The 121896-nt window shown below is 39.7% G+C and overlaps 3 protein-coding genes and 1 long non-coding RNA gene across 5 annotated transcripts; 2 read left to right on the top strand and 2 right to left on the bottom strand.

Annotated features, from left to right (window-relative positions):
* Window positions 1-206: 206 nt before the first annotated feature.
* Window positions 207-19925, top strand: Poglut3 (protein O-glucosyltransferase 3). 2 transcript variants are annotated; one of them, XM_045145814.1, is made up of 8 exons: window positions 207-402; window positions 5600-5797; window positions 9484-9770; window positions 10126-10342; window positions 12748-12944; window positions 16014-16208; window positions 17099-17203; window positions 19548-19925. In XM_045145814.1, exons 1-8 carry the CDS (start codon window positions 207-209, stop codon window positions 19671-19673), a joined length of 1521 nt encoding a protein of 506 aa, XP_045001749.1. In that variant the 3' UTR covers window positions 19674-19925. The 2 variants fall into 2 exon arrangements, with proteins under 2 accessions (XP_045001749.1, XP_045001750.1); XM_045145815.1 differs by lacking the exon at window positions 16014-16208.
* A 9964-nt stretch (window positions 19926-29889) lies between these two features.
* C3H11orf65 (chromosome 3 C11orf65 homolog) lies at window positions 29890-53788 on the top strand. The gene is made up of 8 exons (XM_045146494.1): window positions 29890-29939; window positions 35142-35231; window positions 42536-42589; window positions 42720-42920; window positions 44715-44842; window positions 46241-46411; window positions 48659-48714; window positions 53523-53788. The coding sequence occupies exons 2-8, from the start codon at window positions 35151-35153 to the stop codon at window positions 53624-53626; spliced, it is 795 nt and encodes a 264-aa protein (XP_045002429.1). The 5' UTR covers window positions 29890-29939; window positions 35142-35150; the 3' UTR covers window positions 53627-53788.
* Window positions 53789-71223: 17435 nt separating this feature from the next.
* On the bottom strand, window positions 71224-95110 carry LOC123459461. Its single transcript, XM_045146082.1, has 19 exons — window positions 94999-95110; window positions 94140-94164; window positions 92284-92355; window positions 91332-91399; window positions 90847-90871; window positions 87993-88033; window positions 87531-87552; window positions 86847-86887; window positions 86158-86179; window positions 84413-84480; window positions 83931-83955; window positions 81967-82031; window positions 81127-81151; window positions 78041-78112; window positions 77100-77155; window positions 76609-76633; window positions 73675-73715; window positions 73213-73234; window positions 71224-71395 (listed from the first exon to the last, which is right to left on the bottom strand). The coding sequence occupies exons 1-19, from the start codon at window positions 95029-95031 to the stop codon at window positions 71334-71336; spliced, it is 810 nt and encodes a 269-aa protein (XP_045002017.1). The 5' UTR covers window positions 95032-95110; the 3' UTR covers window positions 71224-71333.
* Window positions 95111-100371: 5261 nt separating this feature from the next.
* Window positions 100372-105725, bottom strand: LOC123459281. The gene is made up of 4 exons (XR_006636189.1): window positions 105697-105725; window positions 104869-104893; window positions 101281-101352; window positions 100372-100406 (listed from the first exon to the last, which is right to left on the bottom strand). It is a non-coding gene; the product is annotated as an uncharacterized LOC123459281 (long non-coding RNA).
* Window positions 105726-121896: the final 16171 nt, after the last annotated feature.

The raw sequence follows: 121896 nt of genomic DNA, 5'->3' as shown, positions 1-121896 counted from the left end.
CCGCTGGGGCGCACTCATACACAGTACCCACTCGTTCGCACGCGTACGGCGGGTGCGGCCCGCGCTAGGCCAGGCGCCCCAGCCTCCGCGGATCCGGCCGGCCGGCGACGGGGGCGGGCCGGCGGGTGGAGACCCGCCCCGGGTGGGCCCGCGAAGCCGGGGCCGCCCCTGCTCGACCCCGCGCCTCCGCCGCGGCCTGCCGGACCATGCGCCGCCTGCCGCGGGCCCCGCTGCTGCAGCTCGCCCTGCTGGTGGCCGCCGGGGCCCCCGACGCGCCCGTCAGCGCCCCGCGGAGCCTGGCGTGGGGCCCCGGGCTGCGGGCGGCCGTCGTCCTGCCCGTGCGCTACTTCTACGTGCAGGCGGTCAGCGCGGAGGGCCGGAACCTCACCCGCTCGCCCCCAGGTAGCGGCGCGCGCCCGCCCAGGGCGCTGAAGCTCGGAGTCGGTGGCGCTGGGGGCCCCGGGACTGGCGCTGTCGCCGCGGGTCCCGGGCGTGGGTGGCTGGCAGCGAGGGTCTCCCGTCCGCCACCCCGGGCCTCGGGCCGCGTGGAGACCGCCCAGCCAGGGCTCGGTCCCGGGGAAGCCGCGGGGTGCAGCGCGCTAGGCTGACTTCTCGCCGGCGGCAGGCGTCCCTGACGCGCGGAGGGAGGCTCCGGGCCAGGGTCGCCAGGGCCGGGGTCCCCACGCTCGGCTGCACGCCTTGCCTTCGCAGCTTCTTTCTGACCAGCGATCGGCTGCTTTCCAGTTGCTGCCAATCAGGATCGGTTAATTTCTAACTTAGGTTTAGGGCTCCTGCTAACTGGCTCCCTAAAAACAACAGAGGCAGGGCCTCTTCCCCGGCACTGCAGGGAAAGCTGGGTAGATACACGTCCCGGTTTGGGAACTTGGGGTCCTGAACGGGAGTGGTGGGGCAACAAAAAAGTTAACCAAAATGGGTCATTTTAAGAGCCAAGCATAACTGACCTTTAGATTTAATGTTTTATTTGTTTGTTTGGTTTTTTTTTTTGTTTTGAATTTTATTTGTTTTGCCTTTTAAGAGAGGGTCTCACTATGTCGTCCAGGCTTTCCTAGAACTTCCAGTACGCTCCTGACTTGCATCCCCCCACCTGCAGTTTTGTTTTGTTTCTTTAATATTTTATTTATTATTTGTAAGCAGAGATACAGATAGAGAATATGGGTATCCCAGGACCTCCGGCCACTGCAAACAAACTGCAGATGCACGTGCTACTTTGTACAGCTTGCTTACATGGGTACTGGGGGATTGAACCAGGTCCTTAGGCTTTGCAGGCAAGCACCTTAACTGCCAAGTCATCACTTCGGCCCTGTTTTGTTTTTTTTTTTCCTCTCACTTATTTGATAAATATCCATTTGCTGACTGCATAAGGATAGAAAGGCAGTCCTGGGGAGATCACTCAGCGGGTAAAGTGCTTGCTCCATAAGCATGAAGATCTGAGTTCAGATCTCCAGAATCTATGAAAACACAGCGTTCAGTATCAGGTGTATTTAGTATACAGCAGCAAGATGGGAGGCTGAGACCAGAGACGCTCCAGGGTGTGCTAGTCTGTTGAATGCAGCATTTTGGATTTCAGTTATTAAGTGATTGCAGAAATTCATAAAGGATAGAAGTCAGGGACCAATACTGGAAGTTGTTCTCTGATGTCCACAGGCACCCTGAATCTTGTCACACGTATCCTCTCCTACATATTACGCACACACAATTTGTGTGTGTGTGTTTGTGTGTGTGTGTAACTGAAAGGCAGTGTCCATGCTGGGGAGATGACTCAGGTTAAAAGCACCCGTTTGCAAAGCCAGAGGCACACAAAGTGGTGCACACATCTGAGTTCTTTTGCCATGGCAAGAAGCCCTGGTGCTCCATTCTCCCCCACCCCTCGTAAATAAATAAAAATGCTTAATATACATATATATGTATATGTGTCTGTATATATGTATGTGTGTGTGTGTGTGTGTGTATATATATATATATATATATATATATATATTTTAAAAGCCAATGCCTGACCACTGGAGAACTTGGAATCTATTGAGAAAGCAGCAAGTAACTTGCCAGGCACATCACAGTTGCTACAATGGGGATATGCACAGAGTGTGATGAACTAAGGAAGTAAGTCTGCTGAGGGAAGTCTAGAAGATTTTAGGAGCAGAGATTTGAAGGATGGGAGGATCTGTAAGACAAGCCTGCAGATGGAGACACTGGCATATGCAAAAACACAGGACATATTATAAGATGGGGGAGGCAGCTCAGAAAAGAATAAAGAGCAAAGGAGATTGTAGCTAGAAATCTTCAGTGTCAAGCAAAAGAAGGGTTGTAGAAATAGGGAAGGAAAGCCACTGGAGAATTCTGAAGTGAGGCCTGACTGCCTTCCCCAGGTCAGGGGCTTGTGTTCTGTGTTGTTGGAGGGCACCACACCATTGTCTTGGCTCATCCCTTTAAAAGCATGTCTGTCAATTAGAACCTAAGTTTTCAAAAAGCTGGTTTTGTAGGCTTTCTGTTGCATCAGGGTAGAATGATTCCAGTTTCAATGATAGACACTTATAGGAATACATCAGAAATTAGTTATTTATTTAAAAAAATCCTAATTTAAGCCTTATAGATCATACATAGTCTAATACATTTACCCACTTCTGCTTTGTAGCCACATCCAATATGTAAATAAACAGACCTGGCTGCATCTCAATAATTTTTCATGTATCACAAAATAATCTTTTGTTTTTCTCCCCAACCTTTTGAATATGTAAAGACTGTTCTCAGACGATGAGCCTTGTAACAACAGGCATGGGCTGCAGCATCATTTGCCAATTGTTAATGTATACTAAAGATTTTCAGTTAAAACCCAGGAGATATATAAGTTAAAGTTGTATGTGTGTATATGTCCACATAAGTACATATATATTCTACACACATAAGTACATACTTATGTAGACCAATCATTTTAAACCAAAGGTCTACAATTTGTATAAAATGTCTAATGTGTGTGTGAGAGAGAAAGACAGAGACTTAAGAAAATTATAGCATTCTTGTTGCACACATTACCTTAGTCTTAGTCTTAGAAAGACTTTTTTTTTTTATTTTTTTTTTTATTTATTTATTTGAGAGCGACAGACACAGAGAGAAAGACAGATAGAGGGAGAGAGAGAATGGGCGCGCCAGGGCTTCCAGCCTCTGCAAACGAACTCCAGACGCGTGCGCCCCCTTGTGCATCTGGCTAACGTGGGACCTGGGGAACCGAGCCTCGAACCGGGGTCCTTAGGCTTCATAGGCAAGCGCTTAACCGCTAGGCCATCTCTCCAGCCCTTAGAAAGACTTTTATTTCTCTGAGGACCAGAAGAAAAGATTCTTAAATTCCCAATTTAAAGTCTGTCACCATGGTGTATTTTCTGTATAGTTTTTTTTAAGTCAGAAATTAATTTTGAAAATTATGATGGAGAAAAAAAGATAGGAAACCAAGAAAAATGAACTTAGACATGCAAAAAGAATTGCGTGATCTAAAATAAAATACTAATAATTTTACTATTAAAGAGAGACAAATTCAACAAAAGGTCCTTTTTTAATAAAAAAATTACTTTAAAAAAATTGACTTCTTAGAGCCGGATGTAGTGGTGCATGCCTTTAATCCCAGCACTTGAGAGGGGAAGGTAGGAGGATCGCCATGAGTTCGAGGCCACCCTGAGACTACATAGTGAATTCTAGATCAGCCTGAGCTAGGGTGAGACCCCACCTTGGAAAAAAAAATCTTTTATTTTATTTTTTAAATTTATTTGAGAGCGACAGACACAGAGAGAAAGACAGAGGGAGAGAGAGAGAATGGGCTCGCCAGGGCTTCCAGCCTCTGCAAACAAACTCCAGACACGTGTGCCCCCTTGTGCATCTGGCTAACATGGGACCTGGGGAACCGAGCCTCGAACCGGGGTCCTTAGGCTTCACAGGCAAGCGCTTAACCGCTAAGCCATCTCTCCAGCCCAAATCTTTTATTTTTTAAATTGTATTTATTTATTTATTTATTTGAGAGAGAGAGAGAGAGAGAGAGAGAGAGAGAGAATGTGCACACCAGGGGCCCTCTAGCCACTGTAAAATAACTCCAGCTGCATGTGCCCCTTTGTGCGTCTGGCTTACATGGGTACTGGGGAATTAGGTCCTGGGGAATTAAAGCAGAGTCCTTAGGCTTTACAGGCAGACACCTTAACCATTATCCATCTCTCCAGCCTTTTCCTTAATCTAAAATTATATTGGAAATTTTTAAATACACCTTTTCTTTTTAATTTGTAAGGGGCCAGAGACAAAAAGAGAGAGAATGGGCACACCAGGGCCTCCTGTCATTGCAGTGCAAATGCGTTCCAATGCATGAACCACTTTGTGCGTCTTCTTTATGTAGGTACTGGGGAATTGAGCCTAGGCCAACAGGCTTTGAAAGCAAGTGTTTTTACCACTGAACCATCTACCCAGCCCTACAATGACAATTTTGAAGGGTAATTCTCAAAGCTGTTAAGGGAACAGTGAGATTCTCACTTTCATCCTTTCCTGGTGTAAGTAAAAATTTGTAAAATGTTTCTAGGAAACAAGAGGCTTGAAACATTTTTCCTGGACCTTTGTTATTTATAACCTTGTTTCAAAGTCTAAATAAATAAGCCAGCTGATAGGAAAGGGAAAGGTTTGGCTTATGGGTATTTTTAGACAGTCTGGAACTCACTAGAATAAGCCAGGTTGGCCTCAGACTCATGTCAATCCTCCTTTCTCAGCCTCCCAGGGAAGTTTAAGTAGAACAGAAAACCCACAGTATTTTGGAATTGGAAGGAACCATAGCATAATGATTTAAGGTGAGGAAACAGGATTGAAGAAGTAAGCTCACATTTACAAAGATGTGTGTTGTTCAGTGTCTGAAAACTAACTATAATCTCATTACCTGACAAAATGGGATTAGTAAAAGCATTGGAAATTTGGGTTAAAAGAAGGGAAAATTTCTCAGAAATGGAGACAAGTGGATATTGAAATGATATATAAAGCACACATGTATATTTTATAAGGAGAAAGTTAAATTTCTGTTGAGCCTGTCATTCTTCAAGTTTGTGGATTTTTAACTACCTGAGCTTTGCCTACCTATGCTCTAATGTTATTCAAAGAAGTGGTCAAATAAATAAGTTAAAACAATTTTTTTCCTTAAAAAAATTATTACAGAGAAAAAGAGAGAGAGAGAATGGGTACTCCAGGGCCTCTAGCCACTGCAGACAAAGTCCAGATGCCTGCCCCACAATGTGTGTCTGGCTCATGTAGGTTGGGGAATCAAACTTGGATCCTTAGGCTTCGCAGGCAAGCACCTTAACTGCTAAGCCATCTCTCCAGCCTTCTTTACTTTTTTGATGAGTTGATGTTTTTCATTCACTAAATTTTTATTGAATAGCTAATGAATCAAATTTAAGTCAGGTCCTTGACTTACAGATATGAGCCAAAAACAGTTCCTGGCCTCAAGATTCTTTGTTGATCATCAATATTGTAGGAAAAAGTAACTTCTATATGGAAATATCCTGTCCAGTCATTAAGAGATACTAATCAGGAAATGGAGGAATTACTTACATTTCTCTTTCAGGTCCAACACTGTTCAAAGTCATAGTAAAATCTCTTTCACCTAAAGAGATAGTCCGGATTTATGTCCCTAACCCTTTGGACAGAAATGATGGATCATTTTTGGTGAGATATAGGATGCATGATACTGCCCATGAAGGTCTCAAGATTGAGGTCCTGTATGGTGGTGAACATGTGGCTCAGTCTCCCTATATTTTGAAAGGTAAGTAGCCATCACTAGCAGTCCCAACCTAACTACATGTGACAGTCCCATATTTTTCAAAATAGGTTGAAATGACTTTGAAATCTTATTCAACAAAGTAAACATTGTTATTGCCCGAAGCTCAATGTAATTTGAAACCTTATTTATTTTTTAAGCTTTTTTGTTTGTTTATTTTTAGTTATTTATTCGAGAGTAACAGAGAGAGAGAGAGAAAGAGAGAAAGAGAGAAAGAGGGAGATAGATAGAGAATGGGTGCACCAGAGCCTCCAGCCACTGCAAACAAACTCCAGATGCATGTGCCAACTTGTGCTTCTGGCTTACATGGGTCCTGGGGAATTGAGCCTCGAACTGGGGTCTTTAGGCTTCACAGGCAAGCACTTAGTTGCTAAGCCGTCTCTCCAGCACTATTTTTAATTTTTGTTTATTTGCAAGCAGAGAGAAAGAGAGGAGAGGGTGAATGGGCCAACCAGGGCCTCTAATTGTTGCAAACAAACTCTAATGCATGCCGCACTTTAAGTAGTTGGCTTTACATGGGTACTGGGGAATCGAACCTGGGTCCTTAGGCTTTGCAGGCAAGTGCTGTAACTGCTAAGCCATCTTTCCAATCCTTTGTTTTGTTTTGTTATTTTGTTTTTTTGCTTGAGAAAGGGTTTTGCTTTGTAGCTCAAGCAGGCATTAAGTTTGTGGCAGTACTCTTGCCTCTGCCTCTGAGTGCTGGTATTACAGGTGTGTCCCACAACACAGAGCTTACTTTGAAGATTTAAAGGAAGAAAAGTTGAGTAACTTACAGATGTCCAGGAGATAAGAAAAAGAAAAACAAGTTGTTTTTACCTATAGAATATTACTTCTGGAACTTCTTGTTTGTGGGTATATACTCACATTTCCTTTTCATATCATTTGCCAAAGGATTTCCACTAACAGTATTTATAGCTTGCAAAGGCTGGTGGTGAACTCAGCATTTGTATGTCAGAAAAAATATTTTGCTTTCATTTTTATTTGTGTGTGTTTTACTTTTATTTTATTTATTTATTATTTGAGAGAGAGAGAGAGAGAGAGAGAGAACAGGCACTCAAGGGTCTCCATCCACTGCAAACAAACTCCAGATGCATGTGCCACCTTGTGCATCTGGCTTACATAGGTACTGGGGAATTGAACTTGGGTCTTTGCAAGCAAGCACCTTAACCACTGAGCCATATCTCCAGCCCTCCTTTCAGTGCTTAAATTATGCCTCTTTGCTGTCTCCTTATTTGCCCTGTCTCCAACAGTAAATCTCCCGTGAGCCCATCTCTGTCCCACTGCATGGTTTTTTTTTTTTTTTTTTTTTTTTTTTTGAGGTAGGGTCTTGCTCTAGCCCAAGCTGACCTGGAATTCACTATGTAGTCTCAGGTTGGCCTTGAACTCATGGCAGTCCTCCTACCTCTGCCTCTCAAGTGCTGGACCTAAAGGCATGCGAGGTGCACTGTTTTAAGGTCTGTTCTTTACCCATTATTCTGAGCACTCAGCAGTTATGTTGCTTGTTGCAATTTTCTCAATGTTTCTTGTGTGGGGAGTTTGTGGAGTTTCTTGAATATTTGGGTTTAGACCATTATTTCTTCAAATACTTTTTTCTATTCCCCCAACTTCTCTTCAAGGTCTCCAGTTGCCCATATTTTAGGCAATTTTTTTTAAATTACCATTTTCTGAGTTTCATTTTGTCTAGTTTCCTTTGCTATGTCTTTAAGTCACTAATGTTTGTCCTCTGCAATGCCAAGTTGTCATCAACCTCCCCACAGGGTATTTTCCATTTTGTCCAGTTTTCGATTTTCTTGAGCTTTAATTCTGGGATAAAGCTGAATTACTTGGAAATAGTTCAGTCATTTGAGTTATGCTTTTACAGTTTGTTAGACGCAATTGGAGCCATGTTTAACATAGGGCTAATTACTCCTGACCACTGAGACATGCACTACCCAAGTCCCAAGAAATAGACTTTTCAGGCCCACTGGTTTGCATGGGCACAGTTCCCATCCCTGTGAGAGCCTTGTGGACTGTCCTTGCAATAGTTTAGGATAGTTCTTCCCCTACCCTGATAGTGTCCTCTCAACATGCACTGATCATAAGCTCTGCTAAATACTCATGGAGAACCCGCTGCAGACCTCTGCACTTCTCAGTGTGCAGGGCCCTCCGAGATACTCATTCCTCCCAGACCTAGCTTCTGTGACCTGCTAGGACTCAGCTCTGTCTCCTCAACTCAGTGAGCCTGCCGGGCTCTCCCTCTACCACTCCCTGTGCTGCAGCCTGGGGACTCCCTTAAACAGTAAACTGTGCTCACTCTGTTTGTTTCCCACTTCTCAGACTCACATCACTTTCTCATGTCCGTGGTCTTAAACTGTGAGTCCATGTTGTTTTTTTTTTTTCCAGGGTATTTTTCAATAGTGTCAGTCAGTTGGGAGAATAAAACAGTTGATTTGTTACTGATCTAAGCCTGAAGTTTAAAAAAAAATGCTCACAAAAGTTGGGCATGGTGGCACATACCTTCCCAGTACTTGGAAGGTTCACGTCCAATGTCAGTCTGGGCTTTGTAAGCCCCTGTTTTTTGAAAAAAAAAAAAAAAAAGTGCCAGGTGTGGTGGTGCACACCTTTTATCCCAGCACTTGAGAGGCAGAGGTAGGAGGATCTCTGTGCCAGATGTACAAAGTAGTACACACATTTGGGCATCTGGAGTTCATTTGCAGTAGCTAGAGACCCTGGTGTGCCCATATTCATTCTCTCTCTCTCTCTCTCTTGGGCATGGCACTTTATGCCTTTAATCCTAGAACTTGGGAAGTAGAGGTAGGAGGATTGCAATGAGTTCAAGGCCAGCCTGAAACTACATAGTGAATTCCAGGTCAGCCTAGGCTACAGTGAGACCCTACCTCAAAAAGCAACAATAATAACAAAAAAGTGTAATCCTCAAAAAAATTTAATAGTTTTTTAAAATAAATGTGACATATCCATATATCTTTATATCAAATTTTTAACTTAAAAATTTAGTTATTTATTTACATGGGGTGTGGGCATGCCAGGGTCTCTTGCAGTTGCAAACAAACACCAGACTCCAACTTTACACAGGTGGCTGGGGAATTGTAAAGCAAGTACCTTTAACTGCTGAGCCATCTTCCCAGCCCCATTTTTAAATGAGTTTTCTGAGAAATTCTGTGCTTATAGTAACTACTTAAACAACTTAAAATCATATTACCATACCTTTTGGATTACACTTCCTCTTTGAGATGTGTCCATAGAAGAGATTCCAGGGGATCCAAGAAGAAGACTCTCCTTTGTCTAAACAGTCAGTACCTCTACTACATTTTGGTGCTTAAAACTCAATATGCTTTCTTTTTCCCTGTCAAAAGTCTAATTATTTTATGTTGGTCAGCCATTTATAACTCACTACAAATGCATATGTCACCTACCTGAGAATGTAACATGGAGAGAAAGCACGTGCAATGCCAGGTTGTTGAGATGACTTGAGAAGGGGACAGAAGGTAGGTGTGTAGGACCCTGACAGATTCCTTGCACCCCACTGATTTGTCTAGGGTCATTTTCTCGTACACAAGTTCTCAGAATTCATCACGAAGTCCTCCTATGTTCACATCAGGCTCAGAAGCGACTCCTCACAGCATGGTGCTTGTAAACTTAAGGTGACATTATGTGCATGTTACCTTCCCCAGGACCTGTGTACCATGAGTACTGTGAATGTCCAGAAGAGGATCCCCAGATCTGGCAGAGAACTCTTTCTTGTCCAGCAGATGAAACCCAGATCGAAGACGATTTTGCTTCTTTCCCCAGCATCAATCTCCAACAGATGCTAAATGAAGTCCCCAAAAGGTTTGGGGATGAGAGAGGAGCTGTTGTTCATTACACAATTCTCAATAACCACATCTACCGGAGATCTTTAGGGAAATACACAGACTTCAAAATGTTCTCTGATGAGATATTGCTGTCATTGGCAAGAAAGGTATGAAAATGAATCAGTGGATTTCAAGATAGTGTCATTTAACTATTTTGTTGTAGCATGTAAGTGCTTAGAATTATAACAGCAAAGGATGAGAATGGATTTCAGGCTCAGAAGTGTACCACCAGAGGGTTCCTATGTCCACTTCCTTTGCAGGTCTCTCTTGTGTAAGATTTCAATTAAGATGGATGTGATGGGTCACATCTCTACTCACAGCTCTGGGGATCTAGAAGCAAGCCCCTCCCTTCTCCCACCATCGTCCAGTGTTTGTCTCTATCTGAAGTATAAGAAAGCCAAGGCATTTATTACCAACGGCTGAGGTCCCTGTGTGCTAATGCTTGTACTTTTGTTTGCATAGGTTCTCCTGCCAGATTTAGAGTTTTATATCAATCTTGGAGATTGGCCCTTGGAACATCGAAAAGTGAATGACACCCCTAGCCCTATACCTATCATTTCCTGGTGTGGCTCTCTGGATTCTAGAGACATTATCCTTCCAACATATGATATCACCCACTCCACACTTGAAGCTATGAGGGGTGTTACAAATGATCTCCTCTCTATTCAGGGAAATACAGGTAAGTTTAAGCTAATTCTCTAGGAAAAATCTTAAGAGTAAAAACAGATGAAGAGAATAAATATATATATTTAAATAAGCATTCTTAGCCAGTTGTGGTGGTACACACCTTTAATTGTAGCACTTTGGAGGTAGAGGTAGGAGGATTGTCTCGAGTTCGAGGCCATGGTGAGAATACATAATGAATCCCAGGTCAGCCTGGGCTAGTGCAAGACTCTACCTTGAAAAACCACAAAAAAATAAAATAAAATAAATAACCATTCTTATTTTCCAACCAAGAAGAAAGTTAGTATGGTGCTTGCCCAGCATGTCCACCAGAAGAAACACACACACATACACAAGCACTCAAGCGGAATGTTTAGGATTCTGCTCATCAGAAAAGTAAATATAGAGTTTGGGATTCTAATGCCCAAACTTCTTCACTTTATCACTGTCTCTCTCTAACTGTGTGTGTGTGTGTGTGTATGTTTGTGTGTGTATGTGTGTGTCTTGGTAATGTTGTCACTTATTTCTTACTCCAGTGCCTTGTATTGCTACATAAAATGAGACTTTTGAAAATTATAAAATGTTACACAAACATGAGATAATTGAGATAATAGTATAATGTTGACATTGTGTCTTTAATACTTTGTAAGGGATCCTCGTGTTTCCTTTTCCTGTTACTGATTCTTTAAATCTGAATTCCTTTCCCCTTGTTTGATGTCCTTATATTTATGGTACCATGTACCTTATTTTTCAAGATTTAGAGAGACTTTATTAGATTAAGAGGAGGAAAGAAAAGGAAGTGAGAGCTCCTGCCGTGTGGAAGGCAGGAGGGAGTAAAGAGTTTATGTGGGAGAAGAGGGTTGACCCTCCCCCATCCCAGCCCAACCAGCAGGACAGGGAAGGTCTACCAGAGCAGGTACCTGAAGGCTTAGGCAGCAGAAGAGAAGAGTATCCAAGAAGAAAGAGCACAATATACTATTTTAAAAATAGCTCCTGAAAGCCAGGCATGGTGGTGTGTGCTTTTAATCTCAGCACTCAGGCATCAGAGATAGGAGGGTGCCTGAGTTAAAGACCAGCCTGGAGCTACAGAGTGAGCCCCAGGTCAGCCTGCGCTAGAGACCCTATGTTGAAAAAAAAAGCAAAGCAAACAAACAAACAACCATGACAAAAATCTCTTCTTGGTTGGGTGTGGTGGAGCATGTGTTTAATCCCAGCACTCAGGAGGCAGAGGTAGGAGGATTGCAATGAATTCAAGTCCACCCTGAGACTACATAATGAATTCCAGGTCAGCCTGGGCTAGAGCAAGACCCTACCTCAAAAAACCAAAAGAAAAATAAAAAAAGTTGTCCTACTTTTAACTTGGCAACAGTGAATTCCTGAAATATGTGCTAAAATACTAAAAAGATTAAACATAACTTCTGTTTTATCCCTCAGATACTGATGGTTATTAGCTAATGACATCTTTCTTTAGAATATTAATGAGACAATGGAGAGATGGCTTAGTGGTTAAGGCGCTTGCCTGCAAAGCCAAAGGACCCAGGTTTGATTCCTCAGGACACACCCACATGAGCCAGATGCACAAGGTGATGCATGCATCTGTAGTTCATTTTCAGTGGCTGAAGGTCCTGGCATGCCCCTTCTCTCTTTCTATCTGCCTCGCTCTCAAATAAATAAAACAAATTAAATGTTATTAATGAGACAAATTAATTCTTCCAAAATATTTCCTTTCTAAAAAGGAGAAAATATGCACGTAGTGGCTTATCCTTGGAATCCTAGCTCTGGGAGCCTGGGGAGAAATGATTACTCTTAAGTTTGAGGCCAGCCTGGGCTATATAGCAAATACTATGTAAGCCATAGTGAGACCTTATCTCAAAAAATACAGAAAAGTAAATAAATATATATTATATATGTAAAGTTATCTATTTTGATTTAGCAGTGCATTAGGAAATGTCTTCAGTGTATTCACAATTATGAATAGCAAGAGGATTAAAGATTGGGGTGAGTTAAAGATTGGGCACTTAGTTATGCAGTTTTTCTGCTGACCTTGTCCAAAAAAAAAAAAGAAAATCCTAACTTCCATGTGACTGTGAAAGATGACTGATGGAAGACGCTGTTGCCTTGGTGAATGGCCAAATCATTGAGCCACTTTGCATTGAACGAGGCCCAGTGCTATTGTGGATATTTCTTCGTGTTATACAGCAGAAACCACCAGCACCCATGTGAGCTGACAAGTAAGCTGCATTATCTGTGACAAACTGAGACTCAGTCTTAGATTTTTTTTTTGGAGATAACATCTATGTTACAAAATTAATTGGTGATAACATTGGCATTTTAAATGGCTACAGTAGATTAATGATGATTATATTCTCATATAAAATATCAAATTCTTAATCATAACATTTTATGGTCTCAAACTTCTAGGGCCTTCCTGGATCAATAAAACAGAAAAAGCTTTCTTCAGAGGTAGAGACAGCCGAGAGGAGAGGCTGCAGTTGGTACAACTTTCCAAAGAAAATCCACAGCTGCTGGATGCTGGGATCACAGGATACTTCTTTTTCCAAGAGAAAGAAAAAGAGCTTGGAAAAGCCAAGTTGATGGGTTTCTTTGATTTCTTCAAGGTATGCCTTTGAATCTTATCATGTGGCTATGAAGTGATAAAATGCTGTTCAGACTCTTGTAAATAGCTGGCTTCAAGGACATTTCTGTCTTGTGAACTAATGTACCCTTTCTCATCAGACCCAGGAAATTATAAAACTCTGACCTTTTTTGCTGTTGCTGATATTGTCTACCAACTATATTTAATGTTCAAAACATAATAGTTAAGGCTTGGCTTGGTGGTGGCACATGCCTACCGCAGAGTACTGGGGAGGTGGAAATAGGAGAATCCCTGCGGCTCCCTGGGTAGCTTGTGTAGCCAAATCCAAGAGCTCCAGGTCCAGTGAGAGAGAGATTCTGCTTCAAAACTAAGATGGGGGCTGGAGGGCTTTGCTGTTAAGGCGCTTCCCTGTGAAGCCTAAGAATGCGTGGTCCCACATAGCCAGACGCAGTGACGCAAGTATGCAGTGTTGCATATGCACACAAGGGGGCGCATACATCTGGTGTTCATTCACAGCATCTGAAAAGGCCCTAGAGTGCCTATTCTCTCTCTCACTCTCTCAAAAATAACATAATTTTAGAGTCGGGTGTGGTGGCACATGCCTTTAATCCCAGTACTTGGGAGGCAGAGGCCAGTGGATTGCCGTGAGTTCGAGGCCACCCTGAGATTACATAGTGAGTTCCAGGTCATCCTGGACTAGAGCGAGACCCTACCTCAAAAAAAAAAAAAAAAAAAAGAACCACAAAAAAATAAAAAATAAAAATAAAATAACGAAAAAAAAGAAAAAACTGAGCCAGGCATGGTGGCACACACCTTTAATCCCAGCACTTGGGAGGCAGAGGTAGAAAGATTGTTACCCTTACCCACACACACACTCATACACACACATGCCTGCCATATACATGTAGATATAAATAGAACTGTTACCCTCACACACACACACAAACACTCATACACACATGCATACCACATACATGTAGATATAAATAGGACTGTTAAATGGAGTTTTGGTATGTTTCATTTGTGTGTTTTTTTTCTCATTTTGTTTTATATAATTGGGAAGATAAGTGTCTTTTATACAGAGAGATATCAAAGATCTTTTGTAAAGATTATCATTTCAGATACATAAAATAGGAGTTGAAATAGGAGGAGTTCTGCCTCTGCCACTATCTGTGGGACCCTCTTCTCTTAGCGGTTCTATGATACCTGTCTCTTTCCTTTAGAGCATTACCATAGAGCCCAAAGACTAGCTGGGAAACTCATACCAGTTATTTAATCAATAATTAAGGGGCTGAGATGTGGCCCAGTGATAGAGTTACTTGTGTGGTATCCATGAGGCCCTGGGGGGAGAATACAGTATTTGCTGTGAACTCTGAGTATCCCCAGCACCCATGTAAAAGTCAGAGGCTGTTGTCAGTTGCTATAGCCCAGTGTACCTACCATGAGAAGTGAGGCAGGGACAGGACAATGTCCTGGAAGCTTATGAAAGGAGCAGAGAACAACAAGAGCCCCTGCCTTAAAATGTGAAATGGAAGGCAAGAACCAACCCAAAAGTTGTACTTTGACACACACACACACACACACACACACATACACACACACACACACTTGCCCTGGCTCATGCATGACTGCATCACATACACAAACTTGCACAACACCCCCAAATAAGTAAAATAAAGAAGAAAAAGTAAAAAGTAATCATCATATTTGGGGATATATCTATCCACTTTATCTCAGGATGCTATAATAAAAAGAACAGGAATTAGGACTCAGAGAATACCTGTTTCATATTATAATTAAATTGTGTCTAATGTCTATGAAAATGCTTTGAAATGGAAATCAGAATTTATTAATCCAGCATATGCAAATGAAGTGCCTACTTCTTCAGGTTTCTGTGTTAACTCAAAACTAAAATGGAGATTAATGCCTTCCTGCCTTATTGGTTGAGTGTAAGGAACAAGTGAAATTATATATAAATAAAAGTGTAAATTATTTTCAGTGTTCAGCTTTAATAAATTCAGAAGCTTAACAGTGGTTTAATACTACTTCTGGTTATGGAAGTATATATTCCTCATGTCATAGCCATAATTGAAATAAGTGTTCATTCCTTTTTTCTAAAATTATTTGGTGTTTTGTTCTATAGTTCCAGGCTAGTTTCAAACTCACAGTGACCCTCTTACTTCTGCTTCCCAAGTGCTGGGATTAAAGGTGTAAGGCACCATACCCAATTTACTAAAATTATTTATCACCACTTAAAATTTTTTTTTTTTTATTCTGAGAGAGAGAGAGAGGCAGATAGTGAAAGAGAACGGGCTTGCCAGGGCCTGTAGCCACTGCAAAGGAACTCCAGAGGTATGTACTACCATGTGCATATGGCATATGTGGGTTCTGGGGAATCGAACCAGAGTCCTTAAGCTTCACAAGCAAGTACCTTAAATGCTAAGCCATCTCTCCAGCCCACACTTCTTTAATTTTATTATATTTCTTTTTATAATATACTTTTTTTAAAAAAAATTTTTATTTATTTGAGAGCGACAGACACAGAGAGAAAGACAGATAGAGGGAGAGAGAGAGAATGGGCGCGCCAGGGCTTCCAGCCTCTGCAAACGAACTCCAGACGCGTGCGCCCCCTTGTGCATCTGGCTAACGTGGGACCTGGGGAACCGAGCCTCGAACCGGGGTCCTTAGGCTTCACAGGCAAGCGCTTTAACCGCTAAGCCATCTCTCCAGCCCTATAATATACTTTTTCTCCTACCTCTGCCTCCTGAGTGCTGTGACAAAAGGTGTGTGCCACCACACCTGGCTTGTCTTCTTGTTATCTTACTTTTTTACATCAACTTCGAAGTAACAGGTATATAGTGTCCCTCCACCTTGAAGTGAACTATGCTTTTACTACTACTTCTTCTTCTTTTCCTTTTTTTGAGTTATGGTCTCACTCTAGTTCAGTCTCAGGCTAGCCTCAAATTCACAGCAGTTCTCCTACCTCTGATTCCTAAATGCTGAGATGAAAGAAGTGATGAAAAGCAGAAGAGAAGCAAATGCTTATGGAAAGGGTTTTTGATTTTTATATTTTTTGCTTTTAATCTTTCAGTACAAGTACCAGGTGAATGTGGATGGGACTGTGGCTGCATATAGGTACCCATATCTCATGCTAGGAGACAGCCTGGTTCTGAAACAGGACTCCCCATATTATGAGCATTTCTACTCAGCACTAAGACCTTGGAAACACTATGTTCCCATTAAAAGAAATCTCAGTGACCTTCTAGAGAAAGTGAAATGGGCCAAGGTATGTTCCACACAATTTTCATTTCCTCAGGTAAAAACAAGTTTACCAGTATGAAGAACCCAAATGCCATCACCACACAATTTAACTTGACCTCATGGAATCAAAGGAAGTGTGACTTTCTGAAACTCTTGTTCTCTTGAAAGAGCTAATGAATCAGGATTAGAGTCATTTTGTCTCTTCTGTCAACATTATTGAAGGTTTTTAATTTTGCAGTCCAGTGTTATGTAAAACACAGATTTTCTGAATGAATTGCTGCTTTTGTTGATGTACACAACAAAAGAAAACACAAAATGCAAAGCACAGATTGAAGAAACTAGATTTGAAAGGCCTTATACAATAAGAAAATATTTAAGGTAATTATGGAACTCTTTTCTTCATGTAGGAAAAAAAAACCCCACAAGTAGGAATTGCTTTTTAAAGGAATATTACTAAAAATCTGTTCAAGTTTATTGTAAAACTATAAAAATTTACTCTTTATTTATTTACCCTTTATTTATTCTGTTACTAAGATTTTGAGTAGCAGTATTTGGTTATGGAAATAATTGTATGCAAAAGTATTTTTTGTGGCTCTTTATGATATGAAAGACATGTTGTCAGGAAATATATTTTCCTATCAGCTGCATAGCAAAAAAAAAAAAAAAAAGTATTTGGGCTGGAGCGATGGCTTAAGTGGTTAAGGAACTTGCCTGCAAAACCTAAGGACTCATGTTCAGTCTCTCTCCAGAGCCTACATAAGCCAGATAAACAAAAGGTGACACAAGTACAGGGTCCCACATGCCCACTCCCCATGCTATGTACACTCAGCCCCACATTTGCCCCCCCCCTTGCCCCCAGCCTTTGTGGACTGCGGGAGTAATGTTCATTCATTTCTGTGTTTCTAACCCCTTCAGGAAAATGATGAAGAAGCAAGGAAGATTGCAAAGGAAGGGCAGTCCACTGCTAGGGACCTGCTACAGCCACACAGGCTTTACTGCTACTCTTATAGAGTGCTGCAGGTGAGCTCAGCATGCCTGTCCATCCTTCTAGGTCAGGGGTCCTTAGACCACAGGCTTGGCCTTGACCCCTCACTTCCCGAGGGGATCACAGTCAGCCCATGAAAGGAATTCTGGCTTAGTGGAGGCTCCAGCCTGAGGTATAATAAAAGGATCAGGGCTAAGTCTCCATCTCATATTACAAAAAACAACAACAACAAGACATGTCTAGTGCCTTATTCATAGGTTAGAAGCTCCTCCCATCTTGTCAGGGTTCTGTGAATGTGTGGCCTATGGAATTCCTACTTGGAGGTTGTTGATCCTCTGAGAACTTCTTTTGGAAAACACAAAGGTTGAACTAAGATCAGTAATATCCCCTTCTGTGAACATATCACCTGCCTCCTCCTCCACTGACAAGCCATGCACTTGCTAGCAAAGTGCAGAACAGAAAGCAAGTATTTAACTTGCTGTATAAACAAAAATGAAGTTAAAAATGTGTAATAGCTTTAACCCCTCAGGGATGAATCCTGAAATACAAATGGTTATTGGGGGAGGATTGATCCTGTAAATAATTACTCAGTAAAATACAGACAAATAAAAGCAATAAGAAATTGTGTTTGGGAGTGTGGAGAGATGGGTCTGTGGATGAAGCACTTGCAGCACAAAGGTGAGGATAGTAGCCGGGCGTGGTGGCGCACACCTTTAATCCCAGCACTCAGGAGGCAGAGGTGGGAGGATCACCGTGAGTTTGAGGCCACCCTGAGACTCCATAGTGAATTCCAGGTCAGCCAGCCTGGGCTACAGTGAGACCCTACCTCAAAAAACCAAAAAAAAAAAAAAGGTGAGGATAGTAGCTCAGATTCCCAGACCCCCCAGCAATGCTGGGTGAGGGTGCTAGCCCACCTGAATCCCAGCACTGGGAGGCATAGAGGCAGAGTCCCCAGGGCAAGCTGCCTATCTAGACTAGTTGAAGCAGCAAGCCCTGGACTCAAGGAAGAGAGCTATCTCAATAAAATAGGAGGAGGGCAATCGAGGAAGACACCCAACGTGAACCTCTGGCTTCCACATGCACACACACGTGCATGGGCACCCCGCCACACACATGTTCATCCACACACAAATGTTACCATGATGTTAACAAGCAAATACACATAAACACCACACTCACATACATATGCAAAAATATTATATTTGGTGTGATCTCTTCACCTCAACTTTAAGTGTAACGATAGGATTTTCTCCCCCTACCATATTATGCTCATCTACTTATACCACCATTTTGTTGAGGTTAGCACAGTATCAAGAATGCACTGCTAGCTGGGTGTGGTGTCACCCACCTTAGTCCCAGGGGATAGGAGGATCACTGAGTTTGAGGCCAGCTTGAGACTTCATAGTGAATTCCAGGCCAGCCTGGGCTAGAGCAAGACCCTGCCTCAAAAGACTAAAAAGCCGCTGTGGGGGCATGCACCTTTAATCCCAACACTCAGGAGGCAGAGGTAGGATCACCAAGAGTTCGAGGCCACCCTGAGACTACATAGTGAGTCCCTGGTCAGCCTGGGCTAGAGTGAAACCCTACCTCAGAAAGCAAAGCAACAACAGCAAAAAATGTACAGCTACCCAGGTATGGTGGTGCGTGCATTTAACCCCAACACTCAGGAGGCAGAGTGGGAAGATTGCTGTGAGTTCAAGGCCAACCTGGGACTACAGAATAAGTTCCAGGTCAGCCTGGGCTAGAGTGAGAACCTACATCATAAAAACCAAACCAAAGCAAACAAACAAAAAAGAATGTGCACCTAAAGAGATATAGAGTCATGAAGTGAAATGCCCAGTTTCTAGGTATGTTTCAGGTAGTAGTCAGAGAAGAGGAACAATGCAAGGCTTTGTTGCCTTTTAATAAGCTGATAGGACTCCAGGCCTAATGAGAAGCAGGATTATGGCCACCGCTGTCCTCCTGAGATGCTTATCATCTCAGTTTGCTGATATGAATGTTTAATAAGTTACTTGTTAAGAAGGGGGGGGTGAAAGCTGAGCCTTACCATTTGTTTCAAGTTAGGGACACTGGTGTGGCTTCTCTTCTGTGCGGCTTCCTGCTTGTGTGTAGCGGTGGACTAGAGAGCCTGGCTAGACTATGGCACACTGTGTCAGCACTTACAGTAACTAAAGTTACAATGTAGCTTTAGGACCTGAATAAAGCTGACCTTGGGTTTTGATAGCATGGCTTGATAGGAGAAGTTAGAGTGTAGTTTTAGGTCTAGAATAAAGCAGACCTTTGGTTTTGATTTGAAATATGGCTGTGGATGGAGTTGGGTAAAAGATGTGAATAAAATGAAACATGGACTAATTTTTAAGTTAATTCCACATATTTCAGAAATACGCAGAGCACCAGTCCAGCAAACCTGCAATCCGAGATGGCATGGAACTTGTTCCTCAGCCAGGTGACAGCACATCCACCTGCCAATGTCACAGGAAAATGCCTCCGAGGGAGGAGCTTTAGGGCAGCCCAGACTCACACTCCTGGGTATGTCAGCTCCACCTTTCAAACGAAGATAGATGCCAAGCTGTGAAGAAAAGCAGCAGCCAAGCGTGGTGGCTAACCCCGCATTCAGAAGCTGAAGCAAGAACAGTGCTTCGAGTTCATTTGCCTGAGCTACCTTGTAAGCTCCAGGCCAGCCTACCTGTTCAGTAAGAAACTGTTTAAAAAAGAAAAAGAAAAATAGATGAGGAAAAAAAAAAAAAGACACACCAAGCTTGGTGAGGCACACCTTTAGTCCCAACCCTTGGGAGGTAGAGGTAGGATTGCTGTGAGTTTGAGGCCAGCCTGGGACTACAGAGTGAGTTCCAGGTCAGCCTGGGCTAGAGTGAGACCTTATCTTCAAAACAAAACAAAACAAACAACAACAAAAAGAAGACACAGACTCTTTCACTTATCTTTATGGGTTTGTATAACATGGACAGATACAGCAGTTTTTGAGTGAGTATTGCCAAGTACCTTTGGATATTAATTTCTGAGTAAAAATTGCTCTAATCAGCATTACAGTTTCTCTAAGAAGAGGCCTTGAGAACCACAGAAAAGCCTATAAACTGCCTTTGAATCTGCTCACATCACATTTATTATTTTGTTTCTATTTCTTGTTCACTTTCTTCTTCTCCCAATTATGAAGAGAAAATTCTTTGGAGAAGAGTTTTTATTTCCTCCTTACTACATAGTTTCTCCTCTGCTTTTGATATTTAGTAGCAGCTGCGTTATTTTGGAAGGTCTGATGAGAAGAATTAAGGATTAAGAGAACAACTGCTATTAAAAGTAGCATGGAGAGGGGCTGTAGAGATATGTCAGTGGTTAAGACACTTGTTTACAAAGCTTAAGGACCCAGGTTTGATTCCCCAAGACCCCCATAAAGCCAGATGCACAAGGTAGCACATGCGTCTGGAGTTCGTTTACAGTGGCTAGAGCTCTGGTGTACCCATTCTCTCTCTCCAGATAAATAAAATATCTTTTCTTTAAATAAAAAAAAGCTAACTGCTTTGCTGACCACAATGAAAGGAGTAGTTTTAAAAAAGAAATAGCATGAAGCCAGGTATGGTGGTACACACCTTTCATCCCAGCACTTAGGAGGTAGAGGTAGGAGGATCGCTGTGAGTTTGAGGCCACCCTGAGACTACATAGTGAATTCCAGGTCAGGCTGGGCTAGAGTGAAATCCTACCTCGAAAAACAGAGCAGCAACAACAACAAAAACCTTCTCAAAAGTAGCATGGAGTGCGGAGAGTATTTTCAAATCATCTCTTTTATTTGTGCAGCTAAGTTTTTCCAAGGTTTGAGACACAATTAAGGAAGAATTACGCTGGTTATTGGCAACCAGTCTGGGTTGTACATCCATCGAGAACACAGTTGTTAATGCAGATTAAAGCCTCCTAGAACTTTTTACCACCTGTATAGTAGAAAACTCATTAAATGGGGCCTTTGACTCTTTTCATACCTTAAAAATCATCCTTGAGAACCTGTCCAGGAAACTCCAAGAGTCCTTGTACCCTGGCCCATGCTATTAAGCTGACAAGTTCTTGTTCCTCACTCCACAGGCCCTCCTCTCTTTCAGGGGGTTAAAATGCTAACATAGGCTTTGGAACTTGCTGCTGCCTTTTAGGACAGGGGTGAGTCATAAGACTCATAACCTAAAAGTTCATACAACATACTTTAAGAACAAGAGCTACTCACACTCCCTATATAAAAACATTTACTCCCCTAAGTGAAACACTTAGTTAATCTGGAAAATAGTATAAACATGTCACTATATCAGTTGTGCAAGAGTAATATGAATGTATAATTTGTATTTTTCACTAGAATAAAAGGAAAACCAAATTTCAGAACAATATCCTTATGCCTTTAATCCAGCACTCAGGAGGCAAAGATAGGGGGATAACTGTGAGCTCAAGGTCAGTCTGAGATTACATAGTGAATTCCAGGTCAGCCTGAGCTAGACTAAGAACCCTACCTAAAAAAAAAGAAAATCTATTTCTTTAAAAAAAATTTTTTTTATTGACAATGTCTATAAAAAAATACTGTTTCTAAAAAACTTGTCATGTTTTTTATACATACTTTTAAAGGTAAAGCACATTTTCTCAGTAATTTTGAAAAGATGCATTTTGTGTTTACACACTATTATCATGACCTGTACCCTTGTATTTCTATGATTGAGTTAATCTATTTCTGATCTCTATAAGATCTTCATAAAAAACTATAAACCAAAATGACTATCATTTATATTCTATCTCTAATAGGCAGAAATATAAGATGAAAAATCTGGATTTCATACCATTCTTTTCAAGTCAACATATAAAGAGATAGATTTTGTTATGAGACTTTCCTACCTGTGTAAAATACTTTGTACTAGTCTGTCCCCCTCCCCAGCTGCCTTTCCCCTTTCTGGTTCCTTTCCTTCCTTCATATAGCCTCCTCCCACCCTCAAATTACATATCTTCTACTACCCTCTCTTTTCCTCTTCTACCCCTTAAGCCCCTTTTCAGGGTTCCCTTTCTAGCTTTGTAACATGTACACACACACACACACACACACACACACACACACACTACATTTAATTCCACATATGAAAGCATGGGATATTTGTCTTTCCAAATCGGCTTATTTCACTTATAATAATTTCCAGTTTCATACATTTTCCTGTGAGTATCATGATTTTATTATAACTGAATGAAATACTATTGTGTTTATCTACCACAGTTTCATTATCCATGCATCTGTTGGTGACATCTAGTCTGGTTTATTTCCTACACCATTCTTTTCAGCTGATGGTGAACATATAAGGTTTCCCTGGCATAATAAGACCAAGGTTAGAACTGAGTCATAGCTTAGCAACACGGGATACTGTACAACATGGGTTCCCTTCATGACCATGCCCTGACTGGGAGCCCCCTACTCCCACTGCCCAGATCAGGATACAGTATTGTAATGTGTATTAGTCAGGGTTCCCCAGAGAAGAGGACCAACAGTGTTATCATAACTGACAATGTATGTCTTAAGGGGGATTTATTAGACTGGCTTACACAATACAGATTGGGTAGTTCAACAGTGGTTGTCTGCAGGCTGCTAGAACCACAAGGCTGGATGCCTCCCAGTCACAGTCTGTGCCAAGGCTTGGGGGATTCCTGGAGACCTACTGGTCTTCAGTCCATGTTGGAAGGCTGAAGAAGCTGGGTTCTGATATCAGTGGAGCATGGTGGCAGCAGAAGTCGGCTAACCCACTCTCCGGCAGGAAGAGAAGGCTGGTAAGCAGCACTGTTTCCTCTCTAACTCTTCATATCTGGGTGCCCCTCACTCCAGGGAAGAGTCTTTCTACTTCCTAGAAACAACTCCACAGACCTGCCCTGAGCCTGATTTCTTTGTTGATTCCAAATCTAGTCAAATTGACAAGATTAACAATCACATAAAGTATATTGTTGCTCAGAAAAATCAAAATTCAAAGTATGGATTCTACTGCATGCATATTGCTTTTACAGCATCTTAAAACTTATAAGTTGTGCTTAAAAATTATAGTTTTATTATAAAAGATGCACACAGGATAAAGTTTGGGAAGGAACATAGAGCTCTATTCCTGCTCTTTGGGACATCAAGACTTGTCATCTTTCCAGTATATCAATAATATTTCCACATAGCAGGAAGCTCCACTGAACTTTGATGTTGAAAATTAAGGGAGGCGGTCTCATTATGGAGGCATAATGGTTTAATCTTTGGCATATGTCTAAATTCAATCTCCAGCCCCTCACTTCTCCTTGGAGTATGGGCTGTTGAATATCTTAACTCTTTAACTATGTGACTCGTCTTTCTTGTAACCTTTTAATTATGTGATTCAACTTTCTTGTGACCACTGTTCTTTCTTGTGATCTCTAGAGTCCACTGAGTGTGCTATGTTAACAAAGGCATATCTATCCCTTAGGAAAGTAATGATTTTGGAAGCTCTGAGGCAAAGACCAGATAGATTCTTTATAAGACTCAACACCACTGGAGATCTGGGAACTGAAGGGTACCTAAGCCAGAAGGCTTGATGTAAGGGCATGAGGTAGCAAGATCTGCACCAGTCCAAACAGCCTGGGACAAATATTTGAGCCTTTCAGTAAAAATAACCAGAGCTGAGTATGGTAGCACATGTCTGTAATCTCATCCCTTGGGAAAGTGATGCAGAAAGATCTTGAGTTTAAGGCCAGCCTGAGCTCCATAGATGGATAATTTCTCAAAGTGCTCCCTTCCTCCAAACCAAATCCTATCTAATTGAGTATGGAACTTGTAGAGAAGGGAAATTTAAGATAGGTGGAGAGCAGGACTCTTATCATGGTTCCTAAAGGTAATTACTCATGTTTACTGTAAACTAGTAGGTAACAAGACGTCCAACCTTCAGAGGACAATGAACCCACTAGGGAAATGTTGAAACCATTTCCCCTTTACACCTCGTGTCACCTGCTCAACTTTCACATCCCCAAACCTCCTGCCACGGCTGAGTTACTAGTGTAGCAGTGGAACAGACAAGAAAGGGACTGGCCACCTGGGTGAGAACTATTAAAATTTCCAAGGAAGATAGCTTTCCATCTGCCCCACAATTTTATCATGTTATCACCAAGGTGGTTCAAGTGATCCCTAGTTTGGAGTGACATAGAGACTCACAAAGGGAAGAAAGTTATAACAAGGCTCTGTTGTTACTGGCACAGTGAAAGGTTTTTGTTTTTTCTGTTAAAGTTTATGGTAGACCATGAATTTGGACACCTGTGCTAAGTCCAGAAAACCAAACCAACATATAGTTTAATAGTAATAATGGGTTTTAGAAGGTTCTAAGAGGCCCTGTGGCCAATTAGCTGGTAAACGGGCTATACGTAATCGACTGGCAGACTAGGCTAAGGCTGAGTTTCTAGGCTGGTTTCAGTTTTTCTATAAATGCTGTTGTTTGAAGTTCTCAGAAGGTGCTCCTTGGGAGCTCCATGACTCATGGTTAGTTTTCTTGTGTAGCTGCTTTTTGCTTAAACAAAGTAGTGAATTTATTGGTCAAGGACATTTTCCTCTTAACGGCTTTGACACAGTCATTGTGGCTGGAACGGGAGATCCAGCAACCTCCAGGAGCAGCAGGGGAAGGATTGTTGAACCAGCATGAGAGGGTTGTGGGAAAGCTCTGGTTCCAAAGTTCCTTGAGTTTATGTTTTGCTCTGTTGAGTTTGAGCAAATAGTTTGAGGGTTTAATTTACTTTAGTTTATTTATTTTCATTATCCCAGATCTCTCCCCCTCTACCCACCCACCTAATTTATATGTTTTATTGACAATTTCCATAATTATTGATAATAAACCATGATAATTCCTGCCCTCCCCCCACTTTCCTCTTTGAAACTCCACTGTCCATCATATTCCCTTCCCTCTCTCAATCAGTCTCTCGTTTATTTTGATGTCATGGTCTTTTCTTCCTATTATGATGGTCTTGTGTAGGTAGTGTCAGGCACTGTGAGGTCATGGATATCCAGAACATTTTGTGTCTGGAGGAGCACATTGTAAGGAGCCCTACCATTTCTTTGCCTTTTACATTCTTTCTGCCAGCTCTTCCACAATGGACCCTAAGCCTTGGAAGACATGATAGAGATATGTCAGTGCTGAGCACTTCTTTGTCACTTCTCAGCACCATGATGCTTTCTGAGTCATCCCATGGTCACTGCCATCTGAAAAGAGAAGCTTCTCTAGCCAAAAGTGAGAATAGCATTAATGTATGGGCATGAACACTAAGAGGAGTGCTCACTGGGCAGTTTGGTGAGCATAGTATATACATTTAGCCAGACAGCAGCAGACATTACACCCTTAGGGCTCATGACTACCCCTGTTGTAGGTTTTCAGTATCAGGTATGTATTCCCTCTCATGGAGCAGGCCTCCAGTTGAATTATAGGGCAGTTGGTCTCTCACATAACAGATGTGTCACTATTGCACCCATTGGCTCATTTGGCCTGGCTGGCCAAATTTAAGGCTTGCAGCCCCCTGTTGAGTATCTCCACTTGTAATTTCTCTTTCTCCTGTTGAACTGCATGCATTGTAGCTTTTTCCAGCTTTCTGTCATCTGGCCTACATGGAGGAGGTTTTCAGCTCAGCTCCAGCAGGATTTCTCAGTGACCTTGCAGCCCAAGTATATGCAGTCTTCAGCAACAGAGTCTTACCATCTATTCCTGGAGAGAAACCAATAGCCTTGGCAATGGCCTGTAATGTCTTGGGAGTATCAGTGACCTCCTTGGCCAACAACTCCCAGGAAGGTATCCCATCCCTGGCACTGCAAATTTTCTAGTAACAATCCATAGCTTCTGAGTGTACCATTGTCCAAAAAAGTAGGTTTCCATATGACTTATTTATATCCTCTTAGATTTTGATTAGCCCTCCCTCCACCTTTCATTTACTCAATCTCTTCCCCTGACCTACTCAGGACGTTTTGCCCCTATTAATCTGTTCTTCTACTTACACACACACACACACACACACACATATATATATATATATAAAATATCATACTATTAGTTCCCTCCCCCTCCCTTCCTTTCTATTCCCTTTCTAGCTTACTGGCCTCTGCTACTGAGTTTTATTCCTACTTACATAGAAATCCAATCATTTATAGCTAGGATCTACATGTGAGTTTTTGTTTTTAAAAATGCTGGATATTGAACCCAGATCTTCATGCTTGATAGGCAAGTGTCTACCACAAAGCTATAAACCCAGCCTGTTTGAGAAATTTGTTTTTTAAACCTGGCCTAGGTTTGCAAATGGTGATAGACATAAGACTGAGTCCTGTAGAGAGAAGTCTCAGCTGTATAACATGGTTGGACAGAAACTAAACTGGATTAGGGAGGAACAGGACTAGAATTTATGATCAAAGGATATGGATTTGGGGGGTATTTATTTATTTTTTATTTTTACAATTTATTTATTTTTGGTTGTTGGAGGTAACATCTCACTGTAGTCCAGGCTGACCTGGAACTCACTGTGTAGTCTCAGGGTGGACTCAAACTCTGTGTGTGTGTGTGTGATGAAGAATGGGTTTTACAAAAGAATAGACATTGGTTTATAATAAGGTCTGTTTGGATGGACTAATCTTCAGAGAACTGCCAGCAATTGAGTCTTTTTGGAGGATCTGTCTTTAAGTAAATGGAGGGAAACTCAAAAACCTTACATTTTGTTATTTTTCAAGAGCCTTCAATTAACATACTAAAATCACATATTTTGGGGTAGCATTTGCTGGACACCTTCAATGAGTGTCTTAGTTTATTGAGCAAATTAATCGTTTTTGTTAAGAACCAATGAGCTGTAACAGCAACTTCCCAAGTCGCTGGTGTCTACAGCCCACTCCTTCCAGCTCAACAGGGTTTTCTTCCCGACTTCTCACTTACAGACATTATATCGGTACCTTTAAAATTATCCATGGCTAGAAAGTTGATTCATTGGTTAAGGGTGATTTACTCCCTTCCAGAAGGTCATAGCAACAACAAAAAACGCAACCAGTACAATGGTGGTTATTTTTTTGGTGGGGTGGGATTTACTATGTAACCCAGGCTAACTTCAAATTTGAGATTCTCCTGCCTCAACCTTCCAAATTGTGAAATTGCACAGCACCTGTCAACACTATGGTTTTCTACTACATGAAATTCATCTCACAATTATTCCACTCACATGCAGGGCTGGTCTTGTCCATTGTTAAGAGATTGTTCTAGTGCCAAGTGGAAGAAGAAAATGCCATATTTGGGAATCCTCTCCCTCTGCATAGAGTCTGCCCCTTCTATCACACAAACTCATTGGGTTTTCTATCTTTTCATCTGCACATATTTTACAAAGAGGAATCCTTGTCTTCTAACTGAAAAATAAAAATATTGCTCTAATAAATATAGTTCTACATGTTGTATAATAGTGGTAAAGAAAAAGAAGAGGAAGAGATTATGTGCAAACACACACACACACTGTTTTACTGTTTTTTTGAGGTAGGGTCTCACTCTAGCCCAGGTTGACCTGAAACTTACTCTAATCCAGGCTTTGTGTTTACACTGTCTAGTGGTGTTTAGATAAACACAAAGTGAACACACAATACACAAAATATGATTTAAAGGACAGTTAGGGGTCCTCTGGAAAGAGAGCCCCATACTGACTGTACTCACAGCTTTTGTTATGTAGGTTTTTTTTTTTTTTTTTAATTTGAGAGGGACAGACACAGAGAGAAAGACAGATAGAGGGAGAGAGAGAGAATGGGTGCACCAGGGCTTCCAGCCTCTGCAAACGAACTCCAGACGCATGCGCCCCCTTGTGCATCTGGCTAACGTGGGACCTGGGGAACCGAGCCTCGAACCGGGGTCCTTAGGCTTCACAGGCAAGCGCTTAACCGCTAAGCCATCTCTCCAGCCCCACAGCTTTTATTTAAGATTCCTCAATAGAAAACTATAGGAGCTAAAGCCAAATTGAAATAATGTTTGTAATTACTGACATACAATAAATCACAAGTTGATTATTCATGCATGTCCTTATTGACCACGAATTGCTTGTCTTGTGCTTCTCAGTTCAGATTGCATTTAAGAGTTGTTTGGTTCATGATCATTTCATCAGGAAATCTTTAGAGGAACTGTGACCTCCTGCCTTCAAGATACTCCACCCAAGGTGCACAGCTTTCCATGTCCTCAGGCTTAGCTTGTGCAAAGATTACACTGTTGTGAATTACCTTAATGTCCACATCTCCCCGATTTAGCTTGATATCCACAGCCTTGAATTCACAACTATCCTCCTACCTCTGCCTCCCGAGTGTTGGTGTTAAAGGTGTGTGCCAGCATGCTAGGCCCATGTCTCTATTAAAGTTTACTCATGACTATCCTGTATTGATCCATGAAGACATCTGTGAGAAAGAGAACTGAAGCCATCCACTGTTTTAGATGATTATGATAATGGTTTATCACTGAGGAGGGCCTTCAATGGAACAGGGGCAGGGAGGAGGGAAATGGTACCAACACATGATGTTTCCATACAAAGTTTCTACTTAATAAAAGAGGGGTGGGTGGAAAGATGGCTTATCTTAAGGCGCTTGCGTGTGAAGCCAGAGAACCCAGATAACCACATAAACCAGACGCACAAAGGTGAGGCAAGTGCAAGGTTGCACATGCACACTAGGTGGTGCAAATATCTGGAGTTTGATTGCTGTGGCTGTGGCCCTGGCAGTCCAATTCTCTGTCTCTAAAAAAACATTTTTTAAGTAATAAGAAAAAAATAAAGGCTATATGCAACAGCAGTAACAACAACAAAAGAACTCTGGAAGCGTAGCAACTCACTGAATTGCCTACAGTGAATTTTTAATGAATGAGTATATTATAGGGGAGTATTTTTCCTAGATGTTTATCTTCCTCATAGTATACATATGTGCCGAAAAGGTTAACAGCAGAATTGGGCAGGTCTGAAGAATATCATTTTAAATTGTGATAATTTGTCACTAAAGTACTGTCCAAACGTGGGATATTTAGCATTCAAGCAAAGCAAGCTGCATTCCATATGCAGTACAATTTAAGGTCACTTAAAAACTTGTCTGCAGTGAAGTTTCAAAGGCGTTAAGTGGGGGGAGGGAGGGTATCACCAGGGGTATTTTTATAATCATGGAAGTTGTTAATAATTTTTTTTTTTTAAAAAAAAAACCTTGCTGCAAAGTCCACTATATGCTTAAAAACTGGCTTGGGCTTTTCCAACCAGGAGCTTAAATTTAGAAATTGCATCAGACTCCACTCATATGTGACTTTTATCTTAGGTCTTCAGCAAGACTTCTCAAGTTCTTAGTATTAGTCTTCTTATTTACAAATGAATTTATTGAATTAATTAAATAGCAAAGATTCTATTGTCATGGCCCAAGATTTTTAAGATCCTTGGTTGAAATAAATAGGCTTTCTAATATATGGGAACCAACTTCAAAGGCGATCACTTTGACTTCCCTTCCCAACCCCCTTGCTTCGAAGGCACTGACAATCTCAGGGAGAGCGCTTTGAGCAGGACAAACCATCTTCTCGTGCTACTGCCCTGGATCCTTAAGGCTTCCTGAAAGCGGGGGGACTGGGGAGCAGGGGGCGGGGCTTCGCAGTCACTGCAGCTCCACTTACGTCATTTCCCTTTTGCTGTGTTACCAAGGAAACGAGCGGAGCCAGGCCAGCGGAGATTGGCAAGTGATGTGATTGTGCCCCGGCCCTCGGCCGCCCCTGTCTGCGGGCCGCGCCCTCACGCACGGTGTGTTCCCGGAGCCCTGCGGGCCTCGGCCGCCTCTCCGGGCGCTGGCGTCAAGGCCCCCCGCTGGGCCTGCAGGAAAGCCCGCCGAGCCCGCTAGCAGTCACGTTGCACGGCTTAGGTGTCCTCGCGGAAATACTTAGGGAGGGAAAGGGGAGGGACGTTTTTAAGGAGCATGTGAGTTGGGTGGATTTTCTTGTTTATTGGGGCTGCTGCCTTTTTCCGAGGTGGGGTCTCAACGTTAGTCCAGGCTGACCTGAAACTCACTCCAAATCCCAGCGATCCTCCTCCCTCAGCCTCCGGGTGCTGGGACTAAAGACTTGGGTCCCGTGCACGGCTGAGTAGGGTTTTTTTTTTTTTTTCTTTTGGTCTTTCTGTGTGGTTTTTTTTTTTTTTTTTAAATTTACATCTTCACAGTATAAAAAACCACACATAAATGTGAAAAGCAAAATTTAAAAAAACTGATGAATGCTGGCGAGATGGCTCAGCGGTTAAAGGCACTTGGTTGCAAACCCTAATGATCTGGGTTCATTTTCGCAGTCCCTGCATAAAAGCCAAAGGCCCAAAGTGGTGCACACATCTGGAATGAGCTTGCAGCGGCAGGAGGCCCTGGTGTACCCATACACACATTCTCTCTTTCTCGCTCGCGCTCCCTCTCTCTCTCTGTCCTTGCAAAAAAGTAAATAAACAGTATTTTAAAAACAAACAAACAAAAAACATGCCTGGCGTGGTGGCGCACGCCTTTATCCCAGCACTCAGGAGACAAAAAACAAAACAAAAACTTGATGAAGACAATGAAAGGTTTTGTTTACTAAACAAACCGGAGTAACGAGAACAAAATAAGTAAACGTTGTGAGTCCAACCTTTTTGGTTGCTTGCTTGTTCTTTTCTTTCCTTTCCTTTCCTTTCCTTTCCTTTCCTTTCCTTTCCTTTCCTTTCCTTTCCTTTCCTTTCCTTTCCTTTCCTTTCCTTTCCTTTCCTTTCCTTTCCTTTCCTTTCCTTTCCTTTCCTTTCCTTCCTTCTTTCTTTCCTCCCTCCTTCCCTTCCTTCCTCCCTCCCTCCCTTCTTCTTTCTTTCTTTCTTTTTTTTTTTTGAGGTAGGGTCTCACTGTAGCCCAGGCTGTCCTGGAACTCACTATGTCTTCTCAGGGTGCCCTTGAACTCGCGGCAATCCTCCTACCTCTGCCTCCCAAGTGCTGGAATTAAAGGCGTGTGGCACCACGCCCAACCGAGTCCAACACATTTTAAGATAGGTTTATAATTTTTACAGTAAATGAAAAGGCTTTTTCCTGTGAAAAAAGTTATTAAAAATTTTTTTTGGTTCACTTTTATTTATTTGTTTTTGAGAGTGACAGAGAAAGAAGCAGATAGGGAGAGAGAGAGAGAGAGAATGGGCGCACCAGGGCTTCCAGCCACTGCAAACGAACTCCAGACGCGTGCGCCCCCTTGTGCATCTGGCTAACGTGGGACCTGGGGAACCGAGCCTCGAACCGGGGTCATTGGGCTTCACAGGCAAGCGCTTAATCACTAAGCCATCTCTCCAGCCCCCAAACAGTTATTTTTAATTTGGGACATATTTCCCAATGTAGATAATACACTTGCAAACTCTTTAATCTCTGAATGTGCAAGTCACACTGTGTGTAGTAAAATAGTTATTCAAGCAATAGTTTAATAGCACTTCTTAATCTTAGAATTATGAAGTATTTGCCCACTAGTTTATTCCTCGTATTAGACATAAGAAAGGGCCTTGTGATCTAAAGTCAGCAACTGGTCTCCCCTCACCTTCTGTTCTAGACTGTATCCATTTACAACTACTAAAAGAATTTTATATTTAACTTGCCCTCTCTTATACCTTTAATTTCTCTTTTATTACTGGATGTTACTAAACACCATGTTAACATGTTTATTGTCTCATATTTCTCTGCCCCGTGTAACACTCCAAACACTGAAAAAAAATTTTTTTTGCACACCTGTGTGGAGAGCAAGGGAGCACTGGGACCTCTAAAAACTAGCACTAGATGCTTACACCACTGTTTGCATCCAGCTTATGTGGGATGCTTGGAAATTGAACACTGGGCCAACAGGCTTTGCAAGTAAGTGCTTTTAACCAACAAGTCATCCTCCAAGCCCCTCCGAACACTTTATTGTACCTGCTTCCCTCTTCTTTAACACTCCCCCCATCCCATTTTCCTTTCCCCACTCTACGGAACCAGTAGTTAAAAGATCACCAAGTTGTGGTGGTAATCCCAACACTCGGCTGGCAAAGAAGTCTGCAAGTATGCACTCACGTATGTGCATGTAAAGATATATGTATGTCTATATACAAATACAATTCTGTATAAATTATGTGTTTTTTTGTTGTTTCTTGACACGTAAGAAAAGACCTGGAAGAATCACAGAATCACATATCTATTAATAGAGATAATCTCTGAAAGAGTGAGAGAAATGGAAGTTGGGCAATTTTTACTTTTTATTCTGTATTCTACATCATTTGAATTTGTATAGTTACATGATAACTGTTAGAACAAACAAATATCTATAGTAATAGATAATATTGAGTTTTAAATAGTAATGAGATATAAAGTATGGAAGGCTGTTTATTTTATTTATATCTTTAATGCTATTAAGTTCTCCTGATTCTATGGTCATTTGTGAGTAACCAAAATAAATATATTTTGTATATGGACCAGTGAAAAAGATGTGGACCAGAAAACAGAAGAAGGCTGGAGAGCTTGCTCTTGCCTGCAGGCACTTTCCTGGAAAGCCTAACAGCCCAGGTTTGATTCCCCAGTATCCATGTAAAGTCAAATGTACAAAGCGGTACATGGATCTGAAGTTGGTTTGCAGTGTTTAGAGTCCCTGGAGTGCCCATTCTCTCTATCTCCTATCTCTCTATATTTCTCAGCTCACAAATAAATAAGTAAAATAACTTTTTTAAAAAAAGAAAAGAAAACAAGAGGGGTAATACCTGAGATGAATACCATGTTTCACAACCATTTTTCTCATATAGCTGACAATTTGATGTTTTTTAATGTAGGGTCTCATTTAGCCCAGGCTAACCAGGAATTTGTTCTAGTCCCAGGCTGGCATCAAATTTATGGTGATCCTATTATCCCTGCCTCCTGAGTGCTAAGATTAAAGGCATACACCACCACATCTGGCTAAATTTTGATATGATTTTTAAAGTTATGATAAGTTTCAAATAGCAAAACTATCCTTGGTATGCATGCCTTCTAATGATAAACTGACAGTATCTTTACAAGTTATTAAAACTGATTGTTGTACACACAGAGAAAAGATTTTTCCTAAAGTACCTTATAATACACAGATAAGCTACATTTCTCCACTTGCTTGCTAGAAAAAAGGTTTCTTTAAAAATAATATCCTTTGGGCTAGAAAGATGGCTTAGCGGTTTAGGAGTTTGCCTGTAAAGCGTAAGGACTCATGTTCAACTCTCCAGATACCATGAAAGCCAGATGCACAAGGTGAGGCAGGCACAAGGTTGCACATGCCCACTTGGTGGCACAAGCATCTGGTGTTCAATTTCAGTGGCTGAGGCCCTAGTGAGCCAACTCTCCCTCTCTCTCACTCTCTCTAAAATAAAGGTTAGTAATAATAATAATGATATCCTTTGCCTAAAATTAACAATTTTTAAACCCCAGGAACCTTATTCTAATAGTTATTTGTAAACTAAGAGAATAATTATGCTTAAAATATTCATGAATGGGGATGGAGAGATGGCTTAGTGATTATTGGTGCTTGTTTGGAAAATATTCATGAGTACACAGGAAAAAGTTCTTATTGTGGAAAATAGTTTGTATTACAAAAATAGATATAATTTGGGCTGGAGAGATGGCTTAGGGGTTAAGCGCTTGCCTGTGAAGCCTAAGGACCCCGATTCGAGGCTCGGTTCCCCAGGTCCCACGTTAGCCAGATGCACAAGGGTGCGCACGCGTCTGGAGTTCGTTTGCAGAGGCTGGAAGCCCTGGCGCGCCCATTCTCTCTGTCTCGCCCTCTATCTGTCTTTCTCTCTGTCTGTCGCTCTCAAATAAATAAATAAATAAAAATTTTTTAAAAAATAGATATAATTTATTGAATATTTATGTTGATTTAGAAATTGTATTAATTTTTTTTTCCTGAGTGAAGTGATACAGTCTTCACAATTCTGGGGTAATACTATGAGTCCTAATATTTTGCAAATGAGTGACCTAACATTTCTTTTTCTTTTCCTTGTTTTTTTTTTTTTTTTTTAGGTGAGGTCTCCCTCTAGCCCAGGCTGTCCTGGAATTCACTATGTAGTCTCAGGGTGGCCGCGAATTTACAGCAATCTTCCTCTACCTCTGCCACCCAAGTGCTGGGATTAAAGGCTTGTGCCACCATGCCTAGCCCTAAGTTTGAATAAGTAACTGATGCATGATTTCCTGACTTTAAAAAAAAATATTAAACTATACTATCTCTCTGATTTATCTATTACTAATTATTTGTTGTTGTTGTGTGTATATAGTTTAGCATGCAAATGTGTGTGAAAGCCACAAGTCAATCTTGGGAGTTTTGAGACAGGGTCTTATTGGACTGGAGCTCACCAATTAGACTAGGCTAGCTGGCCAGTGGGCCTCAGGGACCCTCCAAAGCTGAGATTTCAGATGTACACCACAACACCTGTCATTTTAATGCAGCCATTGGAGATCCAACTCAATTCCTATGATTGCAAGGCAACCACTTTACTGACAGCTATCTTGCCACTCCCTCTATTGCTAAATTTTTGCAAAGTGAACAAAATTATATATTAGAGTGATTTTTCTTTGCTCTTTCACAGTCAAACTTCATTTTTTAACAATTTAATATACTAGCCAATAATTTAATGCAATAGGTAATATAGTTAAGAAAGACTATAATTATTATCTCCAATTCTAGGTTAGAGGCTGTCATAGTCAGTTCCACAATGCTGGGATGAATAGTCAAACCAGACACAATTTATGGGAGGAAGTAATTCATTTCAAGCTTACAGATCCAGGGAAAGTTACATCAACACTGAAGCTGGCTCCCTTTCACAGATCCAAGCAGAGAGAAAAACCACCAGCAGCCAGCAAACACCTAAGAGCAGCACATTGCTTGCTATGCCCTTGGGCTAGAATCAGATTTGCTGGGAGTGACATGCCCCCTCATGTGCCACCATGCTGGGCCATTCTTGCTTATTTTCTTCTAGGACAATAAAATGGCTGAGAAAATGACATCAGTCAATAAGATGCGGGAAGCCGCTGCAAGAATCATTCAGAGATCCTGGAGAAGTTCCCTTGTGAGTTACTTAGCAGCTTTACTGAGAAATAGTTTACATATCACAAAAATCATGTGTCTAAAATGTATGCTTCAATGTTTATTTTTTTGTATATTAACAGAATCTTATATCACTTATCACCATAAAGGCTGACTTTCCCACTTCAAAAGGTTACAAGTAATTTTCTTGTTAGCTTCACAAATATTTCTGAGTGGGCTCAGGCACTCTGATAATGGCCCACCAAGGTATCAGTGATGGGCTCTGAAATGCTTTATTTCTTGACTTGGGTGCTACATTTGAAAGCAGGTGTTAGGGATATATTTATTCATCAACTATTTATTGAGTACCTATTTTTGAGGAACTCATAATTTGATAATATATTTGATCTGGATTACCATGCCACTTACTTATTGTGCTTTCATAGGGATGAAAATGTTGTCAAAAGTATAAGTAATTGTTCATATTGACTTACCTAGCTGGGTGACAGCCAACAGCTAAAATGACTTCACTTTTTCTTTCTAATAGCAATACTCTGTGTCTGGAGGTTTTGTGTGAAGTTGTATAGCTTGGCTTCTAGTACACAAGATCACTGTTGTATCAATTAATGGAGCCTTGCAAATCTTCCTTTATTTGCCTCTAGGAAAGAAGTAAAACTTGTACAGTTGCCTATCTACTTCCAACATGAAAGTATGTAACTCCTTCTGCTTGCTGTAGGTTTCCGTGTGCTTTGACTGTCACTGCTCACCCCTGTCCCTTTGCTTCCGAGTGGGTGTGGGCCCTTACAGGAGAATGAACTTCTTATAGGCAGAATGTTGTTAGATCTTGTCTTTTCAGACCACTGAGCCAGTCTGTGTATTTAATTGGAGAATTTAGACTCCAATTTCCAGGTTAGCTTTGATAAGAAAAGATTTGTTTCTGTCATTTTGTTGATTTTCTTGTAATTGTTTGAATTTATCTCTATACTTTTATTCATCCTTGTGGTTTGGTGATGTTTTATTGTTTATTTTTTCCTGCCCTTCTGGGGGGATTTATGTGTCCACATGCTTTCATGGTAGTAGTTATCTCTTGTTCATTTTTTGGTGTAGGACTTCCTTAATTTTTTTTGAGGGTGTTGAGGTAGGGTCTTACTTGAGCCCAGGCTAACCCAGAATTCACTAAGTAAGTGTCAGGCTGGCCTCGAACTCACTGTCATCCTCTTACCTTGGACTCATGAGTGCTGGGATTAAAAGCATGCACCACCATGCCTCGGACCCTCAGACACAATTTGTTAGGCTGGTCTGGTAGCAATGAATTCTGTCAGCATTTATTATTGTCTTGGAAGATTTTTTTTTTGTCATGGTAGGGTCTCAGTCTAGTCCAGCCTGACCTGGAATTCACTATGCAATCTCAGGCTGGCCTCAGACTCACAGTCATCCTCCTACCTTAGCCTTCCAAGTGCTGGGATTAAAAGCATGTACCATTATGCCTGGGTGGAAGATACTCTTTTTTAAATTATTTTTTAAGGACATTATTTGTTGATATAGTATTCTTTGAAGACTTAGACTATGTCATTTTATTTCCTCATGGTCTCTAAGGTTTCTACTTAAAAATCTACCATTAAACCACATGTGACTATCCAAATATTTCATATAATCTACAGCTTCTCAAGGTTCTTTTGATTAGTTCATACATAATATCATTTATGTCTGAGCTTTTTAAAATATATTTTTATTTATTTACTTATTTATTTGAGAGAGAGAGAATGGGCATGCTAGGGCCTCTAGCCACTGCAAAGGAACTCCAAATGCATGTGTCCCCTTGTGCATCTGGTTACATGGGTCCTGGAGAGTCGAACCAGGATACTCTGGATTTGCAGACAAGTGCCTTAACGACTAAGCCATCTCTCCAGCCCTGTCTGAGCTTTTTATATCCTTATGTTTAAATTTTATCAATTATAAATAAAATATAGCTGATTTAATTTTGCTTAATCCTAAATAGTGCCTTTTAAAAGGCACATTTAGGTTATTCTGTTTATTGTAATTACTATATTAGTGGGTGTATGACTGTTATGTTGCTGTTGTTTTTCTACTTGCCTATCTCTGTATTTTCCCATTTTTGCCTTGATTTGTGTTCATTAATCATTTAAAAGTAGTCCCTTATTTTATTCTCTTTCAAATTCTTAGTTAATTTGATTGATTAAGGATAGCGCTTGCTTGTTTGCTATTTGTCCTGCTGAGAAGTGAGTGACAGTCTCTCTTCCATTCAATCTGGCTGGGTTACTCTCCTCACTAATACCAACCAAACATCTCTCACAAGAATGGGATGAAACCTAGGAGAGCATGAGCTAAAATTAACTAATTCCTCTCTTATATAGCTTATGCCAAGTGTTCTCTCACAGCAACAAGAGAAAAAAGACTGATCCACATAGAAAGGTTATAAAAGGTAGTTTTCAAAGATAGAAGAATTGCTTCAATTTGCCCTAATATGAAAAGTAGATAAGGTTTGTAAATCTATGAGATTTCTCCATAACTAATAACTGCTATTGTTTATTTAGTGCCCTCATTCTCCAGGATCTGTTTTAAGTCATCTACAGTATAAACTCAGCTAGTGTTTATCATAGTTGTGTGTGAAAGCTATTCTCATTGCCTTTTTATAGAGGAAGAAACAGCACAGACATGTGAAATGCCTGGTCCCCAGTCCCATAGCTACTAAGCACTGACAATTGAATGCAGATAATATTATGCTATCCACCATGTTCTTAGCCAGAAAGCTGCAATTTGTTCTTTGTCCACGTTACTCTGGAGAACAGAGGCAGCTAAGCTATAGCTACAGATAACTTTATTTACAGGTGTTTGTGATGCTATTATAAATTTAAAGGCAAAACTCTTTGTGGAATAATAACAGTATTATTTGGCTTATCAAAGGAAATGGAATGGATGATAGTTCTAAAATGCAGCTCATATATATAAAATCTATTTTATGGTTTTATTTTTGTGTCAACTACGAAATCAGCTAATTAGAAATAGAAAATCCAGTTTTACCCATAAAATCTTATGTATTTGAATCTTTAGAATGTTGCTGTATTCAAACACTTTAAAAGTCTGATTGATTTAAGAAACCAAGGGGAACCTCATCAGATAGTGAGATATATTAATCCTAAAGAGGTAAGTATGCTATTTATTGATATAGCATCTTGCTTTTTTTCCTAAAAATGTGTACTTTATCAGCTCAATGTGATCAGGTTTGTTTTTGTATTGTATGATATGTGCATGTTCATGCAGATGTATGTGCCCCATTCACACGTATTTAAAGGCCAGAGAACATCCACCTCCTGATCCTCCTACCTCTGCCTTTTCTGCAGTTTCCTACTAGCATGAATCACAACCTGCTGGGCATTCTCTTCTGTTTCTTTTCTGTCTGCTTCTTTTTGTAAGAAATATTTATTTATTTATTTGTTTGTTTGTTTATAAGAGAGAGAGAAAGGTCATGCTAGGGCCTCTAGCCACTGCAAACAAACTCCAGCCACGTGCACCACTTTGTACATTTGGCTGACCTAGGTACTGGGAACTTGAACCTGGGTCCTTAGCATTTGCAGACAAGTGCCTTAACTGCTAAGCCATCTCTCCAGCCCCTGCTCTGCTTCTTGAGACAGAGTCTTGCATTCAATCTGGAGCTGCCATTTTTTGGTCAGGCTAGCTGACTAACAAGCCTCAGCAATTCTTCTGTTTCTGCCCCTCTCAGCAATCAGGTTACACACACATAAAGCTGGGAATGAAACATAGATCTTCACGCTTGTGCAGCAAACACTCTTACATCTCTCCAGCCCCTGCTTTTAAAAACATTTTACTTGAAACATTACAGACACATTGAAAGTTCATAAAGCAAAATTATATTGCTAAATGACTCACCACAAAGCAAACACCATGTAACTACCACCTAGATCATCAGGTGCTCATGCTGTAAGCCATCCACTGTGGGGCCTTCAAGTTATTGCCAACCCCTTCCTTCCAAAGTAAGCACCATTTGGAATCCACACATCATGCTGTAATTATCTGTCCCTCTGTCTATCTAGTCATCCATGTATTTACCATCTAATCCTATATTAAGCCTTGGGGTACACAACTATTGATTCAACATTCTTTTACAAGATGAAAATATTTATGGAACTGTGTCGCGACCACCTCGACCAGCAAGAATGACGCGACCCGAGAGCTCTTCTTTAAGCAGTTTATTCAGGAACCTTGAACAATCTTCTGACCCCGGGGAGAGCCGACCCACAAGCTAAGTGGTCCTGCACTAGCCAACCCTAGTGAGCCACGTGGCCCATGCAGATAGGTCCATGATTAAGGAAGCAGAATTAGTTAAGCAGCCTCAGCCAAATAAGGACTTGTTTCTCCCAGAGAGTGCTTGCTATCGGGCTAGCGGAAGGCGGAAGCCGACACCATCTTTAGGGCACGGCACATTGCAGCTCTCCACAGTTCCCCCTTTTCATTTTAAACGAAACAGGTGAGAGTAGAGGTCTGAGCTCTGTAGTGAAATCCAGTACCGATTTTTCCAGAGGCGGGAGTAAGGATGGATATTATGGGGAAAGGACGGTACTAACCTGCTTTCTCTCAGACATGCTCTCCTCTAGGCTGCTAACTGCAGGCGGCATACCTAGAGTGCAGTGCTTTGCCTCGCAACCTGAACGTGCTGAGTATTCTAGCTCTTCATGACAGCAAGCCATGCATAAGGGGACTGTCCTGCCTCAATGGCTGTAAAGGCCTGAATAATCATAGCTGCATTCCTTTGCTGTGTGACCCTCATCTTGCATAGACACCACAGGCCCACCAAGAAGGCCAGCACCAGGAGACCAGCTAGCAGAAGGATCTTCATGTTGGACTTTTCTGGTCAGTCTCTCGGGCACCCACACTGGATCCTGATGATCCTGCGGAAAAACACAAACAGACCCTCTCGTCCACGTCAATACAGGATCAGGGCCATGCCACGTTCCCGTGAGCACATCTTTCCATTTAACACATTAGGGTACTTTTCTTAACTTTTAAATTCTTTGACAAAAGCAGCTCCTGAAGAGCCAAAACAATTGGGTGCGAATGAGAAGCGCCCATAGTTACTTTTACCTTTAACTCTGCTCACTGGTCCGCAGTGACTTTACTTTCGGTTCGCTATCACCGCGAACTCTTCTTCGCTCTCTTTTTATCTACAGAGTAGAGCACAAGTTGTCGCTTCCCCGCGATCTTTATTGTCCCACCTTACCTTAGGGAACTTAACAGTGCTGCCCTGACTGCAAAAAGTTCTGAGCCTCCTTCGAGAGAGAGGTTCCCCATACAGGCCACCACTTGTCGCGACCACCTCAACCAATAAGAATGACGCGACCCGAGAGCTCTTCTTTAAGCAGTTTATTCAGGAACCTTGAACAATCTTCTGACCCCGGGGAGAGCCGACCCACAAGCTAAGTAGTCCTGCGCTAGCCAATCCTAGTGAGCCATGTGGCCCATGCAGATAGGTCCATGATTAAGGAAGCAGGATTAGTTAAGCAGCCTCAGCCAAATAAGGACTTGTTTCTCCCAGAGAGTGCTCGCTATCGGGCTAGCGGAAGGCGGAAGCTGACGCCATCTTTAGGGCACCGCACATTACAGCTCTCCACAGAACTGGATAACTGTCATAGTTGAACAACATTATGAATGTATTTAATGACATTGATCTACCTACTTAGTGGGTAAGGTGGTAATTTCATGTTATATGTATTTTGACACAATAAAATTATAGGTAAAGAGAATTAGTACAAGCCTAATATCTAATTACCTGGCATTCTAAAACAAATTGGAAGACATTCCTTCTCAATTTGTTTCCTAGAATTTTTTTTCACATTGAATGCCATTTGCTTCCTTAAATTCTCATAAGGACTTCCTAGGGAAGCCACCTGTGTTGGAAGGCTTTCTTTGTGAGAAGATTTTGAATCACAAGTTCAATTTGTATGAATAAAGGTGTATTCCTGTCATATTTATCTTTGTGACAGCTTTGATGAGTTTCATTTTTTTCTATAAGAATGTCTGTCTAAATTTTCAAGTATATTAAAGCTTGATATATTTTTTATAATATCCTCTTGTGATCTTTCTAAAGCCTTAGAATTTGTAATAATTAATTTATTTCATTCCTGGTTAATTGTCTTCTCTTTACTATTGATCAATCTCCTGGAGTTTAAAAAATATATTTTATTCATTTATTGCTGAGAGAGAGGGAGAGAGAGAGAGAGAGAGAATGGTTGCACCAGGGACACTCCAGGCACAGCAAATGAACCCCAGACAAAGGAGCCACCTTGTGCATCTGGCTTACATGGGTCCTGGGGAATGGAACACAACATTGGTTAGAGTCTGCCACTTAAGAGTTGTTTACTGCTTCTATAATCCTGGGGAGTGAAACATTTTAAGTTTCAGTTCTCTCAGACTTGAATAAAATATCTTGAGCCTCCCTCCTCCCTTCAGGAGGGAATATTTCAACCTGGAGGAATTTGCTTAAACAACAGAGTATCTTTGTATATGTTTGTCATCTGCATATCACTGGTGAAAATTCTTCTCATACTTTTTATTCATTTTGTTCATTTTCTGATTATGGACCCCATTTTCTCTTCCTTCTGCTTATTCTTCTTCTCACCACCTCTTTGGACAGGTTGTAGAGCCTCTGGGAAGTAGAGTCTTGCTGGAGGAAGTATGTCATTGGGGCAGGCCTCGGGGTGTTAAAGCCTAGCCCTGTTTGCCACACAAAGATCCTCTTTCTACTTCCTCCCTGCTGATATAAAGATATGAAGTCCAGATAGTTCCCCTCTCATGATGAAACTTCCCTTCAAAACTATAAACTGCAAATAAACCTTTTCTTCTATAGGCTACTGCTATTCAGGTGTTTTGTCCCAACAATGAGAAAAGTGATCTGGTGTTACACTTGAGCTGACCAGTCACAATTGTTCTTTTGAATTCACCTGTAAATATAATATTTTCTACATAAGTCATATGTTTGAGTACTTTTAGTTTCTGTTTTATGAATAGCAAATCAGTTAAGTTTACTATTTATATGTTGCATAAAATTAAATGGTTGGCATCATTCTTCTAATTATTATTTGGGGTATCCATAAAAAATTACATCCTTAATTCTCAAAATATTTAATGATTTAAAACAAACCTTTGAGTCATCTTCCTAGCACTTAAAACAAATTATTTGCAATCTGCTCACCTCCCTAGCTATGAATAGGTTGGTAAATAATCGATATCAGCAAGCATTTTTAGATAACAGAATGAGAAGCAGCAAAACGATGTGTTCAGAATATTGAACAGCAGTATATTTCCTTACAGGCAGAGCTTCTAGATGCCGCTGCTGGTATTCATGTACGATTCAGACTAGGTGGAGTAAGTATACTTAAGTCCTTCATTGGGAGCTTTAAAACACATTGGCATGGAATTTAAATGATAAATTTTTTAAAAATGTAAACCACCTCTGCAGTTGCATTACAATGGTCTTGAACTTTTCCATCTACAGGTTACATTTCCACCTGAGATATACTATAAAATTTTTACTCACCGACATATTGAAGATCTGTGTGCAAACAGCCCTAGAGATTACACAAAACTTCCAGCAAAATACATATCTCATAACAAAAATGACCAAATTGAGAAAGAGGATTACAGTGGCTGGTATCGTCGTATAGAAAACAATGGCTGGAGGCCTGTCTCTAAAAGAGTAAGAAAAGGGAAACAGTGGTAATTTCTAATTTATATATTTCAAAATCCATCTACACACACACATACACACACACACATACATACACACACACAAATATGTATATTTTAATTATTTTTGTTTTTCGAGGTAGGGTCTCACTTTAGCCCAGGCTGACCTAGAATTCACTATGGAATCTCAGGGTGGCCTTGAACTCATAGCAATCCTCCTACTTCTGACTCCCGAGTGCTAGGATTAAAGGTGTGCACCACCCCACCTGGCTCAAAATCCATCTATATTTTAAAAATTAATTTTAAATTTATAAAACAACTATTTAATTGATTAAATTTAAGTTACCTACTCTGGGATTCTTGATTTTTAAAATTTATTTATTTGTGTGTGTATTAATGCAGGTGGACATGTGCCAGGCACACATGTAGAGGTCAGAGGAAAATGTTTGGGTCAGTCCTCACTTTCTACTTTGTTGAGGCAGTGTCTACCACTGTTGTTAACTAGCCTGTCTCTTGGATTCTCTTGGCTCTACTGCCCTTCTTATTGGGTATACTGGATTCACAGAAGCCTGCCACAAATGCTGGATTGTGCATGGGACCTGGGGATACAAACTCAGACACAGAAAGTTCTTTATCCACTGAGCCATCTCCCCAGCCCTTAAGATGATTAATTCTAAGGATTGTAATTTATCTATTATTTTAAGTTTTTTTTGTTTTTATTTTTATTTATTTGAAAGCAACCAACAGAAAGAAAAGAGGTAGAGAGATAGAGGAGAATGGGTGCACCACAGCCTTCAGCCACTGCAAACCAACTCCAGATGCATGTGCTGGTTTACATGGGTCCTGGGGAATTGAGCCTTGAACCAGGGTCCTTAGGCTTCACAGGCAAGTGCTTAATCACTAAGCCATCTCTCCAGTCCCTATTTTTTTCACACTTTTAATAATCAGCTTTGAAATTAGGTCATCTTTACATAACCTCTGGCACTCTTCAGATTATCCACTCAGTATACTGACTATAGGATGGGTTGTACTTATATAGTAAGTATAAAATGTTGAAAATAACCACGATGTAAAGTCACTCACTCAACAAGCTTTATTGCCTATTAGTTGTGTGTTTAGCATTGTTCCAGATGACAAGGGTACAATGGTTAAAACAAACAAACAAACAAAAAGCCATAGTTCTCTCTTTTATGTAGTATTCCTTTTAACTGGGAAGAGAGTTGAGTGAGCAGTATCTTTAAGTTCAGAGCAGTAAGTACATGAAGTAGTTCAACAAATCAGACAGACAGACAGCATTGTGAGAGGCAGCAGTCTTCAGCAATTAGCTGGTGTGTTTCTAAGTGTAGGGATGGGACTAACTGAAAGTGAGAAAATAGGCAACCAGTTTGAACATGTCTATGGAGGCAGCCACAGACTTGGGTCATGATAGAGGTACTTGTCTGAAGTGTGGATATATTCCTTGAGGGTTAGTCATCAAAAGCCAGCTGCATTAAGGGTAAGGACAGGTTCATGCACAAGAGATAAGATTATGAGATTATTCTGAGATTATATTTACTGTTTATTGACTTACCAAATACACCAATAGTTGTTAAATATTTCAGGACACAAGTACTTTTTCAGAGTTTCTGTAGCATGTACTTCTGAAAATTCAGTGTACCATCCATCTCTCAATTAGAACTCTCTTGAAAAGTTTACCCTCTCTTGTGTTCCTATATTGCCATATTCCTGTTGAACACATTGAAGAGCTAGAGAACTTCACAGTCAGTATTTCAACATTGTTTATATTATTTTCATTTCTCTTTAGTTTTGGATACCAGATGAATATGAAGTAGAAAGTAAAAAGGAATATGAATTTCATTTTTCTAAATTGAAAAGAAGGCAAGATTTAGAAAAGAAAAGGAAAATTAAAAAAGTACAATGGATGAGGAAAATGTAAGTAAATGAAATGCTCAGTCTTACTAAAGAAGAGTACAGTATTTTACAAAAACAAAGCAAATTAAGAGAACTTTTTACTACTTAATTTCAAGACTTATAATGCTACTAGAATCATGACATTTGGATACTGGCATAAAAATAGACATGTAAGTCAGATGTGGTGGCTCACGCCTTTAATTTCAGCACTTGGGAGGCAGAGGCAGAAGGATCACTGTGAGTTTGAGGCCTCCCTGTGACTACATAGTGAATTCCAAGTCAGCCTGGAATAGAGCGAGACCCTACCGCAAAAGAAAAAAAAACAAAAGACATGTAGGTGAATCGAGCTAACTATAGAATTGAGCAATAGACCCACACAGATACTATAATTGATTTTCAACAAAAGTAGAGAGGGTTTTACTTTAGAAAAGATAGTCTTTTCAACAAATCACATATTAAAACATAGAAAAAAAATGAACCTTAACTATTATCTCTTATACAAAGTTAATTCAAATTCATGTCTAAACATAAGAACAAGACAGCTGCTCATAGACCCTCACAGTAGAGCTGACTGATTTTGAGTTCAAAATCAAAAACTATAAATTTCCTTTTACCTATTTCTTTCTCTTCTTTGGCCACTGGCTGAAATTCTAATACACATGCACATCCTGATGCTTTGGAGCTTACCCAGCTTTTAATTTTATTTTTTTTTGGTTTTGGTTTTTCGAGATAGGGCCTCACGGTAGCTCAGGCTGACCTGGAATTCATTATGTAGTCTCAGGGTAGTCTTGAAGTCATGGTGATCCTCTTACCTCTGCCTCCCAAGTGCTGTGATTAAAGGCATGTGCCACCATGCCCAGCTTCTGGACTTTTTCTTCAACAAATTTCCTTTGCCTTAAAAATAAAATAAATAATAATAATGAGAACAAAACCATTCAGCATGTAAAATTAACTGAACCAACCTAGAAAGCTAAGGCAGATCAGCAGTTGTCCTGGGGAAAAGAAGGACGGAAACTTCTATAAAGCAATGATTATACATGCAAATTATATATATATATATGGTCAAAGTGCAAAGTATATGACTTAAATATACAGCTTGTGGTGCATGAATTGCATCTCAATCATTTTGTAAAATGAAAAAAAAATTAAGAACATGCACATGACTCTGTATCATAAAAATGAAATGTGATTTTTTTAGGTGAGGACTCTGGAGTTAGTGTGATTAAATTCCTTTTCTCCAAGACAATTCTATCACAAAAAGTGATCAGTCCTGTTTGGATACGTCTGAAGCATACAAGATGAAAACTTGATTTGACGTATGAGTCATTTTAATGTGCCAATAGCAATAACATTATAAGTTGCATCCACTCCCAGTTGCCTACTGCCAAGGATCTCTGTCTCTCCCTTTCTTCTGCTCAGGTACTACATGGGAAGCCTCGAGGCCAAGGCAACACATGGTGAAACTATAGGTCTAATTCACACCGCAACAAAGGGGCTAATAAAAAGCATTGAGAAGGGCGGGATAGATGCTGTGATGGAATGGGAAGTAGATGAAGTGCTGAACTGGACAAACACTCTCAACTTTGAGGAGTAAGTGCATCTCTGTTCTTAGGGAACAATGACAGCCATATGTTTGAATAAAGATTCCCAAGTTTTAAAATGCGTATACCTCATGTTTCCAAATTATGTACTGATTTCAGCTCATTCTCTGATTTGGTTTCATAATTTGGCACCAATTAGGAAACATAGAAAGCAAGGTTTTCCACTATACCATGGACAACAAACATTTTAAATGTAATCAAGAGTGAATATTTGGGAATATACCAGGTGCACTCACAACCACAAGCAGATTTTCTGCCACAAGATCAAACTTTGTGAGACTTTCCCCTAGCTAACTGTAGGCAGCAGGCAGAAGCACACTTTCCTTCCTATTTATGGACTTCACAGTTTGCTTTCCTAGTAGGTCTCAAGAGGACTCTAAGTTTGTAACTAACTTAATGAAACCGTGTTTGCTGAAAATTGGGGTTTGACATTTTTCCCTTCAGGAGAGTTGGTGGCCAGAAATTCCATGGATGCTAGCCTTCAAAATGTACAAACAGTTCTATAGCAGGACAATTAGAATGGCATACATGCTCTGAACACTTATAAGTAACTTGGTGAAAACTAATTTCTTCTCACACACTTTTGTCCCAATGCTTTGTCATAACAGATGGCTGCTTTCCTGGGATGAAGTCATGTGCATCTTCAGATGTACACTGTACCTGACAACTAAATATATTATTAATATGAATATTCATTTTGAGGGACAGAGCCCCCTTTACCCTGGAACTCATAGACACTGAGTACTTTGCACATTCTGGTATTCAGAAAGAAGTTAGAATGTAGAATCGTCCACTACGCTGAGTCATGCATAATGTCACATGACAGCTTCCATGACTGTATCTGGCACTCAGTGAAATGGATTTTTAGCTACCTGTTCTTCAAGATGGGTACTTCTCTGGGATCTTCTATCTCACAAAACTGCAAGTGAATTAGGGGATTAGCAGCTATAAACTCCTAATTTCTGGGTATTCTTTTTTATTGTCTTGGCAAGGGCTATTTGGACGTGCATGTTATGGAGAGCAACCTGACGGTGCTCCCTGATGTCTAAGCCATGCAGTTATGTGGCCTAAGAAGGGGCTTTTCCTAGACTCTTAAAGTGTTAAAGCTGCATTCACAAAAGAGTTAATTACCCCACATATCCTTTATTCTGCAATCACCTAAAGACAAGGAAAGGTCAGCTGTATGATACAGACATCATAATGATGCTAAGATCAGACCCAACTTTGTTTTTAAAAATTAGATTTCCTGGGCTGGAGAGATGGCTTAGTGGTTAAGGTGCTTGCCTGCAAAGCCAAAAGACTATGGTTAGATCCCCCCAAACCCATGTAAGCAAGATGCACAAGGTGGCACATGCATCTGGAGTTTGTTTGCAGTGGCTGGAGGCCCTGGCATGCCCATTCTCTCTCTCTCTTTCTCTCTTCCTCTCTCGCTCTCTCAAATAAAAAAAAATAGATTTCCTATCAATTACTATTGGCAAATCCTTTTTAAAATGTCCTTTTAAGTAAATAAAATAAAAGCCATGTTCACTGATAAAGAAGCTATCTGCTACAGGCCTTAAATATGATTGTGTATAAGAGCTTAGCATGCTCTAACATGAACAAGGGCCAATATCTTAGTTCCTTGAAGTGAAATGAAAAGAAGAAGTTACTGCCTTTTTTAACAAAAGAAAACCCCCACCATGTAACCCAGGTTATTCTCCCAATTGCCATATAGCACAGGCTGCTCATAATTCTCCTGTCAGTCTTCTGAGTGCTAGATTTTCATCCATCTCTTTTTTTTTAAACATTTTTTGTTCATTTTTATTTATTTATTTGAGAGTGACAGAGAGAGGGGGAGAGACAGATAGAGAATGGGCACGCCAGGGCTTCCAGTCACTGCAAACGAACTCCAGATGCATGTGCCCCCTTGTGCATCTGGCTAACGTGGGTCCTGGGGAATAGAGCCTTGACCTGGGGTCCTTAGGCTTCACAGGCAAGCGCTTAACCACTAAGCCATCTCTCCAGCCTCTTAATAGTGCCCCTGAGCAACTACTGAAAACATAAGATTTGTCTAAGTTTATGGTTCAGCAGACTGAATTGCCTACTAACAGAACCAGAAAAGAAACTATGTCACCTTCTATGTTCTTAGGAGTGCCCCCTCCCCCTTTCTTGTATGTTACTATTAAGCTTGTATAATACATTAACTTATTACTTACTACTAAGTCAATTTAATTTAATGCCCATATCATGTGTATAGGTATATTGCTAATTGGAAAGAAACTGCTACAAGCAATTCTTCATCATGCCTCAGAGGTAGGTGATTTTTAAAATATATATATATTTATTTGAAAGAGAGGGAGAGGCAGATAGAGAGAGAATTGGCTCACATGAGCCTCTAGCCACTGCAAGTGAACTCCAGATGCATGCTCCACCTTTTGCATCTGGCTTACATGGGTACTGTGGAAAAAACCTGGGTCCTTAGGCTTTGCAGGCCGGCACCATAACTACTGAACCATCTCTCCAGCCCCTAAGGTAGGTAATACTTTAGGGGAAACTCTTATGTGCCAAAATAACACACTTTGGGTCTGTATGTGTTTCTAATTAACATTTCATTCAGTATCCTGAACCGTACACTGCCAAGTCATGTTTACCAGTATGATGCAGTTACCTTCTTGTTGCTGGCACAAAGCATCCAACCAAAAGCAGCTAATAAAAGGAAATTTGTTTATTTGTCTTATGGTCTTGAGGGGAAGCTCCTTGATGGCAGGGAAAGATGGTGGAGCAGAGGCTGGATATTACCTCCTTACCGCAGCAGGTACCAAACAGTAGCAGGAGAATGAACCACAGTCTAGTAAGGGGGAGCTAGGCACCCCAACACACACCTCTTCCAGGCAAGGCCACACCTCCCAAATTGCCATCACATGGTAACCTAGCATTCAAAACACATGAGTTTCTGAGGGATACCTAATTCAAACCACCATATTCTGTCCTTGCCCCCCATAAACTGATGGATATCCACGTTGTAAAATGCAATGCATTCAGTCCAACTTTACAGTCCTTAAAATCTTTATCAATCCCAACATTGTTAAAACATTCCTAAAGTACAAGCTCTCAACTCGGAGCTATAAAGTGAAAAACACATAATGGCACAAAGTAAACATTCAAACTGCAAAAGATGGCAATGGGCATAGCCAGGAAAGACTGAACCAGCGCAAGATCTAAAATAAACAGGGCAGGGCTGGAGAGCTGGCTCAGCATTTAAAGAACTTGCCTGTGAAGGCTGGGGACCCATGTTTGACGCTCCAGATCCCACCTAGGCCACATGCACAAAAAGGTGAGGCAAGTGCAAGGTCACTTGTGCCCACTAGGTGACGCAAGTGTCTGGTATTTAATTACAGTAGCTGAGACCCTGGTGTGCCAATCCTCTCTTATTTTCTCTCTCTAAAAATAATAATAATAAAATAAACAGAGCAAACAGCAAAACTTGTCCATGTCTGACATCTCTGACCAGTGACAAAGTCTTTGGAGTTCCACTTCTGCCCCTCCAGCTGGGCTGCGCACAGCCGGGGGAACCAAACATCCTGAGCCGGCAACTCTCCTTGGCAGCCATCCCATAGTCCTGCCATCTCCTGGAGTCACCACTCCAACCAATGGTTCTCCTCATAGCTGGATTGGGTCTCCACACAGGCATTCCAACAATGCTGCCTCACACGTCCAGTGGCCATTCAAAAAAAAAAAAAAAAAAATTGAGCACTGTAGCACATAGTTTTAATCAATCCCAGCACTCTGGAGGCAGAGGTAGGAGGGTCGCTGCGAGTTTGAGGCCACCATGAGACGACATAGTGAAGTCCAGGTTAGCTTGGGCTAGAGTAAGACCCTACCTCAAAAAGGTGAAAAAAATTAAATAAATACAATAAAATAGAAGGAAAATTTCTTTTACTTAGGGTTGTATATAATTTTTTGTTAATTTGCATATCTCATGGTTGCAGTAGTGATCATCAATGAGTGAACTTTCTTTGACAAAATAAATGCCTCAAAATCTTGGAAAATATTTTAAAGTTATATGCCTCTATTATCATTGTAGTGGTTAACAATACAGAAAACCTAAAACCCACATTAATAGCATGTTGAAGAGCATCACTGTACCACAGGAATCACAACCAAAGGCTACATAGGGTATTGATCAGACCATGAGTTCTGTCCTGCTTTCTTTCTTTCCTTCTTTCCTTCTTTCTTTCCCTCTTTCTTTCTTTCTTTCTTTCTTTCTTTCTTTCTTTCTTTCTTTCTTTCTTTCTTTCTTTCTTTCTTTCTTTCTTTCTTTCTTTCTTTTTTTTAGGTAGGGTCTCACTCTACCTCAGACTGACCTGGAATTCACTATGTAGCCTCAGGGTGGCCTCGAACTCCTGGTGATCCTCCTACCTCTGCCTCCCGAGTGCTGGGATTAAAGGCGTGCACCACCACGCCCAGCTTGTCCTCCTTTCTTGTGAGAAGCAGACATAAGATTGTGGAGTCTGGGTTTAATGTGGGGCTCTCCTATTTGTTGGTTGTATAATCTTGGGCAAGGTAAATAGCTCAGTTTTCTCACATGTAAAATATCAGTTAAATTTCCTAGCTCACAGGTTGTTATGTGAGAACCTGGACGAGTGTCTGACATGCTAAAGAACTTAAGATAGTGCTTGGCACATGGTACATATTCACAAATACGAGCTATAATTAGCATTAACCTGTGCACTTATTTCTAACTCATTGCCACCACCCCAGGCCATGGAGCTTTGGCAGTGGCTCCCAAACTGATGTTCTTCCAGTCCATACTTCACACAACATATAATGTAAAATCTTAGCAATTGCAATGCTGAAGTTGTATACTAAAGTACTTGATAAAATTAAGTCACTTGATTTCCAAAACAACCAAATGAAATGGGTTCTATTACCTGCGTATTTCAGAGGAGCAAAGATACTGTTGTTCTCTCAGTCTTCTAGTCAGTTGGTGTGAGGATTTGAACAGAGGCAGGTTAGCTCAGAATCCATGCTTTGAAACATTTCAACACTACAGCCTCTACCACTGGCTGTGCCTAACCATCTATGCTCACATACTCTATTCTTCCCCTCACTCACAGCACCTCATTTTACTGGCCTCATGATTGTTCTCCAAGCACAACCTGCAGTTTCTACCTTGGAAGATGTATTAGTAACTGTCTCTTTTACTGAGACAAAATCAGCTTACGGGAGCAAGTGTTTATTCCAGCTTCAGTTCCAGGCTATAGTCTCTCAAGGCAGGGAAGGCATGGTGGCAGGAACTTGAGGAAGCTGGTCATATTCAGTGCACAGTGAGGAAGCAGAGATTAATGAAGGTGGGGTGCTCAGCTAGCTTTCTATTTTTCATTTATTTATTTGAGAAAGAGATGCAGATTGAGAGAGAATGGGTGCACCAGGGCCTTGAGCCTCTTCTAATGAATTACAGATGCATGTACCACCTTGTGCATCTTGCTTACATGGGTCTTGGGAAATCAAACCTAGGTCCTTTTGCTTTGCAGGCAAGCACATTAACCACTGAGTCACCCCTCCAGCCCTCTCTCTCTCTCTCTCTCTCTCTCTCTCTCATTTTAAAATACATATACAGTCTAGGAACCCAATCAATGGTATTGTATTGTCCACAGTTAGAGTGGGTATTCCTATCACATTTAACCTTAGATGATCCTTCACAGGTGATTATACAAACCACCCAAGGGGGTTAATGGAGTTGATGGATCTCTAAAGAAATTTTGGTAATTATCTTTACTAGAGGGTAGTAAATTCAAAGCTTTGTTTGATATAGAAATCCCAGTACGTAGTTGGTTCCCACTGGATGATCAAATATGGAAGAAATACTACAAAAAAGAGAACAAAATAAGTTGTAAAAGATTACTTTGAGGGCTGGGGAGATTACTCAGTGGGTAAAGTGCTTGCAAGCCTGATCACTTGAGTTCAGATCCCCAGGACCCATGTAAAGCTGGATGTGTGATATGTCTGTACTCCATCATGCCTACAAAGAGAAAAGAAGCAAACAGGAGAATCCTAAAGCTCATCTCTAACCTTGAGAGCACAGTGGGCAGTGAACATGCAAAACTATTCCTCAAAACAAGGTGAAAGGTGAGGACCAACACTTGAGATTGTCCTCTGATGTCCATATGCATGACATGGCATATGAGCACCTGTATTCTCACACACAAACATGCATGTCATGTATATACACCCACACAAATAAAAAATTAGTGTTAACAGAAGAAAAGGTACAACATGGCAGTTGGAAGAGCCAACGGGCCAGTGAAGGTTACTCTAGTGAAGACTGGCTTAATTGAAGGCAGTGAAAGTAATGGTGCCATTAGGAGAGGCATGGCTGCCACCTTTTCAAGCATCAAGAGAATATATGGGAACTTGAACTCTGGGGAGGGAAACAGCACCTCTTCATTTGGGAATATAGAAACAACAGTTAGTTATGGAGAGCTAATGCCAAACCTATGTTAAGTTCCTGGCATATACCATCACATTTAATTCTCACAAGAATGAAAGGCAGGTGTTGCCATGATCCCAGTTTCACAGATAAAGACACTGATACTTCAATAATTACCCATATTTGCACAGCTAGTCATTTGTGGAGCAAATCTTGAGCCTAGGCTCTGCAGACTTTTTTTTAAAAATTATTTATTTATTTATTTGAGAGCGACAGACACAGAGAGAAAGACAGATAGAGGGAGAGAGACAGAATGGGCACGCCAGGGCTTCCAGCCTCTGCAAACGAACTCCAGATGCGTGCGCCCCCTTGTGCATCTGGCTAACGTGGGACCTAGGGAATTGAGCCTCGAACTGGGGTTCTTAGGCTTCACAGGCAAGCGCTTAACCGCTAAGCCATCTCTCCAGCCCTCTGCAGACTTTTGCAAAGATGGACAATAACAGATTGATGGTGAAAGAGGGATGAACAAAGAAATTTGGGCACTGGGTTTTCAGTTACATAGTGTATAAAGAGATCTATTCTCAGAGTGGTGAAAGGAATATGGACTATATCCTCCCTGATATGCAGTAGAATACTGCATGAGTTTGTCTTGTATTTGACATCTAACTAATCATTTTTCCATTGTCTCCAGGTTTCAGGTTTGAGCAAGCAGCAAACAACATCTTCGACCATGAATATACGTCAGAGGAACCATCTGAAGCCCCAGATAGTTCTTACTATGAGCAAGTTTACTGAAACACTGAGGTTGCTACATTAACACCAGATTCCACTTACGGGGTGTAAACATGGAGTAGATTACTTTCTTTTATGAGTTATGGCCCTTCAAATCCTGTGATTACCAGTTAAAACCAACGACAGCTTACTCCAACTACAATGATGAGTGTGCATTCTTTACACCAACTCTAGCCCAGGAAAGTAAGAAGACTGGACAAATATATTACAACAGATAATGGTCATGGAAAATGCAGAATTTCTTCTTGGCATTCTGAGAAACTTTAGCATCCTAACAATCACTTAAAATAAAGATACTGTGTTTTGCATTAAAAAAATACTTCAAACAGATATTTTCCCTTCAGTGAAATCATTTAAGCAGAGTGTTGTGGAAAAAATTCCCCAGACATATTGACACTCAGAGACATTTGGACAGAGAAGAATTATTTATGCCAGCAACTGACACCAGACATCTCTGTAATGGCATCCTGGGTTTAGACATGCGGGGCTTCTTATATCTTTCATCTATAGTGGATGCAAGCAAGCAAAAGTCACAGAAGTGTATGTGGCTCAAGCGGGCAGCTGCACTGTTTAAATTTCTTATAACTCTTTTTTTTTAAATTTTTTTAATTTTTATTAACATTTTCCATGATTATAAAAAAATATCCCATGGTAATTCCCTCCCTCACCCCTGACATTTTCCCCTTTGAAATTCCATTCTCCATCATATTACCACCCCATCTCAATCATTGTACTTACATATATACAATGTCAACCTATTAAGTGCCCTCCTCCCTTCCTTTCTCTTCCCTTTATGTCTCCTTTTTAACTTACTGGCCTCTGCTACTAAGTATTTTCCTTCTCACGCAGAAGCCCAATCATCTGTAGCTAGGATCCACTTATGAGAGAGAACATATGGCGCTTGGCTTTCTGGGCCTGGGTTACCTCACTTAGTATAATCCTTTCCAGGTCCATCCATTTTTCTGCAAATTTCATAAGTTCATTTTTCTTTACCGCTGAGTAGAACTCCATTGTATAAATGTGCCACATCTTCATTATCCACTTATCAGTTGAGAGCCCTCTAGGCTGGATCCATTTCCCAGCTATTATAAATTGAGCAGCAATAAACATGGTTGAGCATGTACTTCTAAGGAAATGAGATGAGTCCTTGGGATATATGCCTAGGAGTGCTATAGCTGGGTCATATGGTAGACCAATCTTTGGCTGTTTTAGAAACCTCCACACTGATTTCCACAATGGCTGGACCAGATTGCATTCCCACCAGCAGTGTAGAAGGGTTACTCTTTTTCCACATCCCCACCAACATTTATGATCATTTGTTTTCAAGATGGTGGCCAATCTGACAGGAGTGAGATGGAATCTCAATGTAGTTTTAATCTGCATTTCCCTGATGACTAATGACGTAGAACATTTTTTTAGATGCTTATATGCCATTCGTATTTCTTCCTTTGAGAATGCTCTATTTAGCTCCATAGCCCATATTTTGATTGGCTTGTTTGACTCCTTATTATTTAACTTTTTGAGTTCTTTGTATATCCTAGATATTAATCCTCTATCAGATATATAGCTGGTGAAGATTTTTTCCCATTCTATAGGTTGCCTCTTAGCTTTTTTCACTGTGTCCTTTGCAGTGTAAAATCTTTGTAATTTCATGAGGTCCCAGAGATTAATCTGTGGTTTTATTGCCTGAGCAATTGGGGTTGTATTCAGAAAGTCTTTGCCAAGACCAATATGTTGAACGGTTTCCCCTGCTTTTCCCTGTAGCAGTTTCAGAGTTTCAGGTCTGATGTTAAGGTCTTTAATCCATTTGGACTTAATTCTTGTGCATGGCAAGAGAGAAGAATCTATTTTCATCCTTCTGCAGATATATATCCAGTTTTCCCAACACTATTTGCTGAAGAGGCTGTCTCTTCTCCAATGAGTATTTTTGGCATTTTTATCGAATATCAGGTGGCTATAGCTACTTGGGCATACATCTGGGTCCTCTATTCTGTTCCATTGATCTACATGTCTGTTTTTGTACCAGTACCATGCTGTTTTTGTTACTATGGCTCTGTAGTATAGGTTAAAATCAGGTATGGTGATACCACCAGCCTTATTTTGTTGCTCAGTATTATTTTAGATATTTGAGGTTTTTTGTGATTCCAGATGAATTTTTGGATTGTTTTTTCTATTTCCATGAAGAATGCTTTTGGAATTTTGATAGGGATTGCATTAAATGTGTAGATTGCTTTAGGTAAGATTGCCATTTTCACAATACTGATTCTTCCAATCCAGGAACAAGGGATGTTTCTCCACTTTCTAGTGTCTTCTGCAATTTCTCGCTTGAGTGTTTTAAAGTTCTCATTGTAGAGATTCTTTACTTCCTTGGTTAGGTTTATTCCAAGGTACTTTATTTTTTTTGATGCAGTTATGAATGGGAGTGATTCTCTGATTTCATCCTCTGTGTGTTTGTTGTTAGCATATATGAAGGCTACTGATTTCTGTGTATTTATTTTGTATCCTGCTACATGGCTGTAGGTTTTGATCAGCTCTAACAGTTTGCTAGTGGAGTCTTTAGGGTCCTTTATGTATAGCATCATGTCATCTGTAAATAATGATAACTTGATTTCTTCCTTTCCAATTTGTATCCATTTTATGTGTGTCTCTTGCCTTATTGCTATGGCTAAGACTTCCAAAACTATTAAATAAAAGTGGGGACAGTGGACACTCTTGTCTTCTTCCTGATTTTAGTGGAAAAGCTTGTATTTTTTTCCCCATTTAGTAATATGTTGGCTGTAGGCTTGTCATAAATAGCCTTTATTATATTGAGATATGTTCCTTCTATTCCCAGTCTCTGTAGGACTTTTATCATGAAGGGATGTTGGATTTTGTCAAATGCTTTCTCTGCATCAAATGAGATGATCAAGTGATTTTTGTCCTTAACCCGCTTATATAATGTATTACATTTATAGTTTTGCGTATGTTGAACCATCCCTGCATCTCTGGGATAAAGCCTACTTGGTCAGGGTGAATGATCTTTTTGATATATTCTTGTATTCTGTTTGCCAATATTTTGTTGAGAATTTTGCATCTATGTTCATAAGGGAGATTGGTCTGTAAATTTCTTTTTTTTGTTCTATCTTTGCCTGGTTTTGGTATCAGGGTGATGCTGGCCTCATAGAAGGAGTTTGGTAGAATTCCTTCTTTTTCTATTTCCTAGAAAAGCTTAAGAAGCAATGGCGTTAGCTCTTCCTTAAAGGTCTGGTAAAATTCAGCAGTGAATCCATCTGGGCCTGGGCTTTTTTTAGTTGGGAGATTATTGATAACTGCTCAGATCTCCATATTTGTTATAGGTCTATTTAAGTGATTAATCTCATTTTGATTTAATTTAGGTAGGTCATATAAATCAAGGAAATCATCCATTTCTTTCAGATTTTCATACTTTGTGGAGGATCTGCTTTTATAGTATGTCCCTATGATTTTTTGAATTTCTCTGGAATCTGTTGTGATGTTACCTTTTTCATCTCTGATTTTATTAATTTGTGTCCCTTCTCTCTTTTGGTCAGATTTGCTAAGGGTTTATCAATCTTGTTTATCCTTTCAAAGAACCAACTCTTTGTTTCATTAATTTTTTGGATTGTTTTTTTTTGTTTCCATTTCATTAATTTCTGCCCTAATCTTTATTATCTCTTCCCGTCTACTGATTTTTGGTTTGCCTTGTTCTTCTTTTTCCAAGGCTTTAAAGTGAAGCATTAGCTCGTTTACTTGCAACCTTTCTAATTTCTTAATATAGGCACTTAAGGCTATAAATTTACCTCTTAGAACTGCTTTCATTGTTTCTCAGAGATTTTGATATGTTGTGTTCTCATTATATATAAATTTTTTGATTTCCTTCTTGATTTCTTCATTGATCCATTCATCATTTAGTAGTGCATTGTTTAGTTTCCATGATTTTGTGTATGCTCTATAGCCTTTCTTGCTACTGATTTGTAGTTTAATTCCATTGTGGTTAGAGAGAATGCAAGGAATTATTTCAATTTTCCTGAATTTGTTAAGATTTGCTTTGTGTCCTAATATATGGTCTATTTTAGAGAATGTTCCATGTGCTGCTGAAAAGAATGTATATTCTGTAGCATTTGGATGAAATGTCCTGTATATATCTGTTAGGTCCATTCCTTCTATGACCTCATTTAGTCCAGATGCCTCTCTGTTTATTTTTTCTTGGGATGACCTGTCAGTTGATGAGAGTGGGGTGTTAAAGTCATGCACCAGCACTGTGTTTGGTGTTATCTGTGACCTTAGTTCTAGTAGTGTTTGTTTGATGAATTTGGGAGCCCCCATGTTAGGTGCATATATGTTTAGGATTGTAATGTCCTCCTGTTGGAGTATGCCCTTAATCAATATAAAGTGACCTTCCTTATCTTTCTTGACCAACGTTGGACTGAAGTCTACCTTGTCAGATAACAACCCCTGCTTGTTTTCTAGGCCCATTTGCTTGAAACACCGTCTTCCAACCTTTCACCCTAAGATAATGTCTATCCTTTGTAGAAAGGTGAGTTTCTTGAGACAACAAATTGTAGGATCCTGCTTTTTAACCCAGTCTGCAAACCTATGTCTTTTTGTTGGGGCATTGAGGCCATTGATATTAAGAGATATTATTGAAAGGTGTGTATTTATGTTCTCCATTTTTTTTTATTTTATTTTTTTGTGGTTCCGGTTCTACCTTTGCTCTCTTGTGTTAAGTAGTATTTGAGTATTGCTTCTTTTTTCCAGGTTCCTTTATGTGTGCTTTTCCTTCTCTTTGGCATGGAGGATTCTTTCAAGTATTTTCTATAGAGCTGGTTTTGTCTTCAAATACTCCTTTAGCCTGCTTTTGTCATGGAATGTCCTTATTTATCCGTCTATTTGAATGGATAGCTTTGCAGGATAAAGTAACCTTTGTTGATAGTTGTTATCTTTCAGAACTTGGAATACATCACTCCAAGCCCTTCTGTCTATTAACGTTTGTGTTGAATAATCTGCTTTAATCCTGATGGGCTTGCCTTGTAGGTAACTTGATTTTTCTCTCTAACTGTTTTCAATATTTTTTCCTTGGTTTGTGAGTTTGGTAGTTTGATTATAATATGATGAGGAGAAGTTCTTTCTAGGTTTTGTCTGGCTGGTTTTCTAAATCTGCATTGGTACCTCTTTCCCAATTTAGGGGAAGTTTTCTTCCATGATTTTGTTGAAAATGCCTACTATGCCTTTGGAGTGGAATTCCTCTCCTTCTACTATGCCCTGAATGCTTATGTTTGATCTTTTCATAGTGTCCCGAATATCTTGAAATTCCCACTCATACTTCTCTATAAGTTTGTCTTTCTGTTTGTTGGACTGTATTAGATCTGCCACCTGGTCTTCTAGCTTAGATATTCTGTCCTTCATCCATTCTACTGGTGAGATTTTCTACAGTTTTTTTATTTCATTAACTGTGTTATTCATTGCTAGTAATTCTGACTGGTTTTTCTTTATTATTTCTATTTCCTTATTTATGTCTTGTATTGCCTTCTTTATTTCATTAAGTTGGTGTCCTGTGTCTTTTTTGATTCCTTTGATTTCCTCTTTGATTCTTTTGATTTGTTCTTTGACCTCTTTGAACATATTTACATTCTTTTGAAATCTTTCTCAGGCATTTCCTCTAACTCGTTCTCAGTGGATGTGATTTCTGATGCATTAATACTTTTAGGTGGATTTATATCGTCTTGCTTTTTAGTGTTTCTTGTGTTATAATGTGTATATATTTGCATCTTGGATTAAGTTAATGCTTGGATTTTCTAGCTAGCTGGGTATTATTAGCTGTATCAATTGATTTGATGTTATATATTTTCAGGGTAGGAGCTTAGGGTGTTAGGTGTGGCTCTTAAGACTCTCAGAGTATCTACAAAGGTGTTTCTAGGGGTTGAGTTTCCCTGCTATGGGAGTATTCAAGTAGGCTGAGTGGAATAAAATACAGGTAGATTCTAAAATTTAACTAAACACTGTACACATTCAATCAAAAACAGCCTCAAGTATTTATGCCAGAGTAGTTATTATAATGACTAGATCCTCTATCAACAAAGAGGTTAAGATTTCTGGTCTGTTGAGGGATCCAAGTCAGCTTGTGACCAAGTGAGACCCTTCCCTGGTGCAATCCCAGTTACCTTGAATGATTTTGGTCTCAGTCAAGTTGCTGCCTGGGTCGTCAGGCTGCTGTTCTGATTTCTGGATTTGGGCACTGGCTTTTCCTGTGGGGCAAACTGAGTCTGGCAAGTGTGGCCCTGCAGATCAGCACCCCTGCTGCTGGAACTGCTGCTGCTAAAGCTGCCGCTGCTGGGTCTGTAACCGCTGCTGCTGAAGTTGCTGCTGGTGGGTCTACTGCTGCTGCTGCCTCTGCTGCTGCTGCTGTAGCTGCCACTGCTTGAGCCACAGCTGCTGCTGAAACTGCTGCTGCTGGGTCCACCGCTGCTGCTGCCACTGAAGCTGCTGCTGCGGGATCTGCCGCTGCTGCCACTCGTGGGTCTGCTGCTGCTGGGTCTGCTGCTGCTGCTGGTACTGGATCTGCTACTGCTGCTGCCACTGTTACCAGTGCCAGAGCCACTGATGTTGCTGCTGGACTCTGCTCCTGCTTGGGTCCCTCTCTCAGCTCAAGTTGGCATGGCTGGGTCCCAGGACTGCTGCTCTGTTTGCTGGAGCTGGGCTCAGGTGGTGGGGGAGGGGAGGGAGCCACAGCTGCTCTAGTTCTCTCAGTGTTCCACGTGTTCTACCTCGTGGTCTGCTCCTCTGTTGTTCACTGCCACTCCCCCTTCACGTTTCCTGAGTTGTGGAGAGCGCCAGTGTGAGGGGAAGCTCCCGCACCTGGCTTTTTCTTCAGCTTGAGCTGAGCCTGGTGGCTTTCTGGTGCACTGCCGCCACGGTTGGTGGAGCTGCCGGGGCTGCTTTTGCCAGCCTGTGCGGGCTCTGGATGCTTTGGCTTTCTTCTACTTCTCTGCTGTCACTTCAATTTCCTATACACCTCACTTTTTAGTGAAAGTGTGTATTTTGCTGAGTTTTTTTTTTTTTTGGTCTTCCCCCCCCCCCCAGGCTGCTTTGGCATGGTTCCTAAGCCACCATCTTAACCAGAAGACCTAAATTTCTTGTAACTCTTGTTCCAGTTAACTCAAGTCTATCAGTAATTTGCAGAGTAGGTGGAGAGCTTATTTCTGTTCACTGGTTTCTCTCTGTGAGTGGGTCATGGGCAAGAAGGGGTTTATCTCTGTTCCCTGTGGGTAACTCCTGGCCTGTTGGGGGTCTCTATAACCTAACACATTTAATATTGCTATTTTGTATTAGATACCTTCTTCTTCATCTTCATAATCCCTTTTGACTCTTCTAATGGGATCCTCAGATACTGGTGTTTGACCTGTAATCTCACTGCTTCAATCCAGTTCCTGATGAACTGAGTCAGGATGTTAATCAGGCAGGGGCCAAAAAGTAGAGCCAAAAGAACCATAACCAGGGGCCTGGTTAGGGTTGTCAGCCCAGGACCCCAGAAGCTCCAAGTGTTCTGCCAATAAGACATTCCAGCTCTGTCTCTTGTTTTAATTCTTTCCAAGAGTTGACTGGCATTTTCTCTTATTACTAATAACTGATTTGCATAAAAATAACATTCCTCTCTCCCAAGAAACCAAAGATATCCCCCTTTTTTGCCCTCATCGAGTATAGTCTCCTGCAATTCTGTAGCACATTTGAGGCTAAGGAGCCTAGCTGGTTTTGTGGGGTAACTATACTTTCCTGGATTAGGCTGAGATCCTCTTTAATCTGATCAGATAGTTGACCAAGATGTACCTATTGGAACTCTATGTTGATTGCCCCAGTAGCTGCTATCCCTATTAAGGCCATACCCAGGAGTATGGGAAGAGGGACCAGGTTCCTCTTCTGCCTGGAGTTGCTAGAAAATTCTTGAGAGATCCCATTTCCTGGGAGTATATCTAAGTCAAGAGTCAAGAACACTAGGGTACAGTCACCCCCTGAGTAGCAGATGTAGGTACCATCCTGACAGGCAAAATAGGTACCATCTGGGTCCTTAGTCTTAGGAGGCAACCTGGTGCAGTTGTTCTCTCCTACAGTTTGCTTCCTCCAGAGTCTGTACTGAGGGTTCTGCCACAATAAGTGCCATCTTTGTTGGCTAGATTGTCTTGGGTTTGGTTGGTAATAGGTAGGTCATCTGGCTAGCTCTTAAACGAGTCCAACAATCTTTTGCCAGATCTCAGCCTGCTTGCCTTATCAACTTATGGGTGGTGTTTGCCAGTTGAAGCATTTTTATTGGGGGGGGCATCTGGGTTGAACTCAGGAGGATTAGCATTGTCCTCACGGGTTCCTGCATTAGGATTTGTCTGGGGGAATCCAAGATCCAGCATGTTGGCTGCCTTTGGGTAGCAACACATTGGCAGGCTTGATAATTAGTCTGAGTGTGGCTTTTGATGCACCAATCCATTCCAACGTTTCTAGAGCCTCATTGTTGGGCCCTCTTTATAGTCAGTTCCCAACTCATTCCAGGGCTTCTCTCTAGCTCAGGACAGACATTTTACAAAACATTAAGACCCCTTGCCCTTTTTCAGGGTTCCTTTTTAAGGCCCTGAAGAGAAAAAGTCCACATAGTACCAATATATAAGGTATGACCAGTATACTCCCTGCAGTCCTCCCCATTTCTTAGTATGTGTCCTGTGATAGTTAAGTTTGTGTCAACTTGATCTGATTAGGAATACACAGATATTCCTCATAAGTGGGTCTCTGAGTTTTCTTCCAGGAAGGATTAACTAAAGGAGGAACCCTTCCCCCAGGGTGAGCCCTTCCCCTAGAGTGGGCAGCCCTGGGGGAGGCTTTATCTAAAGAAGCTCTGGGAAAGAAAGGATCCCCTCCTCACACTTGACTGACACCCCTAGCTAGGCCCTTGGTTATGGTCTTTTTGGCTCTACTGTTTGGCCCCTGCCTGATTAACATCAGGAATTGGATTGAAGCAGTGAGATTACTGGTCATAGTCCAGTATCAGAAGAGCCCATTAGAAGAGACATAAGGAATTATGAAGATGAAGAGGAAGGGACCTAATAGAAAATAGGTGTATTAAAAGAAACTTGTACCAGGTTGTAGAGACCCCCCAGCAGACCATGTAGCTGCTTGCTGCTTCTCAGTGTGGACTGTATACCAGTGGCTCTCCAGGACACCTCCAGACCTTCAGTGCCAGACTACGACTGCTGAAGCATCCAGTCTTGTGGACTGAGCAGCTACCAGGTTCCTTGACTCTCAGGCCTGCAAACTGCTATTGTTGGACTGTCATAAGCTTATTCAATAAATTCCCTTTTAATACAATTCATTCTATCAGTTCTGTTCCTCTAGAGAACCCTGATTAATACACATCCAGAGGCCAGAGAGCCCAATTTATCTCCTTTGCAGCCATAATGATAATTTGGGCAAAGATCTACACTGCAACATTTTTGAGCCAAGATGAGATAAACCATTTAAATAGACCTATAACAAGTATGGAGATCCAAGCAGTTATAAAAAGTCTCCCAACTACAAAAAGTCCAGGCCCAGATGGATTCACTGGTGAATTTTACCAGACTTTCATGAAAGAACTAATTCCACTGCTCCTCAAACTTTTCAATAAAATAGAAAAGGAAGGAATTCTACCAAACTCCTTCTATGAAGCCAGCATCACCCTGATACCAAAACCTGACAAAACCAAACAAAAAAAGAAAATTACAGACCAATCTCCCTGATGAATATAGATGCAAAAATTCTCAATAAAATATTGGCAAACAGAATATAAGAATATTGGGCTGGAGAGATGGCTTAGCAGTTAAGCGCTTGCCTGTGAAGCCTAAGGACCCTGGTTCGAGACTTGATTCCCCAGGACCCACGTTACCCAGATGCACAAGGGGGCACACGCATCTGGAGTTCCTTTGCAGTGGCTGGAAGCCCTGGTACACCCATTCTATCTCTCTCTCTCTCTCTGTTACTCTCAAATAAATAAAAATAAAAAAAGAATATATTAGAAAGATTATTCACCCTGACCAAGTTGGCTTTATCTCAGGAATGCAGGGATGGTTCAACATACACAAATTGATAAATGTAATACATCATATAAATGTTCTGAAGGAAAAGATATCACATGATGACTCAAGGTCCCTTACACCCTTGGAATCAAGGAGATTGGGTATGGATCAAGTTCCCTGTGAGGAGAAGCCTAGATCCAAGGTGTCCACTATTTTCACTGCTGATGACTTCTGTCTCTCATAAAGCTGCACACAGTGCAGCTTTTTCTAGGTTTCATTTGACTGGTCTACAGGGAGGTTTTCTGCTCAGCAGCAGCTTGATTTCTCAGTGACTTTGCCACTTAGGCATGTGAAGTCTTCAGCAATAGGGCCTTACCATCTGTTTATCTATCTATCTGTCTGTTTATCTATGTATATATTATTTTGTTGTTGTTGTTTTTTACTCAGTGAATAGAGTCAAGTTGGTTCCATTGTTAGTCTCTTCCCTGTCCTCCCCCTTCCCTTGGCCCCTGCTTCTTGGGGTAAATAGGTCATGCATTGCGGGCTTAGCCCTCAGTTGTGGGCAGGAGGAAATGTTTCTGTGTATCATGACCTAATGTGTGGCTTTGACATTCTTTCTGCCCCCTCTTCCACAAATTTCCATGAGCCATGTTGGTTAAATTTAAAGTCTGCTTCAGTGATGAGGTCTTGGAAGCCTCTGTGTCTCTGGATATCTGATTTGGTAGGAGTTGATGGTTCTCTGTGTCAATCTCCTTCACCCTTATGCTGGTACCAGGTTCACCAAGAAAATAGCACCCCTGTTTATTTTGCCAATTATTCTTAGTTTCAGCTGGGGCCCTTTTGAGGTATGATGGGGTGTTTCACTCATTATGATCTGCATCTATCTGAAAAAGAGAAGAAGATTCTCCAAAGGAGAGTAAAGTTAGAACCAGATAAATGGGACAACCATTGTTTTTTTAGAGGGAATTTAATAAGTATAGGCCCTCTTGTAGTCCATGATTGCTTATAGCTAGATAATGGAGAGCAGGCTCATTTTTGGATCTGATTCTGACTTGTTCCCCAGCTCCAGCTATGGGTTCCATTCCACTGAGCAGATCACTTAGCCAAATCAAGAGCAGTTGGTTACCCACCATGGCTGTGTGCCACTATTGTACTTGTGTGAGCATCATGTCAGTTTTTTTTTTTTTTTACTTAAAACCAGTATTTTTATTATGACACACATTGATTGATGCACAAGTAGAGAAGGAATGTTCTGATATTCCTGAGCATTTCACAGAAAGCAAATGTAGTTATCTAGGCAGCAGAGACATCTACCTATACTTTTTCCAACAAAAAGCAAAGGCTTTTAATGTGATAACTCAGGTAGGCAAAGTTCTTACTCTTTTCTTGAAAACTTCAGTCTAAGGAAACAGCTGTTGTTAGGTTGAGAAGGATGTTCTTCAGGATGGGCAAGTCTTGCTTCTCGGTCCCCTCCCTGACTGTCTAAATGACTGTTAAGATACTTCATGTTTATAAAAAAAAAAAAAAAAAAGATACTTCATGTTAGGACAGCATGTTTGGGGACTACATGGGGTACACTTGTAAGGTCTATGATTCTATAATTACAACTTCACTGTAAATGAAAGAAAAGGATAAGTTAAGAAAACTTGGGTGCACTTAAAATGAGATGTTCTTTTCACCTAACCCACAAGGTTATGACTAGCATAAAATGTTTGCTTTTGAATTTGCAAAAGTGATGTCTTTCCACAGGCTAAGGGAGTAGTCATGTCAGGTTTTTTTGTTGCTGAATAGCTTAGACCACGAGTTAGACAGATGTTTGTCGGTTTCTCCCACTTGCTCATGTAGCAGCTTCTGGCATGAGACAAGCTAACTGTCTAAGGACAGACTCTCTTCCAGATTCTAGCCATGTCACTCCATGTTCCATACCAATAGCATGTTTCATCTTCAGTAGAAGAGTCTTACCACTAGCATTTGGTGGGACATCAAGTACTCCAACAGAAATCAGTGTTTTGGGAGGTCTCTCTGTTCAACAGCTCATTGTGGATATTAACCACATGCTAGGACTGGGAGTTACAGGTCAATGCCAAGGAAAAGAAGGAATAAAAAGATAGGTACTATAAAAGTCACAGAGAAAAGAGAAAGAAGAGGGAGAGTGTGAGAGAGAAACAGAAAAGTAAGGTTAGTCTTCATCATAACCTCTCCAGAGTCCTGTGATTCAGGTGTTCCACCTAAGATACTAATTAAGGTTCAGTCATTTAGCCTGTCTATTAACATGTAGAATTTATAGTACCATTGCCATTTGGGTCCAATTTTGTGTCCCTCAACCCAACACTTACTCTCCCCTCCCATCCCACCATCCTTGTCCAGTCCTCAAGATGCTTATTAAGTATGTCAGCATCTCAGGCACATTCAGGTTAGGAGACACAGATGAGTGAGACCATGAGACAATTATCTTTCTGTTATTTGTTGAGTGCACTGAGAATGATCTGTTCCAGGTCCAACGATTTTTCTTCAAATTTCATTGTGTCATTTTTCCCTAGTGCTGTGTGGAATTCCATCATGTAGATGTATCACATCTTGGTTATCCACTTCTCTAATGATGGACATCTGGGTTGAATCAAACCCTTAGTTATTATGAATTGAGCAGCTATAAACATAGTTGAGCAAATCTCTCTGAACTGAGGTGTGGAGCATTTCGGGTAAATTCCCAGTAAGGAAATAACTGGGTCTGTTGTTAACTCCATTTTAGGTGTCTTCATATTGCTTTCCATAGTGGTTGTTCCATCTTATATTCCCACCAACAATGAATGAGGGTGGACTCCATTATTTTCTTCATCTGCTGCATCATACTCAAGAACCTGAGAATAAACAGCAGAATCATTTTATTTTATTTTTTATTAACAACTTCCATGATTGTAAACAATATCCAATGGTAATGCCCTACCTCCCCCCACTTTATCCTATGAAACTCCATTCTCCATCATATCCCCTCCCCCTATCAATCAGTCTCTTTTATTTTGATATCATCCTCTTTTCCTCCTATTATGATGGTCTCATGTAGGTAGTAAACAGCAGAATTCTTATGCTCACAGGGCTTCATGGAAGAACAGTGCCCCAACACAACCTGCAAGATCAGCTCTGTGTTCTTCACCACTCCACAAAACATCTGCCACCAAATCAGGAGCTGCCAATTCTGCAGGACCTTCTCTGTGCTTTATCTCTGGCCAAGACAAGCCCCCACCTTAAACTCCCACTCCCTGGTATAGTCAAAATGCTAAGGATATTCATTTTATTCTAGAGTGAGTAAGAGAGGGAGACAGAAGGACAGAGAGAAAATTGGTGTGCCAGGGCCTCAGCCATTGCAATCAAAACCCAGGTGCTTGTGACACCTAATGGGCATGTGCAACCTTGCCCTTGCCCCACCTTTGTGCATCTGGCAATGTGGAATCTGGAGAGTCAAATATGGGTCCTTAGGATTTTCAGGCAAGCATCTTAACCTCTAAGCCATTTCCCCAGCCTCAGTTATACTTTTTAACACATGTTCTCATTTTAGAAGGATATATCTAAAATGCCATTGTATTTGGGATTTGCTTCATAATGATAGGAGAAGAGGGGGAATGCATAAGGAACTGGTGTGAGGTTGGAGGGAGGAGCTACTATTGTTGCAATGATTAACTTCTCCAAGGAGTGAAAAAGTAGACATGGTTAGGCCTTGCTGAGGCCTAGGGGCCTAGTGCCACTTCCTTATGGCCAGTGGAAATTCTAGGCCATCACAATCTGTATGTGGACATCAGAGACTGTTCAATGAAAATATTCTTTGGCTAATAGTTGGCCTGCTGGGCCTTCTGCCTCCACTCCTCAGGGCACCACCTTCATGTAGCAACCACGATCTATGCCCTCCAGTTATCCCTAAGTGAATCTTCAGACCAGAAGGGTCATATCCAGACTGCTTGCTTTGGCCCTGCAAGGTGCAGCCCCTCCTCCTTTCCCACTGTCCTCTCTACTGTCTTCATACTCCCACTCTGCCCCTCCCAGGAACCTGGTGGCTTCCTCCAACCTCCATAACATCAATATCCTCTGCCACTGCCCACTCTCCATGTGTTAATATTGTCAACATCACTGGATTTAAAATCACCTTGGAGACACATTTCCAGGAAAGTTTTTCTGAGGATGTTTTCAGAATTGTTTACTGAGGAGGAAAGCCTCATCCTGAATAGAGGTGGCACCATCTCATTGGCTGCTGTCTCCAACTGAATAAAAGGAAAGCAAGCTAAGCACCCACATTCATTTCTCTCTGCTCTTTGACTGCAGACACAATATGACCAGCTGCCTCACTTCTGCCACAATGCCTGCCTCCATCATGATGGATGGTATTTGCATTCTTTTGTCAAGTATTTTGTCATAGCAATGAGAAAAGTAATACACAGTTCTACATACTAACACACAACTCATTCCACTTTTCCACCTGATGCTTGCTTTTCAAGTCTTACCTTAGATTTTACTCATTGTAGGAAAAGTACACTGAGGCAACCATACTTCTGGGTTGCCTAGATCTCCCTCCAAGGAAAGACATACATGGGTGATTCATGAGCAAGAGCCACTTAGCCATCAGCTCCAGGTGCACAGACCTAGCAGGTCTGGCAGTGTCAGGCTGACTCAGGAATTTGTCAGCCAATCTGCTCTCCAGAGAACACATCTGGCCAAGACTGAGAAGATAACTCAGCCACTTAATATCTTCCGCATCCAAATCCTGCTTCTCCTCCGTTCACAGAGTGATCTCATAATCATCACAATGTCTGGCTCAGCATCCTCCCAAGAGCTCAGTTGGAAATATTTTCCCATTCTACCCTGCTTCTGGGACACTCTGGGAAGATTACCAGCTGACTTCATGGATCTCAATCTTCCCTTCCATCTCACCATCATAAACACACAGGGTCTATGTAAGACTCTGTGTCCCACAAAGGACCACAGGCCCTGAGTGGCTGGATGTTTCTGTTCTTGGAATTTTCAGCTACAGGACAATACTTGGCACATGATTGAGGTGGAGCTCACCAACAGGAATCTAGAGATTGGAAAGCACTACTAATGATACAGTGAATGAATTCCACCCACTCATTTTATCTTTTTACTCAGATTCTCCAAGTTTTCACTTGAAGCCAAAGTTCATGAAGTCACAGCCTCTTCTCTTGCAAACAAACTCCAAATGCATGCAACAGTTTGTGTATCTGTCTTTATGTACTGGCGAATTGAACTCAGGCCTGCAGGCTTCGCATGCAAATGCAAGTATTAAGCCAGGAAATTCTGAAGCTGTTGGCAAGGTTTCTATAAACTCGTTATAAAAATGTTTTCTGAAAAAGCTGGGCATGGTGGTTCATGCCTTTAATCCAAGCAATTGGGAGGTAGAGGTAGGAGAATTGCCCTGAGTTCAAGGCCACCCTAAGACTACATAGTAAATTCCAGGTCAGCCTGGGCCAGAGTAAGACCCTACCTTGAAACCCCCCCCCCCCCAAAAAAAAAACCCAAAAAACAAAAACAAACAAAAAACCCACAAATGCTTTCTGGAATTCCTCACAAATTCTTTAAAATGAGGGTAGTTTCTAAAAGGCAGATACAGCAACTGACTTTAGAGATAGATCCTGAGCCTTGACATGGGCTCCTGGGGCAGGGTGAGATTGCAGATGCTCATCCCTTCACAGGAAACAGGGCTAGAGGGTTTATCACAGCACTCAGCATAGTCTGCCCAGCATTTGTGCTTTAAATGTAAATCTGTCTGTATTTTAGTGTTACGGGAATTGGGAGCCACAGAGCTTTCCTCAGCTCTGGACAGATGTAGTTTAAGGGTTAGACCACTGGGCACTGTAATTCCACAACCAAGGCTGCACAAGCTCTTGACTTTTAACTAGCAAAAAATTCACAAGCATAGACACAAAGAGTAGAATATGAAAAACTTTACTCTGAGAGTAGAAAACAGTAGGTCAATCCACCTGGTGACTTGGATTGGATTTTCTTATCATCTTGGAGATGTGCTCAGTGCCCAGGGTTTTCAAAGGGGATGGATAAGTTTCCAGTCAAGCACCTAATTCTGAGACTGTGCCATGGGCTTGTGTGCTACTTAACTCACCTTAACAATTTGATATGGGATCTGAGTGATTGCACAATCTCACACACTTGTAATAACATATCTATGAACAAACACCTTAAGATGTGAGTTCTTCCCCCTTGGGAGGGGGCTCCTGCATGGTCTCCTTCTTAGGATGGGCATTACTGTTAGGTCTTCCTCATAGGGTAGGCATTACTGTAAGGTCTTACTCCTGGGGTGGGGGCTCTTGCATGGTCTTCTTCTTATGTTGGACATTAATTTGAGGTCTTCTTCTGAGGGGGGCATTACTATGAAGTCTTCCACCTTGGGTGGAGCTTCTAGCATGGTCTTCTTCCTAGGGTGGGCTTTACTGTGAGCTTTTCCTCCTGACGAGGGGGCTCCTTCATGGTTGTCTTCTTAGGTTGGGCAATACTTTGAGTTCTTCTTCTGAGGGTGGGCATTACTATGAGGTCTTCCTCCTGGGGTGAGGGTTCTTGCATGGTCTTCTTAGGGTGGGAATACTGTGAGTTCTTCCTCCTGGGGTGGGGGTTCTTACATGATTATCTTAGGATGGGCATTACTGTAAGGTCTTACTCTTGGGGTGGAGGTTCCTACATGGTCTTCTTCTTAAGGCAGGCTTTATTGTGAGGTTTTCCTCATGAGGTGGGGGCTCCTCCATGGTCTTCTTCTTAGATTGGGCATTACTGTGAGGTTTTCCTCCTGGGGTAGGGGTTCTTGCATGGTCTTGTTAGGGTGGGCATTACTGTGAGGTTTTCCTCCTAGGATAGGGGCTCCTACACAGTCTTCTTAGGGTGGGCATTATTGTGAGGTCTTCCTCCTGGGATTGGAGTTCCTGCATGGTCTTTCGACTGTGGTAGTGTTTCTGGTGTGGTCTTCTTCTTGGATGGGTGCCCCACAAGTTTTTACTCCTGACATGAGTGACCACAACACCTTTCACATGTGGTGGGAGCATTGTGTGCTCTTCCTCTTGGGGCAGATGTCCCTTGTGGTCTTTCTTCTATGGTGGGTGCCCCACGTGGTCATCCTGAGAGGGTGTGAATTCTGAGTGGTCTGCCTGCTGGGGTGGATGCCCCTCATGGATGTTCTCCTGTTGTGGCAGAGCTGGTTTGTCTTTCATATGTGGTGGAGGTCACAGGTTGTCTTCCTTTACATCTTTTGCTTTTTTCACACTATTTCTTCCTCCTTCTTCACATGGTGTTTGGGCTTACTATCCTGTAGTCACATTTTCATTGTTGGATCTCACAATATGTAGTTTCCTTTAAACATATGTTTTTTTTTTCTTCCATGAAAGCTTCAAATAATCAATGTAGGTGTTAAATTGGTGCCTGTTGTCTTGTAAGTTTTGTTTTATATTGTTATCAGAAAAGTCTTCATTAAAACCTCTTCATTTGTTTGGTTTACCTTAATCTTTCTTATTTTCTGAGTAATGATACTCATCCTATAGTCCTAAAATAACCATAGTATGGTTTTGGGGTTGGTTTAGGTGGCTTTACTCTTCACCAGGGACTTCATCTATGTGAGGTGGCCATCAAGGATAATATTCAATCCCGGTGAAGATGGAGCCACCAGCTTTGAAATTGTGTCATTTTTGGGGGGTGAAGCCATAGTCCCCAACCACATGTGGTGGTGAGTCCTTGTGGTGACCTAGGAAAAAGAGCACACTTGAGTGATTTGATCCATGCAAAAGCGGTTAATAAATTCCTTCCTTGTGAGTCTTACATCACAAGTATAGGAATTGAGTACAATAAATGTGATCCACATGCAAAATCTATAACACCTCAATAAATAAGATGCTTGGGTCTAATCAATCTTTCCATACATATTCTAGGCCCCAAGGACACTTAGTTACTTCTGGGGAAGGTATGAATGATTAGCTTTCAGCACCATTGCTGTGCTCTAATGTATGTGTTGGTGGTTCATCGATGACATCTTCCAGTGAAGTTGTCATTGGGGATAGAGGGGTGGAAGGTTCAAGTTAGGGAGGAGTTTTATTCAATTTTATATTACAATAATGAATGCTCCCTGGAGGAATTATGTTGGCCATGCTAGGTGAGTGACTCCTCCCTTTTCACCCTAGCTGCTCCTAAGGTCAGAAACAATTTTCTGCCACTTTTTGGTTCTCTTTCTGGGACTTGTCTCATACTAGAGACAACTCTTCTGGCTGATGCTGGGTCCCTGAGGTCTTCCCTCTCCGTTCATTTCTCCTGCTTGCTTCAATGGGTCATCAGCAGCCTTTCACCTTTGTTCTGTAATAAAAAAACTGAATCCAATAAGCTTTTAAGACTCAGTTGTCTTTTGGGACATGATGTGCCTAAAAAATGGGATGGTCTGTTTTTGTTTTTCCAATACAATTTCTGTGTGTCTAGTTAGTTTTGTGAGAGAGGAAGGTGGGTCTATGCCTTATATAGTGGGAGGAAAGGGAAAGCAATAGAGAAAATGGTGATTAAAGGAAGGCCCATTCAGGAGAACTGTGTCTGGGGAACTCTATACAAGAAAGTTAGGCCAGGTTCTTCAGGCATATCCAGCTAGCATCCATGATCAGGAACAAATAGGAGGTAGAGGGAATCCTGAAGTCTTTGTGGCTGGCCAGGCACAGTGTCCAAAGTTACCAGGTCATTCAGGAAATAGGAAAAACATGGTGGAGAAAGCTCTGGGTAAGAGGTATCATGAGAAGAGTGTTTTCAGGATATGGTCAGAGAGGAGGGACATGAGTCAATGCATGACACATTGCTTCTCCATGGCCCTACACAAGAAGACCTTATTTTCAGGTTCATGTCAGTGTCATGTGAGAGCTGTGACCCACCACATTCTCTGTATCAGAGGTCAATGCACAAAACTCAACACAGCATGTCATGGGCACAGTTTCTGAGAGGAAATAAGATAGGCTTGGAGGTTTGCCAATGGCAGGAGCAGAAAGAATAAGTCTTTGGGAAAAAAAAAGTCTTTAAATAGTAGTCCAGACAAGGGCATCCTCAGCTTGAAGACACCACTATCTCAATGATGTCTCTGAAAAGGTAAAAGCATTAGGCCTCTGCATGTATTTCCTTATGCTCCTTGACACCTTTTAGATACTGTCTGTCACCTGAGAAGAAGGCATAATCTGACCACCCTTGGGACTCTCTTTCATTGGATCTGATTAGGAACATGATTATTTAATCCATCTTCACACTTGGCAATCCTACTACTTATGAAATTCCATTGATCTGCATTACTAACTTCCATAAGAAAGTCAGTAGAAAGAGTGGATCACTAATCTTTCCTACACCAGATGAGGCAACACTGACTCATTGAACATCACTCTTAGTTTTACATTGATTGTCCTTACAGACTTCATGGAAGAATCATTTCATCTCAATGAAATCCCACACCTAACCCTCATTTCTATCAGGAATTCAGGTAGGGATCTTGGCACTGAAGCAGTAGGATAGTTCTTAAACACATGACTAATTTAGAATACATACCAGGCTTCAGATTGCTAGAGTCCTGCAAGTATAGCAAAGGAAACAAGGTGAGGATAAAGATATACCACTCACTTACTTACATAGGTTTGGCTGTCTTTAGATAACTTAGGCAAACAGATAGGGGAACAGTGGGTTCAGTCAATGGCCACACAACTCAAAACTGTCACATAACACACCACTACAAAGGAAAAATGCTTATTATGCACAGTATACTTCTCAAGATCGTTTACACAGACAGTGCAAAATCCTTCCTATGAGAAGGAAAATCATTACTTTGGGAAACCCTTCTACCATTCACTGAGAATGATGTGGTGACATTAATTGTGTTAGAGAGTGATGAGTTGGTTTGTAGGAGAGTTCAATTAACCTCTACACCACCAACTACAAGTGTCTGTGAAAGAATTATTCACATTGACTAACACAGAGCTGTATTTATATAAAAGTTGAAGAACAGTGCTTTACCTCATGCTGTGGTTCCTTTGGTGACTGTGCTGGTGACACACCTAGGATGAAACAGAGCAACTGTCAGTATGCTGGTAAGTGGTGGTTATAGATCACTTGGGGAGCTTTAGTTATGTGGACAAGGGCATAGGGAGGTGGATGATTAGCAATTGTGGAATAAGCTGCTGGTGGTCTCTCCTCCAGACTAGAAAAGAATGGGAAAGGAGCAGGAACGAATGACTCATAGGAACCTTGGCCTTACAGTTACAGACATTATAAATGATACACTATAATCACAGTGAAGTGAATTGTATGACACATGTCTGTCATTCCAGCACCCAGAAAATGAAGCCAGAAGGGTTTGGGGTAAATCATGGTGAATTTCATGAAATCCCTGTCTCACAATTAAAACAAATAATGAAGCTGTGATGACATATACTGTACACTGACATTCAATGGAAAACTCTTGTCTTTCTTCCTTCATGTTTTTAACCATCTAAATTGATAAGGTCCTCATGACATTTCCAAGGCTATTTCAATATACTTGGATACAGAATGCTGGTATAGGCTGCCATTTTGCACAGGATATGTAAGTTGATTAAATGCTAGTTTTGATGAGGAAATGGTCTCCATGCTAGCAAAAGAATTATATCTATTACTAGAGTTTTGCAACATAATCCTCAAACATAGAAGTCTCAAGTTAAAGTACAACCATCCAATAATAGTACACCATTTGCAAGGTCATTTTGCCTTTATGAACTGCGGGCACACTCTTTTGTTTCACTGTGTTCAGGATAGTCAGTGGATATTTTGTCACAACCTGTGAAGAAGATCTTTGTGACATATTTCTCAAATCCCAGGGATCTAGTTCACAGAGCCTTCTGTGTATGTGACATGATGCTAAGAGACCTGATTCACAAAAGTTAGCACAGGAAATAAAATTAAAATTTAAATGATCCTAGGAAGAAACAATTAAATCTTTAGCTATAGTGAATAGAGTTTTCCAATTTATTTCTAGACAATGAAAAAAATGGCTAAATCTTTACAGATTTGTTTGTATGACATATATTCATGCCTACATATCAGCTGTCTAAACAAGCATCTCTAAATCATTTATTTGGGTTTATTAAAAAGGACACACAAAACACTCACCACACTACTTACTAATGAAGGCAGGGTGCAGATGAAGAAGCAGGTCAGAAGAAATGCTTCCCTGGGGCATCCTATATACTCAGCATTTTATGCTTCCTAGGTGATTACTAACTACATTAGACTATTGGCCAGGAGAATGGTGTCATTTCTTTCTTCCTGGATTATGCTATCTTCCTTTGTGGAAGAAGTATGGATAGAGGATCAAGCCTTAACTGTGGAAGTAAGTCTCTGTACTTATGCTTAGAGTCCACATTATGGTGGTATGAGATGGTCAATCTGCAGAAAACTTTAACTATATACTATGACATATGATACTATATACTATATAGTGACATATAGTCACTTCTTCTTCTCATTTGGAAGTCAATGAAAATGTCATGTGGTCTTTACATGGGCCACAACTATCAGATCTGCCTATGTTACTACTATACTGCACCATTCTATATAATTCCCATGGCACTTTAAACAAGCTTTTTTCAAGGTCCTGGAACTGACACAAGGAAACTCCATTGTATTAGCTGATGTTCAGGAATATACAAAAAGTTACAAAAGTGTTAAAAATCCTAACAAAGATAATCACAACTTTCCTTTCATTCTGCATTTCACATGCCCTGTGTTTCTGTTGAGTAAGTAGCTACAGAGACCACACTAGACAGTCTCCATAGACATGTTCATCTGGGGATTGGCAGGGTTTGGGCACTGATGCTCCTAACCCAGAAGCATAAGAGAATCTGGCAACCAGGCAGACCACAATCTTTCAGTTCTTATTTATTCCTCCTGTAAGACCTTTAATAGACATTTTTTATATTAGGGTTAAAATGTCAAGTACATAAAGTTATTGAATAACGGGAAAGTTGGGGGGGAGGGAGGGAATTACTATGGGATTTTTTTTACAATCATGGAAAATGCTAATAAAAATTTTAAAAAATATTAAATTAAAAAATTAAAAACAATAAATAAACTATGGAAAAAAACTATTGAATAAATTTTATGTCTGTGGCCAGGTTCTAAGACATGTCCTAAGACTTATCAGAGGTAACTCATGTTGTCCTACTGATTGCGTTCATCTCCAATCCTATGCACTGAGCTTAACCAGGTCATATTAGTGATCATCTCATGAAGGACTATACCAAAGTCTGTGGAAACACCTTTCTGTAGTATAGTTTATGTGACAACTGAGGGAACTCTATGGATAGATAGAATCTATGAAGTAGAGCCTGGAGTACCTCAGGAATTCACAGGCTCTAGAGACTCTCAGCTCTCAGGCTAGTGTCTCCCTGACAAGGCATAAGTACAAGTGTGAAACAGAGAGGAACAGATAGGCCCACACATCTGGAGTCATGTTTCCACTTGTCTACATACAAATATGAGAGTTCAGGTTCTGTATCAGGGTTATATCAAGCCAACTTCAGTCATAAATACACTGAAGACTGGATGAATAATTTGCATAGAGTTCAAGTTTGTTTGCCACAGATTTGTTTAAGGAACTTGTTGAGGGCAATTGTATTTAAAACTTCAAATATCTTCTGAGGAAAAATAATCTCAGATATAACCACACATGTATTCAAAATCAAAAGCCATATTAGCACACAAGGCCCCAGCATTCATCATGTACAGAAGCCCAACCAAACCTAGCATGTGTGCAACTGCTTACTGACACTTGTACTTGTTTATTTTGCTCTCCAAAATCCTCAATCCTTTCAGCATCCAGAAAGTGAAAATTACAGTCACTTTTCAAAGGAGAATTCAGTAAGTATTACAAACATCTAGTTTTCCTTTTCCAAACAATTCTATAATACTTACCGGTTGAATTTTCATCAGCATCTATCTGCAATTATAGAATTAAAAACATCATAAGAATTAAGTCATGGGACTTGTGGGCACATGGTATCACTTCCCTTCCTTATATAGAAGACATCCAAAAAGCAGTGAAAAAGTGAAACCTTTGCAAAACAAAGATACTTCATTGGGAATCTATGATATCTGCATGGAGAACATATCTCTAACTCTCTTTATGTCATGAATTCAAAATACTTCATTATAGAAGAAGACACAGATTTCAAATTGGAGGAGGCCTAGTGTACAGTGTGTAACCTGATGCTGCCATTTCCAAATGTCCTTTTGCATAAGAGAATAGTTGGTATTGACTATTCCCCTATTCCAGACTGGATCTGCTATCTTGGGGTACCCGTAATGCTTGGTGTCATATTTTTATGTCAACCTCAACCAAAAACAAGAAATTAAGCAACATTGTAATTTCAGGCAAGGAAACATTGCTTGACCTTTTCACTTACTTCAGTTGGGGTTTTCTTGTCCAAGTGTTGCACTTCTGTAGAGCTGTCTGCTACATCTAGGAACACAAGAGAGTAACTGTTAGTCATTGGTGCAATGGCTCACATTTTACTTATAATACACTTGGAGGTTTATGGTTGTGCAGTAGAGCTTAGGTTGCATAGTTAATCCAGCAACCTTGTCAGTAAAATCAGACACTAAACAAGAAGCAGCAAAGAAATGAGAAGCTTATCCCTTGGCATTCTGCTGTTGGAAATGAAAGACAACAGAAAATAGTGTAAATGTCCTACACTCATAATGATCAGTTTTGAACCCCAGTGGGTTATATTCTAAAGCCACGAAACAATGTGAATTATAATTCATACTATGTGACATCTAATCAGAAACTATTTAGAATATTTTCACAAAGATTGTGATCTAAGAGTATTCAAGCCATATGGTTAATGGAGTGACATTTGTGAACGTGAAAACAAAGACTGCCAAAAAGTCTCCACTCCACAACACATCATAGATATTTGGGGATCCTGGAAAATAACCAACTCTTATATACTGCAGGAAAAATGGTAGGAAGAATGATCAAGATGCTTGATGGTATCTTAACCTCTCCTGCATCATCCTCCACTCTCAAGGTCAATAGTTGGACTAAACAGTAGTAGCCCCATCATGGAAAAATACAGACCTTGAAGACATTTTCACAGGAGAACTGTTATGTACTCCTTCAGAGCTTATTTCCAGAAGAACTATCATTACTGTATCTCACTGACAGGTGTCTTCCTATTACTATGTCTGGAATTTTTCAAAGCTACCTCAAAGCAATAAAACAAATACATTCTCATACAACTGTACCAGTACAATACTGCCACATGAACTTATAGTATCAGACCAATATGTGACATAATTACAAATTGACAAGAGATGAAGTTGAAACCTCCAAAACACTTACCAACTGAAGTACACTGTCTAAAGAGATTGACACAGGAGTTGAAAGATGAAATAACTCTGCGAATATATTGACCTGAAGAAAGTAAGAATTTAGAATTAAGTGAATAAAAAGCATTGCTGATATAGAAGTGTTTAGAACTTAAATGTGCATTAAAAAGTGTATAATAGTTACAATTTAAAGATTTAATAAGGGAATGGTAAACTATAGAGTAATTCAAACATGAGGAATTTAAAAATGTGAGTTATGAGGAAGCGTATTAGTGCATGCTTTTAATTCCAGTACTCAGGAGGAAGAGGTAGGAGGAACAAAAAGTTCAAGGCCACCCTGAGACTGCCGAATGAATTTCAGGTTGGTTTGAGCTAGGGTGGGATCCTACCTCAAAACACCAAATATATATGTACACATATGTGTGTGTGTGTGTGTGTGTATAATTTAAAAAAACAATTAATACAATAAAATCAGGCCACATAACCCCACTTCCAAATGCCACTGAAGCAAGACAAGTATTTTCCCACTGTCACAGGGAATATAAGGCCAGGACACTGCAGAGCTTTGACAGCCCTGGGCTGAGGAAACCTCAAGCATACAGACACACTAGCTATCACAGCTGATCTCATGACTCCGGAGAGCATAAAAAGGCATAGTTTAAAGAGTTTTATAACCATAATTTTTTTTTTGAGGTAGGGTCTCACACTGGCCCAGGCTGACCTAGGATTAACTACATATTCTGAGGGTGGGTTTGAACTCATGGATATCCTCCTACCTCTGCCTCTCAAGTGCTGAGATTAAAGACATGCACCAAAATGCCTGTTTATAGCCATAATTTGACCTAGATGAGGTGGACATATTGGAAGGACTTATTCCTTCAAGGCTCTCACAGGGGAAAATCTGAATAAGCCCATACATTTGAACAAACTCAATGATATTTCCAAAAAGAAAGTGCCAGGTCCCAATGATGTCAGTGAAGGAACATAGCAAATATTTATAAACCCAAACACATTTGACCTATGAAATGCAATGTTGGTGATGTAACATATTTGTCCAGTTGAGATGAATGGTTTTGTCCACAGAAAATCTTCCTGGGGATGCAGACACCAACTGTGGAATTGGAATGTAAAATGCCCATCAGATCCTCATATGTTTGTGATTAAGCCTCATCTTCCATGCTCAGTTGGTAGAATCTCTGGGAGGTTGGAGGTGGAGGATCTGTGAAACTATGGGCTGGACTTTGAGATTTACTAGTCCAGCTACTTGGTGATCAGAGCTAGATCATTCTTTCTGCTCTCTTCCAGCTGATATGACAGGATGTGATTCCCAGTGTCTGCTGTGTGATGCTTTCCCTTCCATGATGAAACTTTTCCTCAAAACTGTAAGCTTGAAACACCACCCTCCTCCCATGAGCTGCTTTTTGTCAGGTGTGTCCTCCCTCCCCATGCCAACAAGAAGCTCACAGCAATACCAGTGTTAACTATGGTCACACAAACTGGAATCAAACATTATTTCCATGCAGGGGTAAATAGTTGAACACCTTTCAATTCAAATGCACTCATTAGTGAGAAAGGCAGAATCTTAAATATATATGAATTAGTAAAACAGAGCATGGAAAAGATGAACTCTGGTTCCCACTGACTGACATTATGAAAAAGACAAAAGTATATAAGGTGTTTCCTGGGCTTCTGAGAAACTGGGCAAAGATTGGTGATAGAAACATAGTGTATGTTATGGTTGAAAAAGGAATGATGGGCTGGAAGGATGGCTTAGCAGTTAAGGCACTTGTCGATGTGGTCCAAGAAATTCAACTCTCCAGGTCCTACATAAGCCAAATGCACAGTGACACATGTGCACAAGTTCCTACATGTGCAAAAGGGCAGACACTTCTGGAGTTCTATTGCAGTGGCTGGAGACCCTGCCATGCCAATTCTCTCTTTTCTCTCTCTCTCTTTCTCTCTCACTCACTTTCAGATAAAAAAAGGCAGCATGTTTGGCTTGCCTCAAAAAAGGACTGATACTGTGATCCTAAAAAATAATTATGTGAATATATAAATCTCAGAAATATACATTCCAAGGAATGAAACAATGTAAAATGCTGAGTCAGGCTAGAAATTCAACTATGAAACATACCACATTTTCATATGGACTCTCTCCCATTTTATGAAGCCATGAGCTACCAGAAGAATCTGGGATTTTATATCACTCACTTGTGAATGTCTGCAGGTGAATGCTATCTCAGCTTTTTTTCCTTCAGGTTTTTGAGATAGGGTCTCACTTTAGTCATGTTGACCTGGAATTTGTTACACAGTCTCAGGCTGCCATTGAACTCATGGTGATCCTCTAACCTCTGCACCAACCACTGATTGCCAGAAATAACTATGTGTGTCACCACACCCAGCCTCTCTCATGACCACTGAGGCAATCATGATAGTGTTTGGGATCTTTGTAAACTGCAATGTCCCTGGTGTGCATAATAGAGATTTTTTTCTGCAATATTGGGAAGTGAAGCATAAGATCTCTACATGCAAAATAAGTTCTCTACCAAATGAGCTATATAACCAACTCTGATGTCTAGGACTCTTACACAGTGCCTACTAAACTTCTGGTGGGATAAAAAGAGATGTACTTTAAGAGCAATATTGGAACACATGTTTGGGAATCTTTTGTGGATTTTGTACCCCACAGTTGGTGAGTCTGGTCACTTACCTCTGTGCTTTGGTTTATCCAACTGTGGAAGGGTACACAGGGAAACAAAACTGCCATACATGTATTTGATGAGATTGGAAGTAATTAATGTAGGTCCATATAGTGAATTTCTTTCTTTCTTGAGAAATTGACTTTTGAAATTAGGTTGAGTAATTAGGATAAAAATTCATGTCCTCAGGGTAGGAAAAAAACAACTTATATATAGACACACAGCCACTCACAAAATCTGAAACCAAATATACAGAAATCTGCTGAATCCAGGGACTGTACTCATAATACTCCTTCCCAGCAGAAGGCACAGATCACAGTGGTAAACCATATAAAAGAATCAATATTTACACCATTCTTATTTAAAACATGTATTCAGAAAGTGGTTTCAGAATACATACACAATCTCCTGTTCCTTGATCCAACCTGTAATGGAGACAGGAAGAAACTATCAGAGTTCCAGATCAAGCTGTGTTCTTTGCTCAGATTCTTTGGATTGCCCAGTGATGTGGGAAAATGGGATCCACTATAGAAAAGAACATCCAGTCCAATACTGTATTATCTCTTCTGTTTTGAAGCCAAAAGGCATGTGATATGGAGTACTTTGTGAAAAAGAGTACTGTTGAAACTTATGTTGTTTCACAGCAGTGATTTCTCTGTTTGATCTTCATTGAGAGTTCCTAAGATACGTAGCTACATTATAGAGAAACCTAGAAACATCTTGTTCTTGGTTGAACTTCCTCAGTTCCAAAGGGGAGGGTGAGGTATCTGTATGTTCCCCTTTTCTACACCTGGTCTCATGACTGAAAGGTATTATCAATACCACATTCTGGACATAATAATCTTCCACCACACTGACTTCAGGGAATACCCTTAACTCTATCCAAACCATAGAAGTTTCGGGAGAGGGTACGTAGACAAAACATACATGCAGTTTTTGAACCTACAAAATAAGCCTGTCCACATTTGACTAAAAATAACTCAAATTTTAATCTAAATATAAATGCTGCAGATAAAGAAAGATAACAGAATATGCAGTGTGCAAGCTGCACTGGCATTTGTAAAGACTCTTGAATTCAAGGGTGAGTTGGTAAATTTCTATTCTGCCCCCCTCCTAGGCAAACACTCTAATAACTATAGTGTACATTATAAACCTCACTGTTCATGTATGCTATCCACCAAAAAATAAAGGAATTATGAAAGTATACTTTCTAGCTTTGCAAAAGAACAAACTGTATTACCTGGACATAATGGGTCTGAGTATGTTCAGTCGTGGATGGAGTAATTTCATCCTCCTTTGGATCATCTAGAAGGACACAAAGTAACTCTCAACTGATGGTGCACTTATTAATGAATGAGGGCTTCTTGTTTGGTATGGTAAAATGTCAAGGGCTTAGTTATAATACAAGAATTCATGGGTGTTCTTGATGAATAACCATTGTTGTCCTCTGACAGAAAAATACCAAGCATGAGAAGCCTTATGAGAACTGAGGATCGGTATGTTTTACTTTCTAGGTAATAGGAGCCTAGCATAATGTGAAACAGCCATTCTTCAATGGGAGCAACCCTTTAAAACATGTTATCACTAAATGTCAGTGTTCTATCACTTCTTCTGATCATTTTGAAACCCAGTGGAATGATACTAGTGTCTGCACATCGTTAATCATATTTTTAAAATTTTCTTTGGTTACTTTTATTTATTTATTTGAGAGCAACAAGCAGAGGGAGAAAGATGCAGAGAGAGACAGAGAGACAGAGAGAGAGAGGAAAGTGAGAGAGAGAGAGAGAATGGGCACGCCAAGGCCTCCAACCACTGCAAATGAACTCCAGACACATGTGTCCCATTGTGCATCTGGCTAACGTGGGTCCTGGGGAATCAAAGCTCGAACCAGAGTCCTTAGGCTTCACAGGAAAGTGCTTAACTGATAAGCCATCTCTCCAGCCCTGTTAATCATAGTTTAAGCTGCTAATATTCATGATAAATGTTCTGTATTCAGCTTTCACTGCATAAGGTTTTATCATGGATAAGATACACATTATACTAGGGAAAAGAATTTAACACTGGTCACAAACTGTAATGATATATACTTATTAATCCTTTGTCTTACAATAATAAATGATTTAAGAGTGAGAGATATTGTCATCAGTGTGGTTTAATAAGATCCAATAAATGTCCTTTAGGGGGGTTAGGGACACATACTAGCACAGGATAACCTGTAATTCATTATGTATTCTTAGGCTGGCCATGAACTCAAAGTTATTCTCCCATGTATGCCTTTCAATTTGTCAGTCATATAAAGTCTTTAATAAGCACAAATAGACCTTTTTTACCCCCTTGGATCATGGTGAAATGATCAAGTGTATTGAAATATTTCTCTAATTTTCATGTTTGAGAGAAGATTCTAAGAGACAACCCCAGACCTTATGGTGTTGGTTCATAGTGGCCTTTTGACTTATTCCATCTACAAAGACTTGCAAAATGACATAAAACATCAGGGTATATTTGAGATTTTCACATTAAAGACTATGCCAGTTTCTATGGAAATATTTTCCAAATGCTTCTTCACTGTATGTAAACACTGTGGCAAGTTTCTATGGATGGGCCTCATGTGTCAATTTGAGTTCTTTGGGACTGTAGAGGAACTGGAATCGCTCTGCCCTGGGACTTATGCCTCAATGACAGAGTGAAGGAAACTGCACTGGCACATTCTCCTGGAACACGATTTCAACTACTGTCTATACACAAATTTGACAGCAAATATGGTGCATTTTTGTCCTGTGGTGATGTGTGGAAACAAGTCAACTCTAGTTCTAAACGTTCTGAGGTCTGAATGACTTAATTTGTATAACCCAAGTAAGGGATATGTTTGTGATGAACACTTTTTAGAAAGGCTGAGGTCAATTTCTGAGTATGAAATATCTTTTGAGCAACATAATGTACCGCATGTATTCAAATCTAGGCAAGATCCATACACTATTCATGCATAGAGGGCAACATAAGTGAAAAATGTGTGCAACTGCATGCAAGAAGTGCAGAAAACTTGACTCTATGTTCTTAGCTAAACAATCACCATCTTTTTGAAATGCCCTCTACCCTTTTCAACTCCAGAAACACAGAATCCCAGTTCCTCTCTAAAGAATACTTAGTAAGGATACAACACATATCTTATGATTTACAGTTTTTCATCTTCAAGAAATTACTTACAGTTTTCACTTTCAACAGAAGCCACCTGCAATTAGAGAAGCAAAGGAACTATAGGAACTATGTCATGGGAGCAGTGGACAAATGGTATAGTTTCTCTTCCTATGTTGGTAACATACCAGAAACATTACCAAAGTGAAAGCTTTACAAACAATGGTAAGGTACATTATTGAAAAGCATGATGTTTTCCTAGGGATGTATCTGTAAGGCTCTGTAGATAATGAATTATAAATCATTGAAAACAAGGAATGAAAATGCATTTAACCCAGCGGAGACCCAGCATACAATATGTTTCATAAAGATGTCATTTGAAAATGACCTTTTGCACAGTTTGGAAGGGCCTATTCTTCAACCATTTCAGAAAACAGAATACAATACTTGTAAATATCTATAAAACTTAGTGTCATGTATTCATGGCCAAGTTCAACTAAAACAGGAAGTGAAGAAAGTAACTTTTTATTTCAGGCAAGGAAAGGTTGCTTTACCTTGTCATTGGCCTCACTGTCTTCATAATTATTGGTGTGTGGCTGATCATAAACAGTACCATCGCCAACTAGGAAGACAATAGAATAACTGTTAACCACAGGTGAGAGTCTCATGTTTTACTCAGATCATACTATGTATATTACTGTGATTTGAAGACCAGATTCAGTGGCTGCAACAGTAAAGATGCTGCAGAAAATGAGTACCTGGGCCCTTCATGGTCTGCTAATGTAAAAACAGGACATAGTCTTGAAAGAGGGCTAGTGTCCTATCATTTACAGTGGTCTCTTTGAAAACCAGAGAGATGATATTTTAAATCCATTAAGCCATCTGGTTCATAATGCATGCTAAGTGAAATCTAATACAAATTCTTAAAGGAATTATCCTCACACTATCATAGACAACTGTTCAAGGGTATTCAAAACAAAAAGGTTTAGGGAGTGGCATCAGAGACCCTGAAAACACACAAGTCCAAATTTTCCCCTCCAAAATACATTTTATGTAATTAAGCATGCCCTTGTAACCAGAATGAATGATGGAGAGAGGAACATTAATGTATGTTGTAGGTCACTGTAGGAAGAGTGAGAATATCTGTCTCTTCCTTGGCTCACTTTTTAAGCCCTTATCCCCAGGTTCATGTCAGTGCTATGTGAGACTTGTTCCCATTACATTTCTTATAAGTAGGTCACTGATAAAAACCTAATATAAGAGTTCATGGACACAGTTCTTTAAGAGGACTACCAAAGGCTTGAAATTTTGGCAGCAGTATAAACAGAGAGGAGTAGATCCTCAAAGACAGCTCTTTGTAAACAGTCAGAAACAAGGCACATCCAATGTGTACACAGCACTGCTTACAAACATGCCTTTGAAAAAGAATAGCACAAGAGCCTCCATACATATTTCCTTGTCTTTACTAATACATTTCAGATGCCCTCATCCTCCTGAGCAGAAGGTGCAACCTAACTGATACTGGGTCCTCCCCATTGGATCTGACAAGGATCATCTGATAGCTATTGTCACTATTTTTAAATATGTTATTTATATATATATTTATTTATTTGAGAGAGAGAGAGAGTAGGAGAAATGGGAGAGAGAAAAGAGAATAGGCATGCCAGGGCCTATAGCCACTGCAAATGAAAACTAGACGCTTGCGCCTCCTTGTGCATCTGGTTCATGTGCCTTGTAGGGAACTGAACCTGGCTCCTTAGGCATTGCAGGCAAACACCTAAACTGTGAGGCCATTTCCCCAGCCCATATTCATACTTGATACATGTGGCACTAAGCAAATTCCACTGATCTACATTACAAACTCCCAGAAAAAGTCAATAAGGATAGTGGAGGATCTAAACAATCCTACACACACACAAAAAGGTGACTTTCACTCATACAGAATCAACCTCAGTTTCTATATATATATATACACACACACATATATCTTATGGCAGAACATCTTCACCTGAACACCACACACTCAATCCTCTTTTTTTTTGGTTTTATTTTTGTTGTTTGTTTTCTTGAGGTAGGGTCTCACTATAGCTCAGGCTGACCAGGAATTCACTATGGAGTCTCATGGTGGCCTTGAACTCATGGAAATCCTCCTACCTCTGCCTCCAGAGTGCTGGGATTAAAGGCGTGTGCCACTACACCCGGCTCAACCCTGTTTCTTAGCAGGAACTCAGATCCAAGTATCTCAAGACTGAAACAGTAAGATACTTCCCTAACAAATGGCTTGATTCAGAATACATACCAGGTTCTGGTCTGGTGGTATCCTGCAATTATAGAAAAAAATACTGTTTGTTCAAGGTATGCCATACACTTTATATAAGTATGGTTTATTTTGATAATGTAGGACAACAGACAGAGACACAATACATTTAAGCAATGGTAACATTGCTACAAAGCTGTCCCATAAGAGACCATGCCAAAAGGCTATTAGATTTCACATTCAGTATGTTTCAAAACTTCTTTTATACCTTCATTCTAACCAAAACACTTTTCTGTAAATTGCTTTAAAAAATTTATTTCAAAGAAACGGAGTGAGTAACTATAGCTGTTCCAGGAGTACCAGGGTTTTTGTGTCTGCAAACAAGTTGCAAATGCATACATGACTTTGTGAATCTGGATTTATGTTGGTACTGGGGAATCAAAGCTGTGCTGGCCAACTTTAAATGCAAGTTCTTTTAACCACTGAGTCATTTCCCCAATCCTCAGATACACAATTCTTAGAACAAGAAGGAATATCATTTGTGAGGTAAATACTGTAACATTCATTTATCATAGATGTGATAACATTAACTATAGAAGAGAGTAATGCATCCTTTGACAGGAGATTGCCAGTCAAGTGCACCCAACCCAGAACATATTTCTGTCTAAGAGTAATGCACATTGACTGACAATGGATCTAAATTTCTATGTAACTTTTTAAAGTGCTCTTACAGTATTTTCTGATTCTTCTATCATTTTGCCTGGCAGAACATCTAGAAGGAAACATAACAACCATTAGTTTGTAGGTGACTAGTGTTTATGAATCACTCATGGGTGTTCTGTAGGTATACATGAGGGTATGGCGCTGGATAGAAAGTGTGAACTGCTGAGGTACCAACTTCCTGACTAAAAGAAGGATGGGAAAGGTGCAGGAAGTAATCACTCATAGAAAACTTGGACTTGATGCTAAAATCACTGTAATTGATATGCAATATTCAAGCTGAGCTGAGTGGGGTTGCACATGATTCTAATCCCAGAACTCAGAAGGTGGACCCACAAGAGTTTGAGGCCATCTGGGGTGCACAGTAAATATGACATCCTATAACAAAATGAACAATGAAGCAGAAGTGGTGTAGAAGGTGCACTATCAGTCAATGGAAGATTCCCATCATTCTCCTCATGTTTTGAAAGACATATAAATTGTTAAGATCTTCTTGACATCTCCAAGAACATTTCAATATATTGGGATCAAACCTCACTTTGTGTTGACTATTCATACAGTCTTCATGGAAGAATTGTTTTGTCTCATTGGCTTCCCACACCCAACCCTCATTCTTGTCAGGAAGTCAGGACACAGATCTTGACACTGAAACAATAGGATAGGTCTCAAACATATGACTAATTTAGAATACATACCAGGCTTTAGTGTGGTAGAGTCCTGCAAGTATAGAAAAGGTAACAAGGTGAGAATGAGGATATCCCGCTCACTTTATTTATATAGGTTTGTATTTCTTTTGATAAGTTAGGAAAACAGACAGGAGAACAGTGGGTTCAATCAATGGCCATACACCTAAACAGTGTCACAAAAGACATCACTACAAAGGGCAAAGGGTTTTAATGCATAATGGACTTCTGAAGACCTTTTACACAGTACAAAATCCTTAGTATGAGAAGGAAAATTTTTCCTTGGGGAAATCCTTCTACCATTAACATATAGGTACATGGTGACAGTAATATTCCTACAGAGCCATGAATTGCTTTGCAGGAGAGTTAAATTCATTTCCACACCACCCAGTAACAAATGTCTGTGCAAGAATTATTCACATTGACTGAAACACAGAGATTTATTTCTATAGGAGATGAAGAATAGTACTTTACCTTGCACTGTGGATCCTTTGGTGACAGTGCTGACAACACACCTGGGATGAAACAGAGCAACTATGAATTTGCTGGTAACTGGTGGTTTGGATCATGTGGGGAGCATTAGTTATGTGGACAAGGGAACAGGGAGGTAGATGATTAGCAAGTGTGAACTAAGCTACTGGCAGGCTCTCATGCAGGATAGAGAAGTATGGGACAGGAGTTGGAATGAATTACACATAGAAACCTTGGTTTTATAGTTACCAGCAGTATAAGTGATACACTATAATCAAAGTGAACTGAATTGGGTGACACATGCACGTGATCCCAGCACCCAGAAAGTGAAGTCATAAGAGCTTGAGACCATTCATAGGGAATTTCATGAATCCATGGACTGCAGAAATCCCTGACTCATGATTAAAACCAATAATGAAGCTGCAATGGCATATACTGCACACTGACATTCAATGGAAGACTTTTGCCTTTCTTCCCTCATGATTGAAAAACCATCTGAATTGATAAGGTCCTCCTGACATTTCCAAGGGCCTTTCAAATGACTTGGATCCAGAATGCTGGTATAGGTTGCCATTTCTTATAGGATATGCTAGTTGACTCAATGTCAGTTTTGATGATGACATGGTCTCCATGTTAGCAAACACATTATGTCATATCTATCACTAGAGTTTTGCTACATGATCCTCAAATATAGAGTTCTCAAGTACAACCATTTGATAATAGTCCACCATTTCCAATGTCATGTTGACTTTATGAACTCTGTCTGCACACTGTTTGGTTTCACTGTGACCAGGATAGTCAGAAGATATTGAGTCACACTCTGTGAAGGACATCACTGTAAGATCTTGTTTGAATCCCAGAGAGCATTCTCTGTATGCTACATGATTCTTAGAGACATGATTTGGCATAGTTAGCACAGGAAATAAACATACAACCTAAATTATCATAGGAAGAAACATTCAAATCTTTAGATCTAAAAAATGGAGTTTACTAATTTATTTCTAGGTGCTGAAAATATTGCTCAATTTTCACAGATTTTAGTTTGTGTCACACATGTTCATGATGATGTGTCAACAGTCTAAATAAGCGTCTAGATATCATTTATATAGTTTACGCAAAAGGACACACAGGACAATAACCACACCACTTGCTAATGAAAGCAGGGGGCAGATGAAGCAGATCATGAGGAATGCTTCTGTGGGGATCCTCTTCACTGAGCTTTGGCCCCCCCCTCCCTATTTCCTATGTGATTTCTTACTACATTTCATTCTTACCAGAAGAATGTTGTCATTTGTTTCTACTTGGATTATACTATATTACTTTGTGCAAGAATAATGGATAGGGAATCAGGCCTTAATGGTGGAAGTAAGTCTCTGTATTTATGCTTACAGTCCACATTGTGGTGGTATAAGACATTCAATCTACACAAGGCCTTAACTAAGCACTATGATGTGTGGTGACACTCTGGTCATTTCTTCTTCTCATTTGGCAATCAATGAAAATGTCATGTGGTCTTTACATGGACCAATACCATCAGATCTGCCTATGTTACTACTCATTACACCATACAATTTAATGTCTATGTACTTAAAAGATTTCTTTTCATGGTTCTGGAAATGATACTATGAAACTCTCCATCATATTAACTGGTGATCCTAAGTTCATAAATATAAAAAAGTTAAAAGTGTTGAAAGTCATAACAAAGATAATCACAACTTTCCTTCCATTCTTCATTTTCTATGTCCTGTGTTTCTTCTCAGTTAGTGGTACAGAGACCACAGTAGGCAGTCACCATAGCCATATTCATTTGGGAAGTGTCAGGGTTTGTGGCCTGATGCTTTTACCCCAGTAGGATAAGAAAATCTGAAGCAGTATGTCAACCAGGCAGACAACCAACTTACAGTTCTTGTTTATTCCTCCTCTGAGGTCTTTAATAGGCAAACACTTGAGCATTTTGTTGTTTTAAAGTTAAATTGTCAAGTGCACAAAACTATTGAACTAATTTTGTTTGTAGACAATTTTTAAGACATGTCCTAAGACTTTTCAGAGGTAATTATTATTGTCCTATCTATTATTGTCTTATTGATTGCTTTCACCACTAAACCTATGCATTGAGCTTAAACAGGTTATATTTGTGCTAGCCACATGAACAACTATGCCAAAGTCAGTGGAAACACCTTCACGTTACTTGTATAGTTAATTTGACAACTAAGGAAACTCTAAGGCTAGATTGGATCTATGAAGTAGAGCCTGGACTACTTCAGGAATACACAGGCTCTATAGACTCTCTGTTCTCAGGTGAGTGTCTCCCTGACAAGTCATTAACACAATTGTTAAACAGAGATTAACTGGTATGTTCTCATGTATGGAGTCTTCTTTCCACTTGTCCACATGCAAACATGAGAGCTCAGGTTGCTTATCAGGGTGATATCAAACCAAATTTAGTCAGAAGTGTACTGAGGACAGGATGAATAACTTAAATAGAATTCATTTAAAGTATATTTGCCATAGATTAGTTTAAGGAACTGATTGAGGGCAATGGTGTCTTAAATTTCCAATGTCTTCTGAGAAAACATAACTTCACACATAATCAAACATATTCAAAGTCAAAAGCCATATTAGCTCACATGACCCCAGCATTCTTCACATACACAAGCCAAAGTAATCCTAATGTGAGTATAAGTGGTTCAGACAATTGACTATAACTAATGAACTATAAAGTGTTCTTTTTTCCCTAAAAACTATCCTCAATCCTCTCAGGCTCCAAAAAACAAGAATTACCATCACTCCACAGAGAGAATTCAATAAATATTCCAACATTGAGTTTCCCCTTCCAAAGGAATTCTAGAATACTTACCACTTAAATTTTCACCAGCATATATCTGCAATTATAGAAGCACAGATATTGTAAGAACTAAGTCATGGGGTTTGTGGGGCACATGATATCATTTCCCTTCCTTATATTGAAGACATACAGGAGCCAATCAAAATGAAAGGGTTACCAAACAATGATAAGATACATCACTGGGAGCCCATGATGTCTGCCTGGAAAATTTATTTCTATCTGTCTTTAGGTCATGAATTCAAAATATTTCATCCTAGGAGAAGAAACTGCTTCCAAGTAGGAGTAGGCCTAGTGTACAGTGAGTAACCTGAAGCCACCTTTTACAAATGCCAGTTCACATTATTGAACAGTTGGTATTGATCATTCTACTATTCCAGAAAATAGGATCTGCTTTATTTCATTATCTTTTATGCTCCATTTCATATTTTATGCCATTCTCAACTACAAACAGGAAATTAAGCAACACTGTTAGTTCAGGGAAGAGCAGGTAGTTTTACCTTTTCACTCACTTCAATTGGGGTTTCCTTGTCCATATATTCTGCCTCTGTAGAGGCATCTGTTACATCTAGGAACAAAACAGAGTAACTGATAGTCTTTGGTGCTATGACTCATGTTTTACTTAGAATACACTTGGAACTTCAGGTTGGTGCAATAGAGCCTAGGTAATTATTCCATCAGCCTATCATTGAAATCAGATACTAAACAGGAGCAGCAAAGAAATGAGAAACTTATCCTTTTGCATTCTGCTAATGACAAAGAAAGACAACAGGAAATAGTGTAAGTGTCCTATCACCCATAATGATCACTTTTGATCCTCAATGGGCGATATTCCAATGCCATGAAAAAGTGTCAATTAAAATTATTACCATGTGGCATCTAATCACAAACATTTTAGGATATTGTCACAAAGACTATGATCTAAGAGTATTCCAAAAATATAGTGAAGTGGGTGATATCCGTGAACATGAAAACATAAAGACTGCCAAAAATTCTCCCATCCACAATACATCATATGTATTTGGGGATCCTAGAAAATAACCAATATCTATATACTGAAGGAAGGATTATTCACGATCAAGATGCTTGATAGTATCTTAACCTCTCCTGCACAGTTCTCCACTCTCTAGTTCAAGAGTAGGATTAGACAGTAGCAGTCCCATCATAGAGAAAATTCAAATCTTGAAGACCCATGCATGGAAGAACTGGAATGTACTCCTTCACAGATGCTTGCCAGAAGAACTATTATTAGGGGATCTGACTGACAGATCTCTCCCCATAACTGTGTATGTCTGGATGTTTTCAGAGTTATCTCAAAGATATACAAAAACAAAAATATTCTCACAGAAATGGAACTGTACAATTCCACCACATGAACTTACAGTATCAGACCAACAGGAAACGTAATTAGAAATTGACAAGAGATGAGGTTGAAATCTCCAAAATACTTACCAATTGTAGAACACAGTGGAAAGACATAGTTGGAAAAGTGAGGAGTGGAAAAAGCTCTGCGCATATGTTGACCTGAAGAAAATAACAATTTAGAATTCTGTGTGGAATGCTACAAAACAATGCTGATATACAAGTGTTTAGAACTAAAATGTGCTTTACAAAGGATATAATAATTATCATTTAAAGGTTTAGGGCATGGTGGTACATGCCTTTAATCCAAGTTTTTGGGGGCAGAGGTAGGAGATTCACTGTGAGTTCAAGCCCACCTGAGACTACTGAATGAATTCCAGGTATACTTGAGCAAGGAGACCCTATCTGGAACCATGCGCCCTGCCAATTTTTTAATTTAAATATTTATAAATTTAAATGTTTATAAAGCCAAACATAAAGCTGGGCGTGCTGGCGCATGCCTTTAATCCCAGCACTCGGGAGGCAGAGGTAGGAGGATCACGGTGAGTTCAAGGCCACCCTGAGACTCCGTAGTGAATTCCAGGTCAGCCTGGGCTAGAGTGAGACCCTACCTCAAAAAAAACCAAAAATAAATAAATAAATACATAAATAAATAAAATAAAATAAAATAAAAAACCAAACATACTTGTACTATGGAATGCCAATGATGTAACATATTTTTCCAGGAGAGGTGAAGAGCTATGTCCATAGAAAATCAATTATGTTACACACTCACACATTTTCATGGGGGGGGGGGGGTGTCTCTCATTTTCAGAAAACATGATTTGAATGGAATATTCTGGGACTTTGTATCATTTTCCTATAAAAGTCTGCAGGTGAATGCTATCTCAACTTCTTTTTCCTTTGGGGTTTTTTGTTGTTGTTGTTGTTTTTGGTTTTGAGGTATCTTCTCTTGCTTTGGCTCATGTTGACCTGGAATTCACTATGAAGTCACAGGCTGGCCTCCACTCATAGTGATCCTAACTGTGCAACCACTCCTGTGTGCTGGAATAAAATAAGTATGCCACCATACACAGCCTCTCTCATGACAATTGTGGTGGTCATGATAGTGTTTGAGATCTTCATTAACTGCAATGTCCCTGACATGCATAGAACAATTAGAGTATTTTTTTTTTCTGTACATCAATTTGGGAATTGAACAATAGCATTCCTGCATGCAAAATATGCTCTCTACCAATTGAGCTATATAACCAACACTGGTAGTCCAGAACTCCTACACAGGGCCTACTGAGCTAAGGGAATAGAGGTGGACCTTTAAAAGCAAAATTAGACCACACATTTGGTAATATCTTGTGGCTTTTTCACTCCACAATTGCTGAACCTGGACAATTACCTCTGTGTCTTGGTTTTATTCATCCGTGGAGGGGCACACAGGGATATAAAGCTACCATACATGTATTTGATGAGGCTGGAACTAAATCATGTATGCAGAGTCTGTGTTGTGAATATATTTTTTTCTTCAGACACTGCCATTGAAAATTAAGCTGGGTAATTGGGATAAAAATTAATGGCCCAGGCATGGTGGAACATGCCTTTAATCCCAGCACTCAGAAGGCAGAGATAGGAGAATCACAGTGAGTTTGAGACCACCCTGAGATGACATAGTGAATTCCAGGTCGACCTGAGTTAGAGTGAGAACCTCTCTCAGAAAAATAAAATAAAATAAAAATTAATGTCCTCAAGGAAAAAAAGACCTAAATATAGACATGCAGTCATTCACAAAATCAAAGAAAAGAAAGGGAAGACTGCTAAATTCAGGGTCTATATCCTCAATCATCCTTCCCAGCAGAAGGCACAGATCACAGTGGTGAACCAGATAAAAGAACCAATATTTATACCATTCTTAATTAAGACATGTCTTCAGAAAATGATTTCAGAATACATACACAATCCTGTCTTCCATGAGCCAACCTGTAATGGAGAGAGGAAAAAAAAAATCTAAGTTTCATATCAAGCTGGGTTCTACTTGACCAGATTCTTTGGTTCTCCCAGTGACTTGGGAAAATGGGATCCAGGATAGAATAGTCAGTCCAAGGCGTCTTAGTCTCTTCTGTCTTGCTGTCAAAAGACATGTGATGCTGGGAACATTGTGAAAGAGAGTACTTAAGACACTTAAGCTGTTTCAAAGACTAGTTCTGCCTGTCTGGCCTTCATTGAGAGTCCCTAGTACACACAGCTACATGATAGAGAAACTTAGAAACGGCCTGTTATTGAGTGAGTTTCCTCCTTTCTAAAGGGGAGAGCGAGGGGTCTCTATGGCCCCATTGCCTATACCAGGCCTCATCACTGAAAGGTATTATCAATATGACAACAATGGACATAAGACTCTTCTACCACACAGAACTCAGGGGACACCCTAAACTCTATTCTAAACATAGAAGCCCTCAGAAGTATGAGAAGAGGGTACTTAGAAAAAACACATTGACTTTTTTCCTCACATATTCTTTTTTGACCATACCTAACAAGCCTCTTCACATTTGAGTAAAAACTCAAATTTTAATCTCAATATAAACACTTGCTCCAGGCAAATGAAGATTCCAGAATAATGCAGTGAGCCACCTGCACTGGCATTTCCTCTTGACATCAGGGGTTAGTTGGTAGAATTCCATTTCCTCCCCTTCCTAGGTAAAATGTCCATTACCAGTAGGGTATATGATTAACCTCAGTGTTCATATAATATCCACCAAAAATTAAGGAATAATGAAAGTATCTTTTATAGCTCTGCAAAAGAAAGAGATGTATTACCTGAACAAAATGTGTCTCTCTATGTTCTGTCATGGATGGACTAATTTCCTCCTCCTTTGGATCAACTAGAAGGAAACAAAGTGACTCTCAACTAATGGTGCACTTATTTCTGAATCAGAACTCTTTGCTTGAAATGGTGAAAGGTCAAGTGCTTAATTATACTATGAGAATTCACAGGTGTACCTGACTAATAACAATTGTTGGCTTCTGACAGGAAAAAAAAAAGGCCATGAGAAGCTATAAGAGAATTGGGGAACAGTATTTTTTACTTTCTTAGTAATAGGAGCCTAACACAATGTGAAACAACACTTCTCCAATGGGATCAGTCCTTTGAAGCATGTTATGATAAATGTCAGTGTTCTATCACTTCTTCAGACCATCCTAAAGCCTGGTGGAATGACACTAGTGTCTTCACATCTGTTAAATCTATTTGAGCCTTCTGATATTCATGAATACAAATTCTGTATTCATCATTCAGTGCATGTGATTTTATCCTGGGTATGGTACACATTATATTAGGGAAAAAAATTTATCACTGGTAAAAAGCTGGAATGACATACATCCATTAACCTTTGTCATACAATAATAAGTGATGTAAGAGTGTAAGATGTTCGCATTGTTATGCTTTTACAAAAAGCTATAGTGTGTGTGTGTGTGTGTGTGTGTGAATTTTGAGGTAGGGTCTCATTCTAGCATAAGCTAACCTGGAATTCATTATACATTCTCTGGCCAGAAACTCACAGCGATAATCCGCTTCTGTCTCCCAAGTGTGGGGCATAATGTAACATGCCACAATGACTGACAAGGTGTCACTTGATTGTCCTAGGCTTTCTGTATTATGCCCTGTATTTGTCTTAATTGTGATTTTCTAGGTTTAGATACCGTCAATACTGTGTGCTGGTGCTGAATTGGGTATCTAGCCACTACAGAAAAATGGGGCTTATTTGTCACTCCTATAAGGTTTTAATAGCATAATTAGACCTTTTCCTTTTGGCTCAGGGTGAAGTTATCAAGTGTATTGAATTATTTCTCCAATTTTCATGTTTGGAAGGAGATTAAAGAGACACAAAACCAGACCTTATAGAGGTGAGTTATATTGATTATATACTTGAAGTTATATACCATATATGATATATATCTATATTTATTTATCTACATAGATACATACATACACACATACATGCATGCTTAGATACATACACATATGCACAGACAAAAGATGGTCAATATGTGCAAGCTTTAAAATGGAGTATGATTCGATGTCAGAACCTGGTCATTTCTTCTACACATTTAGAAATGAATTAAAGTGCTGCCATTTTCTTTACCTGAACTCAAACCATCAGACCCACCTGTTTCTACTGTATTCATTCATTCTATGTACTTTCCACAGCATGTAAAGCAAGCTTGTGTCAGAGACCTGGAACTAATTCAAGGCAAAAATGCTACTATTCTAAATGATGATCCCACAACCAGAAATAACAAAAATTACAAAAGAAGTGAAAACACTAACAATCTCTTTCTATCCATCCTTCTTTTTCCATGTCCTGGTATGTGCTACAGAGAGCACACTAGCAAGTCACCAATTACAGAGTTTAGCATGGGGCAGTGATTCAGATTAGGTCTTCATGATCTCATGCCATAAGAACAACAGAATGTGCAGCATGATGGCAAACCAGATGACAACACACTTTGAGTTGTTATCTTAATTCCAAAATTAGAGCACAGGTGTAATCATCATGAGTACTAATATTTCACTACTTTTTATGTTTGAGGCCAGTTCTCAAGACATGGCCCTATGACTTAAATAAGTGATTCACATTGTATTACCAATTGCTTCTTCCATGCAGGATGTGTGCACCGAGCTGAAACATAGTGTATTTATGTATATTTATATTTCATGTAAATGACTATGCCAATATTTGTGGGAACACCTTATTATTTATATAGCTTGTGTGACAACTGAGGAAATGCCAGGGATGGGTCAACCTATGAAGTAGAGTCTGGAGTACATCAGGGTGACTCAGACACTGTAGTCTTTCAGCTCTTTATCCAGTGAGTCCATGAAAAAGCCCAAGGTATATTTGAGAATCTGAGGGGAACCAGAAGTCCACACACCAGAATTCCACTTTTCACCTTCCCACATATAAATTTGGATGCCCAAAATGTTTCTTTTTGTCCTATTTCAGGAATAATTTAGTTGATTGCATGAATTAATCTAAACTGATGTCAATTATTCATTTGTTGTGACTTTGTATCAGGAACTGATTATGGGTAATTCTGTTGTAAGCCATAAATATATTCTGAGAATTCATAACCTCAGACAGAATCACACATACATTAAAACTCACAAAGCAGGACTGTAAAGATTGCACATTTTGGGTTAGGAAGAGGATCCATGGGGGTTCTGAGGCTCACTGAGCTTAAATCCCACACAATAATGACTTATCTCCAGGTTCATGTCAGGGCCATGTGTGAGCTGTGACCAATTTCATTCCTTGTATCAGAGGTCAAGGCTCAAACCTCAATACAACATATCATGGGCACAATTACAGAGATGAAATACCAAAGGCTTGGGGTTTTGCCATGGCAGTAGCAATAAGAATAGCTCTTTTGGAAAGAACCACCTTTAAATAGTAGCCCAAACAAGGGCATCCTCAGCTTGCAGATAGCACTGTCTCAATGATGTGTCTGAGAAGGTAAAGGTGTAAAGGCCCTGCACATGTTTCCTTATTTTCACTGATACCTTTTGGATATTTTCTGTTGCCTGAGGAGAAGGCATAAACAGACCATTCCTGGGATTCTCTCTCCTTGGATCTAACTATGAACATAATAATTTATGTCCATATTCACCCTTTACACTCCCAAAAGACTTATGAAATTTCATTGATTTGTATTACTGACTATTAAAAAAGGTCAATAGAGAGAGTGGAGCACTAAGTGTTGCCCACACCAGATGAGGCAATACTGGATCATTGAACATCAACCTAGAAATAAATAAGGCTACCTCAGATGTCTTATATATATATAGGCAAAAAAAATTACTAAATTGTCACAGATTTGAGTTTGTTTGACATATGTTCATGATGATTTTTAAGTTTCTAAATAAGCATCTCTAGATCATTTATATGGTTTACACAAAAGGACACACAGAACAGTAACCAAACCACTTACTAATGAAAGCAGGGGCAGATGAAGAAGCAGGTCAAGAGGAATGCTTCCCTGGGCTATCCTGAGTGAGCTCAACTTTGCCCTCCCTGCAGATTTGCTAGTTGATTACCAACTATAATTGACTCTTTGTTAGAAGAAGGTGGTAATTTCTTTCTAATTGAATTCTACTATGTTCCTTTGTTGAAGAAGTGTGGATAGATGATCAAGACATGAGGGTGGAGGTAAGTCTTTGTATTTATGCTTAGAGTCCACATTATGGTGGTAAAATATGGTCAATCTACACAAGGCCTTATTTACATACAACAATCCAATGACACTCTGGTAATTTCTTCTCATTTGGAAGGCATTGAAAATGTCATGTGCTCTTTACATGGACCAAAACATAAGATCTGCCTTTGTTACTACTGCATTTCACCATTCTATATAATGACCATAGAACTTACAACAAAACGTTTGCAGGGTTCTGGAAATGATACAAGAAAACTCTCCTGCTGATCCTAAGTTCATGAATATAAAAGAAAAGAGACAAAAGTGTTGAAAATCCTAAAATAGATAATCACAACTTTCCTTCCAATCTTCATTTTCCATGCAATGTGTTTCTGTTGAGTTAGGGGCTGCAGAGACCACACTAGACAGACACCATAGCCATGTTCATATAGGTAGTGGCAGGGTTTGGGTCCTGGTGCCCTTAACCCAGAAGCATAACAAAATCTGAATCAGTATGACAACCAGGCAGACAACCCACTTTCAGCCTGTTTATTACTTCTCTTAAAATTTAATAGGCAAACACTTGAGCCTTTCATAATCTTAAGGTTCAATTAGCATGTGCACAAAATTATTGAACTAATTTTATGTTTGTGGTCAGTTTCTAAGAGGTGTCCTAAGAATTTTCATAGGAAATGCATGTTGTCCTACCAATTGCACTCACCATCAAACCTATTCACTGAGATTCAACAAGTTACATTTCTGCTCATCACATGTACAAATATGCCAAAGTCTGTGGAAACACCTTCATGTTACTTGTATAGTATATGTGACACCTGAGGGAACTCTGTGAATAGGTATGATCTATGAAGTAGAGCCTGCAGTACTTCAGGAATACACAGGCTCTATAGACCTTCAGCTCTCCGGCTACTGTCTCCATGACAAGGCATAAGTACAACTGCAAATCAGAGAAGAACAGATAGGTCCACATATCTGGAGTCATGTTTCCACTTGTCCACGTAAAATACAAAAGCTCAGGTTCTGTAACAGGGGTGACATTAAATCAACTTCAGCCCATAATGTACTGAGGATTGGATGAATAATTTACATAGACATCATTTAAAGTATGTTTGCCATAGATTTGTTTAAGAAATTGGTTGAGGGCAAATGTGTTTAAACCTCAAATAACTTCTGAGAAAATATAACTTCAGACATAACCACACATATATTCAAAACCAAAAGCCATATTAGCACACAAGGTCCCAGCATTCTTCAAGTACACAATCCCAAGTAAACATACTGTGGGTGCAACTACTTCCAGACACTTGGCTAGAATTTTTGAACTAGAAAGTGGTGTTTCTTTTTTTCTTTCTCCAAAACATCCTCAATACTTTCACTCTCCAGAAAGTGAGAATTACAGTGACTCTTCATAGAGAATTCAGTAAGTATTCCAAATAGGAAATTTTGCAAAAATTTCTATACTACTTACCAGTTGAATTTTCATCAGTGTGTATCTGCAATTATACAAGCAAAGATGTTGTAAGAACTAAGTCATGGGACCTGTGGGCACATGGTATTATTTCTCTTCCTTATAGTGAAGACATATAAGAAGCATTGAAAAGTGAAAGGCTTACAAAAAAAAAGGTAAGATATATCATTGTGAACCCATGATCTCTGCATGGGGAACATATCTTTATCTCTCTTTAGGTAATGAATTCAATATACTTCATCCCAGGAGAAGATATTGCTTCCAAGTAGGAGGAGGCCTTGTGTGTAACCTTATGCCACAATTTCCAAATGTCCTTTCATATAAGACAACAGTTGGTATTGATTATTCTACTACTGTACAAAATAGGATCTGCTGTATTTGAGTATCTATAATGCTTGGTATCATATTTTCATACCAACCTCAACAAAAATAGGAAATTAAGAAACATTGTTACTTCAGGCAAGAGCAGTTCCCTTTACCTTTTCACTCACTTCAATTGGGGTTTCCTTGTCCATATATTCCACATCTGCTGAACTGTCTGCTACACCTATGAAAACAACAGAATAACTTTGGTCTTTGATGCTATGGCTCATGTTTTACTTAGAATACACTTGAAGCTTCATGGCTGTGCAATAGAGCTTAGATGGAGTATTTAATCCAGCAGCTCCATCAGTGATATCAGACACTAAACAAGAAGCAACAAAAGCATGACTAGCTTGTCTCTTGGCATTCTGCTAATGGCAAAGAAATAGAACAGGAAGGAGTGTGAGTGTCCTATTCACTCATAATGATCACTTTTGAGCATATATGTGATATAAAGCCATGAAACAATCCGAGTTATAATTCATACTGTGTGGCATCTAATCACCAAATTTTTAAGATATTGTGACAAACACTATGTTCTAAAGTATTCAAAAAATATAGATAAGTGGGTGGCATCTGTGATTGTGAAAACACAAGGACTTCCAAAATTACTCCCTTCCTAAATACATCATAGGTATTTGGGAATCCTGGAAAATAACCAGCTCTTCTATACTGTAGGAAGTATTTTTCATGATCAAGATGCTTCATGGCATCTTAATGTCTCCTGCCCCACATTCTACTCTCTAGATCACAGTTGGACAGGACAGTTGCAGTCCCATCATGGAGAAGATGTAAACCTTGAAGATGTGTGCATGAGAGAATTTTAATGTACCCCTTCAGAGCTACTTTCCAAGAGAACTATCACTTCTCGATCTGACTGATAGACAACTGTTTACATATGGAAGTATTCAGAGCTATCACAAAGCAATACAACAACAACAAAAAATCTCATAGAAATGGACTGGTACAATTCCACCACATCAACATGTAGTACCATCCCAGTATGTGAGTTAATTTGAAATTGACAGAAATGAAGTTTAAACCATCAAAACACTTACCATTTGATGTACACAAAGTAAAGAATCTATCAGAACAGTGTGGAGCTGAAAAAGTTCTACGAATATAATGACCTGAATAAAGTAAGAATTTAGAATTAAGTGTGGAGTGCAACATAAACAATGTTGAAATAGAAGTGTATAGCACTGTGATGTGCATTAATGCATTAAATGAGTATAATAATCAAAATTTAAAGATTTAATAAAGGAATAGTAAACCATGGAATAATTCAAACTTGAGAAATTAGAAAACATGAGTTCTGTAAAAGCAGAAAATAAACATAATTAATGCAAATGAAACCAGGCCACATATCCACAGAGCTACCAAATGCTACTGAAGAAAGACACATTTATTTTTCCCGCTGTCACAATAAACATAAGGCCAGCACACTGCAGAGCCTGGCCAGACTTGGGACCAAGAGACTTCAGGCATGCAGACATAGTGACTATCAGAGCTGACCCCATGATTATGAAAAACATAAAAAGACATAGTGTAAAGTGTTGTATAGCCACAAGTTGACCTAGATGAGGTGCAAATGCTTGAAGGGCTTACTCCTTCAAGGTTCCCACAGTACATAATCTGCTTAAGCCAATGAATGAATATAATGAATATATGGGTGTCTAACCCCTTTTAATGCTGTCTAAATTAATAATGGTTATTCCACTTAACTGGTCCTGACTTCACTGTTGGAAAATCTGCTTCTATTTTTCTGATGGAAACTAGACCTGAGAAAATAAACAACCCAGCACACTCTACACTGGCCCCAGCTGAAACCACAGAGGAAACGGGGAAATGAGCAAGAGTGCTGCTCTCTTACTTAAGGTGATATCAATACAAGGGTGATGATGAAAGGTACAGAGGACACTCAACATCTACCAAACCAGATGCTCCTAAGTGCCCATCACTAAAGTAGACTTAAAATGCTCCCAGCCAGGCATAGAGTATTTTGTGGAAGAAGGGTGAAAAGATTATTAGAGGGATGCTGTGCACAGAGACATTGCCTCTGTTCTCCCCCACAATACAGGACCCACAATCTCCATGGGGTGGATCTGTATTCCTAACTAGAACGGCCTTTTCAGAAAAGGAGCATGGAGGAGGGAAAGATTCATACCAACAGGTGATGTTTACATACAAAATATGTCTATATCTAATAATAAAAACGAATTAACATTAGTCTTCATCATACTCTCTATGGAGCCCTATAACTCACGTGTTCATGATGGACCTGATGAAGGTTCAACCATGTAGTCTATCTTTTAGGATGTACAATTTTGTAGTACCATTGCCATTTGAGTCCAGTTTTGTACCTTAATCTTCTCCTGTTTTTTTTTTCTCTCTCTCTTTCTTCTATTTCTATCTCATTTATATTACCTAACTATGTTCCCTTCTTTTCCTTGGGTAACTCCCAGTACCACTATGTGGCTAACATCTACATTTAGCTGCTGGTCAGAGAGAATTACAAGGTTTCGCAAAGTAAGACAGATTTCCATTATGGTACTTGATGACACGCCAAAGGTTAGTGGGAAGACCCTACTGCTGAAGATGCCATATACTGTTGGTACAGAACATGGAGTGACCTGGCTGGAATCTGGAGGACAGTCAGTGTCCAGATACTGTGTCTAGTTACAGAAGGTGTTACATGGGTGACTAAGGAAAAATGACCAAAATTTGTCCCAGCAACTCATGTGCTAAAGCTACTCAGCAACAAACAACCTGACATGATGTGCATACAAGTGCAATAGTGGCACACCCATGGTGGGTAACCAACTGCTCTTGATTTGGCTAACTAAACTGCTCAGTGGAATGGAACCCATAGCTGGAGCTAGGAAACAAGTCAGAAACATATCCCCAAAACAAGCTTGCACTACTTTATCAAGCTCCCACCAATAATGGGCTACAACGGGGCCTATACCTATTAAATTATTTTTAACTTGGGTGTGGTGGCTCACACCTTTAATCCAAGCACTCAGGAGGCAGAGGTAGGATTGCCGTGAGTTCAAAGCCACCCTGAGACTCCATAGTGAATTCCAGGTCAAATCCACAAAATGGATTGGATTTATATAATTTCATTCCCTGTCAGCATGTACACTATCATTCAGAAAAAGTACTTTTTGAGCAGAGTCCAGCTCATTTTTATAAGTATACTACCAACAGAATGATTGACCCTGACTAGGAATGATTGAGTGGACACTATCACTAAGCTCTAAACATTTTCATGTGGAGTCTCTCATTTTCAGAAGCCATGATCTGACCAGAAGAATGTGGGACTTTATGTCATTCACTTGTGATATCTACAGGTGAATGCTATCCCCAATTTTTATGTTTTATTTTTATTTATTATTTATTTTTATTTTTTTGGTGATAGGGTCTCACTCTAGGTCATGTTGTCCTGAAATCCACTATCAGTTTCAGGCTGCCATGAATGGTGATCCTCCTACCTCTGCCCCCACCCATCAGTGCTGCAATTAAATTCATGTGCCACCATGCCCAGCCTCTCTCATGACCAGTGAGGCAATCATGATTGGGTTTGAGATCCTTGTAAACTGGAGTATCCCTGGAATGCATAGATTTTGTTTCTATAATGCTGGGAATTGACCCATAAGTTTCTTGCATGCAAAATAAGCTCTCTACCAACTGAGACACAACCAACTCTGATAGTCTAGAACTCTTACACAGTGCCTACTGATCTTGTAGTGGACTAAATACAGGTGGGTACTTTAAGTGTAATATTGAACCACATATTTGAAATTATCTTGTGGCTTTTTTATGTCACAGTTTGGTGATCCTTGTTACTTACCTCTGTGTATTTGTTTATTCATCTGTAGAGGGGCACTCAGGGAAATAACTCTACCATACATGTATTTGAAGAGGTTGGAACTAGTTAATGTAGGTAGAGTCTGTATTTGGAATTTAGTTTTTTCTTGACAAACTGTCATTGAAAATTAGGTTGGAGCTGGGCATGGTGGCACATGCCTTTAATCCCAGCACTTGGCAGAAGTAGGAGAATCACCGTGAGTTCGAGGCCACCTTTAGACCCCATTGTGCACTCCAGCTCAGCCTGGGCTATAGAGAGACCCTACCTCAAAAAAAAAAAAAAAAAAAAGGGCTGGAGAGATGGCTTAGCGGTTAAGCACTTGCCTGTGAAGCCTAAGGACCCCGGTTCAAGGCTCAGTTCCCCAGGTCCCACGTTAGCCAGATGCACAAGGGGGCGCACGCGTCTGGAGTTCGTTTGCAGAGGCTGGAAGCCCTGGCGTGCCCATTCTCTCTCTCTCCCTCTATTTGTCTTTCTCTCTGTGTCTGTCGCTCTCAAATAAATAAATAAATAAATAAAAGAAAAGAAAAAAAAAAAAAGAAAATTAGGTTGGATAATTGGGATAAAAATTTATCTCCTCAAGAAAAAAAATCTATACACAGACACAAAATCTGAAACACAACAGAGGGAACACCACTGAATCCAGGGGCTGTATTCTCAAACCTTGTTCCCAACAGAAGGCATAGATCCTAGTGGTGAATTAGAAAGAAAAGAAACCTAATATTTATAGCATTCTTATTTAAAACGTGTCTTTAGAAAGTGATTTCAGAATACATACACAATGTAGTCTTCCTTGATCCAACCTGTAATGGAGAGAAGGGAAAACAATCTGAGATCCAGATCAAGCTGTGTTCACTTTGCCCACATTCTTTGGTTCTCCCAGTGAGTTGGGAAAATGGGATCTAGGATAGAAATGAACAGCCAGTCCAAGAATGGATTAGTCTGTCATGTCTCCCGGCCAAAAGGCATGTAATGCTGGGTATTTTTGAAAAAGAGTACATTTGAAACTTATGCTGTTTCAAAGCCCAGCTTTGTCTGTTTGGCCTTCATTGAGAGTCCCTAAGTTACACAGCTACATTAGAAATTTAAAAACATGCCATTCTTGCTTGAATGTCCTCCTTTCTAAAGGTGAGTGTGAGGTTCTTTATGTTCCCACTGTCTACACTGGGTCTCATGACTGAAAGGTATTATCAACACTGCATACTGGACAAAAGAATCTTCCACCACACTGACCTCAGGAATACCCTTAACTCTATTCAAACCATAGAAGTTTCAGAGGAGGATACTTAGACAAAATATATGTGCTGCTTTGGAACATATAAAATAGGCCTGTCCACATTTGAGTAAAAATAACTCAAATTTTAATCTAAATAGAAATGCTACAGACAAGGGAATTTAGGACAATATGCAGTGTGCAACCTGCACGGGCATTTGTAAAGACTTTTGATATCAAGTGTGAATTGGTAAATTTCTAGGTTTCTCCCCTCCATAGTCACACAGTCTATATAAACATAGTGTACATTACAAACCTCATTGGTCCTATATGATTTCCACTAAAAATAAGAAAGTATTTTATCTAGCTTTTCAAAAGAAAAAGCTGTATTACCTGGACATACTGTGTTTGTGTCTGTTCAGTCGTGGAAAGAGTAATTTCATCCTCCTTTGGATCAGCTAGAAGAACACAAAGTAACTCTCAACTGATTGTGCACTTGTTAATGAATCAATGCTCTTTGCTTGATAAGGTAAAATGTCAAGGACTTAGTTATAACATGAGAACTCATGGGTGTTCTTGATTAATAACCATTATTGTCCTCTGAGGAAAAAACTCATCATGGAAGCCTTAAGAGAATTGAGGAACAGTATTTTGTACTTTCTAGGTAACAGGAGCCTAATATAAAGTTAAACAACCATTCTCCAATTGGATCAACCCTTTTAAACATGTGAAGATGAAATGCCATGGTTCTATCACTTCTTCAGACCATCTTGAAGCCCTGTAGAATGACACCAATGTCTTCACATCTATTAATCCTATTTTTACCTTCTGATATTCATGAATACAAATTCTGTATTCATCTTTCACTGCATAAGTATTTATCGTGGGTATACACATTATACTAGGGAATAGAATTTCACAGTGGTCACAAGCTGTAGTGACATATATTTATTAATCCTTTGTCTTACAATAATAAATGATTTAAGAGTGGGAGATATTGGCATCATTATGCTTTTGGAAGAAAAAAATAAATGTCTTTTTTTGTGGGGGGTAGGGACACAATTTAGCACAGGATATCCTGGAACTCATTAGGTATTCTCAGGCTAGCCCTGAACTCAGAAAGATTCTCCTACCTCTGCCTTTTTTTTTTTTTTCTTTTTCTTTCTTTCATTTTTCTTTTCAAGGTAGGGTCTCACTCTAGCTCAGACTGACCTGGAATTCACTATGTAGTTACAAGATGGCCTCAAACTCAGGGCAATCCTCCTACCACTGCCTCCCAAGTATCAGGATTAAAAATGTGTGCCACCACTCCCAGTCGTCTGCCTTTCAAGTGCTGGGAGAAATGGCATGTGCCACCACACCTGACACATGTCACTTTATTCTCATTCTGGTCTTGCTGTGTTATGCCATGTGCTTGTCTTAGTTGTTACTCTCTAGGTTTAGGCCACTGCCAGTAAAGTGAGATGAGGCTGAATGTGAAGCTAGTCACTATAGCACACTGAGGCTTTAAACCAAATAACTCTGCACACACCAGGGAAATACATCTTTGGAAAATTGTATGAATAGATTCAGTTCACATTTGTCACTCATATGATGTCTTTAATAAGCACAATTCAAGCTGTCTTTCCTTGTATCAGGGTGAAATTATCAAGTGTATTGAAATATTTCTCTAATTTCCATGCTTGAGAGAAGATTCTAAGACACAACCCCAGACCTTATAGAGGTGAGTCATAGTGTTATTTTGAGTGATTCCATCTACAAAGACTTGCAAACTGACATAAAACATCAGGGCATATTTGAGCTTTTCACATTAATGACTATGCCAGGATCTGTGGAAACATCTTCCAAATACTTTGTCACTGTTTGTAAAACCTGTGGCAAGTGTCTATGGATGGGTCTCATGTGTAAACTATACACTAGAGATCTTTGGGACTATATAGGAATTGTGAACTCTCTGCCCTGGGGTTAATGCCTCAATGACAAAATCAAGGGAACTTCACTGGCACATTCTCCTGGACTCGTGATTTCAACTATATATACACAAATTTGACAGTTAACTTGGTGCATTTGTCCTGTGGTCATGTTTGGAAACAAGTCAACTCCAGCTCTAAATGTTCTGAGGTCAGAATGACTTAATTTGTATAATCCAGGACAAGCATGTGTTTACAATGAACATTTTTTAGAAAGGCTGAGGTCAACTTGAAATAACTTTTGAGCAAACATAATGAACCATATGTAATTAAATCCAGGCAAGAGCCATACACTATTCATGGATGGAGGACCACATAAGGGAAAAGTGAGTGCAACTGCTTGCAAGAAGGGCAGAAAACTTGACTGTAAGTTCTTAGCTAAACAATCACCATCTTTTTCAAACTACCCTCTACCCTTTTCAATGCCAGCAATACAGAATCCCAGTTTCTCTCTAAAGAATACTTAGTAAAGATACAACACATATTTTATGATATACTTTTTTTTTCTTCAAGGAATTCTAGGTTACTTACAGTTTTCACTTTTAACAGCAACCACCTGCAATTAGAGAAGCAAAGGCCTTATAACTAACTATGTCATGAGACTTGTTGACAAATGGTAATGTTTCTCTACCTAAGGCCAATGACATACTAGAAACATTACCAAAGCCAAAGCTTTATTGAAAAGCCATGATGTTTTCCTGGGGATGTATCTGTAAAGCTCTGTAGATAGTGAATTATAAAACATTGAACACAAGGAATGACAATGCATTGAACACAGAAGAGACCCAGTATACAATACAATTCCCAAGTCTTCCATTTGAAAATGACCTTTTGCTCAACACTTTGGAAGGGCCTATTCCACCATTTCAGAAAACAGAATGGTAATACTTGTAAATATCTATAATGCTTAGTGTCATATATTCATGTCCAAGTTCAGCTACAACAAAAAATGAAGAAAGCAACATTTTTATTTCAGGCAAGGAACGGTTGCCTTACCTTGTCATTGGCCTCACTGTCTTCATCATTATTGGTGTGTGGCTGATCATAAACAGTACCATCGCCAACTAGGAAGACAATAGAATAACTGTTAACCACAGGTGAGAGTCTCATGTTTTATTTAGAACATACAGGGTATATGACTGTGATTTGAATATCAGATTCAGTGGCTGCAACAACAAAGAATCTGCAAAGAAATGAGAACCTGGGCCCTTCACAAAGTGTTATTGTAGAAAAGGACATAGTTTTGAAGAGGACTAGTGTCCTATCACTTAGAGTGGTCCCTTTGAAAACCAGAGTGATGATATTTTAACTTCATTAAGCCATCTGGGTCATGCTCATGCTAAGTGGAATCTAATACAAATTCTTAAAGGAAATATCCTCAATGTCTCAAAGACAATGGTTCAAGAGTATTCAAAATAAAATGGTTTAGGAAGGGAGGATTGTGCTTAATAGGTTGATATTGTATATATGTAAGTACAATGATTGTGATGGGGAGGTAATATGATGGAGAATGGAATTTCAAAGGAGAAAGTGTGGGGGGAGGGAGGGAATTAACTTGGGAATTTTTTTTATAATCATGGAAAATGCTAATAAAAATTTTAAAAAATGAAAATAAATAAAAATAAATAAAATAAAAATGGTTTAGGAAGTGGCATTAGTGACCATGAAAAGACAGAGTGCCAAACTTCCCCCTCCCCAGTATATTTTAGATAGTTGTTCATGCACTCCTAACCAGAATCAATGAGGAGAGAGGAACATTAATGCACTGCTGTAAGTCCCGGTAGAAAGAGAGAAAAGATCTCTTTCCATTGGCTCACTCTTTAAGCCCTCATCCCCAGGTTCGTGTCAGTGCTATGTGAGACTTGTTCCTGTTACATTTCTTGTAAGTAGATCACTGATTAAAACCTAATACAACACTTCATGGGCACGGATCATTAAGAGAACTACAAAAGGCCTGGAGTTTGGGCAGATGTAGAAACAGGTAGGAGTAGGCCTTCAAAGAAAGGTCATCTTTAAAAGCCAGAAGCAAGGCACATCCAATGGGTATACAGCACTGCTTACAATCATACCTTTGAAAAATGATAGCACAAGAGCCTCCATACATATTCCCTTGTCCTTACAAATACCTTTCAGACACCTATAGTCTCCTGAGCAGAAGGTACAACCTAACTGATCCTGGGTCCTCAGGATTGGATCTGACAAGGATATCTGATAGGAATCTTCACTATTGTTTAAATAGTTTACTTATTTATTTATTTGGGTGCTGGATAGAGAAGGACAAAATGGCAGAGGGAAAAGAGAATAGGTATGCCAGGGCCTATAGCCGCTGCAAATGAAAACTAGACACATGTGCCCCCTTGTGCATCTGGCTTATGTGCCTCTTTGGGAAATCTAATCTAGCTCCTTAGACTTAGAAGGAGAATGCCTCAACTGTTAAGCCATTTCCCCAGCCCACCTTCACAGTTGATACATGTGACATGTATCTACATTAGAAACTTCCAGAAGAAAGTCAATATGAACAGTGGAGAATCTATTCCATCCTACACATAATGCAACTTTAGTTCCTACAGGATCAACCTCAGTTTTCCATACATATTCAATATACATATCAGGGCAGAACATTTTCACCTCAATACCACACACTCAACCCTCATTCCTAGCAGGAACTCAGATCCAGGGATCTCAAGACTGAAACAGTAAGATACTTCCATAACAAATGACTTGATTAAGACTACATACCACATTCTGATCTGCTGCTATCCTGCAATTATAGAAAAGAAATTCTGTTTGTTCAGGGCATACTGTATACTTTACCTAAGTCTGGGATCTTGTGATAACATAAGACACCAGACAGAGACACAGTACATTTAATCAATGGCCACATTGCTACAAAGCTGTCACATAAGCCACCATTTCAAAAAGATAGTGGATTTCAGATATAGTATATATCACAACTTCATTTCTACCTTCATTGAAATCGAAATCCTTTTCTGTAAATTTCTTTAAAAATTTGCTTCAAAGAGTCTGAATGAGAAAGTATAGCTGCTCCAGTGTGCCAGGACTTTTGGGCCTGGAAACAAGCTGCAGATGTATGCACCACTTTGTGAGTCTAGATTTATATTGGTAATGGGGCATCAAACCTGGGCTGGCCCACTTTAAAAGGAAGTTCCTTTAACCACTTAGACATTTCCACATCAAATACAATTTTTTAAAAAATGTTTTTTGGCATTTTTATTTATTTATTTGAGACAGAGAGAGAAAGAGGGAGAGAGAGAGAGAGAATAGGCGTGCCAGGGCCTCCAGCCACTGCAAACGAATTCCAGACACGTGCGCCCTCTTGTGCATCTGGTTAACTTGGGTCCTGGGGAATGGAGCCTTGACCTGGGGTCCTTAGGCTTCACAGGCAAGTGCTTAACCACTAAGCCATCTCTCCAGCCCTCAAATACAAATTTTGGAACAAGAAGAAATATCATTTGTGAGGTAAACACTGTACCATTCATTTATCATAGATATGACAACATTAACTGTAGAAGAGAGTAATAAATCAGTTGGTAGGAGATTGCCAGTCAAGTGCACCCAACCCAGAATATACTTCTGTCTAAGGGTAATGCACATAGACTAACCATGTTTCTACATTTCTATGTAATTATTTTTAAAGTACTCTTACATTGTTTTCTGATTCTCCTGGAATTTTGACTGCCATAACATCTAGAGGGAAACAAAACTACTGTTATTTTATTGGTAACCAGTGTTTATGAGTCACTCAAGGGTGTTCCATATATATACAAGATGGTATAGACCTGTATAGAAAGTGGGAGCTGCTGATGTAACAACTTCCTGACTAGAAGAAGGATGCAAAACATACAGGAAGTAATCACTCATAGAACACTTGGACTTGATGATAAATTCACTGTCATTAATATGCAATGATCAAGCTGAATTGAGTGGTGTGGCACATGATTCTAATCCCAGAATTCAGAAGGTGGACCCACAAGAGTTTGAGGCCATCTCAGGTTCACAGTAAACATGGCATCCTTTAACAAAATGAACAATGAAGCAGAAATGGTGTACAAGGTGCACTATCACTCAATGGAAGATTCTTGTCATTCTCCTCACATTTTTGAGAGGCATATAAATTGTTAAGATCTTCTTGACATCTCCAAGAACATTTCAATACATTCAGCTCAAACCTCACTTTTGGACTGAATATCCATACAGTCCTCATGAAAGAATTGTTTCATCTCATTGGCTTCCCACACCCAGCCCTCATTCGTGTCAGCAAGTCAGGTCACAAATCTTGGCACTGAAACAGTAAGATGGTTCTCAAACCTATGACTAATTTAGAATACATACCAGGCTCCAATGTCATAGAGTCCTGCAAATATAGAAAAGGTGACAAGGTGAGAATGAGGACATCCCACTCACTTTATTTATGTAGGTTTGGATTTCTTTTAATAACATAGGAAAACAGACAGGAGAATAGTGGGTTCAATCAATGGCCATATAGCTAAACAGCTGTCACAAAAGACACCACTACAAAGGGTGATGGTTTTCATGCTTAGTGGACTTCTTAAGACCCTTTACACAGTACAAAGTCCTTGGTATGAGAAGGAAAATTATTCCTTGGGGAAATCCTTCTAACATTTGCTTACAAAGATGTGGTGATAGTAAGTGTCCTAGATAGTCATTAATTGATTTGCACATTAGTTCAATTCATTTCCACACCACCCAGTAACAAATGTCTGTGCAAGAATTATTCATACTTCTGAAACACAAAGATGTATTTACATAAAAGATAAAAAATAGTGCTTTACCTTGTGCTGTGGATCCGTTAGTGTCTGTGCTGACAAGACACCTAGGATGAAACAGCAACTATCAGTATGGTTGTAACTGGTGGTTATGAATCACTTTGGGAGCTTTAGTTATGTGGACAAGGGTACAAGAAGGGGGATGATTATCCAGTGTTGACAAAGCTTCTTGTGGTCTCTCCTCCAGGCTAGAAAAGTATGGGAGAGGAGTAGCAATGAATTGGGTGACGCATGCATGTGATCCCAGAACCCAGAGAGTGAAGTCACAAGAGTTTGAGGCCAATTATAGGAAATTTCATGAATTCATGGACTGCAGAAATCCCTGACTCACAATGAAAATGAATAATGAAGCTGCAATGACATATACTGCACACTGACATTCAATGGAAGACTTTTGCCTTTCTTCCCTCATGATTGAAAAACCATCTGAATTGGTCCTCATGACATTTCCAAGGGCATTTCAAACTACTTGCATTCAGAATGCTGGTATACGCTGTCAATTTTTACATGTATGGAAGTTAATTCAATGCCAGTTTTGATGATGATATGGTCTCCATGCTAGCAAACACATTATGTCATATATATCACTAAAGTTTTGCTACATGATCCTCAAATATGAATTCTCATTAAAGTACAACCATTTGATAATAATCCACCATTTCCAATGTCATGTTGTCTTTATGAACTCTATATGCACACTGTTTTGGTTCACTGTGATCAGGATAGTCAGAAGATATTGTGTCACACTCTATGAAGGACATCACTGTATGATCTTGTTTGAATCCCAGAGAGCATTCTATGTATGCCACATGATGCTGAGAGACCTGATTTAGTATAGTTAGCACAGGAAATAAACTTACAATTTAAATTATCATAGGAAGAAACATTCGAATATTTAGATCTTAAAAACAGAGGTTTATAATTCATTTCTAGATGCTGAAAAAATTGCTAAAACTTCACCAATTTCTATGTACATGATATGTGTTCATGCTGACATATCAGTTGTCTAAATAAGCATTTCATATCATTTATATAGTTTACACAAAAGGACACACAGAACAAAAACCACACCTTTTACTAATGAAAGGAGGGGCAGACCAAGAAGCAGGTCATGAGGAATGCTTCCATGGGGATCCTGTGCACTCAGCTTTGCCCTCCTTCCATATTTCCTAAGTGATTTCTAACTACATTTCACTCTTCACCAGAAGAATGTGGTCATTTGTTTCTACTTGGATTATACTATCTGATTTTGTGGAAAAACAGTTGTTAGGGGATCAAGCCTTAATGGCAGAAATATGTCTCTGTATTTATGCTCAGGGTCCACATTATGGTGGTATAAGATGGTCAGTCTACACAAGGCCTTAACTATACACTATGATGTGGTGACCTCTGATCATTTCTACTTCTCATTTGGAAGTCAATGAAAATGTCATGTGGTCTTTACATGGACCAATACCATCAGATCTGCCTATGTTACTACTGCATTACACCATTCTAGTAATTCCCATGTACTTAACACAAATTTTTTCATGGTCCTGGAAATGATACTATGGAAATTTCCATCATATTAACTGGTGATCCTAAGTTCATAAATATAAAAAACTTAAATGTGTTGAAAATCATAACAAAGATAATCACAAGTTTTCTTCCATTTTTTATTTTCTATGCCCTGTGTTTCTTCTCAGTTAGTGGTACAGAGACCACAGTAGGCAGTCACCATAACCATATTCATTTGGGAACCATCAGGGCTTGTGTCCTGATGCTTTAGCCCCAGTAGGATAAGAAAATCTGAAGCAGTATGTCAACCAGGCAGACAACCAACTTACAGTTCTTGTTTATTCCTCCTCTGAGGTCTTTAATAGGCAAACACTTGAGCATTTTGTTACCTTAAAATTAAATTGTCAAGTGCACAAAATTATTGAACTAATTTTATGTTTGTAGACAATTTTTAAGACATGTCCTAAGACTTTTCACAGGTGACTATTAGTGTTCTATTGATTGCTTTCACCATTGAAAATATGCACTGAGGTAAAACAGTGGCACTCATCACATGACGAACTAGGCCAAAGTCTGGGGAAACACCTTCATATCACTTGTATAGTTTATGTGACAATTCAGGGAACTCTAGGGATAGATAGGATTTATGAAGTAGAGCATGGAGTGCTTCAGGAATAAATAGGCTCTATAGCCTCTCTTCTTCAATGAGTGTTTCCCTAACAAGGTATAGATACAAAAGCGAATCAGAGAGGAACAGATATGTCCACATATCTGAAGTCTTCTTTCCACTTGTCCACATACAAATATGAGGGCCTAGGCTCTATCTCAGGGTAATATCAAACAAACTTTAGTCATAAATGTACTGAGGACTAGATGACTAATTTACATAGAGTTCATTTATAAGATATTTGCCATAGATTTTTTTTAATGAACTGGTTGAGGACAATTGTCTTTAGATTTTCCAATATCATCTGAGAAAACATAACCTCAGACATTATCACACATATATTCAAAATCAAAAGCCATATTATCACAAAAGTCCCCAGAATTCTTCAAGTACACAAGCCCAAGTAGACCTATCCTGAGTGCAACTGCTTTAGACAATTAACTATAATTCTTTAAATAGAAAGTGCTCTTTCTTCTCCAAAATGTCCTCAATCCTTTCAGCCTTGAGGAAGCAAGAATTACTGTTTCTGCTCAAAGAGAATTCAGTAAGTATTTCAACATCAAGCTTTCCTTTGCAAAGGAATACTAGAATACTTACCAGTTAAATCGTCATCAGCACACATCTGCAATTATAGAAGCACAGACATTGTAAGAACTAAGTCATGGGACTTGTGGGTACATTGTATCATTTCTCTTCTTTATATTGAAGACATGTAGGAAGCACCCAAAGGAAAGGATTACCAAACACAGATAAGATACATCACTGGGAGCCCATGGTGTCTGCATGGAGAATTTATTTCACTCTGTCTTTGGTCATAAATTCAAAACACTTCATCCCAAGACAAGACAATGCTTCCAAGTAGGAGTAGGCCTAGTGTACAGTGTGTAACCTGAAGCCACCATTTGCAAATGCTGTCTCAAACAATTGAACAGTTGCTGTTGGTTTTTCTACTATTATAGAAAATAGGATCTGCTATATTTGAGTGTGTATAATGCTTGGTTTTATATTTTTATGCCAAAATCAAATAAAAACTGGAAATTAAGCAACATTTTTAGTTCAAGCAAGAGCAAGTAGCTTTACCTTTTTACTTACTTCAATTGGGGTTTCCTTGTCCATATATTCCACCTCTGTAGAAGTGTCTGCTACATCTAGGAACACAAGAAAGTAACTGATAGTCTTTGGTGCTATGATTCACATTTTACTTAAAATGCACTTGATGCTTCAGGGCTGTGCAATAGAGCTTAGGTAGTTATTCCCGCACCCTAGTCATTGAAATCAGATATTAAAGAAAAAGCGGCAAAGAAATGAGAAACTTATCCCTTTGCATTCTGCTAATGGCCAAGAAAGACAACAGGAAATACTATAAGTGACCTATCACTCATAATGATAATTTCTGAGCCTCAATGTGTGATATTCCAAAGCCATGAAACAATGTGAGTTAAAATTCATCCTATGTGGCATCTAATCACAAACATTTTAGGATATTGTTACAAAGACTATGATCTAACATATTCAAAAAATATAGTTAAGGGGGTGGCATCTGTGAACATGAAAACATAAAGACTGCCAAAAATTCTCCTGTCCATGATACATCATATGTATTTCTGTATCCTGGAAAATAGCCAATATTTATATACTGAAGGAAGAATTATTCATAATCAATATGCTTGATGGTATCTGAACCTTGCCTGTACAGTCCTCCACTCTCTAAACCAAGAGTTGGATTAGACAGTAGCAGTCCTATCATAGAGAAAATTCAAACCTTGAAGACCCATTCATAGAAGAACTGGAATGTACTCCTTCAGAGATGCTTTGCAGGAGAACTATCATTAGTGGATCTGACTGACAGATCTTGCCCCATGACGGTGTATGTCTAGAAGTTTTCAGAGTTATCTCAAAGATATACAAAAACCAAAAGCAAATTCTCACACAAGTGAGCCTGTACAATTCTACCACATGAACTTATAGTACCAACCCAATATGCAACTTAATTAGAAATTGACAAGCGATGAGACTGAAATCTCCAAAATACTTACCAATTGTAGTACACAGTGGAACGACATAGTTAGAAAAGTGAGGAGTAGAAAAAGCTCTTCGCATATGTTGACCTGAAGAAAATTACAATTTAGAATAAAGTGGGAATGTAACAAAACAACGATGATATACAAGTGCATAGAACTAAAATGGGCAGTAGAAAGGGTATAATAATTATAGTTTAAAGGTTTAGGGCATGGTGGTATATGCCTTTAATCCCAGAACTTGGGAACCAGAGGTAGGAGGTTCACTGTGAGTTCAAGGCCACATGAGGCTACTGAGTGAATTCCAGGTAAGCCTGAGCAAGAAGGAGACCCTATCTAGAAAAAAAAAAAAAAAGACTATGAGATGCGTTAAGAGAATTGGGGGGTCAGTATTTTTTACTTTCTTAGTAACAGGAACCTAACACAATGCAAAACAAACCTTCTTCAGTGCAATCAATCCTTTGAAGTATATTATGATCTATGATCAAATATCAGTCATCTATCAATTCCTCAGACCATCCTAAAGCACAGTGGAATGACACTAGTGTCTTCACATTTGTTAAACCTATTTAAACTTTCCGATATTCGTGAATACAAATTCTATATTCATCATTCACTGTACCATTTTATCCTGGGTAAGATACAGATTATACTATGGGAGAAATATATATATCACCGGTCACAAGCTCTAATGATTTATTTATAATTTTCAAATAAATGACTATGGCAACATTAGTGGAAACACTTTAATATTTTATACAGCTTGTGTGACAACTGAGGAAATGCCAGGGAAGGATCAGACCTATGAACTAGAGTCTGGAGTACTTTAGGGTGACTCAGGCACTGTAGTCTTTCAGCTCTTTATCCAGTGAGTCCATGAAAAATCCCAAGGTATATTTGAGAATCTGAGGGGAACCACTGGTCCACACACCAGAATTCCAGTTTTCACTTGCCCACATACATATTTGGAAGCCCACAGGGTTTCTTTTTGTCCTTTTCCAGGAATAAATTCAGTTGAATTGATGTGAATTATGCATGTGTCCTGGCTTTGTTAGCAATTGGTTGTTGATTTTGTGAATGACTGCATGTCTATATATAGGTCTTTTTTCATGAGGACATTAATATTTTTTATTTATTTATTTATTTATTTTTTAATTTTTAAGAGAATTGGGGGTCTTTTTTCACGAGGACATTAATATTTTTTATTTTTTAATTTTTTTCATTTTTAAATTTTTATTAACATTTTCCATGATTATAAAAAAAGAATTCTGTTGTAAGCCATAAATATCTTCTGAGAATTCATAACCTCAGACAGAACCACATATACATTAAAAATTACAGGTCAGTACTGTGAAGATTGCTCAGTGGTTAAGGGCACTTTTGGTAAGTAAGAGAATCCATGGAGATCTTAGACTCAATGAGTTTAAATCCCACACAAAAATACCATATCTCCAGATTCATGTCCAAGTCATATGTAAGCTGTGACCTACTGCATGCCTTGTATCAGAGGTCAAGGCTCAAGCCTCAACACAACATGTCATGAGCACAATTACTGAGAGGAAATAACAAAGGCTTGGGGTTTTGCTAATGGCAGGAGCAGGAAGAATTGGTCTTTTGGAAACAACCATCTTTATATAGTAGGCCAAACAAGGGCATCTTCAGCTTGCAGACAGCACTGTCTCAATGATGTCTCTGAAAAGGTGAAAGTATAAGGCCACTACACATATTTCCTTGTGCTCACTGACACTTTTTAGACTCTCTGTTGCCTGAGGAAAAGCATAACCTGACTACTCCTGGGACCCTCTCATTGGATTTCACTAGGAGCATGATCACTTACATCCATATTCTCTCTTGAAACTCTCAAGAGATTATGAAATTTCATTGATCTGTATTACTGACTTCTACAATAAGTCAATAGAGATAGTTAAGTTTGTGTGACATATGTTCATGCTGACTTGTTAATGTTCTAAATAAGCATCTCTAGATCATTTATATGTATTACACAAGAGGACACACAGAACAGTAACCAAACGACTTACTAATGAAATCAGGAGGCAGATGAGGAAACAGGTCAGGAGGAATGTTTCCCTGGGCTATCCTGTGAGCTCACCTTTGCCATTCCTGCACATTTTCTACTTGATTACTAACTATATTTGACTCTTTTCCAGAAGAAGGCAGTCATTTCTTTCTAATTGGAATATACTGTGTTCCTTTGCGGAAGAAGTGTGGATAGAGGATAAAGCCATGAGGGTAAAAGTAAGTCTTTGTATTTATGTTTAGAGTCCACATTATGTATAATGTGGTATAAGATGGTCAATCTACACAAGGCCTTAGCTCCATACAATGATCCAATGACAGTCTGGTAATTTCTTCTCATTTGGAAGTCAATAAAAATGTCATGTGGTCTTTGCATGAATCCAAACCATGATCTGCCTATATTACTACTGCATTTCACCATTCTATATAATTACGATAGTACTTAAAACAAGCTTTTTTCATGGTACTAGGAAACTCTACATTATAGTACCTGATGGTTCTAAGATCATGATTATAAAAAAGTTATAAAAGTGTTGAAAATCCTAACAAAGTTAATTACAACTTTCCTTCCCTTCTTCATTTTCCATGTCCTGTTTTTCTGTTGAGTTAGTGACTGCAGAGTCCCCACTAGACAGATACCATAGCAAAGTTCTCATGGGAAGTGGCAGGGTTTGGGTCCTGATGCCCTTAACCCAAAAGCATACAGTCATCTAAACAAGTATGGCAACCAGGCAGATTACCATCTTTCAGTATTTGTTTTTTTTTTTTCCTCCCCTTAAAGTCTTTAATAGGCAAACATTTGAGCATTTTGTTATCTTATGTTTAAATTATCAAGTGCATAAAATTACTGATCAATTTTATGTTGGTGGTCAGTTTCTAAGACATGTCCTAAGAATTTTCAGAAGTAACTCATGTTGTCCTACTGATTTTCACCATCAATTGTATGCATTGTGATTCATCAAGTTACATTTGTGCTTGTCATATTTACAACTATGCCAAAATCTGTGGAAATACCTCTTTGTTAATTGTATAGCTTATGTGACAACTGAGGTATCTCTAAGGATAGATAGGATCTGTGAACTAGAGCCTGCAGTACTTCAGGAATACACAGGCTCTATAGACTCTCAGCTCTCAGGCTAGTGTATCCATGACAAGGTATAAGTACAACTGCAAATCAGACAGGAACATATAGGTCCATACAACTGGATTCATGTTTCCACTTGACAACATAAAATATGAAAGCTCAGGTACTGTATCAGGGGTGATATCAAATCACCCTCAGTCCCAAAATTACTGAGGACTGGATGAATAATTTACATAGAGTTCATTTAAAGTATGTTCGTCATAGATTTGTTTAAGGAACTGGTTGAGGGCAATTACATCTATAATCTCAAATAACTTCTGAGAAAACATAACATCAGACATAACCACACATGTATTCAAACCCAAAAGCCATATTAGCACACAAGTCCCCAGCATTCTTCAAGTACACAAGCCCAGGTAAACCTACCATAAGTGCAACTACTTCCAGACACTTGACTATAACTTTTGACCTAGAAAGTGTTTTTTTTTTCTTTTTGCTCCATACATTCTTGATACTTTCACCCTCCAGAAAGTGAGGATTACAGTTAATCTTCAAACATAATTCAGAAAGTATTCCAAACATCTAATTTTCCTGTGGCAAATATTTCTACAATACTTACCAGTGGAATTTTCATCAGTGTGTATCTGCAATTATACAAAGATATGGTAAGAACTAAGCCATGGGACTTGTGTGCACATCATATTATTTCTCTTCCTTATAGTGAAGACATATAAGAAGCATTGAAAAGTGAAGGGCTTAAGAAACAAGGACAAGATATATCACTGTGAACACATGATCTCTGCATAGAGAATGTATCTCTATCTCTCTTTAGGTCAAAAATTCAAATACTTCATCACAGGAGAAGACACTACTTACAAGTAGAAGGAGGCCCAGTGTGTAACCTGATGAAACCATTTCCCAATGTCCTTTCACATAAGACAACACTTGGTATTGATTACTCTACTATTCCAGAAAATAGGACCTGCTATATTTGAGTATCTATAATGCTGGTTATCATATTTTTATAGCAACCTTAACTAATAACAGGAATCTAAGCAACATTGTTATTTCAGGCAAGAGCAGGTCACTTTACCTTTTCACTCACTTCAGTTGGGGTTTTCACATCTGTAGAGCTGTCTGCTACATCTAGGAACACAACAGAGTAACTGTTAGTGTTTGGTACTATGGCTCACGTTTCACTAAGAATACATTTGGAGCTTCATGGCTATGCAATAGAGCTTAGATTGAGTAGTTACTCCAGTGATATCAGACACTAAACGAGAAGCTACAAAGAAACAAGAAGTTCATCCTTTGGTATAATACTAATGGCAAAGAAAGACAAAAGGAAATTGGGTAAGTCTCCTATTCACTCATAATGATCACTATTTGGCCTCCATGGATGATGTTCTAAAACCATGAAACAATCTGAGTTATAATTTATACTGTGTGGCATCTAATCACAAACACTTTAGGGTATTGTCACAAAGAATATGATATAGTGTATTCAAAAATATAGTTAAGTGGGTGACATCTGTGAATGTGAAAATATAAAAGACTGCCAAAATTTCTCCCTTCCTAAATATATCATAGGTATTTGGGAATCCTGGAAAATAACCAACTCATCTATATTGCAGGAAGCATTTTTCACTATCAAGATGCTTCATGGCATCTTAATGTCTCCTGCACCATCTTCCACTCTCTAAGTCAAGAGTTGCACAAGCCACTTGCAGCCCCATCACGGAGAAAATGTAAACCTTGAAGATGTGTGCATGAGAGAACTGCCATGTCCTCCTTCAGAGCTGCTTTCCAAGAGAAATATCATTTCTTTATCTGACTGACAAATGTCTCCCCATAACTGTCTATGTCTAGAAGTTTTCAGAGCTACCTCAAAGCAATACAAAAAAAATTCTCATATGAATGTACTAGAACAATTCTACCACATGAACTTGTACTATCAGACCAATATGTGACTTAATTAGAAATTGACAAGTAATGAGATTGAAACCTCCAAAACACTTACCATTTGAAGTATACATTGTAAAGAAATTGTCAGAACAGTGAGGGGCTGAAAAAGTTCTGCGAATATAATGACCTGAATAAGGTAAGAATTTAGAAGTAAGTGTGGAGTGCAATAATGATGCTGTAATAGAAGTGTATAGCACTGTAATGTGCATTAATGCAGTAAATGAGTATAATAATTAAAATTTAAAGATTTTATAAAAGAATGGTAAATCACAGAGTAATTCAAACCTGGAGAAATTAGAAGATATGAGTTTGATAATAGAGTAAATAAACATAATTAATACAAAAGAAACCAGGTCACATATCCATACTCCCAAATGCTACTGAGGCAAGCCACATTTATTTTCCTGCTGTCACAATAAACATAAGGCTAGCACACTGCAGAGCCTTGCCAGACTTGGGACCAGGAGACCACAGGCATGTAGACATAGTAACTATCAGACCTGACCCCATGACCATGAAAAGAATCAGAAGACATAAAGTGTTTTAC

Source organism: Jaculus jaculus, chromosome 3 (assembly GCF_020740685.1).
Source record: "Jaculus jaculus isolate mJacJac1 chromosome 3, mJacJac1.mat.Y.cur, whole genome shotgun sequence".
NCBI lineage: Eukaryota > Metazoa > Chordata > Mammalia > Rodentia > Dipodidae > Jaculus > Jaculus jaculus.
This window is presented reverse-complemented; position numbering and strand designations above follow the sequence as displayed.

Bases quoted from the DNA above. Each gene is read 5' to 3' on its own strand.
- Poglut3 (XM_045145814.1), top strand. From the start codon at position 207: ATGCGCCGCCTGCCGCGGGCCCCGCTGCTGCAGCTCGCCCTGCTGGTG. The intron at 5,798-9,483 runs GTAAGTAGCCAT...TACCTTCCCCAG, and splicing joins GTCTCCCTATATTTTGAAAG to GACCTGTGTACCATGAGTAC. The intron at 9,771-10,125 runs GTATGAAAATGA...TTGTTTGCATAG, and splicing joins TGCTGTCATTGGCAAGAAAG to GTTCTCCTGCCAGATTTAGA.
- C3H11orf65 (XM_045146494.1), top strand. From the start codon at position 35,151: ATGGCTGAGAAAATGACATCAGTCAATAAGATGCGGGAAGCCGCTGCA. The intron at 35,232-42,535 runs GTGAGTTACTTA...ATTTCCTTACAG, and splicing joins GATCCTGGAGAAGTTCCCTT to GCAGAGCTTCTAGATGCCGC. The intron at 44,843-46,240 runs GTAAGTAAATGA...TCTTCTGCTCAG, and splicing joins GTACAATGGATGAGGAAAAT to GTACTACATGGGAAGCCTCG.
- LOC123459461 (XM_045146082.1), bottom strand. From the start codon at position 95,031: ATGACAGAACATAGAGAGACACATTTTGTTCAG. The intron at 92,356-94,139 runs GTATGTATTCTG...TATTTTCTTCAG, and splicing joins CTCATGGAAGACAGGATTGT to GTCAACATATGCGCAGAGCT. The intron at 82,032-83,930 runs GTAAGTAATTTC...GTGTCCTTCTAG, and splicing joins TTCTGTTGAAAGTGAAAACT to ATGATCCAAAGGAGGATGAA.